General features: G+C 39.8%; 5 protein-coding genes and 1 pseudogene across 6 annotated transcripts in view; 3 read left to right on the top strand and 3 right to left on the bottom strand.

Moving 5' to 3' along the window:
- Window positions 1–3,763: 3,763 nt before the first annotated feature.
- LOC137261709 (ETS-related transcription factor Elf-3-like) lies at window positions 3,764–13,397 on the bottom strand. Its single transcript, XM_067799490.1, has 7 exons — window positions 13,371–13,397; window positions 11,105–11,348; window positions 10,095–10,163; window positions 9,387–9,503; window positions 8,603–8,974; window positions 6,173–6,365; window positions 3,764–4,204 (listed from the first exon to the last, which is right to left on the bottom strand). The coding sequence occupies exons 2-7, from the start codon at window positions 11,304–11,306 to the stop codon at window positions 4,030–4,032; spliced, it is 1,128 nt and encodes a 375-aa protein (XP_067655591.1). The 5' UTR covers window positions 11,307–11,348; window positions 13,371–13,397; the 3' UTR covers window positions 3,764–4,029.
- Window positions 13,398–28,888: 15,491 nt separating this feature from the next.
- Window positions 28,889–57,012, top strand: LOC137261707 (A disintegrin and metalloproteinase with thrombospondin motifs 19-like). Its single transcript, XM_067799488.1, has 17 exons — window positions 28,889–29,272; window positions 39,278–39,501; window positions 43,953–44,033; window positions 44,976–45,096; window positions 45,409–45,505; window positions 45,988–46,072; window positions 46,878–46,949; window positions 48,091–48,233; window positions 49,075–49,124; window positions 49,832–49,940; window positions 50,871–51,041; window positions 51,707–51,839; window positions 52,584–52,712; window positions 52,907–52,958; window positions 53,284–53,433; window positions 54,222–54,470; window positions 55,138–57,012. Exons 1-17 carry the CDS (start codon window positions 29,194–29,196, stop codon window positions 55,323–55,325), a joined length of 2,133 nt encoding a protein of 710 aa, XP_067655589.1. The 5' UTR covers window positions 28,889–29,193; the 3' UTR covers window positions 55,326–57,012.
- A 1,499-nt stretch (window positions 57,013–58,511) lies between these two features.
- LOC137261706 (uncharacterized) lies at window positions 58,512–83,006 on the bottom strand. 2 transcript variants are annotated; one of them, XM_067799486.1, is made up of 20 exons: window positions 82,634–83,006; window positions 74,858–75,063; window positions 73,824–73,910; window positions 73,372–73,525; window positions 72,273–72,468; window positions 71,034–71,127; window positions 70,535–70,612; window positions 70,186–70,334; window positions 69,923–69,978; window positions 69,285–69,396; window positions 68,524–68,694; window positions 68,246–68,381; window positions 67,896–68,015; window positions 67,034–67,085; window positions 66,668–66,820; window positions 66,267–66,506; window positions 65,788–65,943; window positions 63,044–63,460; window positions 61,064–61,522; window positions 58,512–60,569 (listed from the first exon to the last, which is right to left on the bottom strand). In XM_067799486.1, exons 1-20 carry the CDS (start codon window positions 82,695–82,697, stop codon window positions 60,370–60,372), a joined length of 3,300 nt encoding a protein of 1,099 aa, XP_067655587.1. In that variant the 5' UTR covers window positions 82,698–83,006; the 3' UTR covers window positions 58,512–60,369. The 2 variants fall into 2 exon arrangements, with proteins under 2 accessions (XP_067655587.1, XP_067655588.1); XM_067799487.1 differs by lacking the exon at window positions 58,512–60,569 and adding an exon at window positions 62,430–62,581 and having other exon boundaries at window positions 61,451–61,522.
- A 16,117-nt stretch (window positions 83,007–99,123) lies between these two features.
- Window positions 99,124–118,436, top strand: LOC137261708 (glucoside xylosyltransferase 1-like). Its single transcript, XM_067799489.1, has 8 exons — window positions 99,124–99,265; window positions 101,958–102,410; window positions 103,708–103,873; window positions 106,207–106,341; window positions 108,831–109,023; window positions 112,966–113,115; window positions 114,425–114,597; window positions 115,528–118,436. Exons 2-8 carry the CDS (start codon window positions 102,004–102,006, stop codon window positions 115,726–115,728), a joined length of 1,425 nt encoding a protein of 474 aa, XP_067655590.1. The 5' UTR covers window positions 99,124–99,265; window positions 101,958–102,003; the 3' UTR covers window positions 115,729–118,436.
- Window positions 118,437–118,972: 536 nt separating this feature from the next.
- LOC137262072 (uncharacterized) lies at window positions 118,973–119,915 on the bottom strand (annotated as a pseudogene).
- Window positions 119,916–139,288: 19,373 nt separating this feature from the next.
- LOC137262071 (uncharacterized) overlaps window positions 139,289–144,179 on the top strand; it is a 9,123-nt gene continuing 4,232 nt past the window's right edge. The window contains exons 1-4 of the mRNA XM_067799856.1: window positions 139,289–139,630; window positions 141,727–141,817; window positions 143,024–143,188; window positions 144,039–144,179. The exon at window positions 144,039–144,179 is cut by the window's right edge and continues 113 nt beyond it. Coding sequence (XP_067655957.1) covers window positions 139,289–139,630; window positions 141,727–141,817; window positions 143,024–143,188; window positions 144,039–144,179 — 739 coding nt within the window. The remainder of the gene's footprint in view (window positions 139,631–141,726; window positions 141,818–143,023; window positions 143,189–144,038) is intronic.

Genomic DNA, 144,179 nt, shown 5'->3' with positions numbered 1-144,179 from the left:
TCACTTTCCTCTCGACACGAATATTCCGACGACGCAATACAAATAAGCTACAGCATATATTTACAACATGGTCTTCTTCTGGAAATGGGAATATTTTTCGTACGCAGTTGCTACAATGTTGAATGAAGTGATGCACATGGCAAGAATGTGGGAGTCCACGGGTTTTCTTGCTCACAGATGACGTTGTTGATGTGATCCCGTGCTTCAAGCGTCCGCTCCTCACGTCATGGCTCGGGTTCTACTCCAGCAAGGACGAAGCCTTCAAAGTCCATTATGATGTAATAATAATGCTTACGTAGGAACTCATTCAGTAATGTCCGGATGTATTGTGTTTTTTTTTTCATACGTGCATGCAGACTCCATTCCAATTGATCGTTAAGCAATAAATGTACTGATGCATAATAAAATCTCTCAAGCTGTTCCATCCCCGCCGATGGGAACGTCAACTTCCTCATTCAATCTCTATAATATCAGCCAAACTGATTTCAAACATAGCAGCTGGAAAAGCACTGAGTGAAGTATTACTGTGAAATGTCAGTAATTCTGATTCATCAGGAAAAGCCTCAGTCGAGGTTTACAAATAGATATTAACATGTTTTCAAGTACCTACCAGCCGACGTGAACAAATAATATGGATCATATTTATGTGCACGTTTTGACCGGCCTCTGATTAGTTACCATTATATCATTAATCACGAAATTGTCCAAGGGGCATACTGGGGTGTAACAGGGATGCTATCTATTCCCCTTCTTTTCATTTCTTCACGAAAGTACATAATCATTCGCGGTTCGTTAGGTTTGTTCTGATTATTGTGGTGATGACCACTTTGGAATATGTATAACCTAAACTACTAGTGTATAACTAAAACAGCAGCATTCATAAATGAGGACGCGAAAGAATCCAAACAAATTCACAACATTTATTCAGAATAAATAATCAGTCAATATAATCAAAGTATTAGTCATAATATAACATCACTCCATGTCAGTATTCTGATTATCAAAGATCAACTAATAATAATGCACCAGGTCACTAGATCGGTCAGTAATGTACATCAGTACTGGACCATATCAATGAACATACATGCAGACTCATAGTGGAATATTCAACAAAACGAAAAACACAACAGTAACAGAAATAAACGTATTATTTACAAATAATGCAGCTCAAAACAGTCATACTTTCAATAACATCTACACAATCGAAGGTTTGCGAATCATGAGTGATTGCCTGCCGACAGTGGAAGTAGCCAGGGGGCAATACTCACTCCCTGCTTGTCCCACTATGACGTGAAGGTGATCATAAGTCTCGCCTTTGCTATGTAGGTAATGAATTGTTAATGTATATATTCAATCATATTTGACAGCTGGGGCGTAAAGAGGCAGTTTGTAAGGATCACGGGTCTCTTTTGTGACGGTTATTGCTCTTATGAACTCTTTGATCTCTGAAAGTGACTGGACACTGGTCATCATAATCAAGGCTTTACACCGCCAACTTGACCGATCCATGATTGAAAAATGTGATCAGTGACGCATCATTCGTTTATTTGACTCATCTAAATCTCGATGCGCCTTGTTATAAACTGTATCGTTTTACATATCGTTTTGTTATTATAAAATCGCTTTGAACACCACGATCACCTTGCTGTATTTCCATTACAAACTGACCATTTTAATCAAATTGTGATAAGAATATTGATCGATTTCATTATATTTACACTGATGAATTATTCACAACTGACTAACCGCAACATGCGTAAGGAATGTTAAAATGTACGACTTGGGAGTATGATTCCTTCAGAACAGTATATAAGTATATAACATGCTTTCATGAAACGATTCACAAGATCTCATTATTCACAATGATGTAGATGTACATTATTAATGAGATATGAATGATGAAGATAGAGGAATATTCTGCTCTCTCACCTACCGCTTACATACAAACCAATCTGACGTCACATCCTTAAATGTATTCGACATATCTTGTCCTTCACGTAAAATAATGAACATGTTCCATAAGAAACAATATTTATCCAGAATTCGTTTCGTCTGAATCTCCGTTAGCAGAACGAATTAATGTAGACAGATACACATGTACCAATGATTCGATAATGTGGAGATACGTTATTACGATTTCAAGGTGTTTAGTTATCTCCGTACACTCTCTGAATTGGCTATCTTTCATGGAACGTGCACATACAGTTTGCGCATGAAATTATGTTGATGAAATTCCTCATAGAGGGTACGTGAACAATCTCACTGATTAGTTCTGTGGCAGCAAGCAGACTTAGTACAAATAAATATATCACCACAGATATAATATCCCCCAACAGGCCTGTTTTGGTCTGAAACTCCGCTAGTACCACGAATCAAGGGGAAAACATATGGACCAATTATTCAATAATGCGACATTTGGCACTCTGTACAATATGTGGACCAATGCATGACGCAAACCCTTACATGACTAAAGTCTAATTCCAGCACATCAAGGAGGCAAAGTACACTTTTCGATTAATCATCATACAAAGAAATTATAACACATTCTGTAATCACTCAAGACAAAAACTTGAAATAATTTATACAAGCTTAACATAGATACGCAAAATATTTTACAGCAAGTGAATAAAGCGTTTATGCATTTGCTCGCGCAGACCACAACAAAAATGACCTTATACTTCATAATTATCAACATGGGAAAGCTAGTAGTTATAATTATAAATTACAATTTGGAAAAGTAAAGTTTATTGACCATGGTGGCACTATGAATTTCTCTTGTGCTTAGCTGATGTCAACAGCTATATTAAGAAAAGAGACTTACGTCATAGCAGATAGAGTGACGTGTCCTTGATTTGAAAGAATTCATGTGAAGAATGATCTTAGATAAAAATAAAACCTTGATTTTAATCGTAATGTATTTGTTATGGCCGCCGAGCGTTGTCTTAATGGGCACTATGAAACATTTACCAAAGAACCAAACATTCTCAAATTAATATGGTGACTGTAGTTTAAAAACCATGAACAGATTTTCTGAAGAAGCTGAATTCATTAGAAATATGACTGTTCCTTCAGCGATATCATATGACACAAAACAGCAGTACTGCATATTAGTGGAGAGAAATTTTGATATCATTTCAAAACGTTATTTAGACATAATGGGACAGTCATGATAATATACCTAATTGCCTCAAGTCGTTTTAACTTACAGTTGTATTTCATAATAGTTTAACGTCAGCCTGACTTGAACTTCTTTTACAGGAAGCTATCGAACGATAATCAAAGACTGGTAGACCTGCGGTAACGCATGAACTGGCTACTTCACAATGGAATGACGTCACTTAGTAGCAGGATAAGTTTTGTTTCTTTAGGGGGTAAGTAGCGTTTTGAATGTTTCTTTCCGTAACTACTTTAAGGCACATGTATTACGTTATCACCGTACACTGTCAACATTGGTTTTGTTTCATAGAACCCAGTCGACACATGAAATTATGTCCGTGTTATTAAGTCCTCACAGAGGATACGTGAAAAAACCTGACTGATTAGTTCTGTTGTAGCAAGCAGACCGAGTAAATATACCTTCTTTACAGATATAATATACTTCGGTCCGTTGCTACCCGTGTAAAACCGTATCTCAGGACGAGTATCCACTTTACCGCGGAGATACTATGTCCCTGAACCGGTTCACACCAGCATGGCGTAACTGTACTTCCATGAATACTGGCACTTTTTCTGAATGCCTAGGGACATCCAAATAGCACCGGCATGGCGTAACTGTACTTCCATGAATATTGGCACTTTTTCTGAATGCCTCGGGACATTATAAATAGAACCCCAAAACATACAGAAAAAAGCAGTACCCGTAACAATGATGCCTGTATCAAACATGCATCAGGGATGTGCAAAGTCTAGAAGACTGAGCAAGAGATCTATAAGCAGCCGTACCATGGTGCATACAGAATGTATGTTTGCACTGAATTTTGACTAGATGACTTTCGAGTAAAAGTATCGGTCATACATAAATGACGTCATCTAATATGACGTGTGGGGAGGGTAATGGGACTGTGACGTCGCCGTGCTGGATACTGTTCTTTGGGGCGTGGTTATCGATGTCTGGGAGAGGTATTGCCACACCTGTGCCCCCTGGGCAAACTTATAAACCAGCTTCCCTGGAACGTGCTCCATGACGTTGTGTGTATAGTAGTACCTGCAACATACCAGAACAATATGACACATGTGAGACGTGCATGACACGACGAGCTTCTGGAATATTACAGACAAAGGGAGCATGTGAAATATTGGAGACACGAGAATCATGTGAGATACTGGAGACATGAGATATCAGAGACATAGGTATAATGTAAGATATTAGAGACATGGGAAGTAAGCAAGATATTACAGATATTAGAGACATACGAAGCAAGTGAGATATTAGAGACATAGGAAGCATGTGAGATATTAGAGACATAGGAAGCATGTAAGATATTAGAGACATAGGAAGCAAATGAGATATTGGAGACATGGGAAGCATGTGAGATATTAGAGACATAGGAAGCATGTGAGATATTAGAGACATACGAAGCATGTGAGATATTAGAGACATAGGAAGCATGTGAGATATTAGAGACATAGGAAGCATGTGAGATATTAGAGATATTAGAGACATGGGAAGCATGTAAGATATTAGAGACATACGAAGCATGTGAGATATCAGAGACATACGAAGCATGTAAGATATTAGAGACATGGGAAGCATGTGAGATATTAGAGACATAGGAAGCATGTGAGATATTAGAGATATTAGAGACATAGGAAGCATGTGAGATATTAGAGACATACGAAGCATGTGAAATATTAGAGACATAGGAAGCATGTAAGATATTGGAGACATAGGAAGCATGTGAGATATTAGAGACATGGGAAGCAAATGAGATAAATTAGAGACATAGGAAGCATGTAAGATATTAGAGACATAGGAAGCAAATGAGATATTAGAGACATAGGAAGCATGTAAGTTATTAGAGACATAGGAAGCAAATGAGATATTTGAGACATGGGACGCATGTGAGATAAATTAGAGACATAGGAAGCATATGGTGCGTGAAAGATATCACATGGCGTGGCTCAAGGAATAAAAGACAATGGAAACGTGTGTTGTGAAATGAATGATAGAAGACATGACACAGTGAGATAGGAAGTATTTAGACGCAAGAGAAATGCCATCTGAGAACTAAGGTAATAGTAATGGTGTGTGAACAGCACCTTGTGTCATCACCTCTTTTTCTGATCTAGTCATAAGAATACCAAATTATGCTTCAGTCCCTTCTAAGCCAAATGATAATCGGTGTTGTCAGACACTCTATGGTGTAGTTCACACTTCATTTCTTGATGAATCGAGGTATCCACAATGACTTGCAACCATCCATATCATTGATGCTACATAGAAGCTCAATATTTGAGAAATTGGCTGACCCGGACTTCAACCTTTGTTTAAGTGTTCTTATTAGAAAGGGGGAAACACCGCACATAGAAGTAAGTGGGCAGTTATAAATTGTGAGACCTTTATCGGGAATCACAATATCTGTTGTGAATGTCTTTTCACCGTCTATATTTTCTTGTTATTTTTCGTGCAATCGTTATATTTTCTTGTTAGTTAAAAGGTATGCGATCTGATATTCCCCTCAGTAATTTAAAACTTTGTCTCTCTTGATCTGTTTATAGGGGAATTTGAAAAGTGATAATGTACATATACTTGATTCATGATATTTGCACACCTGACAAGAATTGCCAGTTAGATTAAACTGAATTATGACATGTGTCACGTAGGCAATGCATATTTAATCGTGTATTAAACCCGTACAATGGATGTTTTCTACGTGGTGGCAATGCCGCAAATAATCAGCATAAAACAAATATTTAGAGATAGCTCGGTTGTCGTGATTTACACACACTACTCAGACATTGATCCGTGGGTAGACGTCTCGGGCGTTAGTTGCACAGTAACGTGCTTTATGGAACTGTGGCGTGTTTAGTGCATGTAACGTAGTCAAATGTAAGGGTCACGTTTCTTCAGATATTCTTGGAAATGTAGTGGCATTAATATTCATGTCGCTCCCTGCTCAGGTGTACGGCAAAGGTCGTATCAATTTGGAAAAAAGTGAATACTGGTACTCACCTCAACCCTCTGCTGAGCTTCTCGTAGTTCATGCTCTTGTTCCCCTTAACGTGGCCCCAGAGCTCCGCTAGTCTTGCAGGGTCTATGAGCCGAAAGATGCCTTCCTGGCGGTTGACCCACACGATATGGGAGGGGTTGTACCTAGGGTCTTCCAAAAGGTCTAGGATGAACTTCCACAGCCGGGGCTGACCTTCTGAAATAGACACATAGTCTGGTAAAGCGGAGATAAACTATAAGTCAGCAACCACATTCTGGTAAAGCAGAGATGAAAAGAAAAGTCAGTAGACAGAGTTTGGTAAAGGGGAGATAAACGGAAGAGTCAGAAAACAGAGTCTGGTAAAGCGGAGATGAACGAAAAGTCAGTAAACACATAGTCTCATAAAGCGAAAAGTCAGTAAATGGCATCTACACTAGCGTAGAAAATGAAAGACAGTAGTGTTTATATTCGCAGTTAGTGTTGTTTTGATTGGTTTTGTTTGCGTTTTAGTTTCGTAAGCATGTCAATACAACGAAATGTGTCAACAATTGAGTCATGGCCCCGAAACACAATCAGTATCCAGCGACATAAATCTCGATGACATCGAATCAACCAAAACTGACCATATCGCGATTCGTTTTGTGCTCCTAACAAACATAGGCTAATGGTGACCTAACGTTGCCACCGGGATTCACAGCTTAAGACTTTTAAACTGAACAAGATAACTTGTGTAATCACTCGGTCATTTAATCGGTCTTGCTACATCCAGCCCTGTGTGTAACTAGATCTTCACATTTAAAAAATATATGTACACAAAACATGTACCTGTGTATTTATCCCACTACTGTTGAAAACTATGGATTGGGGGGGGGGGGGGGGTCATAACACACAATTCTCCACTACTGCTGAGAAGAATGTAAGTCGTTCCGCTCCATACATAGCGGCCCAGTTCACTAACTGTGGACACCCTAGATGGTTTCGTAGCTAATCACCGTTGTGCAAACGAAAGGAGCATGTTGATTGGCCCATTTTGCGAGTAGGGGATCTCCCGTCACTTTTGTCTGTGTTATTTCATTGTTAGTTGGAAAACTCAGGTTTATTTATAGAATCTGTATTTAGGCCACCGGAGTCACGATTCCGAGTTGAAATGTAAACAAATGTGCGGCTTGGCCACGTGAGCAGAAGGTCACGTGACATGTATCACAGGTAAAGTATCACGTAGCCAGCAGAGCAAGATTTTTGTTTCAATTACAGTTCCTGATCATTAGCCAATTTATTCTGCCCAAATGTACACGTTCCTGGTACGTAGTGGTCTTTATAAATGAGTTAAAATGTATTTTAAACACTTAATGTAAACACCGACAATCTAATACCTCTGAATGGTCCGGTCGTGGCCAATGAAGACGAGGCATATGCACTTATTGAAATAGATCGTTGGCTCCATTGTTTATGTCTGGCCCCTGTGACTTTGGACGCATGCATGCACGCACACACACCCTCGAAGACATAGTATTGCATATATTAGTCATCCCTTTCAAGTTTATCATTGCATAATGTAACCCACTGACCCACATTTAGGTCAACTGCGTCGCACGTTGGATTGTTTTATGTTCTAACAACAGCACGAACACATTAATCAATCGATAGCGGTTTTGAAAAGTAATACAAGTTTAAATGGTATTGTCTTAATCACGCACTCTTCAGAACGTAATACGTACTGTACATTCGGACAAACGCGGACGAACTTGGCTAAACAGGTTCAACTGTTCTACATGGAGATTGTACGTAAGCTTCACGTAATATACATCTGCGGGAGGGGTATGGGTCTGCACGAGTTACATCCCTTTTTGAATTCGTCCTGTTGCTACTGCTTGCAGTTGTATATCATTCCTTGTTTTTACCTTGTAACTTCCTCATCGATTGTAAAGATGTATTTAAACGCGTACGTTATAAACTGTCATCCTATCTCGAAGGATATATACCATGTCCAGGTGCTTTTGAAATTAGAGCTGGGAAGCTCTCAAATAGCGTGCATCACACCATATAAGCTCTGAATTATCGGTGGACAACGTATGTATCTTACTCTGCCAATAACCTTCCACTGACTGGTGATCGAACTGACAGCCGATTATTGAATCGAAACAAATTACTTTTCCTTACACCCTGCATTCGGATAAACCATCTCTTCGTTTTGGACCTTTCCAAAAATTATATGTAAGATAAGTAAGACATCTAAGAGGAGTTCCGATTGATTTGGTACTATCTGAAATATTTAATTGCCAATCTGTGGGTTTCAAGGAAAATATTGCATACCTGATACGGGTCACATGAGCCTGCATTCTCATTGGCGGATTTAGTACGCGGGTCAGGGGTTTAAACAACCACAGGGGAAGCAAAAATACTAATGACTGCGCCCTGAAAGGATTTTTTCCGAAAACAGTAAAATTAATCACCTTGAGACGTTGCACCAGGATCCTGCACGTAATATTGGCCTTGACCTTGTTGATATCCCATATCCATAGCAGGGTGCATCGGAGGAGGGGAGATGTGATCTGGATTCTCCATAATGGGGTAGTACTCCATCGCTGATTGTGACCCATGGCCAGAGAAAGGCGGAGTTTGAGCTCCGTATGGCGATATTTGACCTTCAAATTGTGGACTTTGACTTCCAGGGGGATGACCTTGACCTATCTCAAAACATGGCTGCCTTGTCTGCATGAAGTCATGACCTTGGCGCCGAGAAGGTGAGTGGGGAGTAAGAGTTTGGGGACTGCGCAGAAGGTCTTGGACAAATCTTGCTGCCATCTCCGCGTCACTGGTGCTAGCTTTGAAAATAGAGATGGGCTCGTGGATGCAAACGAATAATGGAAATCTCTGCATTCAGCAACTTGTATTAAATGCCAACATGTATTCTGTTCACTGAAACATGATTGATGCTCACATTTGCCTTACAATAGCCAGTCTCAACCCCATCAGTTAAAAAAAATAATAGTTGTCATATTGTTTGTTTCTTTTTGCTTTTCTTTACGTTCTTGTTTTGTTTGGGCTGTTAATCATAGTGTCACGAGATGTGTGTTAAAAAAAGGAACAAATCGACATAAAATCTAAAGAATCGTGTATCATCTAGTGCAAAGCTTGTCGAGGATGCACCGGTGCATCGGTTAATCGTGAAATTCCTAGTTTTTAAAAGTGTCGTTTTTATTTTGCCATACCCATGATTAAATGATTGACACTTACCAGTAAACGCTGCAGTTGTCTCCCCTGCTCCAGTGTTTAACCTCTGTGGGTTGTCACACCTTAATGCTGTATCTGAGTTGTCGATCAATTCATCAAATAAAGGAATATTTCCAGCTGCTGAAAAAAAATCAGATTGAAATAAATATAGGCTGTTATATTATGCATTTAAGTGCCAACCAAAGTACAAAATTCAGCGTTTTTCGGTTGATATGATGAAAACCGATGCGCATACGTGTCACGCGCTGTCCCGTTAGCGGAGATGGCACAGACCCAGTTTAATGAGCCTACCCTCGAGACAAGAGAGACATGGCTTTTCACTGACAGTATTTGTGATTACATTCAAGGCTTTTTTGCCTGTTAATAATCATGCATATATTGATGCTGTTAAGAATATTTTGTGTCATTTCAGAGACAGAAGTTAGAGTTCGCAACACCGAAACATCTGGGTACATATTTAGCATTTACCCCAAGCGAATAACACATGTCACCAAAACATACGTTTACGTAAATAGGATAATTAAATGTGAAAAAAAATTAAAACATTTGAACACATAAAGAATGCAATGATAAATCTTACAACAACCTTAAGTATGTTATATAAACTACATTGTATTTCGTGTTACCATCGAATTGACATTTCCCAAATGATTATTAATTTATAGACTTATTTTAACATATATATGATATGATATGATCTATATTACATACTTTCTATATGTTCTGTACCATATCCGATTGGTAAACAGGCGATTTGGGTTAAACAGGACACCAAGACATCTGCAAGCACACAGTAAGGGGAGATAATCAGGTCAAGCGCATACGTAAAGACGAAAGCGTTTGGCGTCGCACTATGTCATGTGAAACACTGTGTGTCTGTTGTAAGGTAAAACCCGGAGGTATGGTGGTCAGAGATGTAGACTGGTACTTTGGGATGATTCAGACGTTCAGGATATAATTCCTAAAATGGCATTTTACTTTTAGTCTTTTCTTTCGAATATGTGTTATTAGACAAAACATAAGCCAAGCAAATTGCATTTAATTGAATTTAAGACCCAGACCTCAGAGACAAAGCGTCGTATGAAGGAGACATACAAAGAAAACAACAAACATTACATCGTGAGCCGGTCATTACCGGTCATTACTGAGCAACGGAACTGGCTTTAAGAGACGTTTAACTTTTGAAACGTTTTACTCTGTCCTGATACTTATTAGATCAGACATATCAGCGCAAACAAAAGAAAAGACGGCAAGAGGAAGGTCTGGGACCGTTCATAATTTTGGGCTGGGTGACTTAGGGTGATGATGAATTTTGAGGGGTGGTCAACTATATTGCTGTAGGAGGTTGAGAGGAGGGTCATCAATTTTGTACCCATGTGCTCGGGGGTAGGTCATCGATTTTGTACATGAGGGTGTCACGTACTTTGTATATAACTTTGAGGAGGTGTGTGTGTGTGTGTGTGTGTGTGTGTGTGTGTGTGTGTGTGTGTGTGTGTGTGTGTGTGTGTGTGTGTGTGTTGGGGGATGGGGGGTTTGATATACTTTTCCATGACAATCCTCATCGTCGCAGCCCCACCCATCCCATCCCCTGCCCCTACGTCCCACTCCAACTCCCATCCTCACCCCCACCCTAGCTTTGAATTATGATCGGCCCCTAGGATGGTAGCAGGTAGGAGAACCAGAAAAAACAGAACATTTGAAAACTTTTGAACAAACATTACCTAGGTCCCCTTGGGACAGAGTCACTGACGGCGCAGGTGGTTGTGGAAGGTGTGACGTCACTGGTATCAGCTGCGTAACATGGGGCACTGTAGGCAGCATGTGGAACTGGGGGTTGTTCATCTGTGTGACTTCCATTCTTGCTGGTGGGGAATATGTACCGAAGTTCGAGATCGATTCTGTTTTCACTGGGTTGATATCCATGTAAGTGACGCGTGACTCACTATTGACGATCTGACCGTCAACCTGTAAAACAGTACATTGTCAGACAACGTTGTAAACAGGGCTGTATGGAGTCTCCCCGTCGGCAAGTTGGGGTGGCCTTGTGGTTGAAACGTTCGCTCGTGGGGCTGAAGACCCGGTTTCGATTCCACGGATGAGTATAATGTGAGAAGCCCATTTGTTTCTAAAAACGGCATAAAACTAAACACACTCGGTCACTTCATGGTGGTCTGGAACCAATTAACAGGTGAGCATATCCTGAACCGGTCATCAACAAGTGAATAAGCCAGTTCACTGAATACACAAGGCGCAGTCAAAGTCTGGGAATTGCATAAGACATATTCTTTGTAACTAACACGTCAGATTTGTAAATGTCCACATGTTTACTCCGAAACCTTTTAAACGTTTCTATGGCTTGTTCAAAACGCGTTTGAGCAACCACAGAATAAGCACGCTGGATTGTACCGCAAATACGAAACGTTGATACCATCGATTTCGCTGCAATATTGCCGATGTGACGTTAAATATTAATTCACTCACTCTGACTGCAGCAAAGCAAAGTCGTTTGAAATTTCACACCGGAATCCCCATGAATCTTGATAACTCACGCCCCAGCTACTCACTCTATTTCAACTTCCTCGTCTAGACCTTAACATAACAAGTCACAACAGGATTGCTGTAAAAAACACGAAAACACAGCCCGCATTCTAATCCTATAAATGTAGGTGGTGTTACTCCTAGAGCTAATGATAATCCTTAAAGATATAACTTACAAGATATCAAACAAAGATCATATGTCAACAATTACAATCAGTTGGAAAATAAGAACAGTTACCTTTGGTAGCCCCAACTAACCCTTCAACCTCCTATATCTCGACTGATGAAAAGTGTTCTTGTACAATGCTGATGTATGACTGACATCCAGAACAATTGAAGTATTAATTGCCAATGTGTGTCCCCTTTCCACAGGGAAATATATCAAACTGGTAATCCCAGATAAATAGATAATGGTACCATCTCAGTTGATTATGTGTTATAAATTTCGCAGAAACTCTGTGATATATTTCCTCATGTATTGCGAGAAACAGAGCATCCTCAGAAATACGACTGACAATATTGGTGATCATTTCCGACATGTCATGTCGGCGCTCAAGCAGGATCTAGGTCAGAGGTGCACTACTGCAGGGCCGTTGAAGAGTGGCTGTTGACATCAAGGATATAGCTGTCAACATTTCAGCCATGATGGTTTCCTGAAGGATGGGCACACACAGCTGAGTATGACTTACTCTGTTCGGTGAGCAGGGGGATTCACACAAAATAACATCCGAAGCACAGGAGAATGAATATATCCACATATGAATCAATGAAGAGAGGCCGAGAGAGCAGTTGAAATGTCACCAAAAACTTGCGAGTGACGTTTTGTTTTATCAGCGAAACAGTTCATGAGAACATGGAAGGATTAACTGAAAGAAAACCAAGTTCTATGGATATTCAGCTTCTTTATTGCCACGAGTTGTCAAGTACCTACGCCGAAACGCCCCACTCATAGCAATAAAGAAGTTGACGATAATTAGAACTTGGTTTTCGTTCCTCTTTACAACTTCTAAAATGCCTTTGAAGGAACAAAACCATGATTAATTGTTATTCATATCGCTCGTTTCTAGACTTTACAAAGTTCTTAGTTCGTTTATGTCAGTGGGGCCTAAAAGACAAACCTTCTGTCATATTTAAAAGCAATCTCGACTGAAAACATTCGTACAAATCCGACTGACATAAGTATGAATTACTATGAAATAAAGATAACAGCATGTGTTCGACAAAAAGTGAGCGGATCCTGCATCATCAACCACCCGCAACCATTGTAAAGCAATGGGAAAATATTACACAAGTATGACTACAGCAAGCATTTACAACATTATCATCAGTTTAAGACACACAGTGGCGGTACGAAACAACAACGATAAATTTAGCTATACACACATCTCATAGGCCTGCGACAATGTTTAAACATTTGGCCTAAGTTTTTACACATAATAGTAACATTACCTTGTCTGCATGTACGGCGAACGTCTGTTCGATGTCGCCCCTGTATCATAAATAAGGAATATTATACTAAGCAGTACTTAACGTAAGGCCATACGGGAAAACACCGCATAGCTATTTTTAGAAAGAAGGAAGTCATGTGCGCTAAAGTGGAAATCCAGCCAGTCGTTTTGCTCCACGTCACAGATAGTTGGGAGCTCTCTGAGCCAGTGAGACGCCTGGCTGGGTTTTTATCCCCACGTATTAATCGCGTCGAGACACACTAGTTTCTACATATATTTCAATGTTGTTTACATAACAGAGATCTGTTTTAAAATAATAATAACAACTAAAGCGACGTATAACATTGTACTGTCTACATACCGGTATATTTACCCTGTTATAATGACATATACACAAGGCGCAGGCAAAAAAAACATAAACATATACACAAACAAAGTGTGATCCGAAGTTATACATGTTTCGACTCTGTTGTTGTGTTCATATATTTCTGGAATGAGGTATTTCCACAACATAATCAATGAAGCAGAAAAAGTTTATTTTTAAAGTTATTTACAAGTTGTGGCGTAATGCCATACATATATATAGGGACGCAGTTTGAAGTGGGCGTAGGGACGATATTTCTTACTCGTAGCGCATGTTTTCGAAGTGGTCGAAAATGTGAAACTGTTAGTCTTGTTAGTAACTGTTTCCAAAAGCTAAGCAGTGTTATTGTGCAACTTGTTCAAACCTATTTAGGGGTATTCTTACGGGAATTTTCCTAATAATGTTTCTCCATGAAGTTAAAAAATGAAAACAGACACCTCTGTTTCGAAATATTTTTTTTCTTTTGAAATTCGTGATTATGGATCGTAATCAAGACGAAAAATGAATAATTAAATTAAATGTGTATGGAAGGTAAAACGAATGCATAGTCTTAAACGTCTTCGGAAATGTGCCGTTTGATACAAAGGGAAATATAGATGTAAAACTATAAACAGTATAACACAACACTGGACATCAGAGAGAGAGAGAGAGAGAGAAAGAGAGAGAGAGAGAGAGAGAGATTTTATTATTGTGCCATGCATATCTTTACATTGGATATGAAACCTGTATCACCTAGACGAAATATCTGCCAGACCTTTATAGGCCAACGAGACACACACAACTCATAAGACAATGCATACATAAAATAAATCTCTATACACACATAGTTTAACATTTAAAAAGTGGTTGGTGTGACGTCATATTTAAAAAGTGGTTGGTGTGACGTCATACATTATAATAGGTTTCTTCATTTAAACATAAGTAACACTGGGGCAGCTAAGGGATATTTATACTTTGTAACATTACACAATAAAATAGTCTGGTCGACAGGAGTCATCAAGCTAAACAGAGTGTTAAGAGAGCGTACCTTTTACAATAATACTGACCATATGTCGGAACAGATGTTACATCATATATAGAAGTGTAGTTTTACGCCGCTTTTTGCAATATCCCAGCATTACCACAGCAGGAAATACCCGTGTAAGGAATTGAACGCGGGTCATCGGTGTGATGAACCCCCGCTTTAACCACTAGGCTACCGTACAGTCCCTGTTTGTATGTGCATGTATATAGCCTTCCATAGATTCTTGATTGTCAGGATGTGACAAGGAAAACGTTCTGCACGTGCAACTCAATTTCCCTACCATCTGAATCTTGAAAATCAAGTTTCACATGCTTGGTTTCACCGGTCTGTTGAGAGATTCTCCTTTCACTTTAGAGTTAGAAAATCAGTCATGGTGAGGAGAAAGTAAACTACCGCTGAGAGATGGCAGGTGATGGCCATGAAAAATACTGGCGTGACATGCAGGGCCATTACAAGGCACACGGGTCGTCATCACCCGTTTAGTATCCAAAGTAGCAGATCACAAAAATAGTGGGCGCTTAACTTTTGTGCCTGTGTATATTTAATTTCGTTTGGTGTACAAAACAAAATTTCAGCACACACACACACACATGCGTGTACACACAGCGCACACATACGTGAAGGGGTGGGGTGTGTGGTTGGGTAGTGCATGTTTAATGGCTTTAAGACAGAACATCGATATTAATGTGTTTTATTCAGCGTTCAGTTACCAGTTGCCTCATTATGTACAGGCCTCTGTCTTGTAGCTGGGTTTTTGCAATTAAGCCGCTGTCACAAGTCACAGGAATTTATTTAACTTCATGGTAGCACACTTTTCCTGGTAAATTAGTCATTTTTGGGTAGTTTTGGTAAACAATGGTGAGAAGCGAACAGGTCTAGTAAGTTACACAAAAGCTATTTTTACCAACTGGTGCAGAGAACAGAATGGATATGTTGTGTACAGGAAGCAAAAAGAGATTAGGGATGTTATTTCAAACCAAAGATTGAAAAGATGAACTCGCATGATGTCGCATGAATATGAAATGATGACGTGTGGAGATGTGTGGAGGAACGGTATCGAATTCGACATAGAATATCGGGTGATATGACAAAACACCGACGAAGCCGTTTCTATCACCGCCAGGAATATTGGCTATAATCCAGGTTCATTCAGGAGATAAATATCATGTGGTGGCCAATTTCCGGCTGTTTTTGAGAATTTGAATTCATCTGGAACCGCTGATACATGATGTGTATCGAGATGGCAAGCACAAAAGTAAACACAACGGCCCACATGGATTTTACTACCTGCAGACATCGACGCCGAGACACAGGTACAGCAGGGAAGTGTCATCATTTCAGCTGGTTCTCATGGTAGCATTCGGAACTATTCATTTGTGACGTCATTCCGACCTTACGTCACAACATGATCTGAATGATGTCACCACAACTGACGACGCAACAATAGAAACTGTGTGCGATATTTGTACGTATCAGTACCATAGGCGGATTTGGAAAAGAAATACCATTCCTTCATTTTTTTAACCAGTCAGATTAAAGCACACAGTGACTTTTTATTTACAATGTGCGATATCGACAGTGTCGTAAACCTGGTATGCCACATGTCACTATCAAATGCTAATGATACCAGTTTTTCGCACTAATAACCACATGCAAAGACACATAAAGTCTTCAACGAATTGTTGTGCTAATTTGTCTTTATAGTAGAATCTGTTGAATGTGGAAAACTGAACATAGTAATAATGAATCGTAATTATGTCGACGAACATATTATGCCTTAGTCATCATTCTAGCAAAGTTCTAAATATATCGGTTTCGAAGCCGTCACGATTTCCTGTTGTCGGCAGTGTGTTTGTGAGCTGGGGGTAAACCATGCAGTTATTGCCGGGACACAACGTACAATCACACACCACGCATCCGGCCATTCTCAGAAACTAAGCATGACGAGGATTCATTGTGAAACTGAGAATTGAGCTCTCATTAGCGAGCGATTGAGTTTAGTTTTACGCCGCATTCAGCAATATTCCAGCCATATGGCGGCGGTCTGTAAAACATCGAGTCTGGACCAGGCAATCCAGTGATCAACAGCATGAGGACAATGTGGGAACCGATGACATGTGTCAACCAAGTCAGCGAGCCTGACCACTCGATCCCATTAGTCGCCTTTTACGACAAACATAGTCGCCTTTTATGGCAAGCATGTGTTGCCGAAGGCCTAATCTACCCCGGACCTTCACGGGTCTAGGTCTTATTAAAATCAGACATATACACAAAGAACTCAGTTGGACACCCCTGTATTTCTCCTGCTTTTTATCATATATGTACTATTTCTCTGACCCGTATGAAAATATGAGTCACAAAAAACGACAAAATGGCTGGAATCTATGTTGGTTTTATGATGATAATTGCTTATTTAAGAAGAAAAAGGAAAACAAACCTGAATTTCATACAAAACTGTCTACAGAATTATAACTCTGGAAAGTTGAATGTTGAATTTATTGGTGAATGTGAACTGTCATTTTGCGTGTCTTACACGATTCAAGGTCAACACTGAGTGTGAGCGCCATGTGACTGTATGACAGCCAGGTCTCTCCTCCTCTTAACCCAAACAAGTCCCTTGGCTCTCTGAAGGGGCAGTGTACGCCATTCCTCGCATGAATCATCGTCCAGTTGGGTTCACGGGTCACTAACTATTACAATACGTTGTGACCACTCTGATGTTTTATGATTGGCGTGGTAGGGCGTGTAGAGTATTGTACAATTGTATTTCGTTGTAATTAACGAGTAACATATCTACGTGTACTGTTTAAGTATTTTGAAAGTTGATTCTGCTGTGAACATGCTACAATGCATAATAATTGTAACGCAAAATATTATTGACTGATTTTTATGTAAATCAACCTGTGATTACTGTAATAAACTCCTCGGTTATTTACTTAGGTCTTGTGTGTTATTTGTGGGTTGGCATTGTCAACCTCATGCCAAGAGAGCCAAGTCCCCAAGGCTCGTGTTTTAGTAGGTGTAATCAAATGCCAAATCTTTGTTCAAAATAATAATTGTTTGGAACGTCTAAACGGCCTTTTGTTTATTCGGCATTTGCTGTCGTAATTGTTAATTGTTGTCGTTTTTATTTTTCTTGGGGGTTGTCGGGTGGTGGATTGTGGAATATGGAATATTGTATGTCTTTTGTGATATTCTATGATACCTATCATATGATATGGTATGTTTTGTCTTCATAAGGTATTTCTCAAAGCAATTGATGCTGCTTACCAACTATTTAACTTTGCTAGTACATACACCATCATCACAAGTAGCTGTTATGCAAATTACAAGCCTCTCTCAAACAAGGAGTATTTAAGGACTGGCTACGGGTCAATTTTTGTTGTGCAGGTATTATAATGCTGGCTTTAGCTTGGGAGTTATTCAACACCACAGTCAGTATCCACCAAGTCCTTTGAAAAATCAAGTCTGTTTCAAATACCCAGTGTCGCTGATGTGCGTCAACACTTAAAATATCAAATTGAGCGGTTCGTCAAGGACGTACATAAGGCTTGTATTTACACAGAAACAATGACAGGACAAGGACAACCTCAGTACTAGGAGGAAGTATTGCATTTATCCTCATAAATGCACAGTTATGTCAATGTTATCACGCAGGGCATAGCAGGATAACAAGTGATGGTATATGGGAATATCAACACACATCTGTGTCCACTGACATCAGGGGTATTGTGTTTAGTCACCGTGGTTTATAAATGTTTACTTTAAATGTTTATTTTGCAACAGACACAGCTCGTCTGATTAAATTGGACACTGGAGGTTTCCATGCTCCAGTACTGAGGAAACAGTTGGTTAAACAGACGACTGATAGCGATTTTCCTAGCGAAGAGCTGTTGCGAAGACACTTCCTGTTCGAGCCAATCAACAACAATTTTAATCACTTTCGAGAAACATGTTACAGTTAAGAATTTACCGAGACAAACAATTTAAGAAATACTCCGTGAACCAGCAAAACAGAACAAAGACAAGTTTAAAATATTCAGATATTATTATTGTTTAGCAACGAGAGCAAGGTATACAAAGTCACAGTGCAATAGTCACAACATCGATTTCAAATGCAATACAAATGCGGCAAAATCTAAGGCAATGGGTCACGAAATATATAGTATAGCAAACTCACCAAAGTCTTAGTGTGAGAGAGAAAAAGTCGTGCAGAATGAACACAGTGAGCAGTCTGACGGCAGTAGATCAGACGTTGACGAATTTGTTAGCGATGTAAACTCCAGAGAATAAATGTGATTGTGTGTCACCCACAACACGGCAACTAGCTTTTATTTATACTTTCAGTCGTTTCCCCAAAGTACGAGCACTTACTGCCATCGCTACACTGTAGAATGCCCTCGAAACAATGTCTCCCGGAAGTAAACAAACAGGAAGTCAAGGGCAGATAATTCCCGGAAAACCTGAATCCTAAAAACGCGAATCACCTATAATACGAAATGTGACCCATTATAAATATTATTCAAAACACTAAACACTGTAACCCAATAATTATTATTACTGAATTAAGAACAAAATATACAGAAAATACACGCTCGTAACAAACAACATTGATAATTTGTTTGGACAAAACTGAAACCAAACGAAACTATTTTCAGCTGAACCTGTTGAGTGATAAAAGAGTATTGTGCTCCGTACAGGCATATCTTCTTAACTGGTAAAGTCTGCCTGATTTAGTAACCCGTTAAACATCAACCATTCTTACAGAGTTACTTCCCAGGGGGATTCCAGGGTGGTTTCGAATCACAGATTCTCTCTAATGAGCATCTGTCCATGAATCTCAGGCTTATAGGTTTCTCCAAAGTAGTAAACTTGTAAGTCTTGCGCCACATCAAATTTGCCTTTTCCCTTTGTTTTTGCGCCACTTTAGGGGGAGCGGGGATGAAATGGGCTCCTCTCTGTTTTAGTGAAGGCGTATAGCTGTCAAAACTTATGCCGCATTAATAGTTTGGTCCAGTGAAACAACATTCCGCAGTTTATCATAGGTACCACCAATCAGACTCTGTATATCGGGCAACAAAAAGTACCATCTTTCAAAATATCGTTTGCACATATTCTCACTCTTGGGCAATACCAACATGATTGTTGGCAATATATGTACCTCGCAACGAGCATAGGTAAATATTCAATTGATATAAAGGATTTTGATCTTTGACGTAATGAAAATTTTGTCTTGTCTTGTTATGTGATGGCTTGACATGATAATGACAGGTTGGTTTCAGGATTATTAGACTATTAACTCACAACAAGACAAGCTTCACCACACCCCAATTTCCTCTTACCACTCATAGACTGTCACGTACGGAAACCAGAATGATAATACAAGCATCATTGCATCAAGGCGTTTAAATCCGTCTCATACTGCGTCATGGGCGTCCACACATATTACCGTTCTTGGAAATAGTCGCCCAGTCGATCCATTGTCATGCGTAGACCCAGGATGGGATGTGGGTGACTACACTTTACGGGTCCCCGGAAGTGTACGTGACAGGCATGCGCAGAAGCCATATTTACATCAAAGCGAGCACTCACCCTGACGCCATTTTTTGTTTACTCCGGCGAATAACTACCGTTTTATGGCCTTGCTGGACCTATTAAATTACACCTGGATTACAATCGAGAATCACCTCAAGACCCTTATTCCGCAACATTATTTTAGTGTCAGTATTATGTTATGGTATTGTCAAGTGCAGTGTTTATACCTTTTTTTAGATCACGATATACAATTTCCCAGTGCTAACCGAATGTATTATTTTTTAAAGCATGTTTTTTATCTCATATTTCAACAGAATGGGGGGTTTTAGAGGGGCAGGTGCCCCCCTACATTATTTTTACATATTACTTATCATTTCTTTTATATTCCTAATAAACAAAAAGAGGTTAGTTTATCAGATTTCTAATATCAAAACGTTTCACTTACATTACAAGAACAAATCTCCGCTTGCATTAAATTCATCCGAATCCTGAACACCATTTTCTTTATTTTCAATTTCAATCATTTTAAAGTATGCGTGAGTTTTTTGGGGTCAAGCGCACGGCTGATAAACGTAAGAAATGTAACAAAAGGATCATCAGAACAACGTAAATATTTTTACCCCACGATGAACTCCACAAAATAACTATTATACAAAAAATGAATCCTTTCGCTGTTCCATATCTGGACAGGGACGCTTTCGCCGCTCTCCACGTACTCTCAATTTTATTAGTACACGCACTATTCTCTGCATTCACAAATTCCTTACTATGATTTACTGTCATATGCTCGTATCCCATCTCATTCAAGCTGTGGCATTCCTAGTAACCCACTACCTTATTTGGAACATTCGACACGTGCGTCCACATTTGACCAATCAGAGAAAACGTCATAAGGATTTCCCTTTGATTACTAACGATTGGGTTAATGTTTTAGAGCATTACTAAAATTCGTGTTTAAAACTCTCGTCTTTGAGACGAAGTTTTAATTAAAACTTTTGCCAGTAAACACGAAAGTAGTATAACCAACCAGTTCGTGGATTAAACTGCACATACGAGTCGCATAACTTACTTACACTACGACAATGAAGAAAGAAGACCCCGTGAAGGTGAAAAATAGCAATAAAAGTTAATATTAACACGTACTCATTTTTGTCACAATGCTTGCGCGGGTGTTAAATGAACCGTAGTTTCTATATTAAACACATGATGACAATATGTCTCGCAAGGTGTTCTCTGAATTTCTTTGCTTTGACTTAAAGTAGAATCTAAGTACAGGAGTTTCGTCCTCATCATATTACAAGAGTATATAATGTTGTGTGTCCTTCTTGTTATTCAGCGACAGTGTGGGATTTAGTTTCTGCTATGTTTCGTGTTTTGCATGGTGGCACACCAGAGGTAATACGGCACAGACATGTAGTCACGTGCCACACCTATCGCCCGTGCACAGTTATCACGTGCGTCAGTCGACCACGTTGGCATATTCATCAGATGGCGACGATGTTGTCGCTTCTACCGACTGTGAAGATGACAATATGATTATGAAGACTGCATTCAAGCCCGAAAGATGTCCAGGTAAATAATATATGTGAAATATGTTAATATGAATGGACAACAATTATCCGAAACATTTCCCCGTACTACAATAGGGACCGTTCATACATTTATGGCTAGTGGGGTGGTGGTGGGTTTTATACAGAAGCATGTACATTGTGTAAGCGACCATCCTGCAGGATATGTTCAAAAGCGATGGCACCACCACTATATTAGCGGAAGTCTTTAATCTTTAATATTTTCATGAACAAATTTGCTGAGCCCCTAGCAACCACCACCATCACCACAGTAATCCCGTTATTTTAAGCGTAGCGAAAACTTCGTCCTAGTATTTTCAACAATATTTATTGGATTTGTAACGAAAAGATACAAAATAAAGTTGAAATTAATTCTTTCAATATTTCTGCTAATATGTAGTTGATAACGTACATTTTCTAACTGTATTTTCTTTCTTCTCTAGACAACGGGGTGGATGCGCAGTTGATCGCACAAACCACTGGGCACAGTTCTGAGCAATGCCATCGGGGAGTATGAAAGTGTTGACGAGCAACAGGATGGTATGGTGAGCAACGTTCTGAGCAATGCATATGGAAGTAAACGGTCATCAAGGCTCTGCGAGGGCGACGTCCACGACGATCACGTTTGACGCTGAGTCTTTGGAATTTACGGTCAATGTCAAGGTTGCATAATTGTAATTTCAGAAATAAAGGTTAATTTGAACTTTTGCATGTCCGTGTCTCTTTAAGAAGACGAAGAGAAGAAAGTAGTCCCCGTTGTATAACCAATATTTTGGTTGGTTATACTATACCCGAGAACAAAGCAGTCGTAGTGTAAGTGGTGTTGCTGTGATAACATGCCGCAGGTATACGAATTTATAGATCTCTCACGACCAACCGATCTTTGTTTTATCGCCTTCATGTTTTGCATCAGGCATAGTAACAAGTGCACTCAAGGACTGCAACCATTCATTATACCATGTGCTCGGTCAAATCCGACATCATACTGACGCGCCATAGAATACTGATAGACGTTTTCTGTGATAAAACCAACAAGCCTTGTGAGATTGAGGTATTCGACCCCGTTTTAACACCATTTCAGCAACATCGCGGTGGAGGACACCAGAAATGACGTCACATATTTTGCTCAAGTGGGAATCGAACCCTGGTCATCGGCACGAAGAGCAACCACTAGGGTACCCCACCGCCCTTGACCGAAAAGAGAATGGATTATCTGTTCGACGAAAAGGTGAATCATATGCAAAATATTTGCTACATAATCAGAATTAAAAGTTTGCTTAATCCAACTTGTGGTTAATCCAACACTAATGTTGGGAAATCAATCACCGGACAACAAGACCCGTCTCGGTAATGCGTTTGCACTAAATGACACATGACGCTGCATATCCTGCTTCGAGTCTTACATCTGACATTAGTCTGCATAAATGTTATCAGAAATACAAAACCTCGTGTCAGCTTGACCCATTCATTGTGCAAAACTCTATTTACCCACACAAAAGAGATAGCTATAGCGACCGGTATATTCAAAATGTTAGACTAGATATTCTATACTGAAAAGAGTGTACAGAAAGAGATTTCATCATGCGAACCATGAACATGTGCAGTTATCGTGTAGGTAATCAACAGACGTCCCTGCACAGACCATAGTGGCATAAGGGAACACTTTAGCAATGCGTTTCAATTCACATACATGCCGAAAAACGTCAAGGAGTGTCGAGAATGTATATGATACATGTAATGGCTAGAATTTCGAAATAAAAGCAAAATTTGTTTCATCAACTGCAACTATTGCCCAGAGTTTGACAAGATACATTCACATAATCAATAACCGTTTCACGGCCAAATGTTCCACAATCCGTACAAGCATAATAGTACAATCCTATGCTTTTGCACGCATTTACATCATATCTCACGCTTTGTTATATCATGGTATAAATATTTCCATATAAATAATCTATAAGCGATCATTATTTGACAGATTACAGTGTACTCACAGGAGCTGATTTGTATATTTTCGCGTCAAGGACAGATAACTCTAGTCTGCTGAAACAATGACATACAGTCACCATCGGTTTAAGCTGTCACTGCCTGAAAATACTTATGATAGAAAACCGACCACCAGCAAATGGTCAATTTCAGGATCACCTCCTATTAATCATTTGAAAAAAACAATCTCTTTTCGGCACATTTTGAACACTTATAAACCTGCCAGCGAAACCTTCAATTAAAATTCACCCGCCAAATGTGTTTGGACACAATTTGGCAAACCGACTTGCATTTCATTTAATTTGTATTCGTCTGTTCCCAGGGGATATATATGAAATGTGATGAAGCAATTTCACATCTCTGACGGAAACAAATCTCACGAGTGCTTGCTCAAAAGACACGTGCACGTGGTCGGACCATCCCTAGATGATGCTCAGAGGGGCCAGCTTTGCATCCTGTCTCACCAGCCACGTGACGTCAACATCGACCCGGGTTCGTTTTGCCACCAAGGTCAATACAGTGATCTGTCGTGCTTATTATAAATTATCATTCTAACGAATCGCCAGAACTTTTGACGAGCCACTGAGACATGTGTTCACGAGTATTCAGTGCTGTAGTATTTCAATAACTTGCCTGCAAAATTGTATATGTTCTTGTGCTCTCAAGGTCATTGGAATCTTTGAGAATACCTCGTGTTAACAGAATAAGCGCTTTGGAACTGAGTGTTTTAACCGTAAACATCAAGGTAAAGGAAACGAAATCAGGTTTGGATTTTGGCAGAGAGAACAATAACACATTGAAAAACATAAACAAAATACGGACACAGTGACATAAGCATTATCTGGACAGCACCCTCCCTCAAAGAGTCAAAGGTTTCTGGGTGAAGAAGGTCATTGGCAGGAGGAGGCAACTCGAAGTCACATTCAGCATCTGCACTCAGTGACACAAATCACGTGTGCTCAACAAATCACTATAAATGAACGTGCATGACTATGAAATGCACTGGAACATAGCCATGGCCGAACATGACTAGAGTTGACGTATTTCCTTAAAAGAGTCATTCAGCTGTCCCACGTCTGTGTCATATTATTATGGAGCGATGGTGAGCCATACCCTTCACTTCGGTGTCGCAGAAAACCAACATCATCCCAGGGGGAGTGGACACAGCGTCTGCCCTTGGAGGGAGGGGTCGGTGGTTCGATCCCCTGTCTCTTCATACCAATGTCTCGAAACCTCCTACTTTGTGACCCTTCCTAAACCGTTCTCTCATCACACCGGGTTCGATTCCCCGCCCCCTGGGCGCATGGTGTGAAGGCAATTTCCGGTGTCCCATGTCGTGATGTTGCTGGAATATTACTGAAAACAAAAAGAAACGGCGTAAAACTAAACTCACTCACTCTGATCTGTGACGTCATATTCGGTATCTACAGCTGAATTGTGGACATGGCATGCTCTGGACGGCCAGATCTCGGATACCCTGTTGCTGTGCATGTCTAGTTTGAATTACGATTTTCATTCTTTAACCCTTGGCCATACATCCTGGGTTTTATATACGTTGGGGACAGGACAATTTGGATTTTGAACTGATTATGCATTACATCTCCAGTCTTGTTTTCTGAGCTGTCGTCGTTTCTCTGAAAGGTTCACTGGGTGACTTTTATAACACAGAAACATTCTGTAACGTAGCGTTATACTGGGCAAACGAGTTTATATTCTTCATACACCTCACAATCCACCATGAGAAGAGGAGCTTCCTGTTTACCATTTCCAACCACACTTAGTGATAAAAGATATGATCTTGTAGATCACACAATTTGAACAAATAGACTCGAGATTCTTAACACTGAAACAATCATAAAGGAATAACCTTGTTAATTAGACGGCCATGAGAAAATAGAAAGGTTTCTATATTTTATAAACTACTAAATTTCTGACCAGTTTCGACTGAAACAATAGCTCTGCAAGGTATTACCGGTATAGCGGTACATCGCAATATGCTTTTTAAAAGATACGTATTGAAATATTTGTTTTCTGAGAACCAGTATATTGGGCATAGAATATATGTTTTTGACACATACTTACATTTACCACAAATCAATAACTTCGTTATTCAATGACAAAACTGTCTACGGTAATACCATAAATTGTATGCAGGGGAAAACAGAATCGATGACTTTGCAACCTAATTTTGAGATCGTTGTTATCAGAACTATAACATATATGTATAGGAACTATAACGTAGAAAATAGGATTGACTACACAATTAGTGTCACTCACTTTAGGATTGACTACACAATTAGTGTCACTCACTTTCCAATATGTCACAGTACGGATATCTGAATCGCAAAATATTGCAATACAATTGGAGTACACAGCCCTACTAAACACCAAAGCTGTAATGTTGAATCTTCTCGATTCATCATTCAGCGAGTGATTATGATGACTACAGTAGGTATAGGTGTGTATGTAAGGTAGTGTGAGACTGACCAGGGATCAGTTGTTTTGGGTTTTCGTTATGGTAAACTGTTAGCAAAGTATCAAAGTGGCGATTTATTAAAGTGATCGGATGTTGCCTTTCGGCTATATTTCATTGCCCCATGTAATCCTGACAATCACCGATTGTTTTTTGTGAACGGTCAGCCCACCCAAGCAATCAATACAACATATTTGTCTTATGTGAAACACAAGTGTAAATCACACATTCTAAAATATACATGCTCTCAGTGTGCGAAATAATTTTCAAATGTTGTTATCCAGTCGGGCTGGCTATGCCCGAAAGTTACTAGTCCACAAGATGATTCACTAGCCCGAATATGAATGTAGAAATCAAATGATGAGAATGAGATATTGTCGGCATAACACCGATTTCATCACAAGTAGCTCATATGATGAGCATTTTTATCAGGCCATAATCTCGCGTGACTTAAATATGAATGTGACTGTGCAGATTTACTAACCGTACCGGATTTTTACTAGCCACGGGGAAGCGCGCAAGTGGCTATATCGCACACTTCATGTACCATTTCGTAAATGCTGGACACTACAGGTAGTCTTCGGGACAATTCATGCTTTAATTGCGATATGTCTGGAAAATCATACTTTCATCGTGACAGTTTCTTCCATGCGTGATATGATTTTCGGATGTTTATTTTTTTCAAAACGACTTAGTTAAGGCTTACAGCATTTTGACTTTTCGGCCCACACTGATGATAAGGATATCATTCTTTTCGAACTGTTAAGTTTCATCTGAAGTAGCCACTTAAGGTGGAAGTCAAGTCGGAGCATGTTCATGGTTCCGCCTTGTACTTGCGCTCATCACAAGCAAACTTTGACTGTAGTATGAGGATATGATAAAGCTATACTTTGTCTAGGAGTATTCGTCATTTGATGAATTTCCTCTCTTGACGTAGTTGGAAAAAGCCTATGACTTTGACTGATATAATGTTTAGAAAGAGGTATGGTTTTGCTTACATAGATTTGCGAAAACTGTCAGTTAAAAACCATTTGAAGTTGAAACATCACGAAAGAGACATATCTTGTTGAATATGATTCGAGTTTCTTTTCTAACGTATTTTTGGTTTCTGTATATTATACAAATGACCGCAAAATAAGCTACTCATATTAACTGATATCCTTGTCGGCAGCTGTGTATACTAGTATTTGATCACAGTTTCACATCACGCGAGTTGCATCGGTAGTTTTGAACAGGATCCCAACAAAAAATCTTGAGAGTTTTCTGGTATACATAAATTATCATAAATGCAGTTCCATGTTTTGACTTGTGTCTGGCACTACCCGATGACAACCGCCAATTTTCATTCAGAGACCATTTTATAAAATTATAAACAATAACATCCTATTTGCATTTAATAAAATCATGCCTTTCCACACGAACCGAGAATATTATTTTGGAGTGACCCGTGAAGGTCCCGGGGTAGAATAGGCCTGCAGCAACCCTTGCCATAAAGACAGCTATGCTTGTCGTAAGAGGCGACTAATGGGATCGGGTGGTCAGGCTCGCTGATTTGATCGACACAATCATGTCATCGATTCCCAGTTGCGCAATCCGATGCTCATGATGTTGACCACTGGATTGTCTGGTCCAGACCCGATTACTAGTACTTACAGGCCACCCCCATATAGCTGAAATATTGCTGAGTGCGGCGTAAAACTAAACTCACTCACTCACTATGCACAGGAGGTTATGTTGTTAATAATTCATTCAAATAATTATGAATCATTAGACACTAGTGAAAGGAATTATATTTATTTCTTTTAGACATTTTGACCATATTTAACTTACAGTTACGTCTTCAACGATTATCGATAACCAATCGATATTTAGTGTCCAATTATCTGTCTGTATGGGCTATATCTATTGTCAGACTTGGTTTAAAAAGGAATTCAGATCAGTATTAGAGTCGTATTTCCCAGACCGATTGTTTCAAATATTAAATCAAGACTACAAATGTTTTTGTGGGACTCGAATCATACTAATTGCGATTGCATTTTATGCCTAATTTACAGTCCTGATGGACAGCAGCACGAAACAGCAGCACGTCCACTCACGTGCAATCACTCACGTGCAATCCATGCTTACAACGTGTAGAAACGTGCTTATACTAAATGATTTTAAATTGTGATTTACATGCTGACACCAAACAAGCTGACGATTGCCACTGTTATGTCGATAAAAAGTTTAGCTCGAACACTCATGAATATTCATGCCAACGCCTGTTGTGACACTGCCCCTAACAGTTGAAAAGATCAGATTATAAATAAATATATAAAGTTGCCTCTGTCCCTTTTCTCTGCGTTATTTTCAGTGATCTTTCATAGTGCTACAGGATCTCTCTGCGAAGCTTTCAATATTGTCGTACGAATTGGGCCTTATTGCTTTTGTAAACATAGTCAGCACGATTTGATCTTTCAACAGGAACTCTAATGTCTATTTCTGTAAAAGACTCATTCAGATATCGACCCCGTAGACGGGCTTATCCTGATCACGACTTGCGAACGCCCTGCATATATGCACTACCCTTATTGACGACGCGGGTTGTCTCCCCTGCTAGGTAAACATACGTCACCTGTCTTGTGAAATGCCGCGTCATTCAGGTTAGAGGAATACCTGTATAAGATTTACAAAATACCTGGAGATGAAGCAATGAAGGGGACTGAGTGTCGGCCCCGGGGACAACTTGTTTTCTGCTGTTACGCTTCGGTGCTCGAGGGCGGTTGTGTTGCTTGTTATCTTTACCCACTGTCATCACATAGAGCACGGCGGACGGCTCGCGACCGACTCCCGCCAGAGCAAACACTTATCAGGAAGTGAACCGGACCGGACGCGATGAAAGAACTGACCACTCTACCTGTACTCATATGTTTGTTTACATCACCTGCGTTACCTGCTGAATCACAACAGCCAGGTAAGGATGTACACCTGTTGTCCTAATTATTTCAAACATACACGTTTCATTGATGGACGTTTAACACAGAGTATGACTTGCAAGTGTTTGTTGTTGATCAAAATAAACATAGGTTTGGGTTTTCTAAGGGTTCGACCTCTGACCTTGATTTGAATATCTGACATCACACGACAGTTAAGCTTAAAGTTCAGTTCTGTTGCAACGTGTTTTTTTCACAATTCCCCATTGGCATGATAGGGAACACTTTATCACAACTTAGATCTAGCAGTATATACACTTCTGTAAGTTCACAACGGATGAACACAATAGAAGACGATCTGGTTTGGGAATAGGTCACTCCAACTTATTTCATTATCCCTGCCTGTTGGTACACTCTCAACAATATTTTACACTAGCTAGAGCTACATAATCAACAAACATATATTTCAAAATAAACTAAACATGTGTTAGTCAATGGAAACACAACGAAGGTATCAATTATTATTGTGATATGAGTTTTCATATGACTTGTCAAATCTAATCATCAAACTTTCCTTCAAATAAATCGATACGTGGTGAACTTTCACTATGACTGTGTTACCTGTCTATACTTATATTCCTTAGGTTGTATGTGAAACACTGTTTCAATCTATAACATAATTTGGAGTAAGTCATATACAATCGTTTAGGTTCACTGACTGTGGTGTATGAGAACGTGGTACGAGTACTACTGTTCTCATCAGATGGATGATTATAATTACATGTATTATTAATATAATCCATACAATCGCTACTGTGTCGTCTAATAATACAGCTAAGGGGATGATATCAAAGACTGATTCTTCATTATAGGGTGCAACAGCCTGTCTACTGTTTAATGCATAATCGAGGCATCTCGCTCAGGGAGAAACACACATGCTCTCTTACTCACGTATTTACAATTGCATTATAAACACAAATATTTTATATTTCTTGGACAGTTGAAATGTAGAATCCTGCATACCAATTCTTGGTCTATGTACGCAAAATTGAATTTTGTTCATAATGAAAACAACAGGAACAGACAGCTACAAATAACTCTGTGCGCCTAGAGGCATCAAGAGTTGTATACTCCTCAGGGAGTTGAGACTGGAGGTATGATAGGCCGTTGATACAGACATACAATAATCCAGGAAAATATATGTCAGCGCTTTGAGCAAGCACTATAGCTAGTTGCCTGGATATGTGCGCTATATAAATATCCTATAATATTAAAAATAATAATAATAATAATAAAACTAATTTTGCAGCTACGTGAACGTAAATAACTACTTTAAGCAACAGACTTATATCACATTACATAATGACGTCGTATTCATAGTCATCGCTGCGGACGTGGTGGATCATCAACATAGAATACAGACACACGTGACAATGATGTCCCGCAGCTATCGCTACTTGTGTTTTCACCGTCTGATCAATCACACCCATGGTGACTCACGGGTTAATATTGTCTCGGAGTAAATGAGTAAATATCCTTATCAGAAACAAACAGAACACAAGTGGCAGGGGAGACCAATGGTTCCGTGGTTTGGTCTATGACTTTGATTGCAGAATCCATGCATTCGTATCTGGGATGTGCAGTTGACAAGTACTCAATGAGTTTCTTCACCATTACCAATATGAAAGGCGCGAAGAGGTATCCCATTATTAATTTTAAGGCGCTTGCTCGTCACGAGAATGCCTGGGTACCAATGCCCACAAGGTATTATGTTTGAAGCCCATCTTTTGTCCTTTTCTTGCTGGAATAATTCTAAAACTGCTGTAAAACCATACTTACTACAGGTGATAGGTAACTGGTAACAGATTGTAAATTAGGGTATCATAAATAAACATTGATGAATGATGTCGCATGGATATCACATCTATCCATTTCGTAGTTCTTGGACCCCATTCGTAGTCCAGTTTAGTTCTCACATGGATAGCACTTCTGTCCATTTCGTAGTTCTGGGACCCCATTCGTAGCTTCGTTGAGCTCTGACATGGACAGCGTTAATCCACCGCGACTTCCACTGAGCGGGCTAGGCGGCTGACTTTGTGTGCTGGCGATTAGGTGCCTGACTTTGAGGGTGCGGGTTCGAATCCCGGATGGGACTCAACCAAACAAGTACTAGAATTTGTACTTTACTACGAAAATGAAATCCCAAATATGACATATGTTGCATTTGACCACTTTCTAAATGACATCGTGTAATCATAACTATTTCGTAGTTCTTGCATCCCATTCAAAGCCCTGTTTAGCTTTCACATGGATAGCATTCCATTTCTTAGCTGTAGCATCTCATTCGTAGCTCCGTTTAGATTTCGCATCGAGTATTCCTATCCATTTCTTTGATTTAGCGATCAATTCCTTTCCATGTCTAGCTCTCGCATCGAGAGTATTCCTATCCATTTCTTTGATTTAGCGATCAGTTCCTTTCCATGTCTAGCTCTCGCATCGAGAGTATTCCTATCCATTTCTTTGATTCAGCGATCAATTCCTTTCCATGTCTAGCTCTCGCATCGAGAGTATTCCTATCCATTTCTTTGATTCAGCGATCAATTCCTTTCCATGTCTAGCTCTCGCATCGAGAGTATTCCTATCCATTTCTTTGATTCAGCGATCAATTCCTTTCCATGTCTAGCTCTCGCATCGAGAGTATTCCTATCCATTTCTTTGATTCAGCGATCAATTCCTTTCCATGTCTAGCTCTCGCATCGAGAGTATTCCTATCCATTTCTTTGATTCAGCGATCAATTCCTTTCCATGTCTAGCTCTCGCATCGAGAGTATTCCTATCCATTTCTTTGATTCAGCGATCAATTCCTTTCCATGTCTAGCTCTCGCATCGAGAGTATTCCTATCCATTTCTTTGATTCAGCGATCAATTCCTTTCCATGTCTAGCTCTCGCATCGAGAGTATTCCTATCCATTTCTTTGATTCAGCGATCAATTCCTTTCCATGTCTAGCTCTCGCATCGAGAGTATTCCTATCCACTCGGAACCCGTTTTAGTCACGTTTTAACTCTATCATGCCATTTACTAGTTAGTCAACATCTCAGCATCCCCCTTTAAGACCCTAATATAAATTTCCAATCCCTTTTCGAGTTACAACTTTCATCTCACAGTTCTAGTTTCTCATTCATGCATCGAGGTGGTGGGGAAACTGAGTAGCTGAAGCGTTCGCTTGTCACGCCGCAGACCCGGGTTCAGTTCCCACTTGGGTACAATGTGTGAAGTCCATTTCTTGTGTCAGCTGCTGTGATATTACAAGAATATTGCTAAAGGCTGGATAAAACAGACTCACTCATTCTGTATCGCGTCCTATTCGATATCCTATTCTCGTATCCCTTCCTGGGTCTCTGCATTCCCATTGATATTCTCTTCTCAAACGTGGAATTAATATACCCTTGGGCCATTTTATAAAATCGTTTTACGAGGGTTTCTTAAATATGTCAACATCATGCCGGAGACATGGGTAAGTCTAGCGCAGTTACTGGGGACAGAAGACGTCGTGGTCTAACATGCGTGGTGATTAAACCACGGTGTTCAAAAAAGATCTACAGTTACAGTATTAACAGAGAGAGAGTGCGAGTAAACAAGCACCTACCTGTTATAATCATGTCTTTGTGGACCAGTATAGGATTAAATAGACGCTACGATTTATCACATTCACGATTTGGTTTAGGTAAATATTGCAGAATCTATAGCAAACCCTCCCCCGTGTAATACATTGTGCTTCTTGTTTACGCACGTCTTACTTGATCCAGACGGACTGCTATTTCGGCAAAATATATCATCGTCCATGAGCACGGTAAATCTTTATAACCACCAGATGTCGAGATCTTTCAGATTCAACTTCCCAAGATCTAACTTGAACAAACAAATAGGTACGGTAAAATGGGGTTTAACATCGCGCTTAAGAATATTTCGCTCATCTGACGAGGTGCATGCGTGTGTATGTGTATCTGCTTGTACTAGCCAACACATATGCTCGTTATTGTGCTAGCTAGCTCCCAGAGATACTAAGCCGCAGTTAAACATGAATACCTCACCCTGACTTACTGACTTCGAGTCGACTTGTCCTTGCTGTGGCCATTGATGCCGATCGCCAGACAGGGACCTAGAAATACCATAATTTAACAACGTTTGGTATGAAACGTTTGGGATCGAACTGGCAACCTTCCCATTTCTAACGAATACACCATAGACGCGGGCCACAAAAAATGTTTAGGGACCAGAGAAATAAGAATGTGTGATTCCAAATGGAACAGGTGTTTAAAATGTGAGGGGTCGTTTTGGGGCTTTTTTCATGGATATGTTTCACCAAATTGTGTTCAGTGTTCATTAATTAAGAAACATACAACCCCCTCTCCGAAATAGTCCTACTAGGTTAGCGTTCTTGTTTAGTTCATTCAGCAGATTACGAGACCCGTGAAGGTCCCGGGGTAGAATAGGCCTTCAGCAACCCAGGCGTGCCATAAAAGGTTAATGTGCTTGTCGTAAGAGACGACTAAGGGGATCGGGTGGTCAGGCTCGCTGACTTGGTTGACACATGTCATCGGTTCCCAATTGCGCAGATCGATGCTCATGTTGTTGATCACTGGATTGTCTGGTCCAGACTCGATTATTTACAGACCACCGCCATTCAGCTGGAATATTGCTGAGTGCGGCGTAAAACTAAACCCACTCACTCACTCACACAGCAGATTACGATTACGCTAATAAGGAAATATTCTCTGTAAAGTACAAAGTCGGATACCATATTTGTTTGGTTTCTAGTTAAAGGTGTACTTTGTTGAAATTATATAATTTTACGTTTGTCAATTACTCTCACAGAAAAACGGGGTTACATGTGTTTTAAATAAATAGTGACAACGCCTGTAGATATGACTGCGTGGTACGTCATGATTTCAGTGCACGTGCATGAAATTTCGCCAACACATCTCTTAGTGAATTGTTATATATTTATTCATATATTCTGAGGAATTTTATATGCATGGAGATGCCCGATCCCATGGATGTTCGATTAACAATACCGATTATCGGTTTCGGACATTGATGTTCCATTATGCACGATCCATTACGAATCCGGGTGATTTATTGTATTTGTAACTTTAACTAATAATTTGCTCTATTGGCAACGTGATAAAGAATAGTAGAAGTAATAGCGGAACCTCCTGATTCGGACCCATTGATTGAAATCAACCAGAATAAAATGTGCGTGTATTTATACAACAAAGTGAATATACCGCATATGAAACAGTTTGTTAAACCTATAAAGGCTAATTTGTACAACTGGGACAATATTGACTTGACCTCGTTTTGTTTTGTTTTGTACCAACAGAGTGAGTGAGTTGGTTGGTTCAGACGTCACGATGGACAGTTGTTAAGCAATATTACTTCGTGTCAGCGTCATTTGCCTGGAAAGTGAGAAAGGATGCAGGTCTTATAGATATATCGCTTGGGTGAAACATAAGTGGTCTCAGCATCACCTCCATTGAAGATCACATATACTCTAGAGGGGTAAAATACATAAATCATTTCTCGTCTTCATTATAAATGAAACCCCGTCATTAAAACTACTCATTTCGACATTTGATTACCTTAAACCGACCTTTTTGAAAACAGTGCACAGTTCTTTCCCGCGAACGAAATTTCACCAAAAAACTAACGGGATTGTCTAGCTGGCTGACTTGGCTGATGCACGTCCTCAAATCCTAATTGTGTAGACCGATGCTTATTACGTCACTCGATTGTCTGGTCGAGACGCCATTATTTTCTTACGGCCGCAATGGGGCTGTCAACGAAAATAATAGCCAGCCGTGGCGAAAGTGATAAACCCGGTATGGTGCAGACACTGTTTGAAACATTATGAGGTCAAATATACTATTCGAATCCACCATCAGTGGTTTTTGACACGCCTAAGCGGCGCGGCTGTTCAAACCGATTTAGAGCACCTGAGACGACTAGGTGTCCCTGGCAATACTTAGAGCATGGAACCAGATAAGACGATTATTCTTTCCACGTTCACGTCGAAGAGCTGATCAATCAAAGCCGATCAATACAATAATGTCCATCTTACCAGGACCAGCCTATTTATTTACGATCAGACCATTGTCAGTGGTTTCATAGTAAATTGAAAATGGTTGTTTATATCTTTCCTAAACAGCCAAAGAAACACAACTCTTTTTGTCATTTTTTTAAAGAAGACATAACCAGCTTCCTTTTATGAAATTTCATTTTTTCGAAACTTGCGTTTGTTTTCTTGTTTAGTATATTTCTGTTAACTGTTAACACACATCTGTAATTTGTACAGGATTCTAGATTTATTATGAAGGTATTTTTATGGGACAGCTTAGTTTGTATGGGCAAGAATCACTTCATATTGCCCTTCCATTGTGGTTTATTTATACGACTTCTTGGAACGAATATTAATGACAACCACGTGTATATCCTGTTTGACGGTGAATTGTGAAATGTAACATATCCGTGTGACGTAGTGACTAAACTTTGTAGAATTCAAGATCCTGGTTGAAGTGAACGACTAGGTCTACACGCAGGACGTTCGTCGTTGGTGGACACATGGTCATCAACTGTTGGATGAAACTATGATTCAGTTTCACAGCTATTTTTACCTTTGCACCAAACGGAATTTGTTTCGTAGTATTCTTATGCAAAGGCGTACTATATGTATGCAACATTTTCGAACATGCCAGGGTGTAATATGTTTGTCCGCCCACCCAACCCCAATCCTCAGTGGCAAGGGATCAATATCAATACAGACCACATGAAGTCATGAAGTTGACAAGTTCAAGTCGTATGATACATACTGCAGGAAAAATCTCCCTTTTTGGACAGCTGCGGCATCAATATTTAATTTGATGATATATCAGCACAAAAATGTACTTATTATTATGTAGGTCATGTTATCTTCAAAGACGAGTTTCTTTATTATATGCTCACTTGAACACACACACATACACACATACACACACACATACACACACACACACATACACACACACACACACATATCACTTTAACCAACGAAATCTCATGACAGTGTCATTAATGCGCATATGTTGAATCGTAGTTTTTGTTTAAATATTGTTATACATATTCAAAGTTCAATGCAAAATTATGATAATTATTAAAGTTTTAAACTTTCAGTCTTTGGATGAGGCAACCTTCATGTTATGCCAAAATATTCAAATATTGTTTTTTGTGACGCAAGTCATTGGCATGATTTACTTAGAAGTAGTTTTTACGAATTACATGGAAATCCAGTTCAAATCCAGTTCATAGTATCCAATAATCCCGAGCCTCACTCTGCGTGACGCAAATACTACGGTCAGTGAGGATGTTTATTAAGTATTCGCTACGCATTTAAATAATTGTTATCATTGGGGTGCGAGAACGAATACGGATTTAGACTGCAAGTGGATATTGTCTTCTTATCAGCGGGATGAGAGGGTCAATACAAACTGCGAACAGGTTCATTTGCCACATGCATCATTGTACTTCCTGATACTTGATGCTGCATATGATGTTGTTTAACGAGCACCTCTTGGGTGACACAAAGTGACTGAGACTGTGAGCCATGTCCTGAAGGAGCATCGCGGCCTGCAATCAACCAGGTCACAGTGACACAGATTCAGTTTGTATCGAAGTTAATAAGATCGTTATCGATCCGAGATTATCAATATTGACAGCTAGATAACAATACTGATCTTGTCCTTGTCATATGCGCAGGAAATGTCAACATTTGGATCGCGTCGTCAAGAGAGTACTGAGTTCGAGAATGATTATAGGTGCGCTGACCGTGGTTCCTTACATCCTGGTTTATCTATGTTCATACCGCTGCATGTTCATCGGTACCACATGTATGTGTGACCGTGCTGCATGTAATATCGGTACCTGATACCTATTTAATGTCACTGAATGTAATATCGGTACCTGATACCTATGTAATGTCACAAAATGTAATATCGGTATCTGATACCTATGTAATGTCACTGAATGTAATATCGGTACCTGATACCTATGTAATGTCACTAAATGTAATACCGTTACCTGATACCTATGTAATGTCACTGAATGTGATATCGATACCTGATACCTATGTAATGTCACTGAATGTGATATCGATACCCGATAACTATGTAATGACACTGAATGTAATACCGTTGCCTGATACCTATGTAATGTCACTGAATGTGATATCGATACCTGATACCTATGTAATGTCACTGAATGTAATACCGTTACCTGATACCTATGTAATGTCACTGAATGTAATATCGGTACCTGATACCTATGTAATGTCACTGAATGTAATATCGGTACCTGATGCCTATGTAATGTCACTGAATGTAATACCGTCACCCAATACCAATGGAATGTCACTGAATTTAATATCGACACCTAATATGTATGTAACAACGGTGCATGTGGTATTGATACCTGATACCAACGATACTGCTTATAATATCGTTACCTGATAAATATGCAATGTCGATGCATGTAAAATCAAAAATACCTAACCCCTATATGTAATATACACGCATGTAATATCTTTAGATCCCATTGGTAAGTACATCACGATGTAATATTACAATTTCTTGTTTATTTAGTCTTTAAGCTCAAACAAGGGCGTATACATTCATTTGCCCGACAGTTTATATTCCAAGTCAGGATGTTTAAATAAGTAGCTCCTGACGCGCACATCACGCAACTGTTTACTGAGTCATTGGTCGTAGTTTTCTATCGCGGAGTGACTGAGTATTGTCTAACGTGTCAGACTTGTACACCATTGCATGACAGGGCGTTAAACATTTCGTTTTAATAAAGAGGTTGCAAGATGAATGTGTGTGTTATGAGTTCATGGGCATACGTTTGCTGTGGATATTACTGAGAGCTTTGACAAAAAAAATGAAAAAGAATCCTTGTAAAAATGGTGTTTGGAAATACATAATGTTGTCATCCAAGTATGCAGGCCTGAAAGAGTACACGGTTCCGCATCACTAATACTCCTACGGTCTCCATGAAAAGGATTGATTTCGAATGAAGTGGTGACATCCGAGCGAGGCATATTTAAATTTAAAGCAAGTTCAATCAGTTTGTGGGTTACCGAGAATCAGATGTAGCTTAGGGTCTAGACAATACTTAATAAGATACATAGGTGATGAGAAAATCATTGTTCGGCTGTTGCTGTATTAGGTCTACCAGCCTAGAAGCCCGAGACCTCTTTCGTATACGCTCTATTTATTATTCCCGATTCTTTGTAATTCCGCCAGGTTTGTACCTGGGATACTCAAAACACCTGTTATCTGAAGGTAGCTACAAATGTACGAGAAACCACAAGAATGAGACAGAAGGAGCGCGAAACATCTCAATTATTCGGACACATGAAGTTAGGGCAGATAATTCAAAATTCATTCACGTAAGGTGTCCTTTTACCAGTACATATCTCAGAAACCACGGCTAACTGGATCGGGTGGTCAGGCTTGCTGAATTGGTTGACACATGTCATCGGTTCCCAACCTGCACAGATCGATGCTCATGCGGTTGATCACTGGATTGTATGGTCCGGACTCGATTATATACAGACCACCGCCATATAGCTGGAATATTGCTGAGTGCGGTGTAAACCTAAACTCACTTACACAGAAACTAGTATTGTGACGGGTTCATTACGTACTGTCTACCGTATGGCACATTGTAATGTACTGAGTGGTGGTAGGGTAGCTTCATGGTTAAAGCAGTAGCCTGTCACGTAGAAGACGCGGTTCGATGCCCCATGGCCACATAGGAACAATATGTTTATCCCATTTCTGGTTTTGCCGTGATATTACTGAAATGTTGCTAAAAACGTCGTAAACTTAACCCCACTCACTCATAAAGTACTGATCAGTTTCGACTTGCCGCACCAAAGATATTTTGTAGGAATCATTTTTCCGGTGATTTTTTTGTGTGAAAGGTTGTATATGTGTATATATTTCACAGTCAGAGCCGTCCGCATATCCGTCCAATCTACACAGAAGGAGGTACAACGTTCCTGTCACCTTGCAGACGACCTTCATCTTCAAATTCAAGGTCGCAACATATCGGTAACTCTGCATCTACGGCATGTGCCACATCAAGACACCATTGTCCCAATGCCTCTGCTGGAGAGCAAAGCAAATGGACAACTCGTCTCCACGTTTTGGCAACAGATAACAGCAAAGTGGGTGAGTCTATAAATGTGTCTTAATAAAATTAATGCCAGAAAACTTGAAATGGTTCATTTCTGTTTGCAATCATCATGTAATCTTTCACTGAAAACATGGATACACATTTACATGCTTACATTCATGTGCAACGATGCTCGTAACTTTCTTCTTAGATGACCCGTGAAGGTTCTGGGGTAGAATAGGCCTTCAGCAACCCATGCTTGCCGTAAAAGGCGACTCAGCTTGTCGTAAGAGGCGACTAACGGGATCGGGTGGTCAGGCTCGCTGAATTGGTTGACACATGTCATCTGTTCCCAATTGCGCAGATCGATGCTCATGTTGTTGACCACTGGATTGTCTGGTCCATATGGCTGGAATATTGCTGAGTGCGGCGTAAAGCTAAGCTCACTCACTCTTTCTTAGATCACCTGAGGACCGGTATTGCATCATACAGAGTTGCTCACCTTTGTCGTTCTAGGCTGTGTTGTGTACAGAGTAAGCGTCGGCATAAACACATAAATTTAAATACCCCAGAAGCTTAGTCGAGAAAGTAATAGCAAAAGGCCGCATATATGCCGCTCATACCCAGGCGCATTGCCTGTTCCCGGTCATAGACACTCTCGTACTTTCCCCTGCGATCATACAGACATGCTGCCTGTTCACGGCGCTGCGTACATTGCTGTTCCCGGTCATAGACACTCTCGTACTTTCCCCTGCGATCATACAGACATGCTGCCTGTTCACGGCGCTGCGTACATTGCTGTTCCCGGTCATAGACACTCTCGTACTTTCCCCTGCGATCATACAGACATGCTGCCTGTTCACGGCGCTGCGTACATTGCTGTTCCCGGTCATAGACACTCTCGTACTTTCCCCTGCGATCATACAGACATGCTGCCTGTTCACGGCGCTGCGTACATTGCTGTTCCCGGTCATAGACACTCTCGTACTTTCCCCTGCGACCATACAGACATGCTGCCTGTTCACGGCGCTGCGTACATTGCTGTTCCCGGTCATAGACACTCTCGTACTTTCCCCTGCGATCATACAGACATGCTGCCTGTTCACGGCGCTGCGTACATTGCTGTTCCCGGTCATAGACACTCTCATACTTTCCCCTGCGATCATACAGACATGCTGCCTGTTCACGGCGCTGCGTACATTGCTGTTCCCGGTCATAGACACTCTCGTACTTTCCCCTGCGATCATACAGACATGCTGCCTGTTCACGGCGCTGCGTACATTGCTGTTCCCGGTCATAGACACTCTCGTACTTTCCCCTGCGATCATACAGACATGCTGCCTGTTCACGGCGCTGCGTACATTGCTGTTCCCGGTCATAGACACTCTCATACTTTCCCCTGCGATCATACAGACATGCTGCCTGTTCACGGCGCTGCGTACATTGCTGTTCCCGGTCATAGACACTCTCGTACTTTCCCCTGCGATCATACAGACATGCTGCCTGTTCACGGCGCTGCGTACATTGCTGTTCCCGGTCATAGACACTCTCGTACTTTCCCCTGCGATCATACACACATGCTGCCTGTTCGGCGTAATGAACAATCACTCACATTGCCAGCACATGCTCATGGGCACCCAGTATACAACTGGGTGAACGGGGACAATGATGATCTATGTATCTTGTCCAAGGATACTATGTAGATGTGCTCACCTCGAGACCCGAACGTAGGTGCTTCCATCGGGGGTCGAACCAGGAGCTTCAGTATGATAAGCAGACGCCTTACCACTGCACTATTACTCTCCTAAAAAAAACCCCAACTAAATGGCTGTTTGAGGGATCAGAACACAGCAGGAAGTAGTGTACGTCACTGATAATCAAAATCGATTAACTTCTATTATCAGATTACGACACACCCATCTAGACGAATTCGAAACCGCAACTGCAACACGCGACTGTCTCACAGGGATCTCACGGGGAATGTGAGCTTCCTTACCAGATAAACAAACCACAGAATGCCTCTATGACATTCTTCTGCATCATGTGCTTCCGGTGTATCGGGTTGCTAAATTAAAGTATCACACGGAAGGCCCTGATTTGAATTTTGGTGCAATGAGTATCCTCTATATCGCAATTTTCTTTAAGATATTGGTCTGTTATCATATTTACGAGAGGACTTCTGTTTTGAAATAGCGTACGCGTTAGTTCTAAACACGTAATGACACTGGAATAATCTTATTTACAACACAAGCTATTCACCAATACCTTGTCCCATTTTTCTATCTCTGTGTACGTGTATTGTGTAACAACGGAATACCCAAAACGCCGTGCTATCAACGTAATTTATTGAGTAAGGTTTAACGCCCCGTGTCGTGGTCACGCAGTAATCTCTCACGACTTACGGTACCCATCAAGCGGATTCAATTGATTTTCCTAATTACATATTGATATTTACTATGCACTGCTTTCTCTACGTTCTGGTGACTCTCCCACATTGTTCTTCAGAGATCACCAAAGTTTCGCTATTGGATCATACAGAGTTGCGTCCTAGGTTCCATAAATTTTAGATTCGAATCCCAAATTGGCACTTATGGCAATCCGTGTTTTTGGTAGAGTTTTACCAAAGCTTACCCATTGCCCCGCACGCTTGCACTCTTACACAACCACTCGAAATTACAAGAGCTCTCAAGCAGCATACGATTTGCTTGTCCGGTTTTGTGTGTGATAGGAAGGTTGGAGTACCAGTTGCATATTTAAAAAGTAAGAAACCCATGATCTGCTTGCAGAAATGCTTACGTTATATTATTGTATATTTGTGGATATGAAATACGTGTACATATACATTTGCTCTAAAACAACCTTTCCATCATCCATTCATTCAGACACTCTTATGTCACATGGTCCATCCATCCCCTCACTCACTCACTCAATCGCACATACAAAAAAGCTTGTTTCACTACTGACCACAATATATAGATATACTCACAAATACAATGCTGGTATTAGTTATCAGCGCTGATTAACCTAAAAGTACAGTTAACAGAAAATAGACATAGGGAATTTACGTGGACATTACATCATCCGTGCTGATCTAAATATAGCTCCTTCAGTCACCAGTCCACCCAGAAGGAAATATAAACTTGAACATTTCTCAAGCGCCATACAGACGTATTGTCTCGCCTGTTGACTGGCTTACGTTTAAATCGTCCAGTTTTTATAAACGTCAAATTATGAAAAACGATTTATAGAGTAATGTATTTCATATTTAAGAACTCACTATTAATCAGTATTATTTTTTGTGTTATAGACTAATGTCAGTGTATTTACAGACACATGCTCCGTATGTTTTCAAGACAAATTAATGTCCTTTGTGTTTTACTGAGTAATGCCATTTACAGGTTACTATCATGTGTATTGGTTTAACAAATGTCCTAATTTTTACACAGTAATGTTCGTTGAACCTACAACATAATACACATAGAATTAGCAGAGAAATGACCTATGTATTTACATCTTGCTCTTGGTGCTTGTGGATTATTGTCTTTTGTCTTTTAAATCTAATGGTCCCTTGTGGTTACAGACCGATGTCCTAGTTGTATTTCAACTTGTATGTCCCATGGACACATATACAGTGTGTACATGTGCATGTGCATTATTTGGTGTGTAAGAGCCACTGTACTTTTGGCATTTGGATGTAAGTTATTTTATTGCTTTTCTTTAAATGTTTAAGCAACACCAGAGATAAGACCGTTAATTCATGTGACAACAATTTATCAAAGATTTATAGGTGTCACACTCCTTTCTGGTACGGTTCACGTACATACTGTAGTACATCATATGGAATATATCTGAACAACCTGTCCCTGGCATGTTTTGTAAAGAGCAGTTGCCTCCAAGTCTAGTACAAGTAACTGTTGGCGAGGAAAATACTCTGACGTCCAATTATAACACAGTTTTTAAGACCCAACAATTCCCATTGCTATCAACACAAAAAATCTCGTATCTGATATCTAAATAAGATCCCATAATCAGATCAATTCACCGTCTCACGTGTTCACTCCTTGACCCGCATATAGCCGGATATCAAGTCATTTCCCGAAAGTATATATCAAGCATTTATATTCGCACGCCCACAGAGACTAACCACACACACACTCACTCACTCACTCACTCACTGACTCACAACACCAACATGACATCAGATCATATGTGGGCGTCGTTATAATTACATGCAACTGTTTTTCACGTGTGAAACAGGAATGAATTGTTAAAAAATGTTCCTTTTGCTTTCGATTTCTCTAAAAAGCCATTTTCTCATTACTCATGATTCCATTGTTCTGGGTGACTCGACTATACCGGCAGAATATCGGAAACAGACTCTGTAGGACGTGGCGCACAATGGACCACATGTTATTTGTCGAAACCGTTTTGGATTATCGCGTGTGTAATCGTATCATGGTTTTAAATAATCACATATATTCTTTTAGGTGTTTTTTTTTAATTTCAGAAATCTTACGAAGATGCCCATGAAAGCAGTTTCTTTGACGTCAGATGTTCCATGATTGGATCCAGACCTTCCTATCGAGTAGTACGTAATCAGCCTTAAAAGTGAGAAGGAAAGCGTTTTCTTTGCTGAAGAAAACTTTACGCGTAGCCCTCATAACCGTCAAGGTGCCATTTTGCATCTAAATGTAAATATGAAATATTCATCATGTACTGAATTTATTGAGTCTGACCAACACATTGTCTAAACAGCCACGGTAACATAGATAGTATAATTACTGTCATCGTCATCCTACTGGTTTCATACAGACGTCCCTCCGTGGCACGTCCTAGAGTATGAACACGGCGTCATGGAAAATAGGTCCACATGCAACAACAGCTAGTGCCACACAAAGAGACCACAAAGAGACCTGTAAGAATATATATTTATATATTCATACTGAGTAGCATTTTGTGTTATTTGTATTATCTGATGATTGAATTTCCGAGTTAGAGAGGAAATGTGAGTTGCCAGGAGTGCAGACCTTCTGACACTGAGTAAGGCAGAAGGGGGATCTTCTTAAAAGTTCTTGGTGGGTTCACCTGGGCAGCTTTCATAGAGACGCTTACTTATTGGGTTTTTGTATTGACTTGACCGCGTCCCGACCATCCATTTGTCCACGATAAGAATGAGAGACTGAAAGAACGAGTGTGACTGAATTTACAACTCATTAATATGTGCTACTCTTCTCAAACTGTATTTCTGAAAAACAAATAGAAATGTCTTCCTCCCTCGTCAATTCTGAAAAAGTATGTACCCGAGAAACATTTATTTTGTAATGCAGCCATATAGATCATGGTTTCACTTACGGGGTGATGGGGTAGCCAAGTAGTTAAAGCGTTCGCTCGTCACGCCGAAGACCCGCGTTCGAGTCCCCTGATGAAGTGTATGAAGGCCATTTCTGGTGTCCCTCGCCGTCATAGTGATGGAATATAGCAAAGTGCCGTAAAATCACACATTTCAGAGAGATATGTCTTCTTTTTTCAGTCAGGGTTTCTAATCGCAGGCGGCGATCTTTACATTCTGAAACCGGCGTCAAGTGGTGTATCTTACCGATACCACCATCAGCTTGTTCCATTATCTGGAAGCTCCAACACTGAAAAAATAGGTAGACTTGGTATACTGCCATTCCTGTCTTCTATAAGCATGTCTGCAAACACCGTAGGTTGTTTTGACCATTAATATTCTCTTAACCAAAGCCTTATTTGTCTGTACAATTTGATAAATCACTAATTAATTATTTTACTTTACACTAATTACTCCTTACACTAATTCTACAAAAGTGTATAACATAACAGTAATTGAATATTCATTATGCGTTTATGTACACAGACGAAGATATGAACGTGTTCAATTAGAAGACAATGCTTTCGCTGCCGATACAAACGTATCGTTACGTATTCGTGGATTTATATTTCAGAATACAGTCATAGCCGTTCAATACGACATAGGCGAGAAACACTTCCACAGTACAAGATTGACGTTTTGGTCATAGTAGATTATCAGCTCTTTCTCCAGTGAGTATACCTTTGACTGCCGTGAGCATATCCCTTTCCACTGACAATAATCTATTTTTCTGATAATGACTCGTATTTCGGGTCCAACGAATTCAAAGGCTTTATGAAATTCTTCGTTTCTGGTGAAGTTCGTATATACGTCGTTTACACATCGAAGAGTGAGTGAGTGAGTGAGTTTAGTTTTACGTTGCACTCAGCAATATTCCAGCTATATGGCGGCGGTCTGTAAATAATCGAGTCTGGACCAGACAATCCAGCGATCAACAACATGAGCATCGATCATAAATTGGGAACCGATGACATGTGCCAACCAAGTCAGCAAGGGTGACGACCCGATCCCGTTAGTCGCCTCTTACACACCGATGACGCGAGTTCGATGGATACAATGCGAGAAGGCCATTTCTCGTGTTGTATTGTTACATGCGGCGTAAAACCATACTCACCTTAGTTGAAAATTTAATTGGCTCTATTTCCATCGACAGTTGGCGCACGACTGTAAATCCAAATGCACCAATCGATCAGACGAAAGCAGATATAAAGACTTATATAGCGCTAGTTTTTAAAGGGGTAAGTTACTTTTTAATTCTTTCTTCGTAATCGGGTTTGAAACCAACTTGGTTTCGAATGCAGTAAATCGTCATGCCCAGTTGTGTTGTTTTATCGTTGAGGGATTTGTTTATCAACATCGAGTCGAGGATTGATATCATAAGGGGCATTCTTCCCCCATTAAGCCGATACTACATTATTTAGTTGCAATACTTGTTCAAATATACACCAAACCCACCTCACTCACTCACTCATTTATACACATTCTGGTGTATGTTTTACGCTAGTATCTTGATGCATAGCAGGCAGGTATTGATTCATACAATATTTAAAACGTTTGCTATAATTACTGAATTAAAACTATATAGTGTGTCTTTATTCCTTCAAACAGTTGCTTACAGCATGTCATATTGGGTCTGGCTGTTTTTAAAAAAAATATTTGGATTTTTGTTAGTTGTTCAGTTCGATTTATAAAAACAAAACCATAAATGTTTTTTTCTGACGACACAATGCACAGAAATGACATGCATTTGTATCGCGTTAACCATTGTGAACTTTCTGTCATATGTTAAACCTTATTTTGCATGTATTAGAGCGCTGTATGCCATGTCAGAGAGATTTTGGATGTGTCAGTTCATCATAAGCGACAAATGTCACCTACGGCCCCCATTCACAGTTGAAAGACAATTTCACGAACCCTATGTCTGTGCTTTCGAATCCTGATTCCTTCTGGTTATGTTTGATCGTTGTTTGTCTGCAGAAAAAGCATGACATGAATTGTCAAACCTCAGATGGGTGGTAATATCCTTTCGTTCGTTTCGTGCAGGTGAACGTCCGCTTTGCCACAGTCTCAGGCTACAAGATAGATGTCAGAATAGTAAATATAATCATTTCTGAGGTAAGACGATGATGTTTTGTTTGTTTGTTTGTTTAAAGCCCCAATACCCCAGGTTTATCAAAGTGGTACGTAGAATCATTGATTGAAGGTAAGACTTCTTAGTGATTGTTGTCTGAGTATTGCCCCTCGATATTAATGACACCCGAGTCGGACTCTAATTACTCAAGATACAGCCTTGATAGTATTCTACAGACCAATGATTTATTTTACTCAGGATTCATCAGGAGAATGGTAGAATGTTGATAAAAAAACGTATCATAATATAAATAGATTTTCATCTAATTAACAACTGGACGGTAACATACGTGTTTAGCGTCAACAAATTCAGTCGAGTCTGTGGTGTCACTGATTGTTTTTTATGGTCTCGACATCATTGTATTTTCTGGCACAGAATCATTGTCACTGGATTGTCTGATCTGGAGTGGCGGTGGGGTAGTCCAGTGGTTAAAGCGTGTTCTCGTCACGCCAAAGACCAAGGTTCAATACCCCACATGGCTGCAGTATGTGAAGCCCACTGTGATATCCCACGCGATGATTTTGCTAGAATATTTGGCTAAAACCCACGTAAAACTAAACTCACTCACTCTGATCTGGAATCTGATGCCCGTCTTATCTGGAAACTGTTGTGCAATGTACAGTTACATGTTGCAGAGAAAGTACATGATTTCTATTTTCTTAACTACCAGTGAATAACATTTTATTTAGTTCACGTTATCATAAAACCCAGGGTTATCGTTAATTAAAACCAAGGACAGATACGATCATGTCAGGGGTTAAACATTTTATTAAATTACCTGGAATAGCAATTTCCGAATTAAAGCCTTATGTGTCAGACTAATATCTTTCTTAATATCTGCCTAAACCGGATTCTGACTTTTCCAATTTTCTATCAGTAACAAAACAAATTGGTATTATTTAAAATAATCTCGTTCAATCTAATCCGAGTAAGAAAAAAACCTTATCCAAATCTCTGTCGGTCACTCTCGGACATTTCCTGAAATTTCCGCTCACAGGATTTTCGGTAATGACAAGTTCAATTCTGATGGTCAGGGGAGCGTTGAGTCCTGATAAACGATGTTTGAGTGAACAAGGCTTATCATATCATTTGTCCTAACTACGCCATCAGCTGTTTCTGTTGTAGACTCCATCATCACCCACAGCCAGACTCACAAGTCAGTTCGCAATGAGCAATAATGTCAATGCCAACAGTACACTGTACGCTTTGCGAAATTACGTGGCATCCAATCGACTTCCACAGAATGATCACGTGATGTTATTTACCGGGTAAGCATGTAAAACAAGTCTCACAAAGATATAGATACAACTTGGAGGCATGTGTTATCACGCTGACATTTAACGTACGTGAATTGCTGTTCCACAAACCAAAGCGCCAAGATCACTTATTGCTTCATAAGTATCAGATGAGCCTCGACCTGACAAATGACGCAATTTGCATATATGGGAACGCCCTCCAGAACATCGATTTGGAACCAGAGGGAACCAGGTTGTCGTCTAAATATTGAAAAGTTCAATTTCCTCGTGGAAATCGTGTCGAGACGGTGTCTTGCTGAACAACATCGCTCTACGAGACACGTGTTAAACAGTAATTGCATTGATTTCACGCCACGGTCAGTATGTATTGCACGTGCTTAAACTCCAATCTACCTGAAGAAACCAAGTGTATTCGTCCAGATTACTTGCCTGCCTGCTTGTCACAAATGCGTTCACTGCGCGCTGGCTTATCTAATACGTGTCAAGCAGTAAGACCATTATCAACACCATCCGTTGTCTGTCAGATGAATCCCGCTGTCACATAAAGACACAAGGGCCTAGATTTTCGAAGCTCTCTTAGCGCTAAGATAGTCGTAAGTTAATGTTGATGTATGGCACTTGAGGCAATCGTAACGCTAAGAGAGCTTCGAAAATTTAGGCCCAGGGTCCTTATTCTCGAAACACTCGTAGCCCTAAGAATTCTTAACTTTGATCGTAGCCTATGTGATATAAATGGCTTAAAGAAGGTCGTAGGGAGAATAGCTAGCCCGGGTTGTTGTGGGTTGTTTACCGAACAGATGCAAAACTCGTATGATGCTATCTTCATGCAATGAATTGAACTACTCTCTTCCAGGTATGATATTCTGGGATCCGACAATGGCGTCCTATTCAAATACACCAAAGGTATTTTAACATACTTATTATTGTAGAACTAGTAACAGTAGTAGATAGGAAGGTGTTCACGTATACGAGGAGATGTAAAAAAATAGTGAGCCTCACCAGGACAATGATATAAATGCAGTAGCGCAGTTTTTATGTACAATGCCCTTAAAGACAGGCCCCTGTGTAATTCTAAATCAAACCATCCAAACCTTTGGTTGTTGATTATGACGGGAATCCATTCAATACCATACCGAACATGTTTTATATGATATTATCTGAGGGCATACCGTTATCCAAGAGGTCCCAAATGACATGTTTTTATTTTCTGCAATTATTTTACAAATATTATACCTAAATGTGTCGTGGTGACTCATATCTCGTAAACCACATTACCCATTAATGTGGAACTTTGGACATGGCTTTGCTAATGATCCCATCACAGTAAAGTGGAAGCCTTATAAACATTGGACATCGAGAATATAGTCAGGTTCACTACTATTTGACACCCCCTCATACATCTGTCGCTGTATCCTTCTACTGGCTGTGTGATGTAGCCAGTTTTCTTAAATGGTGACCAACCATCACTTCTTTTCAAACCTACAGGTATCCGTAAAAATGTATGTCCTATATAGATCATAATTCGATTCATCCAATATTAGTTACTCGTCGTTATCGTCCGCTATTCTTTATAGTCTGTATTATAGAAGGGTGTGTGTGTTTTTTTTCAGGTCAGGCATTTGTTGGGACGTTGTGTGAGGGTGGTCGCAGCGTCTCCATCGTCGAGGACCATGCTGGATTCCAAAGTGTCCATTCGGCTACCCACGAGTTAGCACACAGGTGGGTGACCCCGCACACCCATCTAACGGTTGTCACCACCCGTTAAGCTTCAATCGCACAGCCATCAGGCGTCATCCAACCGTTATGTCAAATGTCAACGCCATGCAGCAGTAATTACCATTCCATAGAAACCTCATTCAAATCCCGCCCAAATATTTCAAACACATCCAACCAATCTTACGTGCATGTCCAACCAGCATCTCAACCCATCCTGCCGTGATCTAAACCCCATGCATGATAGCAAGATCTCTGTAATGAATCTAGTTCATCCTAATCGTGTGTCCACGTTTGTAACCCATGGGCATGGGTTTCATTTAAGATCCGTTTGGCTCAAAAGCGGACCGATAACTTGCTATGTAACGAATAAGCATAACATTCGCAATGAAACGCTGATCATAATCAAAACATCATACCAACTCTGAGGTTTATGCAGAATTTTTGTCCCAGTAATAAAAAGTTGTTTGATAAACTATCATTAAAATATTTGCACAGTTCACGGTTTATTACGAGGGAGGAGAAAGGCACAGCCAGGTGTTCCAACAGCATTGCACAAGTGCCGAGAAAGTTATCTTTTCATTAACCTGTGCTGTGCTGTGCTGTGCTGTGCTGTGCTGTCTCCATGCTTACTCGCACACCTGGCTGTCCCTTTCGGCGTTTCATTGAGTATGTTTTGTTTATTAGTTTTCGAGCTAGATTGCAATTCATTGGTCCGCTTTTGAGCCAGACGGACTATACAAGCTTCGACCTTTCCTCTCCCTTCAACCTAATGATTCCGGGTGCGAACCAGATTCGAACTGCCAATGATTCGTAATTGCTGGTAAATGTACGAGATCTACATGACATCAGCGTTAATCAGATATATTTTAATGCGTCAAGCTAAACAGATCACAACCTCAAAATATTTGTAACGCCACAAGTCTTTCTTTCCAGCATGAACGCCACCCATGACGGGGATGACGACCGACGCTGTAATTCCCGTGACCGCTACCTGATGGCCGGTCAACCAGTTGAGCCCACAGAACTGACCAAAGCTAACCCATGGCGCTTCTCGAGCTGTTCCATGGAACAAATGGCAAACTTCTTTGAAAACAAATTGAAACAGTAAGTAAGACCATCCTGACCAGTGATTATGCCGAGTTGTGTCCCTTTTGACAGGTTCCTGTGGCATGGGATTCCTATGCCAGATTAACACAGAGTATTGTCTTTGGTTTCCAGATAGGTAGATCCATGCTTGTGATCTGGTCAAAGAACCGAATACCAACATCACCTCCGGCTTTTCTGTCACATTAGGCTCTGATGAAGCTAAGCTGTAGAACATGTTCATGATGCTGATCACTGGGTTCTCTGGTTCAGACTCAGTTGTGTACACACCGCCACCTTAAAGCTGGAATATTACAAGTGCGGAATAAAACTAAACTCAGCAACTGATAAGGTAGCCTCACTCACCGATACTCTATCACGAAGAAGAAAGAAAAGAAAGCGAAAAGGCGAAAAGGCATTTCGACTGACACTTGCGGCCATGTCTTCGACGCCTCAATTCACTGTGCAGAGTAGTGTCCCTTGGGCTCACCAGGAGGTTATAATCAAGGCATAGAATGCAGTTTAGCCAGGAAAATATTGAATTTTACAGTTTCTCACTTACTCCAGTGCTTAATAATGGTTATGAATTGATCTGAATCACTTTCGGCTTTCTTCCCGACATGTTATGTGAAGTACTGTTCCATGAGGGCAACAGACCATATGACTCACTGACCTTTTTCTTTCAGAGGCAGGCGGTCGTGCGTGTTGAATCATACCCTAACAAGCGTCCCGACTGTCAACAGTCCGGCTCCAGGTCAGCTGTTCAGTCCAGATCAGCAGTGTAAACATATTGCTGGTCCACAGTCATACTACTGTAAGGTAAGGCCATTACAGCCTGGATACAGGGAACCCTTGTTTGTCCGGAACCTCTGCAGTCGGGCGATTACTATAAATAATTGTTATCGTTTGTCCAGATGCTTTCTTTATCCCCGTGGTGGTGATAGCGTTTGGACTAACGGAGCTTCACTGGGTACATCAAACCTGTGTTTAGCAAGCGTGTCGTTAATAAAAGTTAAATTATTTGGCAAAAATGTATACTGTTCAGTACACTAACACAAAAATCGTTCTTGTTAATCTGAAGAGAGAGTGCAGTACTGAGCACCTGCGAAAGATTTACGAAAAGGGAATGGGTGAGTTTAGTTTAACACCGCCTTTAGCAATAGTCCAGCAGGAGACACCAGGAATGGGCTTCGCACATTGTACGCAGTTGCGTCTCTTAGCCATACCAGGATCCTGTGATTCTGAGTAAGACTTCCGTTCACTTGTTCAAGCAGTAATGTTCTGACATAAGACGCTTGGGATTTCCTCTCAGGATCACCGTCCCTGACACATCTCTCCCATCGTTCAAAGAGTTCCATGACGCGGGGTGGTATGGTAGGCAAGTGGTTAAAGCGTCCACTCGGCCCGCTGAAGACCAGGCTTCGATTCCACACATGCGTACAACATGTGGAGCCCATTTCTGGTGTCCCCTGTCCTGATATTGCTGGATTATATCTAAAAGCGGCGTTAAGCTTAAGTCACCCATACACTCCGTGACCCAACATATACACTTCATATTCACAGGGAACGCCATTCAGCAACGTGAGCGACATCTGTACCTCCATGTTCTGCTACCTGAACACTGTAGATGGGAACCAGATACGATGTAATGAACACCATGGTGCTGACGGAACCTCCTGCGGCAACAAAAAGGTGATATTCCAGGCTGAGCAAATAGACCATACTGTAATTTATCACTGATGTGAGATACTCAGTCACACGCACCATTGATTGATGACGCGTGTTATTAGATATGCCTGATGTTTTATCGTTCAATTTTACACTCGCATTTGTCCTTAACTTCCAGAGAGACATTTACAGTCATGCTGGTTATTATGTTATTCCAGTGGTGCGAACAAGGGCGATGTGTTCAATCTGAAGATGCTCCAGTTAAAGTTGGTACGTCACCTCTGTCGTCGTCATCGTCATCGTCATCATTATCATCATCATCGACATATTGTCTTTGTCCTACCTTATCCAGTTATCTTTCTAGGCATAAGAACCCTATAATCTCAGATTGTTAGACCTTTCCTGGCTTTCATGAAAGGGTGGACATTAAAGAACAGCATTACTTTGGGTTTCCCTTCCTTTCAGGTTCACATACCGCGCTATAACTGAACAAGGCGACTCTACTCGCACTTCACTCACCCCCAGTAATTTTACGCTCATTCGAACGTTTTAGTGTTAATCAACGACATGAGATTTCTTGCATTCATCCTTGCAGATGACTGTGTCTTTGGTGATGAAACCGGCGTCACTGTGAACGGCAAACCGTGCAGAGAGGCGGTAATGGAAACACCTTATGCCTGCTATAGAAGTGACATTCAGCAGCGTTGTTGTGGATCGTGTGGGGCAATCCTAACAAGTTCACCAGGTAAAACACCATCGGTGTTAAAGTAACTCAAAACGCGCATAGTATAAACTTTTTAAAATGCTAGATTAAGCTGAATGAAAAGGCAAGTGACTGGGTTAATGGTACCCGTTAGGAACATGTTTTTGCTCAAAGCCAGCAGAGAACATACACGAACACTGGCCTGGTGTTAGAATAATATGGACAGTCGTCCACAAGTCCTGCGCTATTTCAGTAGATTTAGTAGAGTATAATGCAGCGAGTATCTGCATTGTGCCGTCGACAAGCACGCCCTAGTGTTCTTTTAATGTAGGTGTAGCCACGGTCCGGCCAGAATTCTGATATTCTAATTTACATCTCAGATACCTCTTGTTTGCCCCTCATGTGAATTATTCATTGCTATTATGTTCTTTCATGTGCGATACTTACATTCGGGGCGATGTGGTAGCCTAGTGGTAAAAGTGCTTGCTGCACCCCGGGTTCGATTCCCACATGGGTAAAATATGAGAAGCCAGTTTCTATTGTCCCCGGCCGTGATATTGCTGAAATACTGCGTAAAGCTGCGTGATATGTACTGAGGCATGTGTGATGCCTACATTAATAAAGACATGCTAAGTAAAGTGAGTGAGTAAGTTGCGTGTACACCTGCAGGTGAAAATAAGGCACTAGGTAGATTAAACATGCGGAATGTTGTTGTGCGTTACGGTTTCTCATGACTATTTGTACCCGAATAACATATAAAATGTCGTGCATTAATATGCATCTTACATGGAGGTCCGAATTCAATTAACATTACATTATTTTCAATTAAGGTTGCAAGTACGGAGACAAACTGCCTGGCTGCGTCACCCGAGACTGTAACTCCATCATCCCCAACGGTAACATCTATGACAACGACTGCTGTGGAACGTGCAACTTCAGCGTCAGTACGTGGCAATGTAGAGACGTCTCCACTGGCAGTCTCGACTGCTCCAGTATACCACCATACGACTGCTACAGACCCAACATTGCATTCTCCTGCTGTTCAACGTGTGCACGCCATCGGAATGTTGACAAAACTGGTAATTCTAAAAAGGCTTCATTTGGTCCACTTCTTCATTGTGGAATGTTGTTGGAGGATGGTGCTTTTTTCTGTTGGTGATTGTTTGCATGGTTTCTTTCGAGTGTTTTAATTTAGGTTGATGTGAGACTGACTGTCTCTTGCTGTGAGCGTGGTTTGCTGTTATGGGAGGCATGGGTGTACAATGTAAGGGAGGTAACTCAAGTTGTCGAATGGAAACGCTTTCACTGCATTGGTGAATTCTCGATGAGAATGTTTAGCTCGGGTACCTGGGTAGGTTCCGAGGAAATAAAAGAAATTTTAGACTTGGAAATAATATTTTTTCACCTCGAGTGGATAGGTCGTCCTGAAAATACGTCTTTCAGGCAAGTCCCGATGAAACCGCGTCAGTTTGAAAATACACGAGTTGCCCACTCAGTGGAGATGTTGGGTGTTCTGGAAGGTGTCTGCATGTGCCTCTCTCTCTCTCTCTCTCTCTCTCTCTCTCTCCCTGTCTCTCTCTCTCTGTCTCTGTCTCTGTGTGTGTGTTTGTGTGCGTGCGTGTGTTTGTTTTAAGGCTGACTTTGCAATATTCATGCCTCGGTGTAAAACGTCTGGGCCAGACAAAACAGCGTTTGATATAATTATGAGCAGTGTGACACATCTTAATTTGTTTCTTTATTTTGTAGGTTGCGAATACGGTGACAAGCAAGGAAGATGCGACATTTTAAGTAACAACGGTAAGGAATGCAGCACCGACAGACAAGTACGAGAAAACTGTTGCCAAACGTGTTCACCGGATGTCAATTCTGCGCATGTCATGACGTCATCGTTTGCGGCCATAATTTTACTTCTTATAACAAGTTTGGTTCATTAGATGCTTGTAAGATTAACAGATGTGGTCGACTGATTTCAACAGTCACACCCCACTCTCACACCTGGACCTAATCCTTCTCAGCGTTAAACTATTCGTAACATCCATACATGATTGTATGAGTTCTGTGTTGGACATGTGGATCATAGTTCAGTCCACACGTAATTACAAAAAGGTCTGGTTAAGATCATGACGTCTTTATTATCTGATCAATGAATCAGAGAAATGTGCCAAATATACTAGTATACTAGTATAATGTATCATCTGACAAGCAGCATGGATGAACAACTTCTTCACTCAGATGATGAATAGATAAGTTGTTCATCTATAAAGCTTTTCCATATATTACTGAACTTCTAAATAGTGCCAGAAGTAGTATACTGTACCTACAATTTAAAAATCAAACCTCATGTTTGTTTGTTATGTCCTTGTCTAACACTATACTACAGCTATGCCCCATCTCAATATGATGGTCTGTAAATATTCGAATCCAGACCAGACAATCAGGGATTAACAATATAGGTAATCATCTAATCCGCTGCCATGCAGTCAACCATTCAACCAGTCTGATATTTCGGACCCGGCATAAGTAGCTGAAGATCTATGTTTTGCCAAATATGTCTTCAAACATGATGTATTAAGATGAGAGAGGGGGATACTAAAGCACATATGCTAATGCGAGATATTGATATAATCCAACATTCATCAGGATAATTTCTTGACCAGTATTCAGTTTCAATTTGATTGAGGTAGTGAGTTTAGTCTTACGTCGCTAGTAGCAATGTGGCAGCAATATCACGGCGGGGGACACCATAAATGGTCTTCACACATGACGAGTGAACGCCTTCACCACAAAGCTACCGCACTACCCCTTGACTGCCAGTGAGGATGTCTCGTTTATTAAGACAGTTTCTTGTATTGGAATGTAGGCTGTGCGTGAGTGTCGAGGATGCTGTGAAAAGCGTGATGTAGAAATTCAGAGGATCAGGATGATTGTCACACGTCTACTAAATATTCGTAGATGTTGGTATCAGTCAGCTGTCAGAATATACAAATTCATAACTGAGGTTCGTGGTTCTATTCAAAGATTAGCTATAAACACCTGTAGACATGTTAGCACCATTACTATGGTCAACGCTTATGCACAGTGCTGTTGATTCCCTTGATACTGACACGGTCCTGCTTAGTCGTCTTAGGCACAGCAATGAGTTGCCTCCCTTGGGCACTGCAGGCACCTATGATCACGTAATCGAATCCTGAGTTATTTAACCTTTTGAAGGCTTAACCAGAGTGCTGTTCATCTAACACATGGGCCAGTTAAGTTTTTCGCCTGATATACCTGCTTAAAACAGGAAAACTGTTTTAAACAGAACAATTGCTCAAGGTTCACTCACTGATTCTGATGACATCAGGCTATTTGAAATTCTACGGTTTTGATTGAGAGGATGATCTGAAGGCAAAATGGCATTAAACTGGAATTGTATGACTTCATATTATACATCCACAACATATCAAACAGATTGATTCTTGATGTTTTTGTATGTCATTTGAAGTATGTCTTGCAGAGATTCATTTGTACCAAGGCAATATGGCATTCAACGTCCAATTGTTTTTGATCAAATTTATATTGATCGAGTATATTCATATTCTTGTTGATATTTTATATGAAGAAAAGAATAAAAATGTAGAACTGCGCTTTCGTCTTTGTCCATGCATATTCTTATGAAAATCTCTATACCCTGAAGGCTCAGGTGGGACTCCCAATATTGTGCGGGAATGTGAGAAGCTTCCGTTACTCACCCACCTGGCTAATGCTGGAATGTTGAAGCCAGCGGCTTAGATCTCCACTCGCTCATTCTGTTATGGAGGATAAACAAGTGAAACTATTTCGTACTGTGGTGTCTTGAAGAGCAGATGAAATCCATATTGGATAGCGTCAACTACGTCGGTTTGGATTACACCCTACAGTACCATCTTGTAAAGACGCAGTAATATTTTTCACTGACGATTTCGATATTGATACCAGACTTGTGTACGCACTTGCGGTCAAAGGGAGACTACTCATAAAACCGCTAAACATTGAGTTAAAGGGACAGTATGTCCGGGTTTCGTTTACAATCATATGACATTGTGATGTCAGCTTGACATGGAAGGGGAGCCGGGGGAGATACAAGCATGGGTCTTGAACGATATGCCACGATGACGAATCACGGGTACAGACAAGCACAGGTACGATAAACACTAAGAACATTAATCGTAGAAACGTATACTGCACCATCAGCCTTGATGAACAGGCAGGTTTGACGCTTGTACTGAATTGTGGCGACTTGGGATTGCGGTGAAAAATCCGTACAAGTATAAATTACTCCTCGTGAAAACTCTTGGAATAGCTCTATACTCATGCAAGACTGCCCACATTATTCTCACTCCAGGCCAATGTTCATATGCATTCTCTGGTTCCTTACCGCCAAAAACTGTTGATCACGTTTCTACCGGGTACCCTTTTACACAGCCATGGGGCAGGTCGGAAGCTCCCAAAACTGTCGAATAATATCTAATTCAACCTGAATTGTATCTAACATTTCTCATGTTAAATATATCAACATGACACGCAATGCAGCGCACAGATCGACACAAGTAATTATGTGAATATAATACCGATGTTGGCGATAAGTACTGAATGGACGATATTGCTCTGCTCGATTCCTTTTGAGGAATTACTGGGATTTCATGAAGCTCTCATAAGCCTACGATGTCGTAGAAAAGTTACAAGATCTTAGACTAACGAGCATTTTGGACCCAGGCTTGGTGTAAGGTAGAAACGAGAATGTACAGCACACTGTATCGTAGCGGGGCAAAACTGTATGTATAAGGAAGAGACAGCAGGAAGATCTGCACTGCACCAATATGGGTCTAATGTTACCATTAACCATCTACGATAACCGTTTGGCATCTTGCCGTTACCTAGCCTTTGCATGTGTTTATGTCGGGAACCTCTGGTGAGGCTATACCGTTTTCGTGAATACCTTATATGATCACTACTTCATAGTGTAACATATTAAACGTATGTTCATGCTGTCGTATACATCGTTACACGACTGTTCTTGGAAGAGCTTTCTTGCCAACAGATGGTTCATGTGGCTTTCTTAAATGAAAATATCTCCTTCATTCAACAAAACATATAAAGTCATTTCAAAATAGTTTTATTTATATGTACAAAATATACATCACAATAATATAGAAAACATTATATACAGTTTAGAGACCAGCTCTAGTTATATATTAAAAAACATTTGTCAAAAATAAAATGAAATATTTTGACATTAGATTAATATGTTGACTAACGATTTAACAGGGTGGATCAAAAAGGACTGTGCGAAAGACACTGAAATAACTATTCCCTGATTTGTAAGAGGAATCAAGACTTTCAATAAGATGGACAGGGCAGCACTGAATCATATGCCGCGTTTAGCATGAATTGTTAATAATTTATACTGGCTATGTTATACTAAAGCACAGTTCACCCTGATTGCACTGACTTGTTGAGGTTATATTTCAATGGTCATACACGCATTAACAACATTTAGACTGCTTTCATTCGCTCTGTCCGGCAGAGCACGTGGTTGTCATAGCGATCACACAACTGATATCTTGAATTCACATACACGTTTCCTGTTGAAACTGATTTTCAGTTTTGATATAAATTCATCTTCAAAATGTATGGGAATAAAAGACTGAAATATTTATAGAAATATAAAAAACAAATCAAAATAAAGCAACGTCAATGTAACAAAAGCAAATTCAAAAATATCAAGTTGATACAAATATGTAGCTTAGGCATAAACTAAAAGTACCCAAACCGAAATCATGGAATGTACAAATTTCATCGGTTAATGTATATAAAAGCGTTGTTCCGTTCAGACATTACCCTCCTTCATTTGCCCTTCTGATAACATCCACAAACAAACTCAAATGTTCGCCAAAAACGTTTGTTCATGCATAAAAGATAATATCACAGAAATATTCACTGTTGGAAGCAGTATGCTAATAAAGGCAATGAAGGTTCTCTGAGACCAAAATCAATCAGACCAACATGTTTCATTTGGAACTGTTTCCTCCTCCATGAATACGATGTGAAAAGAAGTAACGTCTAATTGGTTTGATTGTATAGAAAGCGTGAACAATCATATTTCATACAAAAGATTGAGATATAAGCAAATTGCATACAATCATCAAGACATCAAAGATATCACCCAAAGGGTTCATATATCCGATCACAGAAAATGGCTTGGTTGAGTTCGTTGTTTGGGGAAAACAGCGTGTCTGTTAACGTGCATTGGTTAGTATTGAGAAACTACTTCTATCATTGGTCCTACAACCGACGACGACCTGATTGACCTGTATATATATATAGATATGTGTCATCGTCGCAACGACACACAGGTGGTTGCACAACATAACGTGCTTTATCACAAGCTCACAACTTGACAAGCACGCTGAGGATCATAAACGAATATTGCAGCATAGTTGAGCATTATCGATTAGATTGAGTCTGTGACACGAGCGCCTGCAGAAATACAAAGATTTAGCGACACCATCTTCATCATCGTTGTCGTCATCATCATCATCATCATTATCATCATCATCATCACCTATTATGCTGAGCATCATTGAGTAGATTCTCAAACATGAGACTACAGTCTAATCTGTGCCGATAACGGTGTTATTCAGTACACAGCTACAACGGTGAAATTGGAATCGCCTGACGATAACTGCACAGTTAACGATTGTAACGATTTTTACTCTCTGCAGGCAGACACCTTAACAAACTGTCTCACAATACTTTGCTTTTGCCCTGGAAGGAAGACTGATGATATGTGCGTCATTACAACACAATGTTGAAGTGTTTTAAAGCACTTGTTCATCCTCTCGGACGACTTCTCACAACCTCATTCTTCTTCAATTTCATGCTCTCCGAATTGTGTTTTGACCAGCAACTTTCTTGGTAAAGAGATTGTCCACAAATAGGTTGAACTAGCCAGTACTTTCACAAAAACAACGATATGAGCGCGACACCAAGTCCAGACAATATTGCGGACATTGCTGACCATCCCGTCCTGCGATCTGAACCTGATATAACAGATTTACAGGTGTTGCAACAGGTCTCTTCCAGTCCCTTGCAGGAAGTCTCCAAAGGTGCTGTCAGACCGCTGCAGATAGATGGGCTCTTGTCGCCATACCTGCATGCTGTAATATATAACGACATTTTATTAGAAACTAATTCTCACGACAATGCACATTCCTTCCATGAAACAAATACGCCCAAGAGAGGTGACGCAATGTATTTGCTCCTTTGTGTCATTTCTGTGTGATCATAACAATAATTTGGCTCATCACTTACTGTGCTCAGATGAACATGGGCCTTTTTACATTTATTGCGCATAATCTCATGAAAATCAAGGTGGTTCTTATCAGAAAACACATTTACGTCAGAAGTTTTGCCTCATTTCTGAAATGAGTAGTTCACTTCTCTGCACCTGCACATCGTGTATTCATACGTCTGACACGCCCTATGCACACGGTGCCCGTTAAGTGAACGATATCAATTTAAATACTGTGGAAATTAGACCAAAATACTTGATAAAATACCACGTGTGTGAAACAAGACTGCTTTCAAACATGCAACTGAAATCATCTTTGCCATAATGAACACTAACGAAATTCGTATGACAGACATATACCTTGATCCGTTTCAATTCGAACATTAACGCAAGAAAGACAGCATGAAACTTCAAAGTCTGGAATGTAACAAGTCGTTGGTCCTTCCGTTCTAAGAGTAAGTGAGCAGTTTGCGTTGGCGTCCACACAAGCTGGAGTAGTAGTTGGAGTAGTTGTCGGGGTTGTGGTAGGAGCTGAAGTTGTCTTGGTTGAGGTTGGTCGTCGACTTGTAGTAGAACCAGGAGTGACAATTGTCGTTGTAGTTGAAGAACGTTGGGTTGTTGTTCTCGTTGTTGTAGTTGGACGTGTCGTAGTTGTAGTAGATGTTGTTGTTGTTGTTTTTGTTGTCGGTGGAGCGAGTGTTGAAACAACTACGTTTGAACATGTGTCACAGCACCAGTATGTGTACGGCGTTCCGTCATCAAAAACGTGATCACAGAGCACAGCAAAACAGCTGTCATGACGGTTTCCATAGAGGCAATCTACAGTTGGAAACGGGGTTATGAATAACTGATGTTGTTTATACTGCTAACAATTGCACTACAAGTTTCTGGTATTTATCTTATCATGAAATGCAATATAAAAATGCTAAATTATCTTTATCACATTCGATTTAATAATGAAATTCATGAGATATCTACGTGTACAATTCATAAATCGTGAAAAGCGTGCATTAGTGTTGCGTTTGTGATAGAACTGCGTTAAAGAAAAAAAACGGATAGTGCAAATTAGCAAAAGCAAACTAAGTTTGGAAAGAAGCCTATGGACTGACGCCGAAAGTATGCAGATGTATACGGTTACAGACATTTATAGGTTACAAATGTAGCCTCATAGTTCAAATGGCAAACATGTGCTGATACTTTTGTAAAGAAATGTTATACAGCCAATACTCAAACTGTTTCATCCCCACGAGCCGTCTAGTAGCCAGTGTTTAACGTCTTAACGATTCCTCCTAAAATGGTTATCAAATCAGTGATAGTTAGCCTGTGAGATGGGATTCAAAGGCGTTATAAACAATATACCCGTTGGGGAACGTGCACAGACTTTTACCTCTTCAATACACCACATAGGTATAGTGCGGACAAATCTAGACGATGTGTAGAGGCAATGATAATGCACACCCACCAGCATAAATGTCTGAACTATCCAGTGGACAAAGTTTAAATGATACTTCTTCAAAGTGGCCAAGCCTTTCAAAGCTGGGTTGTAACCTGACATGCTTGAGACGTACGATTGCAGGTTCCAATAAACAGTTTCTGTGCATGTCACAAATGTATGTATTTGTCATCTCAGATTTGGCGGAATCATAAGAGTATGTTCACCGAATTATGTATCTGGTTCGTCTTTCCAAAAGTATCAGCCCAAATGTCATCAACATTATCATCTTGCCTGTTTGTCACTTTCCAATACGTTTCACGGTTATTTCATATCTTTCTATTGCAGAAAGCCTAAAGATGAGAGATAACTCATCCAAGATGATGGACGAAATGAAGGCCTACTACGTCCACTCAGTGGCCTTCGTCGGAAAAAGAAACCTCGTCCTGAAAAGTGGTGACCAGGTTCATTAGGGATTAGGTGGTATGCTGCAGTTTGTGATTGTTCTACCTTTATGTTAGATGTGCTTCAAAAGGTTAACTATAGTGCACTGCACGACAAAAGGATAGAGATGGTTTACTATATAACGTTTCTGTGAAATTAGCTACTAAGCTACAGAATTATCAGAAATGGGAAATCAACTTAAAAGACAGAACACTAGGATAGAGGATGAGATGGTTGAACACTTTTATGATGATAGTGGTGTGTTGTAACAGAGCGTTGAGGAATTAGAACAGCGGTGTTCAACGTGATCTTGATTGAGAGGGATTTTGATAATATAGCAGAGAAAAGCAAATTAAAACAGTGATTTGAGAGGGATTTTGATAATATAGCAGAACATAGCAAATTAAAAACGGTGATTGTTAGAGTGTAACTATGGCTAGTTAAGGAGTTGATTTTTGCTTTACCTGGTTTTGAGGGGTTGGAAACAGCGCCACATGAACTGCAGCAAGCTTTAGAGACGTCACTATTGTAGCAACGTCCCTTGCCGTACAAGCCGATATAAGCCTGACAGCTCACGCCATAGATTCTCTCTGAACACCTGTCTGGCACAGATGTTGTGGTGGTAGGGGTGGTGGTTGTCGTAGTCGATGTTGTAGAAGTGGTTGTTGTAGTAGTACTAGGAGTGGTTGTCGTTGTTGTAGTAGTTGTGGTAGTAGTACTTGTGGTAGTGGGGGTAGTTGTAGTTGTGGAGGTTGTAGTTGTTGTTGCTGGTCTGCCTCTGCAGGTGTCGCAGCAGTAAAGACTGTACGGGGTTCCGTCCGAGTAGACATAGTCACACGCTTCAGCTACACAGCCAGTGAACCAATCCCCATACATGCATCCTGGAGAAATATCGTCATATGGATGGGGTATACCTTACATGCAATGCCAGTATTCTTACTTCCTTTGTAATGTAATGTTATCAACGGATAACCAGATCAAACAGGTTTCATGGAAAGACAGATGCCCTAACCCAAGTCACTACTGCAACTCTACGAAAGGTTGAAGCATCGTAAAACCCATTCTGCGGTATTTCAGCAAAACTGTGACAGGCTAAACAAATAACCTGCTTCACGCACTCAGTTGCTCATGGGATAAGTGAATAAGTATGGGTTTAGCAATTTCATGACGGGAGACACCAGAAATGGGCTTCACACACTGTAACCATATGGCTTCACGCACTGTAACCATATGGCTTCACACACTGTAACCATATGGCTTCACACACTGTAACCATATGGAGATCGTACCCAAGTCCCATATGTGACGACCGTACGCCATAACCACTAGGCTACACCGACCCAATTACTGATGAACCTTCGGAGGCATCTTCAACATCGCAGCTTAATGCGGCTGTAATACCGAAGAGTGAGCCCCAACCTGAGAGTGGGTGAGTTTCTGAGCATGCTGTTTCAGTATCATCTTGGCGTGTACTCCTTATACGAGATGAAAAACCCGCATGTGTGCAGTTACTGGACATTTAAATTTTCACCCGATGGGGAATCGAACTCGGGCCTTCGGCGTGCCTACTAGGCTACCCAACCGCCCCATACAGGACTAACTACGCTAGTATATGACTATCAGTAGGAATCTTCAGTCCAGTGACTGCATGCTTGTACGTATATACGAATATACTCATACAGGAATTTCATAGAAGACGTACTGCCGTAAGCAAAATCGTGAATGGCTGTTCTTGGGGCGTGAAACTATGGTGAATCTAAAGTATGGTTACTGACACAGGCTATATTTAGTATTTAGTGACACAACAGTTAGGCGTTAAACTTGGACACTGACAGTATAAGTGGAGGCGTGAAAGGCAAAGAGAGACAAGCATGAGAAGGTTACTGAGAGAAGGTAAGAGGTGTCTCAGTTTCTCTTGATGGGTTCCTTGTTCGTACTTCTGGTAGAGATCACAGTATATTGCATCAACCGCTGCATTTGCGTCGTCGACAAAACAGTAGAATCTGGCCATTCCAACTGAGTATCTTGATAGCTTCTCTCAAAAGTTCTCTGTTTCATTCCCCTGTCTTCATTCAGTGGTATTTCAAGTACCATGGTCGATATCCTTCCACTAAGTTGATCTTATTTATTTGCAAGTCGGGCTGTTGAAGAGGGGAGGTAACTCCTGGATGTTAATCCTTCTGAGCGCCATGCTCACGATTAATTACAGAGTACAGAGTTCGAGTGAGGACGTATTTATTAAATGAGGCTTGTTAGAATAGCACTACACACAAATCACAGTGGTTGTCATGACGCACACAACATTGGAGTATATAAGGCACATTTTTTAAAACAGAAATGTTGCATGTAAATGAAAGCAGTCATGTTAACACGTCAAGGATTAAGAGTTAGGTGTCATACGCCCATATTTCCAAATACATGAGTTTCCGAGCCCAAATACCACGCACCGTACAAGTCAACTATATAATCATTATGTCCTCAAATAACATGACGTTGAGTTTTCGGTCCATCAGACCTTTGTCTCACAACTGAAAATATTCTTAGGAATAATTCGATTTTCAAGTTCAAAACGGGTAATACTGATCAGTAAAACTTTTGATACATGATCCCTTCGTGAGATCTTAATCTTTAGGTGATGTTGACTATTATTTGAGGAAAAATTACGTAAGTACCGTATTCTATTTTGTTTTTAATGAAACTCGGTAAGGAAATTGGGCAAACGAAGACGATCAAACAAAAAACAAAATTAGTAAAGAAAGTACATAACTCAAATAATATCGCATATGTGAAATTAGTAAAGAAAGTACATAATGCAAATTATTCCGCATTGGTAAAGTTGTTATAGAAAGTAGACAATTAAAGGTATTTATAATATAAAGGTAGTACAGAAAGTACACAATGCAAGGGGTGAATAGAAAGGATAGAAGTTAGTTGTCATTGTATTGTTGTTATAAGATACATATACACCCATGCAGTACTGGGAGTTAGCACAGAGTCCATAAACATGCAAACATTTCACCATACATTAAATCATTCGCCTACAAACTGCCCTTTATCATGTTTCCAGATTCCCACACCAGGATCAAAAAGTACTACCACCCGAACAGCCTTCAAAGATCTTGCGGCAAACATATCACTGTACCAGTAAACAAGATGGTTGACACATCCTCCAAAGGAAAGGTTAGCAAATGAGAGTAATCTCCCTTACCTTGTATGCCCGTTTCTTTCTGTCTACATGAGTAGCAGCAATAGTTTTTGGTTGTTTCGCTGTAACAGGTACCTGGATCTGAGTTGACGTAGTCCGCACAAGACATCCCGTTAAAGGTTACACCATTTCTATCACCAAGGTTACTGGTGCAGTCACCTTTGACAATAGAGAAAAAAACGTTTATAGCACATGTTAATATTACGGCAAGTTCAAAAGTTAGATTTTTATAAAGCAATCACTTGGCGCCCACGACAATGATAATCATTTAATTAAACATTCTGAAGATTTCGTTGCCTGCAGCTTTGATGTCTTTGATGCCATAACAAGATGGGAAGGGGGTGTCAATTATTTCGTACATGGATTTTTGGGGTGCGGTGAGTTATTCATGGAACATGGAACTGTATACAAATCATCATCAACTGTGCCAAAATATCCCTAATTTCTCCATTAACCACAATATCGCAATTCTTCTAACATACCTCCTTGTGTGTTTGGTGTCGTTGTTGGGACAGGTGCTCTTGTCGTTTTTGTTGTTGTTTTTGTTGTTGTTGTTGTCGTTGTCGTCGTCGTTACAGGTGCTCGCGTCGTTGTAGTGGTGGTGATGGGAACAACTTGTCCGCAAGTCTGGCAGCAGTTGTCCGAGTACCGTGTACCGTCATCGTATATGTAGTCGCAAAACCTGGCTTCGCAGCGGCGGACCTTGTTACCGTAGAGACAGCCTGTCGAGATGTTGATATATGAACTTGATTCCGTTAAAGACAAACGTTCCAAACTGAATCTTTAAATGAATGCATTTGTAATGGTCAAGATCGTTAGAATATCAATATCATCAATTTCAGGGATTACTTGTTCGATGTATACATTACTGTCATCAACTTACTTTGTACACCTGTGTAATATCTGTTGCAGGAACCACAACAGCGAAGTCTAACAACATCTTGGTAACAGTACGCAGAGTTATCTCCCCCTGTAAAGTCCTCGCAGGTCTGGCCTTCAAACGCCACCCCACCTTGGTCTCCAAATACACAATTTTCTGGAAAACACGAGTTTAGATATATTTTGGAACACTGAAAGACATCATACGCTATATTTTGGAACAATGAAAGACATCATACACTTGATAGTTAAAACAATGAAAAATAGTATGATACTCTTGAGAGTTGAAGAGAGAGAGAACTATATTTGTTATCCACAGAACATATATTTTAACATTAGAATGTAAAAGTTGTTGGACATTTCGACTTACCGTTCACGGAGGGAGCTTCAGGTGAGTATTGGCACATTCCGTCTATGCACCACTGTAAGAAACAGAAAGGTATATAAGTACTAATGTTAAATTCACTTTACAGATCTTTCACAATATCTCTTTTATAAGTGTCACATAAATTGTACAATACATTAAATTTGATAAATATATGACATCGCTGAGGCCAGCATAACTTTTGGACATAGGTATTTTTCGTTGTCAAATATAAATATATACTATTCACACTTTGCTAAGGATGAAATCATTGTTTCAACAGAAAAATATGATGTGGGGTCAAGTGTGGTTGAAATAAGCCTATTGCAAGCATGGATCCAGTGCATCTTGTGGATCCCATACCTGCTATTGACAGGTGTTGTGTACTTGTCAATGCCTCGCGCCATGATTTGCAAAATGGTTGGTTGGTGCCATGAAAACCATTTCCACGGTTACTCATATACCAAGTTCATACGGGAATCTTAAAGTGGCTGTTTTCCTATAGGTCTGTTATCATACAATTATTTGTTCAGTTTCAATTGAACAGTTTCAAAATATAAATCTATGTTTAAGTAAAGTTGCAATTTTGGGTGATCCTTAGCTAAGTGTGAGTAGTAAGAAAACGTGATTACTGACTTCCGTTTGTTCTAATGTTTGTATGTAACAATGATGTAACAATGATGTAACAATGATGTAACAATGATACCCTCAGCTCCTACACTAATAAGGACAAAACTGCTAATCGAAATATGTCATCAAACGTTTGACGATGTGAGTGTTCCTGCGTGTGTATTTGATGACCCACTTGATTGGCCGGTCCTTGCGTGAATGGTACAGTTAAGGGATTGATGTTAGACGTAGTTCTCACCTTCTTGTCGCCACAGGTAGTTCCCCGGGCAGCGTCGTGTAGGAAGCAGGTGCCCACAGTGCTCGGATCCAAACAGAACATATTGGAGCATAATCGGCTGTAATTGCCGAACTCGGGACCCTGAAAAGGACACTGGAGTTAATAACGGAAACTGTGGCAGAAATAGTTTTCGCGGGTGCTCTCAGCATCATAATGTCTTCTACATGATCATCATCACCACATGCACCACCACCACTGTCATCTTCATCAGTTGTGGGCTTCGCAGATTTAATGTATCGAAGTGTACCCCGGCGTTTTTGAATTATACCAGTATCATTTATTGTCAGTATCTTTGTTGTTATTATTATTACCAAGCACAATCTTGAACTGCCTCCATGGATCATCTGACATTGCTGATCAGGGTTGTACAGCTGCCCAGGAAGGACTGAGCTTGTATCCGGAACATTTGCTGCAGGTAGGGCACCTTGAACACACTGAATACCATCTCTGAAACAGTGACATGCTTGAAGGTAATTAAGCCCAGTGTAGCTTTCTAGAAGCCTGAATGAACATTTCGTCACGAGAATCATCTGTCTATCAACTTCTAATGATCCTAGAACAAAGCCTGTAATAAATGTGAGTCACTTACATTGTCCTTGAAAGAGATGCTAATAGATTCCGGAAGTAATCAACTGAGCATGACGAGAAGAACCACGGGTTCCGTTCATTTTGTTCGGTTGCCTTGTATGAGCCTCCTGACATAATAAACCGGTCTGTGGCCTTGCAGTTGTTTCCATCCCCATCGTGTTTAGCCCCAAGTCTGAAAATTGGACATGACACATTTACCATCGATAGTTTCATAATTAATTTGCCTTGATGAATGCACAGGAATTACCAGATCCATTCACTTTGCTATCAGCCAGTTATCTCTTAAACAAATATGGCTGCAAGGGCATCGTGATACTGGGAGTTTGACGTTGGAAATAACAAAAGGTTTATGAACCCCTTATATGATCAGGGTTTCTTGTCAGTTATTAAAAGACACTGCAACGTGTTTTTATTTCCCATAAACTATACGTTGAATTTTGGGAAATGACTTCGAATGAGACAATCCAGGAGAAAAACAACACGGTTGCAATAGTATTGCAACAGTTTGTCGCAACAGACTAGCGTATGTTGCAACAGACAGACGATGTTGTTGTTTCCCCGTCAGTAGTCGCCCCTAACAAATATCATACCTGATGTCGGAAATCCCTTTTTGTATGTTGTAAATATTGTTGTCATTGCTGACTTTGGGAAAACATATCTCACTATATCGTCTAGGAAACCGGAGAGGTTTCAAAACCTAACGATAAATTTATGACGTCAATACGACACCAGAACCACACTATACTGCTAGTACAGACTTACCCGTGTCCCAGTTCATGGGCAGCGGTATCAATACACTGAAACCCTCCGATATCTTCTACCAAAGAAATACTTCTCCCGTCGCTTCTGCACATGGTCGAGATGTAAGCGAGACCTGTAATACATTAAATAAAATAAAATAGAACAACAATAAATGTATCACTCGAACACAGGTGAAAGCGTATTAATATAAGCGTTCAATAGTGAAGGCGAAACATACCAATTTACATTTAAATTTTATATCTATAATTGAAATTATTGCGTCGGTTTGGTCAGATCCAGGTACTTTTCGGTATATGATCTCTTCACATCCAGCAGGACCCGTGAAGATCCGGAGTAGAATAGGTCTTCAGCAACCTATGCTTGCCATAAAAGGCGACTAACAGGATTGGGTTGTCAAGCTTGCTGACCTGGTTGACACCAATCATCAGTTCCCAGTCATGCGGTTGATCACTGGATTGTCTGGTCCAGACTCGATTATTTACAGGCCGCTGCCATATAGCTGGAAAATTGCTGAGTGCAGCGTAAAACTAAACTCACCCACTCATTCTTCACATCCAGCAACAAATTAAAGGGCAAATATCATGACGCCGTTAGACCGAGCAGTGAATAAATGGCACTCTAGATAGACAGTGGTTTACCTGAAGTGGCAGTGGATTTGGTGTTGGTGGCGGGATTGACAGAGTAGAGATCGTACCTGAAAGGACAGATATTGAAGACACTTGCAGAGGGGTGTCAGAACGTTTTTTTATACATGCATCATCCACCTCTGAGACTGTTGACAAAGATACCTTGTTAAGTCTGAAAGTTGCACCTTTGCATTCCTGTAGCAGGTTAAGGTTAAAAAAATTGAATTTAACGGATGGAAATGCTATCAGCTGTAAAATCAAAATCTAAATCTTACCCAGAGAACAACATTACGTGATCGTTTGCCGGAAGTGACGTCCTGGGGACCCAGTCACGGAGATATACAAGTACTTTGTCTGCATCAACTTCAAAGCCAGAGCTACCGGATATCCGGAATAATTCCGTAAATGGCGATGAAGCCTCGCTCTGAATAAAATCGATTTGATTGTATTACACTTAGCACTTATTGAATACCTGTGACATAGTGATAATATATTCAAATATAACGACGAATCCCTTTACTCTTCGAGCGAGATATTTTTACGATTCATGCATAGTGTGTTAACAGTGTTATGGGTACTAAAAGAATCTGGTCGTTAAAGGATAAAAATAGGTTTATTACATACCTCGGCCACATAGTAGCCCACAAGCCGCACATTAATCCGTGAGTTAAGGCTAGTTATTGACTTGAACCTCAGATTGACCTACAACAAACGAAAACAAGAAACTTTTCACCAATTTTCAAACAGTGAAACCAATGTAAAAATATAATTTACAAGTTCGAAATTCATTGAAATTACTATAGATCCACGAAAGGATACCAGTGTAAAGACATACTTTATTCTATTCTGCTGACAGCCTAGCTTACAGACATACTTTATCCTAGCTTATTGCAGACATACTTTATCCTAGCTTAACCCACATTGTTCGTTTTGCTTATTCAACGATTTTCTGAGTTAATGAGCAAACAGTTGATAGCTCATTAGTCAGAGGAGTGCTCAAGTGCATAATGTTTAGCCCTGCTTGAAAATCCCTACAGGCGAATAGTTTAGAAGCGTGGAAATGACGACACCCTGTCTGATTTTCTCGCCTCCAGGTTACTAACACCATGGACGTCGCCCTTACCCCGTTCATGACGTATGCATAGTAACGCCGTATGTTTTGCAACGTTTCAGTCTTCTTCTGAGCTGCAGTTGGCTGGGTGCTGACGTCATACCATCTGGGAAAAAACATGCAAACATTCTTTTTGTTTGTTTTCATAAAGTTCAGGTCCCTTATCCGGATGTACCTTGCAATGATTAGCAATAAATGTGACAACAGAATTTAAAACTTTCCTCAAATGAAGTATTTATTTACTGGATGGTGGTTGTGGCACATAAAATGTGTAGAATGATCTACTGTATTTTTCAGATAGCTTTGAAATACTACATGGTCCGTTTTTGTTTGATATCCAAAGGCTTATTGTCATACAAATTACAAAAACACTAAATTTTATAAAGTCCATAATGCTGGGCTAGCGATCAAAGCTCATTCTCCATGGCCAGACTTCAGTATGTTCGAAGACTTTAAAATTATATTTGCTTTCAGCGTGTTTCCATCCGTGATTCTAGAAATAGCGACAATGTCGGTTGTGGGATTGTTTGTAGCCAAGTGTGGAGTTTAAATACTAGGCTAATTGCCGCTCTGTGATGTGTTTGTTTGTGAGAGAACTTGACACATGTTCTGTTTACGTTAACGTAACTATTGACACGTTTCACGTTTGTCAATTAACCAACGTTTTTGTCAATGTGGTAACGATATTTCTCACGCAATAGAACCTATTGTTGAAAAAGACACACCCTAACAGAGGTTGCCTTTACTTTAACGTAGTTCCCATGTACAAAATGTTGTGTGATAATGCTATCTATACCAACAAACATAAATGAGTAAATATATGGCACATGTAACTAACTTAACTCTTAAATGCTAATGAGTAAGTGAGTCTTACGCCGCATGCAGAGACGGTCTCTAAGTAACTGAGGCTATTCCAGACAATCCTGTGACCAACAGCATGAGCATCGATCCAGGCGATTGGGGTACGATGACGTGTCAAGCAAGTCAGTCTGACCATCCCATCTTGTTTGTCGCCTCTTACGACAAATGGTTACTGAATATCAGTTCTTACTCGGATCGTCAAGGTTAAACACTGACATATAGTGATGATGTAATGGATTTATTAGCAAAATCACAACTACCAAAGATCAGTCACTTCAGACAGAAAGTCAACAAATTGACTCAGGTAAACCAACCTGGACTAGATCAGCAGGTGTTACCTACTACATACCCACCGGCGTTCCTTTATCCCTCTACGACTGCTACACCCACCTTTTATAAACGCCGAAGTCTACGACAGCAAGTACATCAATATAGTACTGTGAGACTTGACGTTTCTGCCTGTCGGGTTTGGCACCTTTCAGCGGCACATTTTGAGAAGAATGGCGTTTATGTCTTGTTAAGGTGGCATCCTTCAGCGGAAGCAGTTGATGACTTTCTTTGATGGTACGGGCTGGAACCTCGACCGCTGGAAATGTGAATAAAATTATCGTTAACTTGAAGTATGTGTCTCATAAACAAAGCATGTGATGTGTGTATGCACAACGGAATGTGGTAGGTATAGTGGCATCATGGTTTCTACTTATCGTGTAGTAAAGTTCACCTAGTTTGTTTGACATTGTCCATCACCAGATCCCGTTCCTTCGGACAAGTAGGACGGCCAGATATGTCCTCTGGACAATATAAGGGTCATATTGAATACAGATTTGCATATCTACACTATTAATACAGGTATTTATCCACATACGACAAACTTATGTTTGAGGACTGTGTTTCATACGTGTGCATAATAATGGGTCTATTATTGAATAGTATGTACGAGTACCAAATTGCCTCATAACAAGCCGCGATTCGTGTTTTAACACATATATTTATCCATCGATGGATGATTATGAAATCATGCATGAAGACATGTCTGTTCACAAGGTATATTAAGTTGTACATATTTTAAACGAGCAGCGAATGGAGGGTAAGGGGAGTCTAACCTGAGTGTCAAATATTCCCGTAACATGTGTGTGTTTTCAATACAAGGAGAAGCCATGTTCTCGAGAGTGTTTCCTTTAGCTACATTACGTAACAAGTGCTTGCGAAAGGTGACATTCCACGTTCTCGAAATCAACTTCCTATTTGTGGCTCCTGCGTTCCCGCAAGTCATACTTACACCCCAGAAGAAACTCATTAACTGCTACGTGAAATCCCCAGGGGCCATGTGATGGCCACGTAGGCTTAACGTTCTTTATTTTCCCACGTTATGTTTAGAAGCTGTTTTGAGACAGATTCATGCATAAAAAATTAACCATAACACAAAGATCTAAATCAACACCACAATGATAGTAATAACGACACTGTGTTAACAATACTGTGTTCATACCTGGGGGTGCCTCTCTGTAATCATTTGCTGTGACTGGCGCAACATCTTCAATTATTTCGTATTCTCCTGGATCATTCGTTGAATCTGTATCTCGGCGCTGACGATTTCGTCTCTCGATAGTATACTGTTTTCCGTTCAGTGTGATCATGCCACGCTGAAACAGCATAAATGATATTCACTGTGAATCATTTATATGGAAATACTTTGTCATCACTGTATCAAATGTAGTTACTGAACTGCGTATGTACCTCACATAACATGGAACATAGGAATGTTATGTTAGATCAAATGACCAATAAACAATACAAAGTCATTGCCTTTTTCTCTCTATAATTTCACTAAAGGTATCTAAATGAAAATATATATCCTCTGGCCAAGGTTTTCTTGCAAAATGTGAAAAGGAAATGATTTTGTTGAGTTTATGTTTGAGGGTGAATCTTGTCAGTACCTACCACTGATATTTGAACTCGTTTATCCAGCTTCTGACACTCAACCGTCATGGCGGAATATTGCGCCTCGTCTTGGTATTCTGCGCTATCCTGGAAAAGGAACGAATATAACTTTACAGCATTGAATGTAATAGGTATAAAATTGTGTATCGTTTTCAACAAGATTTAATTGTTCTGCCTTAGAACAAATGTTTTTCATGGAGAATGATAATTCAAACTGCTCATTTTGGAACACTGACGTAATTTCTAGACTAACTGTGTAAGTTCTATACACGTACAGGGAAATCAATGGCAATTTGGCCAGCACAGCAGTCATTAAAACTCGTACGGAAATGATATTTTGTTGTGCCGTATATATTATCTTGTTTTCTGGAGGTGTGTTTATATACTTTGTTGGATTAGGCAAATATAGGCTGAACACATTCCAGTTGGTACAGTCATCGTTTATATGATGTCAACATCTCAGCAGGTAACTGCATGTCAGCTCATATCTTGCTCACTCTTGTGTCTCATTAATCAATGCAGAAAATAGGACAATATCACTACCCTATACAGCACAATCATATATCGACTGTTTGATGTGACTGAGTGCATCTGAAAAACAGTCCTGATACTTGATGAATAAAGATAGCTATTGATCATCATCTGAATATTGATCATCACATTGTATACATTTAGACTGCTTGCAGTACTCTTATGTTTCGGTAACGTTCGCTGTGCAAAGGCATTATATATCACTTTCCAGGAGATATGTTCAAATTGCACACTGTTAGGTCTTGGTCACGGGAGCCGTGCCAATGTACGCTTGTCTGAGTGGTACTCTGCTTTGTAATCTAGATTACTTGTGGAAGTCACGGTGTCCGACTGGCTAGACCACAGACTTGGTGATTATGTGTGTTACTCTGGCAGGTAATCCATTTGCAAACAATACAATAGTCATTCATTCACGTGGCAAGAATGCGTTGACTACCCGAGGACCCATTCGTTCTGAAAACATGTTTTCAGTTGCTCTGGCAAGATCGCTATTTCCAACTCACCGAAATGTCGAAAAGGTTTTCCTTCTCCACCTCATTATCTCGAAAGAAACTGGATGTGTATATCGGTGCATTTACATCAACATCAATGTTCTTGGTTAGTGTCAGCGGTAAGGAGCGGCCATCAGCCTTTACTGTGATATGTAATGTTGTGGGTAGCTGGCACTCGCTGCTGTCGGTCAGGGTTGAATCTGTCAGCTGTACGTAGGCTGAAAGGTTGACATTAAAGATGTTTCAGGTATTTACAAGCGATGTATTGAAATGTCGCCCATATGTGTTTAAGTTGTGAGACAAGATCTACTGTCTGTTTTACTGTTTCCACTGTTGGTGTGTTATAGCAGTGGTGGTATGAAAATGGCATGCACTTACGAATCGATCAGGCTTAATATAAATTATTATATCGTTAAACAAATGACTTCCGTATCTAACGATAATCGATAATATATGTTATATCTCAGGGAGTGTAGACAAGACTGAATTTCACAGCCCCATCCAATTCCATCTTAAGCCATCAAACATTAACCTGAAAAACGTGAGCAAGTACAAGTGACACAGGCTGGGTTACACTTACGCGTACATAAACGTCTTATCAGAACGAGTTCGCGTCTGCGTATTATGAAGGTTCTGGATTAAGTCAACAACGACGCATACATGTAAAGTGAAATCGTGATGTGTACATATTTACTTTACTAAACACAACAATTATGCATAGGAAGCAAGGTCTGATATTATACGATGATAAGATGGTTGCTGAAAGCTGTTAGACATTTAAACACGCTCAAAGATTGTACCAAAACACATTTAAATCAAACAGACATTCCTGCTGTGTCATTCTGTTTGCTTTAGACGTTGAATAACCGACGCTCAGCGATTACAATATGAAGTGAAAGTCACAAAACTGTTGCTCGTCCGTTTATGATACATGTACCACCGTATATTAACGATATTTTAGCGCTGGATTACACTTGTTTAGGTGTTTCGGAGACGGGTTTCATAAAATGACATTCCCAATTCTCAGTACATCTAGGCTGCGCAGTGAAGATAGCTATTTTCACGTTATGAGGCTTTTATGCCATCATGTGGATATATGTAATCGACTACTAGACGCAAGGTTGACATAAACTGGTATTCAAAATATTTGTTGTAGAAGTGGGGGAATTTATTGTCAATAATTCCGTACATTTTGAGGTAGAAGAATGACTTTTCAATAAAAGGTGACAATGGTCTGTCTGAGGAGTCAGCGCTATTTTCACCTGCATGATTAATACAGGTAGCTCAGGTACAATTACCACATACAAGGCTGCGTTCAAACGTCAACACAAGAAGAATCCTAACTGTATTTCTTTGAATAATATGAGAGGAATCCCGTTATATGCAAAATGAAAGGAGCCTTGTTTCTATTCCTATTTATACTACCTTGAGGCAATACAAGATGAACAAAGGCATTGAAAAATATTCTTCCAAATATGACAACGGTAATAAAAGTAAAATATTTGATATCATTGTAAAATATTGATTTCTTTTAACAAGCTGAAGCTGAATTTCTTAATTTGGCAAGAAGTTATAAGCAAACGTTTTTCCCACATGTAAAATTAGCTGTAATAGTGAGTTTTATTACAGGTTCAAATGATGCATTATTCCGCAGCAAACATATTTGCAATAGACAAATTATCTTGATAGATATATAAAGTAGATCGTCACAGCTCGTAACGTTTCGTCAAAATCCAGTCTGTTTTGCTCATTATAACGTTAGAAAACACCCGCTTGTTAAGCTGGTCTCCAGCATCACTTGGATCAGTTTTAATTGTCCAATCCAACCTACAACTCCACCTATGGTAAATAAAACAACTCCATACCAGCCTCAGAGCAACCACGAGCCTAGACTGTACCTGCAAGATGTTGTTTGCACATTAAATCGCTTGGGTCGGTCGGTGAACAGTTAAAGGGGGCTATGTGTCCGACTGACCATCGCCTGACCGCGATCGTGTGTAACGTTTTCACACGTTCGTGCTTTTCCAGGTTGGTGGCAGAAATACTGCAGGGAACGTTTTGTGCACACAAGTAAAGTGAAACGGCTTACAGTTCGTTCAGGGTAAAGGTTATTCATTCAGAGATCCAGATGACTGTAATAGTTTGGATGTGTGATCTCCCCTGACAGTGGAGAAGAATCTTCTACCAGTACAAACTACTTAGAGTCTGTGAAGGGGCTTTGCTATGTTCAAGCCATCCTTAACATGTATACACCTACAGTATGTCAAGCATGATACCCCATCTCACTCTTTTCTCTAGTAACCGTCTCGGGATGGCTTTATCGAGACAGATCACTATCTGGAGTTAAAGAGTTCGATGTCATATTACCATTTGGAATTAGCAATATAATGTATGTCTATCAGGAGTCAAATGCCAAGATGTTTTAGATATTTGTATTGCAATATGAAGCAGTAGACAGGCGCACCTAACATGGTATTAAATCTTAGGAACATAAAAATGTGAATACAACGTTGTGACATAACTTCATCCCCTCGGTTAGGTTTACACGACGTATGACAGAGAGCAGGGCCTAGATTTTAGAAGCTCTCTTAGCGCTAAGACATTAGTAAGGTAATGTAAATGTATGGCACTTACGACTATCGTAACGATAAGAGAGCTTGAAGGTTTTCAGGAGCTGCTTCTTCAAAATAACACCTTCACAAATCGCACCTTACATCAGCAGCTCTTCGGGATAGGAGACAAACGCATTTTTCCAGTCGGAAATGTTTAAGGGCTTTAGTCATCTGATGATGATGACGGATGCTGATGTCTTCCAGCAACAAAACTGATTTATGGAACTATTAAACAGAGCGCCAGACACGTGTCCATCATCACAAACAAGACAATGTAATGTGCCATGTTCGCGCTGTTAAGGGCTGAAGGTGAGAGGGATCCAGCATATGTTTTATGATGGTTTTTATGTCCTCCACGTCCAGGGTAAGCAGGTGTATAACACATTACTTCACATGGGTGGCCTATACAAATGCATAATTGTAAATTTACATTTGGCTCACTTTCAGGAAAATCTCCAGCGGAATTACGAGCGGTAATGCATAGATGTTTCGCACATGTTGTCAAAGCAAACAAAGACTTTAATAATGTAATGTACTTCAAACGGGATAGAACATTTTAGACAAAAATGTCACGTCGTTCATGCGTGTAGGTGTACCATTCTATAAATGTTTGGCTATTGACACTGACGTCATTCCCCATCTACATCTACATGTACACCTACATCGACAACTACAAAAGTGCAAATGAGATTTCCCGTTTCTGTTTTGATACCGGGTCTTATTTCATAATTTGAATATTGAAATTTCAGGTTCAAAATGAAAAAAAAAGATAAAATGACTTAACGTCATGAGCAATAACAAAATTTGTGTTCATTTGCGAGTACATGCTGAAATACTGTGTTACAATAGTTCAAATTCACTTACAGCGTAACATCTAACTCAGATCAGTGGTTGTATTTCACTGAAATGATACAAACATATTTGATTGTTTTTCACATCGGAGCACTAACGTCTTAGTTCCTAACAGATGTTCTTGGATAACAGCCATCATGAAAACTATAATCGCTATTATTCAGTTGTTTTTGATACAATGAATGAAGCCCATTTTAGTTGTCCCGCGCTGTGAGTGTGCTGAAATATTGCTAAAACGGTGTAAAACTCAACTCACTCAGAGCTGTTTGAGTGTATGTTTCTTGTAAATCATCTCCCAGTGATTTTTAAACGATCAAACAAGCCAACTTGTTTGTGACTACACTGTCAGAGGCTAATATAAAGTACCACTCGGGTTGAATGAATCATGCACTGGTTGTCTGGTGAAGCATAACAGCGTGATTCCTTCACAATCATACCTTCTTTCGTTTCTATAATAAGCGAGCAGTGTGAAGCTGTATGTAGATCAGCATGAATGCCAGTGCAACACAGTATGACTAACAAACATTCAACCTTTCTACTGTTGTGGTCTACTCGGCCATGACGAATGAGGGACGATAATGTTTGTAATTAGTCTGCTGCCTACAACAAAGGATTGTTTACGTAGGTGTCGTTATTTCCTTATATGAACATTGATTTCAACTACGTGATATCTACTTGGTACTTTTTAAATGACGTAGTTCTACAGTCTGACGTCATACGATATATGATAAATGGTTCATTCACGGGGTGTTTATACTTATCATAAAGGTTTGTTAAGCGTTAGTACATGTTGCATTGGAGTTGGAGGATATAAAAAATCAGCCTCACGTGGACTATTCACTGCACCAACGTGTAAACAAGTACTGTAATGAACAAGGAATTGTTAGTCATGTGTATTACATAACATGCAAGAGACTTATTTATCGTACTCCCCTTTGACAACTCAATCCATGATAATATGGTATTCTTCCCAGCTGTATGATAGAGAATACACCTGTCTCTCTGTACGCATAATATACACAAAGTGAATTGGGTAGTAAAAAGAGAATGATAAAATGATATTTTTCCTTTTGACACCTGGTGCGCTGGCTACAACAAACTACAGCAATATCATTTTTGAACACCATCACAACAGGTTCTCAATAACACCTTGTAACACTGACGAAATTATATAATATTTTCTCTAGCTACATTACTTTCCGTTCCCCTAAGGTATAATCTTTATCTATTCACGCCTGCATGCGCTTCAGACTTACGACCGACGTGGGAGATACATAACAGGTGTGGCTAAACGTCCTTCATTTAGAAGTACATGTAATACTGGCCATGCCAAGTGTTAATAACGTTTTATATGAACATGTATGAGACACGTCTGTCTGCCTGCATTGTATGTTTATATGACTGTGAAGAAATCTTCATGTAAATGACAGACCTGTTTCCTTTTAAGCAGTTGATGATCATAAATTATGAATTTATTATGTCTTTAATGAACAATCACATGTCACACGTCCTAATGTTGTTTAAGATACATTTCATTGTAGAATTTTTTATTAAAACGTTTGGCACTTTAACTACACCTCGTAATTTAAAGTATCACTTGTGGAGCCTTTCCTATTCATATACATTGTCAACATCGTTCGGGTCCAAAGAATGTTCAAAAATCACCTCAATGTAAAATCAGCAGATACAAGGCATGTATTTTACACTGGTGATGTGAATTCCGGTTAAAGTTTTTTTTAAAACATGTACAACAATGCCGCGGTGCTTATCATATTAATTCCTTCCTAATTTGCAATACATATTACAAGGTTGTCCTGACACATCAGTCTGTCCGTTGCCGCATCCTTACAAGTACATTGTGATTCAACATATGTCATATTTGGGATTTCACTTTCTTAGTAAAGTACAAATTCTAGTACTTTTTTCGGTTGAGTCCCATCCGGGATTCGAACCCGCACCCTCAGAGTCAGGCACCTAATCGCCAGCACACAAAGTCAACCGCCTAGCCCGCTCAGCCACCGCGACTTCCACCACTAAGTGAGTGAAAAGAAAGTGAAATCCCAAATATGACATATGTTGCATTTGACCACTTTCTAAATGGCATCGTGTAATCATACATTGTGATTATGATACATATTGACACGTCGTATTTTGCCTTCTAGGTATAATTGATTTTGTGGACACGGCGTTTCCTGGTTAGGTTTACAAGTAAGTATGCTCTGAACTCAGATGAAAGGTGGCCAGTCACAAAAACATGAGGACTAGAGGTCAAGGGTCCTGGCAGTTTACTTCCTCGTCAAGCGAAAGACGAGTTCACATTTTGATCTGTTCACGTTTCAAATTCTGACCCATGTCTTTCGCCATTCATGTTCCTGTAAATACGCATTCAATTCTGAATATATTGTTACATACGACGTCGAGCAAAATATCATACATATTGGTTGTTTCTAATGAGGGGTGGTGTGGTAGTCTGGTGGTTAAAGCGTTCGCTCGGTACGGCGAAGACACTGTGTTTTATTTTCCACATGGACACATTTAGGATGTAATAAAATTCCCGTCCACACCGTTCACAGTTAATTAAGACTGATATGGCTGCCTTCGATATACCCCACACTGTTCCAAAACACTGTTATATGTGTTATGTTAAACACTCATTGCCTATAATATAACACTTCCGTGGTATATATAAATTCAGTATGGTGATATAAATGTCATACATTCAGCAAAATCAAGACGAATACAAAATCAATAATGAGCATTTTCGTGATGGTCATTTTAACCTAAATGTGCGCCCAAGGCTGTCCACTTGAACTGCTTCAATACAGGCTTGACCTCGTTCCCGGTTACCTACAGGCATAAGGTACATACACCTGCCCTCGGTTACCGCTCCAGGAGAAACGTCAATGACAAGTGTTCGTACAAATAATCAAGTGTTACGAAAATGGGACAGACCATTCCGGTGCCATTACCCTGATTTCGCTTCGATAATACATTGAAAATGGTTAGGATTAGTAAATGCGATTGTTGCGAATCGTGATGTAACGAACAGCGTTTAACACGAATACATGTTTAAGCCTGAGTTGCAGGCCAGTCAGAACATTGTGGTAATGAGTTTACTTCAGCACGGTGGGTGCTAATGTTAGCTTATCGGGACTTTGTGATATTATCTTTTTTCCTGCTCTCACTATTTCATGATATGGGGATGGGTGCTAATGTCAACTGATCGGGAGTTCCTGATATTATCTTTTTTCCTGCTCTCACAATTTCATAATGTGGTATCTCTTGTCATGATCATCATAACATGTGTTAACCACAACAAGTTCATTTCAACAAGGCTTATTGTGATGTAAACTGTCCCTGTAATCGATCGAGATAATATGTAACTGGTGGTGGGGGTTATTCTGCAGTGTTTATAATGGTTTATACGTGACTAGAAACACTGTAGCTTGCCTTAAACGTATGACACATGAATGTACACATGCGTAATTACAGAGACTAGAACTTAACGACACGAAACTGCTTCAAGTGAAGCATGTTATAACGAACCGCATTATTGACGCGTTGCGGTTACGTGTTCGTGGCTGTTGATAACAGTAGTACTTGGCAAGAACAAAACACGAGCCGCTATAAGAGACTGTGTGAAACTGCAGTGGGCGAATCTTTGAGGCCGGCGTTACGTAACGTGTTGAAGACAAAGGTACTACAACCCATGTCGCGTTGTAACAAATTCTTTCCATGGAATTATACAGCAACTGGCATTCGTTTGTTGTTATGGTCGCTACGATACTGCGTCTCATGTCTTATTGATCACTTAGAGTGTTTACGAAACTATGGAGAATACGGTACCAGGTGTTTAGTGCCATGTGAATGTCATAGCTCACGTTATATTGATGAAATGGGATGGGCTGTATATAAAAAATATCAAATATATTGGAAATATATATTTCATGGTGTTTGATCTCATTCTGATTCAGACTATGTATGACATAGCAATGACATAATAGCAGATGGGTTGGGTTATGAAGCACTGACTGGCATTGTACCAGATCATGTTCAACATTCTGTTCAAACACAAACACCTTAACGGATAACGATACAACACAACTTAAAACAGTCATAAAATGGAATGAAAAATATCCTTAATACCTTATATATAATGCAGAAATTATGTTTTTAATTTATCATTTATACATTAATATCATATACACACCATATACATAAATATCGTTCATATATAACATATACATAATATAATTTATATATAATATAAACATAAATATCATTCATACATGACAAGAATTATGAAAGTACATAAAATTCTTACCTTTCTTGCCGGACACTAAGTGGAGACAAACTGACAGGACAATGTAACACACGAAAGTCCGCATGGTCAAAGTCTTTGTTAACGTTTCTTAAATAGTGTATTTCCCTCTAATTCCGAGTTTGATCTGCCTGTGGTCCTCCTCAGCTTAATTTATATACGCTCAGCTTACATCCCAAACTAGCTCGTGATACCGGCCATGTATTATTAGTCGAACACGTCATACCGACAGCTTCATACGGAGATTGTTTGTGATTGGGGGATATGATATCAGTCATGCCCGAGTGCTCTACCCGCTTCACATACCCCGTCCTGTTTCCCTCCGCTCGCTAAGCTCTTGACTGAAGGGCCCAGTCACACTCACACGTCCGCTGTGACTGAGCGCTCCCGTGATGACGCAGCGAATCACCTGGCGGACTCAACTGCTATCAGCGGTCACAACACGGCGTGGCTTTCCAGCGCAGCGTTTGTTAGTTTTGAAACTCGACGCTGTTCTAAACGCCACACTCACTAGTTTGTTGTGTCCCAATCAAATTCATATAATAAGCATGAAGTATGTTTTATGTACTGTTTGTTTCTATTTTCCGATCACATTTGAGCACAAAGAGCTCCTACGGCTTGTTGATTTTGATCGGTGGATCGACATTCGCAGCACTGGTCTATTTGAAGGGTGAATCTGTATGTATATACTTCTATTGATCTTCGTTAATAATCAAGTATTGTTGAACAAACAGAGACTGACGTCACCTAGGACGTTATTGATCGATTAACAGATACAAGCGGGAACAGGTGAGGACCTTTGTGTACCTTTGGGTAGATCGATTTCCTTGGGAATAAGTAATATGATTAATTAAATTAAATATTTAACGAGGATTTTATCACCGTTACAGACAGTTTCGTGAAATAAGTAGCAAGTGAAGTCCGGTTGAGTATCGATTATTTAAGGATCACTGGAAGACAGCTTGAATATGGCTTATTTTTGCCATGGAACACTGAAACGGTCAAGGGCTCATGAGCAGTCTTTTCCTGGGAGTGACTTGTGGCAAACCTAAACATTGTTTATACGTTTTGGGCATTCGTTAAGCGCAAAGTTGAGACAAATATGATACAATTTGAAGAAGGAAAGAAGGTATTTTCTTACTTCGAGCGGATCCCGATCACAGGCGACAACCGAATGCTAATGTTAGGAATCATCTTATAACCATGTAGAATTGTCCTGATGATCAAATACGCTGAAAATTAACAATGACTTTCTATAACAGCACGCTAGCTATTCTCGAAACATCCGTAGCCCTACGAACTTCTTAAGCCCAGTCTTAACACATTAGATACGATCAAAATTAAGAATTCTTAGGGCTACGAACGTTTCGAGAATAAGGGCCCACGTTTCTGTAACTTGCTCTGTGTTGATGGTGTTGATATGAACATGTTCAAGTTTATTTATTGTAAAAGGAAAACGTAAATCTTACATGCTTATGTAATGAATTTACGACATTTAGAGAGCTAGTGCAAAATGTGGGTACACGCAGATTTATTCATTTAACCATATCTTATGCGAAGAAGCATGGAGTAAACACAAGTGACATGAACACGAGGCTTTCTCGAATATAAATTTCATTCAACTCTTATGTATGAATAATGAGAGTATCTGTGTTAATAAAACTGAATGCATGATCAATAGTTAAAAATGTTATCAGTGATGGATATTTGGAATTAAGCTTAAAGTATACGAATTATAGAACGTTGTATGTTGTTCTATTTTCACAGTATATGCCAAATTTGCATCAAGACCTTTGTCATAGCTAATGCCAAATTTCAACGGGTGCTCACAAGGTTAACCATTTCGACCCCTATCGGCAACTCCTACACACGGTTGCTTAACGTCTGGTTTTGTTCCTTACACACCACAGAACTGTGTGACCACACTGTCAGAGGCTAATGTAAAGTACTACTCAGGCTGAAGAATCATGTACTGGTTGTCCGGTGAAATATAACAGCATGATTCCGTTTCGATGCTAGATGTAGGCGCCCTGTAACCAATCACGTCAATCACAATCAAGTTACCGACCAGACAATCCAGTGAGAATCATATGGGCGGATTGATGAAATAACTTCTGACTATGTCAATAGAATCGGAGCAGGAAATAGTGTTTTCCGTAACTTCGTTAGGAAAACATTAGCATGAGAACGTTTCATATATCTCTCCATTTGCTTCTACTATTAACCATTAGTTTTTCTAAGGCGAGACCGGTTAACTGAACACACTGCTGTTATGAAAGTAGTGAAATGCAAACACAGCATTACAACCAGAACACTACGTCATCCGACAATGAACTGACCTTTTAGAATAAATAGATTCACCGCCAATAGAAACGCGAATAGAGCGAAATTATGATATTGACAATGAGTGAAAACATGACAAATTCTACTAACTGTACTTTCACAACAATAACTTTAAAGTAAGCACTTGGTATGTTTATTTTGCACATGACATGGAAATCCAGTCAATCAGTATGGAAATCACATAACGCATGCATTAATGTGTTCTCCTTAAAGGGGAAACAAACGTTAACGTCAGTAACGACAGTGGCCTAACTTTGGCATTTGCAACAGCTGCACATCTCCTCCCCATGCTGTTGAAGAGACCCCATGCTGTTGTAAGCGTCAACACTCCGTTGCAGTTGTTACAAGTTAACTGGCCGTACTCGCTGTTGGTGAATTTTTCGTTCCACTTCACGCCGGACGTGTTCGGTGGGATTCACATCTGGGCCTAAAACTGGTCAATTCATGGTCTGCCGTGATCTGAATGTTATTGCTGTGGAGGAATGTCTGTGTCTGTCTTGCTGTGTGAGCTCTCGCGTTATCTCGCTGTAAAACAAGATGACATCTTTGACCTTGGTCAACATTACAGGTTGAATACAGTGTCCCCAGCTTATGGTATCCCAAAATATGAGGAGAAACCCTCCCCAACGATCTCTGTCCAAAACATGGGATACTGAGAATCTTTCACCTTGACGGTCAATATTCTCACCCCGCCGTCTGCCGTCAAAAGGGACTTGCATCTGAGAAGACTATGTTCTTCCACTGTCCATTGCACCAGTTGCGACGGACTGGCCCACAGTTTAGTCGAGCACGTCTGTGTCATGGCGTTAAACGTGAACCAACGTATGGCCGACGGCAACGTAAAGCAGCCGGAGTGAGACGGCGACGTACATTATTGTCGCTGATGGATCTGTTGGGCCTTCCTATGGTGTTATGGTAGCTGGTGTGAAGCGATTTCGCAAATGAAAGGTCACAATGTAGCGGTCTTGCCGGTAAACGTGGACGTCAACTACGAGCGTGATCTGCGACAGCATTTGTCTGCTGACAGCAGTCAAAGCAGTCTGTAGATTGTGGAGTCATGTGTCCCATAATGCCCGGCGACGCGTTGGATGCTCCAAACTGCCTCAACATTCCCTATTGCTCTCTGGCGTTAATAAGAGCAAAAGCATCATGCTAAAAATGCTGTTGTAAATTCACGACCTGTGGAAATCAGTGAGTTCACATTTTAATGGTATGTAACGTCATGTGTTCTGCGTTTGTGGTAAACATTTTAAAAATTTCTTTTGCCGTGAAAAGCAGTATTCACATAATCAATTGCATATCTGAAACCTATTCAACACTGATTTACGTCACACTAGAAATTGATGAATTTCGCCGTTGTGGATGGAGTATGCTGAAGTGCATATTGCCTCGACTTGAAATAGAGAAGTGTACGATCAATCACATGTCATATTTTATAGCCTTTCATATATTTATTTTAAAACATGTGATAGTGTGACAGATTGCTGTAATGATCTTTGTACCAAGCAACGCGACAACTCTAGTTTTCAGAACTGCCGAGGCCTGTTTGTAATAAAGACCAGTTTCGTGTGTGACTCAACCCCCTTGATTCAAATATAGTGGCAGTAAGTAGGTAAGTAAACATATGCAAACGGGTTCAGTCTATTACAGGTCTGTAAGCGATGTGCTTGCTATTTAACAAACCGTTGAAATTTCTGTTTGAGTTATTTATATTGTATATGGCACTTGGCTGTAAACACGTAAAGACATAAAACTGTTATATCATTTGTAGGTGCAAATTTTCCAACTTTCACCAAACGGCTCATTATTATTTCATGTCTTTTAGTTATATTATAACCGTACATTGGTTTTTCCCTATACCCACGAGTTGTACTTCGTCTCTGAAATTCCCATATCACATAATATCCACACACACTCGTACAAACAAGCAGGCACCGAACAGAAGATTTCTACTAGTAGTCATATACGACAGTATTTAAATCCTTGAACAACATTTGGAAGTGGAAAGCATACCAAAAGCCAGATTTATGGATATCCATGTACAACACCCCACACCCCACACCCCACACCCCACACACCCCACGTTCAACGTTTGAAACCCATTTCTGCAGCTTATTGGTCATATTGCGGAACTAATGCCAACCGTGACGTAAAACAAAACACACTCGCTAAATTAAAAACTACTTTGTTCTGATAGAAACATTTCAAATATATTACTCTTATCGATTAGACAGTGTAACCGATAGCCCTTACAGGCTGTTGTTATGTTTAGTGGTGCTTTGTTACATACATTGACAATATCTTTGTTATGCTGAGTAGGCCATCGGGGTTTACAGTTGCGTACTTAGGGGTTTCCTAACTATGACGTAACTCACATCCTATCCGGTTGTAACGACGCCACATTAACACAAGACGCGCAATGACTGTTCCACTGAAACCCGAGTCTTCTGAGACAGAGTGCTTTGAGAATCATACTTCGAATCTGAATAATATATATTTCAAGCAGCATATGTTATCGTCCTAACCTAACCCCGTCTGGACGAAATAGGTGTAAGACAAGGTTGTTTTCTTGGTGGTGTATTCATGTTGTTTTCTGAGCAGACTGAAACTTTAATTAAACATTTTAAGAAATGACACAGTGTTTACTTTCCGTGTTTTTCAAAAGGATGTTGTTCCCTATTATTCGGAACAGGATCACACTCACATTCCAACCACACCTTGATGCATATAGCCATACAGAAACCCGTGTGCACTATGCCACAGCCCCTATGCACGCGATACGTCATCTCATCACTGATATCATGAGTTAGTGCGTATTTCCATAGAAACCTGTCATGGATAATATCTGGGTCAACCGCACATATACATGCATCTACTTGTCCATTTCCTGAATGATGAAGTCAAGTGACCTAGTTACGAATTCCAGTGACGATCCCAGCTAGGTCAAAGTTACACAACTACGTTTGTGTTTGTGCGTAATTTGGATGACTTATGATGACGCACCAGCCATTGACGTTCTGTTACAATTGCTGAATGTGTCAAAAAGGAGCAACAGCCCTTCATTGAAGTGTATCAGTTATGTGCGATTTTGAGAAACCGACACGGCATATTTATCTAACTATACATGTTCAGCCGTTTCTGCATTGTGTCTGAAATATTGAATGGACGAGTGAGTATTAGTGCCACTGTGAATCGTAATATAAGATGTGTAATAAGCAGGTATAAGACGTTTCCACCTTGGTTGAATGGTGAATTGACAGAGTATGAGGGTTAACTGCTTTTATTAATATTCTTGAAATATTTCGACCGTGTGCAGCATCAGTGGGCATTGTATGTATATGGAAAATTCGAACCCGAATTTTCGGCGTGAGGAACGAACGATTAAACCAGTCAGCTAACCACTGGCCTGCTGGTGTGGACGTAATACATTATCTTGTGAGATAACAGTTTCGGACCCATTCTCTTTGTAATCTGACACGTAATGTCAGTAACTATCCGACAACAAGGGAAAACAAATATCAGAGGACGGAAGTTTGGTTCAGATGAAAATACGAATATTTCAAAATTTAACTATACGATAAAACAATACCATTGTGTCAATGAATATACAGAACAGCTAAGGTATGTAATTCACACATCAATATAATAGTGATTATCTAAGGTGTTAATAACATTAGTGAGGTTTGCGGTTGAAACATAATGATCAAGGCAAAAACTTCTGTGGTGCTAAATAATTGTATGAAGAATACATTCTCTTATAGCTGAATCTCTTAATATAGGGACTTTCCATATTTCAAGAAGTGTCTAATTTGACCTTAATGGCGATACGTCATTTATCGTTGAAAGATGTGTGAAGAGTACATGTGCACTGTATAAAAAGAATATTTAATTTTGTGCCGTGGCACATGTATTTACATGTGCAGAAAGAAAAGAAAAACAGTTCATGAAGTCGATGTTTTCCGGAGTCAAACCAAGTGTCATTTATTTTGTTTATGACATACATTTTTTGTTATTTTTATTTATTTATTTTGCGTGGTACACATACATGAAACGGTTACAGGGAAATGCTCCCCGGGGAATGTTTAATAGGTGAGAACATATGCTTTCACACAGGTCTCGCAGTCATTTACTTCAACGTGATCAACAATGGTAAGTGTAGCATTACTGAATATCTACATTAGTCTTTTTTCTCGGAATAATTGAAACCAACCCAAATCCAGTGTATTCACTAAGAATACAGCCTCTTTGACCAAACCCAACAGCAAAGGTAGATCTATAACGTTAAGGTAGAATTGGCTTGTTTTTTCCCTACTGTGCTCAGTTCTTATAATCACAATCTGTCTTTATCTGTCAGTCAGTAAGAATTTCAACCGACAAACCAAACGAAGCTATTGTTCCTGTTTGTTCTGGGTTTTTGTTTATGTGAATAACATACATGTTCAACAATATTTGGTACATGTTCTGCTCAGGTCCATATGTACAATTTTAGACATTTTTCAATTTTATTTCAATGCTATGGTTTCAAATATGTTTGCATAAATCAAGTTTATATAAGCTGTGAGGTTGTTATACAAGGGTCTAGGACAAAGTTAACACTTTAGGCATTTACGAATCATTAAGGTATTATCCAGCATCTTCCATATTTGGGCCCGAACTCCCCTTGTAGTTGCGTCTTGCAATTTGATACGGTTCACGGCCGCACAACAAAACAGACCCAGTTTCATAAGCGCAGTTATTGTTCATGTCTCCACAGGAGACGGACATGGCGGGATTTGCCATGCGGGTAGCATTGTTCGCTTTCTCACGTACAGTGAGTCAATGAAGATATTTTTAGACGTTTACTCATTTGTGACCTCGTAGTGACCGATTTACAGTTTCAAAACACCGGAAAGTATATGAACTGTGTAGTTAAAAACGCATGCGTGAATATTCACGATCGCATTTAAATTTCTGCGTTGCACGATCCAAAGGCTGAACCAGGATATGTTTTTGTTAAAAGAATCTTGGGTGCCGGTTCAGGAGGGGCAGAATATAACCATACAGTCACGAAGTCAACAAGTCCATGTACACGTATTCAAAGAATATCACTTGAAACGTACATACGTTACATAGGGTTTCAGGCACACATATGTTTTTGAAAATGAAAACTCACGCTTTCTGGAACTTGTAGTGTTGAAACTATCCCAGCAAGATCATGGGTAGGGGACCACCAGAAAAAAGTCTTCACACATCGTACTCATGTGGAGTATCGAAACTGGGTTTTCGTCGTAACGAGCAAATGCTGTAACCACTAGGGTAACATTAGACTAGGTTACTGGACAACAGTAATTATGTAATGAAGTAACTGCAATATGTGTCTCAGACAAAGGCATTGCTAGTGGTATCTTGGGCTTACGAGGCACTATGAGCAGTGTTTCTGCTGCGAACACTAGGCGGTTCTTGGGATATAAGAACGTTTACCACTTTGGTATTCCCTTTGACAACGAGGAGACTCATAAACTACGAACCATAACACGTCAAATATTGGATTTGAACCCATAATTTGTGTAGGCTGGCGTAGTTTGACAACAAAAGTAGTGTTTGGTTCTCCATTTTACCAAGTTAATACAGACTCTGTAGATTTCCTTTTTTGCCCAAATAAAAACATAGTTTTCAAGGACACATAGAGTCGTTTTTCGGATGTTGGGTGTCATCAGCCTAATAAATATAGACATTGTTTGTAGTCAGTAGAATGATTTATGTTTGCACTTGTATTTGTAAATGTGACACCGTAATGACTTAATAGATACTCTGTGAAAAGACCAAGGGAAAAGTCAACTCACATTTGACACTGGTGGAAAAGTAGGAGTGGAACCATGACCAGAATGTCTCTGTACATGTTTATTCCTGACATACAGCATATCGTAACAACACAACATGCAAGTGCATGGACGTTTTAGTGAGTATAAGAGGCATCGGGACTGTACCTGTCGCATGCCCATGTGTTTACAAACAGAAATGTGTCTCGTTAGTTCCGATCTGAAAATCAACGATGGCAAGCGATTCGTGATTAATAAAGAGGAAGTCATCTTCATCGAGAAGAAACGTTGCCAATCAGTGTGATTTCAGATCTGATCTCCACGTTCCAGAGTGTCAAAGTGAGCAGGGGGCGTGGCCGAAAGCGAAAATCTACTTTTGTTAAACGCAGAAAACTACGGCTGGCATGTTGCGGGATTGCTTCAAAACATCTGTTCAGTTAAGCACTGAATTCCGAAGAGCAACTGGTGCAGAAGTCTACCCTAAATTTACCTTAATCCACTGAAAGAAGTCGACGTGGATTGAAAAGAATTCGCTTTTCGTGAAATCATCAGCAAGCCCCGGAGATGCCAGGCTGTTAGTCATAATCATGGAGGACATGCCCGTTACTAAACGATCAGTGAAATCATCATCAAAACCACTTATATTAACTTTGCAAACATGCAACAGTAAAACGAATTTTCACTAAAGGTCTGGTGTTCCGTTAATTTTTTGACTCAAGTGAATGCCTAAGCTATGTAAACCTCACACATTCAAGTAAACAACTACTATTAATAATTTTTCATCCGATGACACAAAACGATTAAGGCATCAGTAATCATGTACTTGCAATAACTTTCACGAGTACATGGCTGTAAACCTGAATCCCTGAAAGCAGGTCTCGTTCATGTTCAACGAAGCGAATTGACCTTCTTGTCGATGATTCATCTGTGGATTATTGATGAATGACGAGTATATGTTTTCTACATGTACATCTGAACACTGAGAATGATTTTTATTGCCCACGATCAAACAAACCTGGGTGAGAAAGGTTTGTGTACAACCTCAAAGTTATACATTATATAGTCTTTAATGTTTATGAGTACAGCTTCGAATGAAAACCAAGGGTTATAGTCAGGCCTCTTCTGGGATTTTGACCTTGTTAAGGAAGGCAGCTCCGGCACCCTTGAGTTTTTAGTTACCAAAATAATATTGTATGTAAATGTTACTTATTTCTACGGTAAGTACGTAAACATGATATGGAACATTAAAACACTGTCAAAACACTCATGATTGATGATCGTCTCATCATCTGGAAATATTCTTTAAAACATAACACTGTACTTCGGAAGGTGACATTGAAAATTGATAATGGCGGTCAGAGTGACCGTTTGGAGGAGTAAGGTGATAGCAATGTTTAAACAGATACTCTCAGAATCAGGTTTTCTCTTGCGTTGTGTGTTACCTTGGTTATATCGACTTGTAACTGGGGACTTCGCAATTATAGGCTTGCTAGTCACAATGAACATCCGGCGTCCATTCCTCATTACGTGCTTCATGTATTAGTATCCTTCATGTTGTTTCTCAACAATATTCAGCTACAGTATTGGCGTTTACAGCTATCCAATATACCACCCATGCATTGCTGTGGTGACTTGGTGATTATGTGTTGAAGGGGTACGTAAACTGATAATCCAGTGTTAAAAGTGGTTCAGTACATAGTCGCTTTAATCGAAGCACGTGTTCTGGACAACGTTTTAAAAACGTTACTGTTTATATCTCTAAGATATACTTTTAATACAGTAGGTCATCGGTCAATTTTGCGCTTAGTCAGATCTACCAATGTCATCTAAATGCTTCTAACATTCAAAACACAGAATATATATATCTGGAATATAATTAAATGCTTTCGTAACATAACTGGGTATACAACTGCTTCTGATTAGCAGAACATGTTATTCATCTTTCATTACATTCAATTTGCAGTATTTGAACACAGTAGATTTCTCATGAAATTTTCCCTTATAACAAACTTACATCATAAGAAAGGAACGAAACTGTGATTTATGTATGTAGCACCCAAACTTTATCCTGAGATATACGTTAGAATCAATTTTTCAGATTTAGTCGAAAGCGTGTCGTTTTATAACATCACTATTATTTATCATGGCAGAAAGTGGGTGTCAGTGGCGTAAGTCGCCAGTAGGCCTTGTCAACAGCAACTTGTAGATACCTCAGTCACTATAAAGCTTTCTTTGTGCATTTAGCAGTGAGTCATTTCTCGAGTTGTCCTCTTTCAGAGTGTGTCACGAAATTTTACTAACATATGAACAGCTTCAAATATTCATTTAGAAAATGAGTGAGTAGTCGAGTAGTAGAGTGTGAGTGAGACAGTAGTCCATTTGGTGTAAAGGGCCACAGATGTTGCAGTCATATGAGTGAGTGAGTGAGTGAGAAATCCAATTGGTGTAATGGACCAGTGACGTTACAATCATACGAATGGGACGCGGAAAATCTGTTGTGACACTAGAGACATAGCAAAGGGCATTGCATGCTCTTCCCTACCGTAGCGCCCGCAGTTCAAATAATTTGCCTAAAAAGTATCATTTCGTTCCATTTTCGTCCACAAACGTGAGTTTGAGTTAGAGAACCCGGGGCTAATCATACACATATGTATACATGATTGTTTTATAACCCAGGTCGCTAAATGTAACGCCATGGATTCTAACCACTCCAGGAAACGCCATAACGTCAACTCTTAGAGGGTTACGGCGTGTAAATCTCTACATGAAATCTGCACAGACTAAAATCCTGATTTGACTCAAAAGTAAACGGGGCGGTAGGTTAGCTAAGTGGTTAAAGCGCCCGCTCCTCTCTCTGGCGGCCCGGGTTCGATTTCCCACATGGATCCAATATGTGAAGCCCATTCCTGGTGTCCCCCACCATGATATTGCCAGACTACTGCTTAAAGCGGCGTAAAACCATATTCACTCACTCACTCCAAATAGAACACACGGGCTCAAAATTGCTTGGCTCGGCAACTTTATCCATCTATCTCATACTAACATGACAACGAAAGTATTTCTCCAACAATAAGTTGCGTTCTCTTTTGTTTCTGAAGCTGCTCACCCATTATGATCATAATATATGTATGGCTTTGTCAACAGAATTGACCTTCTTTGGGGGCCATTTGAATATAACACTGTAATTTTAAACGTTAAAGCAAATATTGTATACATTACATAAATCTTCATTACATGTAATTTTTGTCAACAATATTTTGAAATTCCTTTGTCATGATTAATTTTTATATAAGCTGTGGAGCAGTTATACAAGTGTCTTGGACAAAGGTCATTTTCAGGGCAGTTCAGGCATGAAGGGCTGGCAGGTTGTTGTTTCGCATTGGCCCCTCTCGGTGTTCCTTTCATCCATGGACTTTGTCACGGGTCGCGGCTCTTCAACAAAACCGACCCAGTTACATAAATGCAGACCTATTGTTCAAACTTTCCTGACCACAGGGGATAGCACGCTTTGTAGCATTGTTCTTCACATCCATTGAGTTAGAGGAGGTATTTACTAGCCATCGATTTGTGGCCTTGGCCGGTGTTCGATGTCACACAGACGGCAGATCGGCAGATGGCTGACGCACACTTTATTCAATATGAAGTCGTAAATATAAAATATACATGATTATTCGACGGAACATGTGTCTGAGAACTGAACGGGAGGGTAGCTATGCAATCACGCATACAATCCGATTTATTCCATTAACTGGCTTTTCCAACGAACGGATAAACGTTTACCATTATCAACCAGAGGATTAGGTTTCATTTTATAACAGGTTATATCAGCAAGATTTATATAATTTCTTAAAAACGCGTTATTGTGGCTAAAATGTCGAAATAACTAATCCGATTTGAAGCTATACCCGCCATAGCAAAAACTTTCAAAAACTTTGTTTTCTCCGAAAGTTATCATGTTCGCCAGTACCTGTCAGTTTCAGTAGACATTTCATACAGAGGGTCGCTAAAATTCTTGGTCTATGTCCCTCTATCAGGAAAGTATGACAATGAGTCTCAACTATCACGTTCTAGCTACTGCTAATATTAATCACCTAATACTGTGATTTAAATTCTCTTAGCGCTATGATAGTCGTAAGTTAATGTTCATGCATGGCACTTCGGAATATCTTAGCACCAAGAGGGCTTCGAAAATCTAGGCCCAAGTTTCTTTGTAATTCAAAGCCATGCCGGGAACTGGACTGGAAGCCGTTGTAATCATGTGGTCGGTATCTCTTACTGACTACGTCAACAGTCTACGATATGAAATAACTGTGATTGTATTCAAAGAGTCGTCAAACCTAATTCACTGACTCTGTGCTAACCACATGTGGGCCCAGAGTAGCATGTCAGCAGCTCACTGTTAATTATTGTTAAAGGCGATAAATAAGTCAGACCAGAAAAAAATGGTCTCCTCGCCATTTCAGGTTCAGTAACGTTGCTGATGATGTAGGCATTTTTTCTCATAATACTGACCACTGGATTGTCTTGACAAGATCCGAGTATTTACAGGAAGCCGTCCTATTGCTGCAATAATATCAATGGTAAATCTGAACGATTCAAGTAACAAGATCTCTTCATGAATCTATGACAAATGCGATATCTTACTACAGTCATATTCGTATGCTTTGCAGATCCTTAAAGTCTTGAACCATACACGGAGGCCTCAAGACAGGTAGTTTGAAACTGATTTTCTGATCGTGTAGTCGGGTGATTTGCAAGTCACAAATGCATTGTCCACATGCACATACGCACGATCTGGACAGCTGAACACTCGTATCTAACAAATTCAGTCACATTAATAATACGTCCTCATTGAATTCCCCTGGTGTTAGTCAAACAGAAAATTTGGATGCTCGCCAGATAGTCTTTTTTCAGGTTTAACTCCGATAACAAAGCAATTATTAGTATCATTGTTAACGTTAATACAAATGTACGGGTGTAAACCACGTGTTTCGTGACTCCTACGACTTGGCATGGATATAAATATATATGTAAACGGCAAGTTTTTGCCAGTTAGCGAACGTCTTGTATTGACTGTCAGCGATTGCAAAATGGTTGATAAAGGCTGTAGCATTAGTTGATGAAATGCAATAATCAATAAAGCTGGCAATAAAACTCTAGTGACTGATTGATGCAGCGATTCAGGATGTCAAATATCTTGGATTTTCAACTCAGTTTCTTGAAATTTGAAAATTTCGATCATAATATTTCAAGTGACAACTTCAAGTTCAAGAAAACAAGCAAAAATTTAAAAAAATCAGATGGACCTATTATGACACCGTATACGTGTTTGATATCAGGAATACTGACAACTGACGAGGGAATATGCACGGATATGGTCAATTTCAAGCTTTCATTTCAGTATGGAAGGCATGTGATGGCCACAGAAACAACGTCCCACCAGCAATGACACCTCTAGATCTCGAATTGGTGGGGGTGGGGGGATACCCCGCTTGATACTGATGGGCTAATGCTAAATCGGTTTAAAACTGAACTCACTCACTAGAAAATAAACTTTCTACATTCCAGAAAACATAATTAGATTTTATGTCTCTTCGCTGAGGCTGTGACGGTTCCCTACAACCGAACTAAGACTGTTCCTAGACTGTCAAGAAGGTCGCGAACATTGTGTGTTCGAGTCAATACACACATTTGTTGCGTAAATTAAGCAGCTACGTGCGGCAGGGTTGTCTCCCTTTGAGCACTGGACTGATCTCTCAACCCTAACACTAACAACTAGCTCTTGAAAAACTTATTGTCTTATTGTGAAAAACTCTTGTCGCATATCGCAATCTGACGCATAGTGTGGTTGGAAGTTTCTTTTGAAGCTCTGAGCTCTCTTGGTTTATCAAATGTCAGGTAACTGATCCCACACGTAGTGTTACCGACAGAGAGCGCATGGCTGTCGGGTTTGTTGGGAATATACCATGTTGTATTTGACACAACTTGACAAACGTCTGAAAATTTTAGTTTAATGTTCGTCATACTTAATCCTGCATGACACTTTCATCAAAACAATTCCCTTGTTTCTTAATGTACACTTATTGTACACACAATCTACATCTGCTTTGCTGAACCTGCAAAGTGGTGCAGTTATTTTGTTTGTACCTTTCGGGTGATTATGCAAGCATTACGGTGACAACAGCAGCAGCATTACAATCATTTTGGTTTTGAGAAAACAAATGACTTGTTTATAACGAGGGGTTACTGTTATTATTGGAATGCGACTGTGCCCCCCTTTGTGACTTGAACTGTCTGCAGATATCTATATATCTCTATCTCTCTCTATCTCTCTATCTCTCTCTCTCTCCATACATACATACATACATACATACATACATACATACATACATACATACATACATACATACATACATACATACATACATACATACATACATACATACATACATACACCGAAGTGATCTATTTGGATTTCGTTTCTTAGTCAGCTATGCAGTTTTAGGTCTCCACTGTAAACGAAATCGTGGAAACTGGCGTGGTACTGTCAAACGGTGGACAAACAAATGTAGGAAATGCCACTTTGTTTTGTTGTTGTTGTTGCTTTTGTGTGTGTGTGTGTGTGTGTGTGTGTGTGTGTGTGTGTGTGCGTGCGTTCGTTCTCACTGGATACAATCCCGTCGATATAAATTTATATGCATGTAAAGCGTTGAAGGGGATTCGTAATGGCGTTAGACTGATGTGAAAGGGACACAATAGGAGGAACATGGAGTGAGTGAGTGAGTTTAGTTTTACGCCGCACTCAGCAATATTCCAGCTATATGGCGGTGGTCTATAAATAATAGAGTCTGGACTAGACAATCCAGTGATCAACAACATGATCATCGATCTGCGCAATTGGGAACCGATGACATGTGTCAACCAAGTCGCCTCTTACGACAAGCATAGTCGCCTTTTGTGGCAAGCGTGGGTTGCTGAAGGACTATTCTACCCCGGGACCTTCACGGGTTGAGGAACATGGAGAAATAGTGAAGTGAGATAAGGGAATGGGTAACAGGGTAAGAGTTTTCAGACATGGAGAAAAACATACAACTTCAGATACATCTCAATGCAATAAATAGTATACGTGGCCTTGAATCAGGGGCTGGGAGGTAAGGGATCTGGGGCTTCTGGTGGATGTCGTTACAGACCTGCGCATATCCCACCCATAACCTATTATCCTGAAAGTTTATTTATTGTCCATAGAAGTTTTAGTGATTGAGTTTAGTTTTACGCCGCATTCAGCAGTAAAATGATCACTGACACCTTCGTGAAAAATGAGCACCCCTACAAAAGAAACAGTGTCCGAGCCTGATTATGTCCTCTAGATCAAACCATTAGTTTTGACAGGTGGAACTATTGTAAATGAATGACGTTTCGTGGAGTTGTTATGGATAAAGGGAACACAGGACAGTGTCCCGCTCGTATAACGTTCTAAAACATGGGAGGGCGGTGTGGTACGTTTGAAGACTACCACTGACAGACGGAGGGGGAAGTGAGCTTTTACCTATATGCCAGCAATATTACTGTGGGTGACACCAAAAATTAGCGTAGCACATTGTGAGGACTTAAACCCGGATCTTCGGCGTGAGAAGCAGACGCTTTAACCACTAGGCTACCCAACCGAAGTGAAGACAGACAGGGGAACAGTCTGAGACGGAGAGGTAAGGGGTGGGAGCTGACCCAGCGATACAGTGAGATGGAAAATGGATAGATCGCAACTATGAAATTCCTTTTGAGAGTTAATTATTCCACTCAAGCTAAAAACTCAAGATTCCTCTATATATCTCATCACAAAGTGACTAGGTTATGTTCTGTTTTTCCTTACCCATATTAAATTGACCGACTTTTTGTTCATTAACAAAGTGAAACATAGATTCTATATCTATATTCGTAATGTATGAAAGAGCACAAAGAAAGATGGGACGTTAATTGGTCGAATGGTACCACCACAGTAATCATATTTTATTTAAGTCGAATACGGTCAGAAGTTTCACTCTTGTTCCAGAACGGTATTCCCCAGCTGGGAATTCTTGTAAACTTGTAGCAGACGACATCCCACATTGAAAGGGACGTAACTGTCATTCATATCAGCATTTATTTAATAACACAAATTGTTCTTAATAAAGCGTTTTGCGGTTTGTACTTACAAAAGTAACTAGTCATAGACAGCTATCATTACCAATGTAATTTTACCTTTTGTTCTCATTATACGTGTCAGCATTCTTGACCCGAAAACTAAGAGACGCGTGCATAAAATGACCATAAAACAGGTGCGCGTCGGATCAAGGGGCATAACTCTTCTTCTGCACGTACAACAAAAGTAAACTTCCTGTGTCAATCCGCGAATCTTGGGTGTCATCTGTGAAAACACATCTGTCTCCGTCCCGGAGCTGGTCACAGGCAGACGACATCTTTGGTATTCGTACAATGGAGATGGAAAATCGACATGGCGGTATGTTGATTTTTTCTGTATTTCTTTAAGTATGATTACAAGCACGATACTTTGCTTGACTATCCATGACAGTAATGTCAGTACCAGCGAAATAGGGGCACATCCATCAATGAAAAACTAAGTGTATTATTGAATTGGTTTGTGTGGTTTTTGTTAGATTATCTGGCTGAAGACTGACGTGTTTCCAAGGGAAAATGTTCGCTTCACATACATGCATTGGATATTCATGTATCTATGTACTTCATGCATACCATACCCTGGGTATACATTCAGTAAACTGAAACAGGTATAAAACAATAAAATCAACAATAAATGAACTTATGTAAGTGTTGGGGTATTACACTAGGGAAGGAGCACATTTACTATGTAAAAAGAGGGGGGTACGGTGGAACTTTTTCCATTTTAAACGAGTTTTGAAACTATGTGTAATCGTACAAATGCATCAGTGCGTGATAATACTGATTGTCCTGGGCACTGATAAAGATCAGTTATCATAGATATTAATTTTTGTTTATAATAACCATTAGTTTTAGTTTGTTAATCCTCAGTTAGAATACCTGTTATAAACCGTATGTGTAATATCAAGATTATGTTAACATTCCTATTGATGCTGAACAGAGGTAATGAGTGGCAAAATACACATCATCAAGCAAGGATACAGTCTTGTAGTGGCACACAGTTGTATGTATTTTAACACTGTTGCTGATTGAAATTTAGTGTCCAGAAAAGCAAATTCACAGATAACGGAAGCATTTAATGAAGTACTAGCATGTGGTTTGTTTTCTGTTAATATCATCTGGTATATCAGGGGTCTTGAGAAGCATGACTCCACTGTATCCCAGGTGAACACAGTTTGACTGATATGGCACAGACGGTGTTCAAAATTCATACCTTGGGCATTCCAGGCACCTGTGATTGTGGATTTTAAAGCTTATTACCTCTAGATTACATATTTGGGATGTTCTGCATGATACCCATGCTCAAGGTATTACAACCATCACTTCAGGTTTCCCCCCCCCCCACATTAACAGAGTGAGTGAGTTTAGTTTTGTGCCACACTCAGCAGTGTTCCAGCTATATGGTGCCAGTCACTAAGTAATCAAGTCTGCACCAGACAATTCAGTGATCAACAGCACAAGCATTAATCTGTTCAGTTGGGAATGATGACATGTCAACTAAGTCGGCGATCCTGACCACCTATGACAAGCATAGACAAGCATGTGTTGCTGAAGCCCTATTCTATCCCGGATCTTCTCTGGTCTCAACATTAAGCTGACATGCTGTGATAAATAGAGATAACAAGATTCATGGGTATATTGCAGCACTTTTAAATGTTTTAATTTATTCATATTTTCAATCAGTAAAAAGATTTAAAACTATGCTTTGGAATATTTTCCATATTTACAACTCACAATGTATCATCCATTTATCGCAAATCAAGCAAAAGATTCAGGGTGTAAACAAAACGAAAGGAACAAAACTATGTCACGTTTACTTTACTGATGAAAATCAACACTAAAAAACACAGTCACCAAAATTGTCTTTTAATTATCCATAAACCTAATGTTTTGTTTTTTTATATTTTTGGTAAAAAACACCTTGAATGGAGTTATACACTAAAATATCAAGGTGGCAACAGAAAGTTCAGCTTTATGACGTCACTATTTTTGAATAACCTAATTTGGTAGCACAACACTCATTGGATAACTTTTAACTGGTTACACAACACCTGTTCCAAATATCCAAAATTATTTCATGTAGATATTCATGAAGAATGTGTGAAATAAGCTACAATACCATTAACAGGCACTCTTCAGTTCACTCACCTACACATTTACTTACTGTGTAGTTTGGAAGTGTCTCAATCAGCTTCTTGTTGTGGTCCAGAGTGACACCAATTGAGACTTCTGTGTACCTTCTACTTCTTTTGATACTGGGGCAGTGGGGTCTGCCAGTGGTTAAAAACATCTGCTCATTACCCCATAGATGTGAGTGCGATCTCCCACATGGGTACAGTATTGGAAGCCCATTTTTGGTGTCCTACTGGGATATTACTAAAAGAGGTGTAAAGCCATATCCACTTACTCTCTAACCAGTGTTCAAAATAATTGCCAGCCCGGAGGCCCAGTGCCTTTTGGTATTGTGTTGGGTCATATGTTTCAAATATTTACAGGTCCTTGTTGCCTTCAGTTAATTATCTTGTGTCTTTTTTCAACTTTTCCCATATATATTTTCATTTTTTAACGTTCAGGAATCATGCACAGTCTGTCAACTTTATAACAATGTACAGTTTCACTTCCTGCTATTTCAGTGGAATACAAGCACCAGTCTTCAAAAGTAAAAACATCTCTTTGCACTATAGGCTTTGCTTATTGATTTTGTAGAAACAGGGTGAAACCATGAACATTGTAGTCTATTTTGTTTTGACTTAACAAATTGGGCCTGCAGATTTGATTCAGGGCCTGCAGATTGATTCAGGGCCTGCAGATTGATTCAGGGCCTGTAGATTTTAAAGCCTGCAGGCACCATCAGGCCTTGATGGCCAACTGGCAAATTTTGGTGATGCAAATACTGTATCTAACTAGCTACAGATTCCAATCCCAAACAAGATGCAGTCTTTATCTGTTATTAATATAAACAATAAACATCCTCATGATAGAATTTGGACTGTGAAACATTTCTTTTATTTCAGGTAAATCCCAGGCATTTATAAAGATAATCTCTACAGGCTATTTTAGATGAGATACTACAGTGTGCTGCCAGTCATACCATGCTTGATGCGTCGAAAAATGATTTTCAAGTTGGGAGTAACGGTTGTGATAGCTGTAGCTGTCATCATTGTGTACGTACAGCACACCGACCCTGACCTTCAAATTCAAGGTCAAGGTGAGGTCAAAGACAGCCTTGTAGAGGAAATGAAACAAGATGACGCTAGGATAAAGAAAGAGACTGTAGAGAAAGTGGATGAGAAACAGGCAACATCAAATAAAGGGTCTAAATCTTTGAAAGAGCCAGAAAACATTCCAAAGTCGGATACACATCATCATTCTGAGAAATCCATTGGAGACCAGAGCCATTCCAAGGACAATGTTGTGAATGAAAAAAAAAGTGGCAATACCAAAGGTTTAAAGCCAGTTTATTCAAGGTAAGTGTTACATGTTGATTTGGTATTTCACCCGTGATTTACGTACCATGAATTACATTTGGATCCAAGCAAAAACACCCTAGCAGGACATATAGGAAAAAATACTACCAGTATTTTTTTTCATTTCAATTTGGATTGTCTGGCAGGTATTATTGGCTTCATTCACATTCAGATGCAGTTTCATTATGCATTTTAGATACTATTTTTCTTTTGAGTTCATGAAGTATTAACTGCCTTTATCAAAATCCTAACATTCCTGGGTAAGTAGAATAAGGAAATTCATAGTTCTAATCCCACTTACATTTGCTCAGGGAACTGAATGCCAGTGCTTATCAGGCCTTTATAAATCCTGATATCATCTATATCTTAAGTTGACCCAATGGGTCTTCAGACAGCCAGATGTCACCTTTCTTAGATGACATGGCTGAGAAACGTAACATCTAGTCAGTGGTACAACGATTCATCAAAACACATTAATGCATCGATCCATGGGCCAGCAATGCAGTGAATCAATACACATCAATGCATCGATCCATGGGCCAGCAATGCAGTGAATCAATACACATCAATGCATCGATCCATGGGCCGGCAATGCAGTGAATCAATACACATCAATGCATCGATCCATGGGCCGGCAATGCAGTGAATCAATACACATCAATGCATCGATCCATGGGCTGGCAATGCAGTGAATCAATACACATCAATGCATCGATCCATTACATTACATACGATCCTGGAAATGGGCCACTATACATTGTTATCAAACTCTGAATATTGCTGAATCGCGCTATCTGTCAGGAGAAAAGACTTAAAGCTGTTTCACGATTCTAAAAAATGTTCTTACCTATTTTTCCCTTATAAGTAAATGTTTTACGGAAATTCAGAAACAGCCTCAGATATAGTTTTTACATGTTATTAACATTCACAAAGTCTGTGTGTAAACTTAATTATCTCGTTTCCTAATGAACAGTAAATAACATTGGCGGAATTTGACAAAGTACTTTAAATTGTATATATTTTGATCTTTAAGTACCTTATGTCAGGATTCTTATCATTTCAGCTTCAGAGCACAATACTTTGGCAATATAATAGTCGTTTCAAAAATTTTAGTATCTTGATTTATTGTAACATGTTGTATGCCAAAAGCAGCACTAATAACTTCTGATTTAGAGAAATACATTTTAATGAAAGAAATTCAGAACAAGACAGTTTCAGTTGTGCTTTTGGCTTAGCTGTTTGAATCCATCCTTTATGAGAATAAAGACAGTAATCATCATTAACATTGTTATTTCAGCATCCAGGCTCCCCCAAAGGATTCAATCCACCTGTCCATTGTGGCCTGTGGTGATCGGACACCTGAATCTCTCATCCTCTTCAAATCAGCTGTGTTATTCACAAACAAGCACCTGGTGTTCCACATATTTGCTGAAACAGAACTTCAGAAAGGCTTTAGAGATCAGGTATGTTACAAGTGTGTGAAATAGTTTCCAAATTTGGAACCCAATCTGGTTTGCTAGGCCTCAGAGTCACAAGCCCCTAATATGTTTCACTATCCTGAAATTTGAATCTAGAAACAAAGCAATTGATTACAAGGAAACAAAATACCATTAGAAAGTGAGTGAGTGAGTTCAATTTTACGCCACACTCAGCAGTATTTGAGCTACTCGGTGGCAATCTGTGGATAACTGAGTCAACAGCATGAGCATTGATCATTGCATATTGGAACTGGTGACATGTGTCAACCAAGTTAGTGAGCCTGACCACTTGATCCCGTTAGTTGCCTCTTACAACAAGCATAGTCGCCTTTTATGGCAAGCATGGGCTGCTGAAGGCCTACTCTACCACGGGATCTTCACGGGTCAGGATGGTGAAGGACGTGGCAAGCATGGGTTGATGGAGACCTATTGGTTAGAAAAGGTCCATGGCGGCATATGCTGTTTATAATAGATGACAGAATGGATTGGATAGTGTCACAATGTAACCCAACAGCAGGGAAAGTAGCTCATGATATCAATCACTGGACTTGGTTATTTAATAGCTGCTTTCATTATGCCGTCATATCGCTCGAGAGACACACTCTAACATTGAGCCTACAGTTGAGTCTAAAGTATGCTACTTATTATATTAATGATGATTGCCTACACACATTATGGACGATGTGGTAGCTTGGTATCCAGGTGAGAACATGACTAACAGAAAATATGTCAGTGAACAATAGGTGAATAATCAACCCACTGTCCTGTAGCCGTGGCTTGAAGACAAGCATTCAAACATCTGCTATCAACCTAAGTAAGCATGATCACAAATGAAGCATCCATAAAATACCATGATTTTTACCATAGTTAAAGTGGGTAGCATAGTGGTTAAAGTGTTTGCTTGTTATACCAAACACTCGCATTCAATTCTATACAAGGGCACAATATGAAGCAGATTTCTGGTGTCACGACTGTGATATTGTTAAAGCTTTGTAACATGGAAGTCACTCACTCACAGTACACATCATGCTCTATTGGGAAGATGTACTGGTACAACCCCTCCAGTATCTGTTCTTGTTTGCTTCCTGAAAGAAGTCGAACATCTATAAATCGAACTCAAAATGTAAGCATGACTGATACTGGCAATGAATCAGATCTAGACTGCAGCAGAGTAATGTCTGTAAGAAACTGGTCATTGGTTGAATCTTATATAGTACTGAATTTCAGGGTCTGTCAGCATCTTGGTTTCTAATGTTGGTTTCAAACTATAATTATAATTACAATGTGTGCATTTATATTTCACCATGCTCCACTCAAGAGGTGAATGTTCATAGCACTAACAGTCAAAGCGGCATATTATTAACCCAAGCTGCTTGTTAGGTGCTAGAAGGTTATAGTCACATGACTTATCCCACTGGGTACCCATTTTCTGCTGTCTAAACAGAGGCAATTTTGAACAAACTCAATTGCCTAAGGTGAGACCACATGTGTCATGTACTTCGTTGTGGGCAGGGCTGTAGTCCTAAATACTCTCAGGAGTCACGCTGCCGGTTACCTGAGCACTGTTCATGCCCATCGTTGCTTAACTTCACCTGACTGTGACCTGAGGTATATGCACAGGACCACACGCCACCAAACTATGGCGCATTCAGAATCATTATGCCTTCAGAAACCCCCGATGCCATGGAAATTGGTGCTGGGTATCACTCATAGTATGTCCCCTGTTTAATTATGTACAACTGTTTGAAATCATCCACCGTCTCTTCAGTGCCTTAAACTAAAAATAATTCAGCAGACTGAAGATACTATGAACAAGACGATCGAGAGAGGGACCCAATTATGTTCATTTTTTGTTATTGCAGTTTCTCAAGCCACAGTTTCACAACTGCATCAGTTGTTTGCTGTCTAGATATAACAAACATGTCAATAAGATTCAAGAAATATTTTTTCTAAAATTTAAGTTAACATTTCATTTATTATGGATATTGATTTGTCTCTATCAATTACCTCTGATGCAAGTGAGGTCAATCAGCTTTTTTTGATTGATCACTTCAGCACTAATAGAGACTGTGCAGGATCACTGATAATTTTAGTCATTACAAAGATGCTTATCACTTAAAAACTCATGAATGAACATAAACAACAGTGAATCTGTGTGACGAACTTGTCATGTAAATTTCTGGCATGCCTTGGGGATGCATAACTATTTGAGATGCCTTAAATAAGTGTACCACCCTTGATGTCATTTAGGAAACCATGCTGAATTTAGAATCAGTGTTTCTTCCATAGATTTTGTAATACTTGTTTGTTTTGTACAGCTGGACTTTTGGCCGGCTGAATTCCTGACCAAGGTAGACTATTTCATCTATGACATCAGTTTCCCTTCTGGAGGCAAGTCTGATGACTGGAAGCAGCTCTTCAAGCCCTGTGCCTCGCAGAGACTCTTTCTACCAGTAAGTTGTTCATGCTTATTTGTATTCATCAGGGATTAAAAAATCTCATCGACCGACGCACAGAGCAAGTCAGTTTTCATTTCAGATGATCATATAATAGTATTTTACTTGTCCATTGGATTTTAGATAATTTCCCTGTGCAATTTCAAACCACAACTAAACTCTTTCATAATGTCATCATTATGTCATTAAAATCTGGACAAATGGAAAATTAGTCAGGACAAGTTAAATTCTTAAGTGACTGGTCCTGTTGCAAGTGGCCGTTTAGAAAATCTTTGAACCCTTGGTTCTCAATAACCATTCAGTATCTTTCATCAACACTTGACAGATATACCGAACAGCTCCTGAAGTGGTGCCTTTTGCTATTTGCAATTTTTGTCATGTACACTTTATTATTTCTTTTCCCTGGAAATGATTTCGACTCAGTCTCTAAAAAAGGAATTGGCTTCATTTCCAAAACTTGGCAGATACATCAAACAGATATATCATATCAAACAGATCTTGAAGTGGTGCTTTTTGCTATTTTGCTATTTTTGGCATTTATATTTTGGAAGATTTTTGGACATAGTCTATTATCTTATCAAGTAGGATTTAAAGTAACCATCAGATGATTTGTTCGTTCAAATTTGTTGTGACAGGTGGGGTTTGGCATCTCAGAAAGATGCATATGTTTCATTTGGAAGCTTTTTGTCGACATGGTAATATAGTTTCTTTTTGTCAAGTATAACTGTCTCTCTTAGTCCAGCTAGCATCAGCACAAAATATTTATTGTCAATATTCAGATGATATCACAAAAGAGCATATGTGTAACTTGATTACACTCAACAATTGTGAACAATACTTTTGCATTTGGACACATCAATACTTTCTTGTCATACAAAATCTTGCAACAGCACACAGTGTGGTTCTTTTAGAGGTGCTTCAGTTAATACAAGTATTTACAGGAGGCCATTATACGTTTTGAAGAAATGCGTCCTACAGACTAGTTTCAATCTGTCATTGTGAAAGAATCAATACATTCACCGAAATATTTCATTGAAAACAGCAAGATCTGAAGTCAACTCGTAATAAATCACAGTGGTTTTTATAAACTTTTCACTTCTCCCTTTCTGGCACACTTACACAGTAAGTTTCACTCAAGAACTACACAAGGTTCTTCTTAAATCCCTGAGAGGGTATAGTCTAGCAGAAAATATTTCAGGACAGTGTTTGGTAACTTTACTTTAAACCTATAAGTGCTGTCCATTTCCAATTTGGTATGAAACTTTATAATTCTTCTACCATTGAGGAATTTTATTGTCATAATAATATTATAATAATAATATTGTCATGTGACCTGCCTATTTGCATGACCGGGTTGCTGTTCCGGTAATTAGCTCAACACCCTTGACATGTGAGGTGTTGTTGTGACTTGCTACAGACAGCTTTCTTATTATCGAGTTATAAATGATGACAATTAAAATCCTCAATGGTGGAAGAATTATAAAGCCTCATACCAAATTGGAAACGGATAGCACTTTTAGCTGTTTTGTAGGCCTTTAATTGGCAGATTTTATACTCTCATATTCACTATTGTTAAGATACTGCCTGTCTTAGTCACAGTATGGCTGGAATATTGCCAATGTGCCTATAAATTTTAATTCACTCAACGCTCTTTTCTTGAAGCACTCCTCACCCTGAGGAGTATACAAAACACAGTTGATTTATATGTGCCGATCAGTGGTTTTGCGTAGTGGCTAAAGCATACTCTTGTCATGCTGATGACCCTGCTTCAATTCTCCACATGGGTACAATGTGTTAAGCCCATATCTGGTCTCCCCCCCACCTTGATATTACTGGAATGTTTCTAAAAGCAGTGTAAAACCACACTCCCTCACTCACTCACTCACTCACTATAAGTGGCCATGCTCTCTCTCCAGAGCATGCTTTTCAGTTACCCAACAAGTACTCAGGATGCACTCCGTGGTTCTTGCAATCATAAATTGGTTGCTTTGCATGTACAATAACATTTATCGAATATGTCAAACATTTGGGGAAGGGAGGTAGCTCATAATACATATAAACCTAAGCCTTCATCAGTTTTAATGGAATCAAAATGATGGTTTCCATCAAAATGACTCTTTAGGGCTTAGTTTGGTGTGCCAGTTGTACAAAATTGGATTTCTTGCAAACTCCATCATAACAAAAGAGACATGTTGATGTTTACAACCAAACAAAGTTGCTTGTTTGTAACTTCTACTCCTGTCACTACATTAGACCATGAAAGCAACCCATTAAAACTGGCAAGGGCAGGTACTCTGAGATTTCGAAAACCATGGCAGTTGCTCCACAAATGGATTATGTGAAGATTTAACATGTTTGGCGATAGAAGGTTGAATAAGTTGGAGAGATATTTAGCCTGCACATTAACATTTCATCCTAAGGCCACAGCAGCGTAATAGTGACAGCTGGATGAACTGTATTTGACCTTGTAAGATGTTGTGTTTCAGACGCTGCTGACCAATGTAGATGCCTTGATCTATGTAGACACAGACATCTTGTTTCTCAGCCCACTGGAGGGTATCTGGAGCTTCTTTCAGCTCTTCAACTCCACTCAGCTGGTTGGCCTGGCACCTGAACATGAGGATGCGGCCGCAGGGTGGTACAACCGTTTTGCCAGACACCCTTTCTACGGGAAACTAGGTACATGCTTCACTCACTTATTATGTTCGTTCTTTTCTAGTAACAGTTGTTGCCCAGTATTGTGTTGCACGTACATCAGACAACACAGAAACAGCTTTGTATTAGTGAGTGAGTTTAGTTTACGCCACATTCAGCAATAATCCAGCTACATGGTGGCGGTCTGTAAAGAACTGAGACTCTTTAACAGGCAGTCCAACATGAGAATCGATCTACACAATTGTGAACATGACCACCAAATTCTTTTACAAGTACAGCTTACTGAAGATCAGTTCTAATTCGGATCTTCATGGGTTTAGCAGAGATGCCAACCTCTATGATTTCATTGTTGTTGCTACAAATTTTAATTTCAAACTACGCCAATACAATAGAAATCCTACGAAATCTGAAGAAAATTCATTAAAATTCGGATATATAAACAAAAACATATATTTTTGACAATGAAAGACATTTTTGGATGTCATGTCCCTTCCATTCATCAATTTTAATGACATATTTGGACTGGATTTCACGTCCCTTCCATTCATCAATTTTAATGACATATTTAGACTGGAATGATTGCAAGTAGCATACATAATTTTAAGCTGATTTCAATACCTGTGCGATTTGACACATTTAGTTCCAGCAGAAATGATTTAACCATGTGACCGTTTCATCCGTTGGTTTATATGGACCGGTTTTAATGTTTCATTGGCTTTTATGGCTTGCTGATTTAACTGGATTCAGTTTCATCATTCCTTCTGTTTCATTATATGAAACTGGTGTAGGTGTTTCACTGGCTTTACAACTTGTAGAAATAAACTGGATGCAGACAATACAGTACTACGAAACTGTCAAAACGCATGACCTGCACTGCAGCTTGAACATTTCAAGTAAATTTCAATCATGAGTGGACCAAGCGCACCCAGAAGAGTGAGATTAAATACACAAATGTTTTTGAGAGTTATTCTGAAACATTCAGCAGTTCACAAAAGTCTTGAAGTGACGATTTCCATCCATTTCTTTGCAATGTGGATTTTTCAGTCGCTCATGGGGGAATGGACGACTGCAGAAAGCATATGTCTGAGAAGAACAAGACTTACGCAAAACTGCAATCTAAGATGTATGAATTCATATTTTGTGAGCAAGAAAGAGGAAATGCATCAGGATGATGTAACAAATGCAGAGATTTTGTTTACCAATTTTCTTGTGGACAACAATCTTCCCATATCAACAACAAATAAAATTGGGCCATTGATGAGAAATATGTTTCCTGATTCAAAAGTTGTGAAAGAATATTCCTGAGGCTGAACAGAGACCACAGAGATTGTTAAAACTTTGGCAAATGATTCATCTGATACTGTTTCTCCTCACTTGAGATCAAGACCTTGTTCCTTGACGGTAGTAACGACAAGAGGAGAAATCAGTATTAGATCCAGTTCTTGTGAGATATTTTAACGGCCCAAGTTGTCAGGGTGACTGTACAGGTGAGAATATCTACAATACCATGGACCATGAATTTGAAAGAAGCAGTAACTTGAATAACTCCTTTGATAACACATCAGTGATGACAGGCATACACGGAGGTGTTGCAGCTTTTGTGAAGGGTAAACACAGTAATATTTTCATTCAGGGATGCTCATGTCACCTGATTAATTTAACGGCAAAAGCAGCTGGAAAAAAGCTTTCATTTTCTGTGGATGATTTTCTCATTGACATACACTTTTATCTTGACAAGAGCTGCACTATGTGCAGTGTGTGTTTGGCACTAAACCACATAAAAGCTTAAAGCACGTCAGTACTGATGGCTCTCACTTGGTCAGTGTATCCAGAGACTTCTTGATCAGTGGAAGCCAGTTCATAAGTTTTTTCATCAACAAATCCCAAAGGCAAAGAAAGTGAAGACCACATACCAGACATCACAGGAACATGTTGGCACAGTTGACAAAGTTACAGAATCTGCAGAAACAGGCACCAACCATGAGCAGGAGACATCAAAGTCTACAACAGGGAACAAAGATAAACAGTAGACATTCAAGTCATCTTCACATAAATATGTAACAGAAAGCAATATCCAAGAGAGTGCACCAACCAGACTTGAAAGGATTGTTGTAGGGTTTGAAAGCCCATAAACAAAGTTGTACTGTTTCTTTTTGAAAAGTGCAGTGCTTGTGTTTGACAGTATGAACAAATTCCTGAAAAGATTTGCTCATTGTATTCATATTTTGAGAAGGAACTTGATTGGATTGCTTAGTGAATTATGCGTCAGGTTTTTGAAACCAAATATGATTAATCATTTCCAAAGCGTTTAACTGACATGGATTTTTCTGAAAGAAAGAATCAGAAGAAAAGAGAGAAAGTTGTTATAGGCTCGGAGGCCAGGCAGTATCTTCAAGAACAGACGAGGTCTCACAAGATGAAACAGCATGAACAAGATGCCTTTTTCAGGAGTGTAAGGGGATTTTACAGCTCTGCCTGCCGGTACATGAAGAAATTCCCATTGTCTTATGACATGCTTCTTCATGCTCAAGTTGCAAACATCACATTGAGAAAAACTGCATCTTTTGATTCACTGATGTATTTTGCTAGCAGGTTTTCACATCTGTGTCTTGCTCAGATATCCTGGAATTAGAATTCAGAAGATTTCAAGTTTGGTGATGAAATTACCACTGCTGACAGAATTGATGTTCAGATAGAACAGACACAAAATGAGGAGGGCAAACCTAAGTACAAGAATCTTAGTGCAGTCATGAAATGTATACTGACAACACCACATTGAAACAGTGAGAGTGAAAGAGTCTTCAGTGTAGTCAGAAAGAATCGCACTGAATTCAGGCCAAATTTTAGTGTTGAGGTCCTTTCCCATCTAATGATACCAAAATGTGAAGCCATAGCTTAAGGTGCACGTGACAAAAAGTAAAGAGTTTTATGGATGAAGTCAAAAAGAGACGACAAGAAGAAATGTGAATTAAATCTGATAATTGGAAATTCTGCTGTAGGACATATGTGAAATAAAATCTTCACTCTTGATTAATTTTTCTCAGAATTCATCATGATTTTGATTATTTAGTTAACAACTAATTTTGAACGTTGAAACTAGTATTTGCAAAACTTTGAAGTTGGCATCTCTGGTTTAGAATAAGTCATTTTAAACCTGTGTTGGTGATTCCGCCCAGAAGGCCTAGACTTTGACCAAAACGATGGTCAACACTAAGCCATTGATTTTGGGTTGTGCATTAATTTTGATCACTGTCTAACATTTAGCCAAAATGTTAAAATAAAGCATGTGAAATACAGTAAAGTGTTGAACCAACACACACTTAGGTTTTTACATATCATAGGTATTCTGGAGGACACATAAACCTAAAGTGTGCTTCTCACTACATCTAGGTCATGTCTTGTTTTCCCAGAATAACCGCATTTGAGGTTTTTGTTTTGGAGGGACAGGTTTTACATTTCGTTAGTAAGACCACTTCCCAGGGTTTACTTTTCCTAACTCTTTATGATGTTCAAATGATACATGAGTGTTTGAAATCAATTGAAAAATATCGAAACGATTAAACTCTCAATACAAAGGTTTTCCAAAGTGGGATTGGAACCACAATTCTCTCATCTGTAGGCAGACGCTCTACTGCACGGCCACCGGACCAACGAAGGTGGAGGGGTTAAATTATCTACTTATAGTTACTGTCATTAAATTGTTTTTACGCACGCTTCAGTTATTGTTATGTAGCCTCATTAAATGATCATCTACATTGTAATTACCCATCATCCACCCCAGGTGATTACTCCTCCCTCCGGTTTTACATTGTCTACCGAAACCTGAGAGGTGTGTTTTCTCCTATACATCTCACGCTGCGGTAAGAAGATTAACTGTTGTTATGATGATTGATCAGAACTGAAACAGCTGTGGAATCTGAACATCACAGATATATTAGTTTATTCATTGACATCTTCATATTTCAGGAGTTAACTCTGGTGTGATGTTGATGAACCTGACCCGGCTGCGAGAGTCTGTGTGGCTGCCGTCCATGATAGAGTATTACAAAGAATATAAACTCAAAATAACTTTTGGTGATCAAGACCTCATCAACATCTACTTTCATGACTTTCCCGGTATGTATTTAGTATCACAGTCAGATATATACAAGCAGAAAAAAGTAACTGCGCAAACCTCAAAATACTTCTGGTAAAACTTAAAACATAAACCTGTATGTCACGTATTGCACGTGGCATGTACTCTTTCTGCACATTGTTTTTGCTCCCCTTCTGCATGCATTTTTACGCCTGAAGACTAAAGTTTGCACACTTGATCTTGAAATTTGAAGAATGGTTGATGTATTTCCTAGCCTCTGAATGCTGTGGAAAACATGTTCATTTCAACCTAAGCTGCATGTACGTTATGCCACAGCAGACAATCAGTGGCTCCGTGCTGTGACTGTGCTGCTGACTGGAGTGGCACAAAATGAAGTGGCCAGACATTATGGTATCCACAGAAACATGATCTCCTCTCTGTGGAGACATTTTCAACATTATGGGAACATGAGAGATTTGTCACAGACCAGCCATCCACATGTGACATCACGTCTGCAAGAAACCACATTCAGCTGACCCATGTAAGGAACTGATTCCAAACTCTCAGTGTGACTGCTCTCACCATACATGGCTTACATGCAATCAGTTCTTGGACTATACGAAACCGACTGCTTGAGTACAAAATCTGGCCCAACATCCTATAATACATCCACTTTTGCTCCCAAGTGACTGACAGGCATAGCTTGCCTAGTTACAAACATCTGTGCATCTGTGGTACATGAGACAATATTGGGATGGTGTTTTGTTCACTGACAAATCAAGATTTACATGTCCAATGTCGAAATCATATTGGTATGGAGAGACATCACGTCACATAATCGGACACAACTTGTTACTGTCAGTGGCAATCTCACTGGTTTACAGTGAAGGAATGATATCATTGGATCTCATGTGCAGCTGTTCATGCAAGGACTTATATTTGAGATTACGCTATAATTGGTAAAGTGCAAATTCTAGTACTTTTTTGAGTTGAGTCCCACCTGGGATTTGAACCCCCACCCTCGATTCAGCCACCCAATTGCCAGTACAAAAAGTTGCTGAGCAGGTTTGGCAGGTGACTTTGTTTGCTGGCTATTACATGCTCAACTCAAAAAAGTACAAGAATTTTTACTTGACTAAGAAAGTGTAATGCCAAATTACGCTTTCTTAGTAAAGTAAAAATTCAAGTATTACACTATGTATTGTTTGAAAGCATATCGTGATATACTGGTAAGACTATGCTGCCCCGTCGATTACTATGTTCATTTCAAACTTGTTCAGCTCTTCTATAAACTATGAGATATGAAAGTGTCGTAATGTCTCAATTGACATGTAATGTATTTGTTTCCAGAGCAGCTGTATGTGTTTGGATGTGACTGGAACTACCGGCCAGACCACTGCATGTATATGAGTGTGTGTCGACCCGCTGAAACCAATGGTGCCTACATCTTGCATGGCAACCGGAGAGCTTTCATGAATGAGAAACAGCCAGCGTTCAAAGCAACATATGATGCCTTTAAAGAGGTAGGTGTTTAGATCACTAATTTCTCTGTATTAGGTTTTAAGTTATGACAAATTTCAGAAATAACTTTTAGCTTCCATGGATCCAGTTTTGGTTTCTTTCTCCTGCATTACTCCTTAATGCATATATTGCTTCCTCTTGACAAGATGTAGTTGTGTGATGAAAACATCGGAGAGAAGTTGTTTCAACTAAGCAAGCTGCCATATTGCCATCGCACTGTGCCCGTGTGACCTGAAAAGTGCTGATGTCACATATCCTCACATTACTGCTTGTCACCATCCTGACACGCCATGCAATCTCTGTTGGAATTAAATTTGTGATGTAATGTGTCTGTTGTGTTTCTTTGTTGTTGTTTTTTCTTTTTGATAGTTTCTTCAGAAACAGTTTGCATTTTTCTCATCTTACCTTTTATTTGAAGAGAAGTGTTTTGTGTATTTGCATGGCCTGGCAGGTTAATTATCTGTTTCTTGTTAATCTCATGTGGCTACTCACGGCTTTAAGCCATGCTGTATTCTGTATGCATCCTCGTGTATAATACTGTATTGATTTATTGGTAATAGCTATTATAAGTATATTATTATATTATAGTAAATAAGTACTTGGATATATATATTTTATATTATTGCAAGCAAGTTTTTTTTTCCCATGTGGTTGGCATAAAGTCATGTTTATCTCTGGTTAAGTGTGGGTGTATTTTTTTGTTACACACTTTGTTATTGTGGGCTTCTGCTTAAGTTTCTCTAAACTACGAGACATCCAAGACATCAAGACTCACTCACTCACTCACTCACTCACTCACATCACTGTGTGTGTGCACAGGGATTATTTACTGCACGGGAGCAGTACTGACATCACCATAAACATCTTTGTCCACAGGCAGACTAACAACCTTGATGCTAGCTGTAAACTCACTCACTTACTCCTTGTTGCAGCATCGTCTTGGAGACGACATCCAGTACAAGTTGCTGGTGCAGGTTGAGAGGAACCTGGAGGCTGCTGCAAAGAGCAACTGTGGCCAACTTAGACAGATCTTCACTAAACAGATTCAGATTTATAGTAGTAACATGAGAGAAGCAGAAAAAAAGGCAAGAGAAAAAATGAAAGATATCAAGCCACCTCATCCTCCAAGATAACAGAAAATATTCATAATGTATTTATTTTCATATGCAGATATCCTTGCTACTTATTGTGTAATCACTACTTAATTTCAAACATGAAATTCATAAATATGATATTTTGGGGAGGATACGATAGTAACTTGAAAACAACAAAATGCAATATTGTGTTGGACTGGGAATATTGGTTTTCCTGCTCTGACATTTTGGATAGACCAACGTTTATTTTGTTGCCTTTATGCTACATGAAAAGATAATTATGAAATGTATTTTTTCTTCATGCTTCGTTGTTTAAAGGTAACCCTGCTTATTGCATGAGCTATTTTTGCAGATTTTGGGGGATTTATTGTTCCTGTCTCATTCCGGAGCAGAACTTAACGGTTCACTATTTCTTCACCAGACTTGGCCCAGAGATAGGTCTGTTGGTGTATTGATGCCTTTTGGTAGTTTGGGAACACTGAATAATTTTTTTTGCTGAAATTGGTGGTAGTGCTCTTTTCTAGAAGAGAACTTTATAACTCTGTAATATTTCTTGAAAACTGGGTCATAGATAGGTCTGGTAGTGAACTGGTGTCTTTTGGTAGTTTTTGATTTCTGAATAAAATATTTTTGTGTTTCCTTGGGGAAGAAGTTGGGCTTCAAATTAATATGGTGGTATTGCTTTTTTTTGGAGCAGAACTTTAAAACCTTTCAATACTCTCCTTGCACTTTGCTATACACATACCAAAACATTTGGCATAGTCATAACTAGTAGACATATTTCATGAAGAGTATTTTGACATTGCCAGGCATATTGATGTCTTTGTGTTCTTTTTGTTAAGGTCCTAAATGCATTGTTGGCCTGAGATTCACTGGTAATTGTTTCAGTGCATTGTACAGACCCTCTTTCAGGTCCAAGATTATATTTCTTCGGGAGAGCAGATCCTGTTTCATGTCCATGTTTATAGATATTTTGATGAATAACTTTGTTGGCTGGTCTGAATCATATATCAAATGCTATGTGTCTGATTAAATGTCTGCTCAGTCCAATGTATTGATGTGCTGGCATGCGTCAAACCAGTTGTGCTTGTCTTTAATTATGAGAGGTTTTATGTGTAGTTATATTTTGGGTCCTGTAAAAATAAATTTGTTTTCAGATATTGTACCCACACATTCCAATATTATAGGGTTTGCTGATTTTGTGTCATAAGTGTTGATAAGAATGTGTGATACCAGCCTCTGAAAGTATCATAGTCTCAGCATGGTTGTGGCACTGGTCGATCCAGAGATAAGTGGAGAAGGTGCACTCGCCTCTCCCAACACCTAGCACCACAGGTACCTCATCAAAAGTGCTTACATGTATGTGCCAAAGAATGTGTGTCCATCTGTAACATGTTCGTTCACTTTGTCAGGTTTTTAGATCATTCTCCCTGTGTTACATCATTCTTAAAATAACCAACTCTGACATGTATATTGAACAGCAAAAGAAAGGCAAATTTCGAAATATGAAATCTCATGAAAGTAAGCGTTTATGTTTATGTCTTCTATTTAAAAGCTTTACAAAAGGCAGGTTCACTTACTTTGCTGTTCAGTATATATTGGTAACTCACGTCAATGATCCATACAAAGAAAACTGTTTTCAGTAAACTGTTATGCAGCATTCCTCAATATAACTCCATCAATGGCATCGCTCATTTGACATGTCATCTCACTGACTGTATATGGCATCATTCATATGAATATATGGCATCTTAAACTTCAACATATGGCATCTTATACATCAGTATATGGCTTCCCTCATTTTGAAAAATACTTTGGGAAAAAAAGGATCACATACAAGGACAGGCTTCTGAAGAAACCTGGAAAAAATAAGGGAACACTTGTGCTTTCATGTGATCCGTTATATTTTTCTGTCGGTATATATGGAACCATTTTCTGTTGGAATGAGCTAGTAAATGTTGTTGGATGCAACGTTCCAGTTATATCACTCAACCTGTATATAATGTCTTCCAGTTAATGATCTTTGCTTCATGAACGTTGTGCCATACATTCACCCAGGACAAACATCATAAGTACAAACTTACATTCAGTAAACTAACTAAATATGCTTTATGGTTCAACTTCTTTATTATACAAGGTCACAACGTTTCGAAAGAGTTCCTAGTCTCTTCTTCAGGTGAAGTGATGACCTGAAGAAGAGACTCACACTGTCAGTGAAACAAGTTTTATAAGAGTCATGATTATTTGTCTTGTGTATCATATGTATTCGAGCATAGTGGTGTAACCCCTATAGCTTCTGTTATCAGTCAATTCATGCTCGACATGCTTCTGTTCTCAAATGTGCCATATCGTCCTCTCTGAAATTCAAGCGTGCCATTGAGAATACTTTGCCTTGCTTTTCAGGTGAGTCTTATTTCACCAACAGACAGAAAATGACTTCTTTGTATTTGAAAGTTTTATCCCAGTCTCTTCAGAGAGATGAAGTATATTCTTTTCCATATCATGATCTGCAGGTAAATATTGTGCATTAAGTTTGTTCTGTTCTCCTTTTTGCTAATAGGTTTTGGAAAAAAATCAGTTTTCACATTCAGTGATAGACAGAAGTTATTTGCAGGCAACATTTCTGTAAGGAAAGGAAATGCAAACCGAGGTCATGTGTGTACATTCGTCAATAAATGTGTTGCATGAATATGATGAATATGTTTCATGATTATATGGAGATTCATTTTCAGAAATAAACCATTCATTACTGCATTCGTTTTTTTGTCAACTCCATTTTTTTATTGACCAGGACCTAGATTTTTTGCCTAGAATGCAGTTTACCGGGCGCAGCACGCTAGCTAATTGGATTTTCTCGCGCATCGCGTTGTAACGCGATGCGCCGGGAACTCTACATTAGCGCCCTGCTATAGCGCACCCCTCCTCGATCTTAGGGTTAGGGAACCCCCCCCCCTCCTCGAACTTAGGGTTAGGGACACACACACACACCCTCCTCGATCTTAGGGTTAGGGTTTTTAGGGTTATTGTTAGGGACCCTTAGCTTCGACTCTTACCTTTTTCAGAGTAAATCCAAAAAAATCCGAACACGTTTCGTCCCACCAGGACTCATCAGTGCAGCTTGGCTTTCCCTTAGGGAAAACTGCAGACGTGTTTTGGGTGCTGACTTTCTGGGGCCAAAACACGCCCGGCCGGAGTTGGGAGTTGGAATTTAAAGTGCCTCTCGGATAGACATCTCTTCCGCATTCATACAGTTCTGGATTTCAACAAGCAACGCTGGTTTTTCCTACTCGTTCGGTTTCTGGACTTTCTCCTTAACTCGATCAAGGTTGGGAGCATATACACGCTTCATAGCCTCCAAAAATGCCAGGTACTTGTCTGCTGCGCCCGAAAGGTTCTTCTTGCGGAAGATGTACTCAACAAAATATGAATCATAGAGCGACTTCTGAGTTCCCGAAGTGGGCAAACCACGATTCTTCACGGCCCTCCATGTCGATTCAATTGTGTTCGTGTGGGCCCCTGTTTCCGGATCTTTAAAGTTCTCACTGTGATTGACAGTCAAGTGGACATAGCCAATCTTCGAGAGTTTGCTGTACCCTTTCCAGCAATCTGTGATGATAGTGGTCCCCTTTTCGACATGCTTCTCAATGGCTGGTAAGAGCGTGTCGGCACTCTGGTCCGTGAGCGTTGTGAGGAACACATGTCTACTTTCGCGTTCTATCCCTCCAAGCACCCAGACGCCTTCCACCCTCTTCCCACGATTGTATTTCCCGTATTTTCTTTTGCCAAACTTGGATTCGTCGATCTCAACGGTGGTGCCGGGTCCGCCGATCTTCTCGCTGTCAGTCTCGATAACTGTCATGCATACCTCACGGTATGTTCCAGTCGACTAGAGAATGACAGGATCCGATCTTCAACTCCCTCTGAATCACGTTCGATGGAGTCTTGTATACCCAGTAATATAGGTGTTTCATCAGCTGGGGTAGCGTCAAGTGAGATCCAGCAAACCAGCTGCCCTCACGGATGGACACCTTCTGTCCGCATGTTTTCACCCGACGCCGCCATACCAAGCCATCTCTTCCATAACTTGAGTCTTTTTTCTTCGTCAGCTGACCGCTGCCACAACGGGGACAGGCTCCCGCAAAGTCACCAATAAACCCGCGGGCAGTCAGCCAGTCGATAAGCACCGACGGATCAAAGGTCAGACGATAAACGTCGTCATATACCATAGCTTCATTGCATTGGACATCAATTCTGATTGACAATAGCGAGGAGTGGCTTCTCAAGATTGATGAATGGGGAGGTGGAGCCTAGCTCCGCGCATGCGCAGTAAATCAAAACACTGCATGCGCGGAGCTAGGCTGCTCATGATCCGTGAAACGAGTCTTTGATGCCCCCGTGGTCCAGAGGTACCGTGTCCGCTAATTAGACTAATTAGCCCTCAACAGGATTCTCGCAAGGCTGGCTGTAGGCGTTCGATCCCCTGCAGCGCGGAAAAAAATCTGAAAAAGTGCGCCCGGTAAAGTGCAGTCGTCCCGATTTTTTAAGCTCTCTTAGCGCTAAGATTGTCGTTAGTGTCATACATTAAGATCAACTTATCTTAGCGCTAAGAGAGCTTCGAAAATCTAGGCCCTGGACTGTTCACCCAAACAGGAGCCCTGAGTCTGAGAATGGGAATCAGCAGTTTAGTGCAGACATTACTCATGTCAGGATATGATGATCTAAGAGTTGGATATGGTATTCTTTTTGAACTGGTTGTTTTAGGTTAGCCAATACCAACTGGATAAAAGGAAACGAAAGATACTGGCTGGCGAGTCGCGACCACCCTGATCACATGATGTCATCGGTCCGTCAGTGGCTACAGTCAGCAAGCCGACAGTGCCGGCCCGCCAGCATGTATGCTGTAACAATGTTCATAGAGTTACCCAACGTTGTTACATATATTTTCGTAAAACACATGTTGTTTTCGGTAAAACCCAGTCGTCGATATGTGAGAATATAATTAGCGATCCAGATACATTTACACAAAAGATATAAACAATTCGATTGTCGAAACAAAGGTGAATCGTTCTGCCTCATGACTGCTATTTCAAAAGGCCTAGAGCGACCGATCCGTGCCAGTTATATTCGTATACTTGTAATTTTTTAAAAACTTACGTGTTAATTTAGTTTAGCATAAATAATTGTTTTTATTAATTTTATTAATAATTTCCAAGATCCAAGTCAAATTTTGCACATTTGTGAGGAATCATCTTCTCTTCAATCACAAAATTTCTATTTCATTTCCCGTTGTTTATTCATCGAAAAGCAACAATTTCACCAATATATGTACAGTACGGAACTCCAAAACAAGACTGCCTATGTGGTTGTGCTTTGTGGAACAATATATAAGTTGATAAATGTGATAGTTAAAATAAATAGTGGTCGGAAGATTTAACTGAAGTTGTGTGAGCAGAGCAGAGGGGACTTCAAAATTTCCTGTCAATTTTTTCAAAGATCGATCCTAAACTCAATTCATGATAACTATGTACACCGAGATAACATGTAAGTCAACGGGCATGACGTCAAGTGTCCGAATATAACTGGCACGGCTCTGTCTCATTCATTGTCCCAACGTTGGAATGTTATTGGCAATGTCGTCGTTGTCGTCGTCTGAATTCTGGCCCATCATTTAGTTAAAATAGAGTTGTTGTTCATGTTCTTCTTCTGTGATGTTTTCCTCCCGAATATGGTAAGTGTTCTAGTAGTGTTTTCAATTCGTTGAACTCATTTCTAAAATATCACCCAGGCAAAAGACCCATTGTTCAATGTAATTAAGTGATAACACCTTTGTTTTAGCTGTTAATAAAAGATGACATAAACCTTCGGACTCTCGCACTGTGTATGCCTCATGAACATAATATGTAATGTAAATATGATTTCCTATTGTTTCAGGTGCAGTACACGTACTTTAAAATACTGATTTGCGTTTTAATTGGACAGACGAGGTGGTCGCAATGGACACAATATTGGAACCCACACAATATTGGAAATTGATCTCTATGATGTTTCTATATAAATCAATAAATCAGAATATAATTCAGTGTTCATACATTATTTCCGTTTTCGTTCTTTAGTTAACGAATGAGTTGGGTTTTACGCCGCATCAAGCAACTTTGAGAACACGGATGAAACATGGGAACAAACAAGAGTCTAAAGTGAGATCATTCTGTAAAGATAAAGAAATTATTGAAGATATTGACACAGTTCCATAGACTGAATACTAAAGGAAACAATAGGCCTATTATTGTTAACTGTGCAAATTATAAAGACAAACAAAGAGTCGTAAAATCTTCCAGAGAAATTCTCAAAGATGACGAGCAATATCGTGTGTCCGAAGATCTCACTGAGAGGGTACGGTGGTAGAGGTAGGCCAGAAGTGAAGGAAAGTTTTCATTTCTTAGTTATGACAAACCTATCACTGAAGGGACAGTATATGCCTAGGATGAGTCCAGCGGGGAAATCAATCAAATTGGCCAGTAAAAGCATTGGGAGAGACGAAGTCCCCCTGCAGCCAAGTCCTCGACACACCAAGACAGCCGGTCTATATCAACTTACTAGGAGTTTGGCCGTGGCCTCTGACTACCAGCTTCCAGACAAGGCACAGATATTACACAGAATGACCGATTAAGCTGAATAACCCAGCCTTTATTAATTCTAGTAACTGAGCAAATGCTAAATGATAAAACTTATAGGCAGTCACATGATACGGACAACACACAAACTAGTGAGAGTGACTGTTTTATTATCTTTTCTCTCATGGAATATTCATGGCCTACAATTAAAGATAGAAAACTATGACATCTGCAAATTTTGTGAAACATTTGATATATTTTGCTTTAACATATGTATTCCAGCATTATGAATGTTTTATTTCACACGCTAGCCGTGTAGGTGATCGTGGCAGATTCTCAGGAGGGATCAGTCTAAGTGTTAAACAAAATAAACTCAACAAAAAAAAAAAAAATAACACTCGTTTCAAAGTCAATAATTTAAAGATTTTGGAAAATGGGTTTAAAATAACGATTGTATTCAATTCTCTTGTCATTACAGATGCTATAGCATACAGATCATGTTTGTCATTGAATCGGTTCCACCGGAAATGCCACTACAATGTCCATGATCAAAAACTGTAAGTCACAACTTAATGAAATCATGTCAATATCGGGTGTGTCCTCCATGGGCGTTCACAACTGCGACACGTCTCCTCATGGATTGGACGTCTGGAAAGTCAGACCTGAGCCATGAGCTGCCATGAATGGCAAAAGCTCTGTATCGAGCACTTGATCCCTGTATGCTGCCGCATTAAGGTTTCCCTGGATTACAATGAGTCGGGATCGAGCATGACCGTTGATAGCACCCCTAACCACAGCGCTACCGCCCCCATATCGGTCCACTTCCTGTACGCGACAATGGGCATTGCGTTCTCTTCGTCGTCTCCAAACTCTAACCCTTCCATCAGCAAATTTTAACGTGAACCTTGATTCATCACTATACACAACCCTATTTCAATCTCGCTGGGTCCATCTCAGGTGCCGCCGTGGAGACGTTGGCGTCGATGGAAACGGGTTAGAATTGGTCCACGATATGGTCGCTGTGCATGAAGACGAGCAGAGCGCAGGCGATTTAAATGGTTTGGGCAGTCACTCAACCTCCAAACAATACATTTCCAGTGGATGTGACAGTCACAAACCGATTACGCAAATGACGTAAGGCAATCTGTCGGTCTTCTACGTGTGACGTCACACAAGGTTCACCAGGACGGGGGCGGTCAACTGTGGTGCCAGTTTGATGGACACGTGTCTGGGGATTATGGATGGTCTGTCGACTGCATCCCATAACCCTCGCAACATCAGTGACGGACGTTCCCGTATTCAGCATGCCAGTGTCACGTTCACGCTGATTGTTTGACAGTCGTGGCATTGCAGTTTAGCGAATAATTAAACATAAAACCGCGTTTGCTGAGATGACACTCTACTCTGCTACCGTGAGATCAACTGCACATGTATCAATAGGTCGCGTGACTTGTGGCACGTGGGAACGTGATTTTAGCATGCAGTGCTCTCCCCCTTCCTACGTAGGCCCGACCAGTAGAATGAATGTGTGACGTAATGCCCTTGACATTGCATTTAACCATAATCACAACAAGAACTCTTTCAAGAAAAGTTTCAAAACACTATTTGAAAAATAATAAGTGTCAAGTTTTTATTTTTGCTGAGTTATTTCATTTTACTTCCAGAGAATCTGTGATCAACGGTCTAACATAATTGTTCTAAAAATACGTGCATTTTCTGAAATACATTTGTTTTGTTTTTGTATATACACCCAGAATATGCAAATGAATACGCAGACTCAAATGATGATGGTATTTCGTCTCTTGAGAAAAAGATACTACACATTATGTCAGACTTCGGAGATGATGTAGGTATATAAGTATTGGTGATTTTAATGCACGGACTGCTGTTTATTTAAAACAATGATACTCAACATTTGCCGCTCCAGGAGACTATAGAGAAGACAGTTTTGACATGAAATGAGTATCATGTGATAAACAAACAAATAATTTTGGTAGAAGCCTACTCAATTTGTGCAAAGTTCTCAGCCTTCATATTACCAATGGAAGGAAACCAGGTGATAAACCTGGTAAGTTTACATGCATCACCCATTCTGGGGCCAGCGTCGTTGACTATGTACTGGTATCGAGTGAATTTTCTACTAGAATTTATGATATCAGTGTAATACCGAGATCAGAGTTTGATCATCTCCTTTTATCATGTCATCTTAGTGACGGGATCGAGCTTGTAACAAGCCAAGCTGTGCCTAGTATTCCCTTCTTGAAAGTGCCAAAATATATACACCTGGAAATTAATCAAGCAACACCCCAATTTTTTCTATTGGAGCAACTTTGAAGTGTTCTGACAATCAAAATATGCCGGGTTGATATAGTTTGACACTTTTTTATTCAACAGACGATCTCTGACAAACAACTTAAAGGGAAAAAGTATCAAGACTTTGCTTTATTGCAACGAAATCCAAATTCTTAAAACTGTCTTAAATTCATGAAAAAATGGACACAATTTACTATTCATCCACAGACGTTGTTGTCAGGTGTATTAACACAAATGTCACATGGAAAGAAAGAACAGTCATCTGAGAGTCTGCACACCGACTTTCATCAATATCTAGTGTGTCCTCCCTGCGCACGCACCACCGATTCCAGACGCCTCCTCATTCCTTGGATGAGTCTCCGGATCTGATTCTGGGGGATCCTGTTCCACTCCTCATGCAGGGCAGCCGTGAATTCGTTGAGATTATGGACTGGTGGGTCTCTCTGCCTCACACGACGGCCAATAAAGTCCCACAAATGTTCAATGGGGTTGAGGTCAGGGCTCATGGCAGGCCATGGAATTCTGTCAATTGCATTTTGCCGCAAAAAATCATTTACAGCATGCGCCCTGTGAGGTCTAGCATTGTCGTCCATAAATATGGGTCTCGTTGCCAGATGATGGTTCTCAAAATGAGGTACCACAGCCCTGTCAAGAACCTCCTGTTGGTAACGAACACCGTTAAGGTTGCCACGGATGGTAATGATATCCAACTTGCAGTTCATGGAAATGCACCCCCATACCATAACGGAACCTCCCCCAAAGGCCACAGTCTCCTGGATGTTCCGTGGAGCCATTGCTGTGTTCCTCTGCCTCCAGACCCGAGTACGACCGTCCACCATGTGCAGCAAGAACCGGCTCTCATCTGAGAAATGGACCTTCCTCCAAGAGGCAATGTTCCAGTGCAAACGGTCATTACACCAGGCCAGTCGGGCTGCCTTATGGGCTGGAGACAGTCTGGGTCGCTTGATTGGCCTTCTTGCCCGGTATCCTGCAGCTTTCAGACGATTCCGAACAGTCCTGTTCGAGATGGGTCTCCCTGGAAGCCACTCCTGTCTCAACCGAGAGCTCGAGTCGAAGGACCTGCGCCGTACAAGTCTCAGTAAAGCTCTGTCCTCCCGGACTGTGGTCTTCCTGGGTCTTCCTGGTCTAGGCAGGTCTTTAACTTCATTAGTGGCCCGGTATTTTTTCAAAAGTTTTGAAATTATGGAATGATGTCGTCCGATTTGAGTCCCGATTTGTCTTAGAGACATACCAGCATTCCTCATGCCGATTATTTGCCAACGAGTGGCCTCTGATAATTTCCTACGTGCCATGACATTGAAATGAATGAAAAACCGAATGCAATCGACAACCTGCGCTTGTAAACACCCCAGGGAAAAAGTGCATTTTTCGAAAGTTGAGGTTAAAGCAATGCACGTGCGCTGTGCAAGCTTCACGCGCGTCATATCAACCCATGAAAAGCTCATGCTGTATGTCAATACATCAAAATTGAATAATCAATCATCAAAATTACTTCGTTAAACTTTGTTAAGTTTTTATGTGTCTTTGAATTTGGTGTTGCTTAATTAATTTCCATATGTATATTTATGGCAATAGTAATGGATAACATTTCACTGATGTGTATACTTCTGACAAAGTGATGGGGATGATCTCGGAAATCCTGGAGTATTTAGATGGTGATATCAACCGTGCAGTCACCAAACTGTCTAATATTGTTGCTGCTACAGGGAGACCGAGCGTCTTTAATGTTCAAGCGACTCTCAAACAACCATTCTGGTTTGATAACGATTGCCAACAACTAAAAACCATTAAATATAGATGCCTTCACAGATTGTTCTCTCTCAAGAAAATAGAATTTGATAAGAAAGAAGCAGAAAAGTTCGCCTATGCAGCAAAACATGGAAATTGCAAAGAATTTTGGAAAAGGATAAAACAAGCATTTCGCACAAGTAATGACTCATGGATCCAAGCCCAGGACTGGCACTGTTACTTTAAGACGTTATTGACTCCTACATTATCCGAAACGACCTCTGTCTTTGATGAACATGTTAAATACTTTCTTGAACACCACTCGTGCCATGGCTGTGATGGGTTAGCTAACCAGGACATCTATCTCGATGAGGAAATTTCTGAAGCAGAAATCAAAAATGCAATTTCTTACCTGAAAAATGGGAAAGCACCTGGTACAGATGGGGTACCTCCGGAATTTTACAAACTATCATCGGACTTATAATCCCATATCTGAAGCTGTTATCTATTATCTGTTATTTAATAAGATCCTAGATGAGGGTATATTCACATCACACTGGAATATTGAAATGATCTTGCCTGCATTTAAGTCCTGAGATATGTCCAAGCCATCAAATTACAGAGGAATTTCCTACTATATATCACGGGAAAGGTCTTTACAATAATAATCGAGTCCCGACTTAGAAAATGGATTGAGGTTAACGAATTATTATCTGAATGCCAAGCCGGTTTCCATCCACAATATTCTACTACAGTTCATTTATTTACACTACAGGCATTGTGTTCCAAATATTTGGGTAAAACAAAAGGTCGTTTCTACTGTGGATTCATTGACTTTAAAAAGCATTTAACTTTGTAGAGAGAGATAAATTATTGTGTATCCTCGTGCAACGTGGATGCCATTGAAAGTTATTTATCTTTCTCAAATATTATGTACGCATCAGTGGAGGCCTGTGTTAAAGTTGGTAATTCAAGAAGGGTAGCTTTTGATACCTTCCGTGGAGTAAGACAAGGATCTATCTTAAGTCTCTACTCTTTAATCTGTTTATTAATGAATTTGCCACCGAACCGTATATGTCTTGTAACAGTGGAGTGTTCGTTACTCAGGATATACGAGATCTACTGCTACTGATCTTTGCCGACGACATCGTTCTTTTTGCCATAAGTGTTACAGGTCTGCAACGACAACTAAGGATGGGGACTGGAGCTGAACTTTAAAAAGTCAAATATCATCTGTCAAAATCGGTGAGATGGTTCTTCGGGAATCAGCCTGTGGAGGTTGTTACTTACTATAAATATCTTGGAATTCTGTTTTCATCAAGATTAATATGGACAAAAGCGTGTGAAACCCTTGCACAAGGAAACAAAGCCTGTCTTTCATTGTTTAGAATCTTTTATAACAAACAGGAAATAACATACTCTACGGCACGTATGGTATTTGACACTGAGATGGCAATAATACTTCTCTATTGAGCTGAAATTTTGGGACACAAGTATTCAGATTCAACTGAAAGAATTCAGATTATGTATTTTAAAAGATTTCTCAAAATTGGAAAATTTGCCTCCAACAAGGCCATCCTCGGTGAACTTGGACGTTATCCAATATATGTCTTCGGCCAGATCAAAGTAATTAAGTTTTGGTTCAAACTGTTATACATGAATCCACAGCGATATCACATACAGTGATAGAAGATGATGAAAATGTTTGACGGTTTGGGCAAAACTGATTGGGTGTCAAGTGTGAGATCTATTTTATTCAGAAACGGGTTTTCACATGCATGGCTAAACCAAGGCGTTGGCGATGTGCAGTTATTCAACCTAACCTTTGAACAACGCATCAAAGATATAGCCTACCAGACTTGGCATAATGATGTTTGCAGCTACCATTTCTGAAACACTGTTCACAATTCAAATATGACCTTCATTTGGAACCGTATATCACTGAAATAAAAAACAAATACGTAATACGTGCATACTGCAAATTCCCAATTTCTCACAACAATCTGTAAATAAACAAATTTAGATTTAAGAAAGATGTCCTCATAACAGACTATTTGTGTACAGTACGAGGGGGGATGTCAATACGTTTTGAGCCTTGCATGGAAAAACACAAAATATTGGTATGAACCATAATATTCCCCATTCATTGTTCTTCCTTTTGGTAAGTAATCTATGTGGATGACGCCTTTGCTATCCCAGAAGACTGTCGCCATTACCTTCTGCACTGATCTGGAGGCTTTGAACTTTTTGGGCCTGGGAGAAGTGACATGTTTCCATTCCATGGATTCTTGTTTGCTCTCAGGACCATAGTGGTGGATCCAGGTTTCATCACAGGTTACTAGCCTAAAGTGAAAATCTTCTGGATTCTTGTTGTATCTGGTTAGCATGGAGTTGCTTATGGTGACCCTTGTTTGCTTCATTTCATCTGTAAGCATTCTTGGCACCCATCGTGCGCACACCTTAGACATGACGAGATGTTCATGAAGAATTGTCTCGATGGATCCGTGTGAAATACCTGTGGTCTCCTCTAACTCGTTGAGTGTGATTGGACGATTTTTCCAGCACAAGTCTATGTACTCTGTCAATGTTTTCCTGACTAGTGCTTGTTGTTGGGCGACCTAGACGGGGGTCATCTTCAAGACTCTCTCTACCATGCTTAAATTCATTGACCCATCGTTTGATGGTAGCAGATGAAGGGGAAGACTTCCCATAAACTGCTGAAAGCCTTTCTTCAATGTTCTTCGCCGAGTTTCCTTCAAGAACTAAAAACGTAATTACTGCTCTATACTCAATTTTATTCATTTTCACTGCCGTGAGGGGGGGGGGGGGGGGGGTCTCTTTCTGTCAATGTGAGCTGTTCAGTAACATCAGCTACACCCCAAGGTTCAATGTCGTACCATAGGCTGTGACACCTGGGTATGAAAAATGCTCAAGGCTCAGAACTTATTGACATCCCCTCGTATGTATTGCCTTGGAAGTTGAAGAAGTTCAAACGTAAATGTTGGCGTGAAAAGTATTTCCTAAAACTTCGAAAGGTGTATAGATGTCCATTAGCCCTAGAATCAATCCTCAAATCAAGAAACAGTCAGGTAATATGTTTTACTGCCTTATTTTTGCATAATATATTCCAAACAAGATCTGCATCCAGTTGACTAGCTGTGTACCTGTATTATTTGCCACAAGGCCGATATTACTCAAATAAACTGTCTGGCTGTCTGGCTGTCAAAATTATCTCCGTTAGCTTGCCACCAGAGGGCCACTGGTTTGCCGACGGGGCCAACGGTGGGCCATCGAAGATTAGCTGGACACGCAATAAGCAGCCACCGGTGGGCCACCAATACAGTATACGTGCTATCTGGGTTGGGACTAATACATGTATTGTAATTTCCTGTGAACAAGTTAATAAACAGCGATTTAATTCAACCTTCTAAGTAAACCTGATAATATTAACGAAAATGATTATACGTTTTATGAAATGCATGGGCACACATATTTGAGGAATAGTCTTGTTCTCGTTTTTATAGACAAAATAATTATGAAAACTGATTGACCAGGTGCAAGTGTCAAAAACATTTTACGATTCATTATCATTGTTTTCGATAATACAGTCAATTCAAATTCGATGAAAACATATTGATATGGCATAATATCTAACTCAAACAATATTTATAAGAAAAGTGTTTAAAGTTATAAAAACCAGGTCATGTCCTAATTTGGACAAACCTTACTTCCATATTCTAATAATTCCATATTAAAAAGCTCTTCGTATCTTTCATTGTATATTTATGAAGAGAAATAATTACATAATCATAAGAAGAAACGTTTATATGCTAAATGAATATTCAGTGAATATACAGGTGTTGTGAAATATATTTTTTTCATTTACGCTAAATTGGTGCCAGACAGGTGCGCGTGTTGCTCACAATAAGATACACAGTAAAACCTTCTAATTGTTGGTATATTCAGGACACTATTTCAGTGCTAAAACCATTCCAGTTACATTTTTTTCTAACGAGTGTTCAATTCTGACATTGAGACGAGACCATTTACACACTTTTTCCATTTCAGAGGAAATTAGGTGAGATATTATACTAATTAGCAAACCAGTGTCGTCTTTTTCCGACGTCACAAAATGCATAAAACATGCCGTGATGTCACCTAAAATGTTGCACTATTTTTGGTAATTTGAAGATATGGCTAGTATCACTCCGTTAAAATGAAGCGAAATTCGTCAAAACACATCTACACAAACAGGAGAACATGAGAATCGAAGAGCAAACATATGTATCGGATAGGGCCATCCAAATCGGTACTACCTGCTTTCCCATGTAGTACATTGGCATTTTTTTCTTATACATTGTGAAACTACCAAAACGTATCCGCTCACATTGGGGAACTTTGTACTGGAATAGTTTGGTTCACTGTGAACAAAACATAACGAAAATATACTGTCCGTATCCACAGCGAAGTCTCTCCATACATGTGACCTGAGAATATTGACCTAATGTAAAGCATAGCGGAGTTATGCCCCCTAATCTTTACACGTGCACGACCTCTCTGTCAACGTTTGACGTCATAGAAGAAAGTCCATGGGACACTTTTAAAGTTGAGTGTATAACGTTATGCATTAGCACGTAAATCCATTTCATATACACTAATATCATTCTGACACCCGGCTGTATTTTTTTTCGCTCACACTTTTCGTAAAGATGATAAATTAAAAACAATCGTAGCAGAGTGCTTTTATTGACCAGTGAAGTTTTGGACAAGATTTAGCAGTGTCTGTTTCCCAAACCCCTCAGGTGGTCGCGGGCATGTTTATACCAACAGATAGGAAATTAAATATTCTACATTTCTGTGTAATTTTGTAGTCGTACGCAGATCCAGGATCACGCGAGCAAAATTCTCGCAAAACATTTACTTTTCAAACCTTACGAAAATGTGCGGCATCCAGGCCCGGGATCATGATTAGATCGTTCTAAACTTGCAATGGCAACTGTCTTAGTGTCAGCTAAGACACTTTTTAGTGTTGTCTAAAATCTTAGCTGAGTAAATGTTTTTAGATTTAAGATTTTTTTGAGCTAAGCAAATTTTAGACTAAGACTTTCTCATGACCTCGAGTTAAACCTTTATCCCCCGTCACGCGTTAAGCGCGAAGCGGGGGATATAGTAGTAAGTTCCAACCGTACATACGTACGAATTAGAATATCTTAAGTTTCGTTGACTAGACTCTTTCATATTTGCTACCTAGGTACATCCCAGTAAAAGAAAGGTCACAGGCAGTGTTAGTGACCTTGACCTTCATTTCAAGGTCACAAGAGGACTGTAACGTTTTACCCTTGTCAGCAAGATATCTCAAGAACCGTTCGCTGGATTTTCTTCAAGTTCAATACTAAGCTTTATCTAGATAAGGCACGGGGCCCAGTTGATTTTGGTGACCTTCCCGATGACACTTTGAAGATTTCAGCATAATAAACCGCATGTTAAGATTGTTGGCAAGATATCTCAAGAATGCTTCACGGGATTTTCTTCAAGACTGGACTTTCAAGACTTCCACTGAAAGTTTTTCAATAAGTAATTTGTTTATTACTACTTTCGCATATGCCATACACTACGACATCCATGTCAAGGTTTCCGTTGAAAACATGGGTGTGTTTGAAAAACTGCAGAGCAAGATTTCAAGAGAGCTTGACTGATCATGTTTTTGTTGGCATTTAACTCCATCTTAAATTAGGACTTTGACCTTCATTGCTTTGATAATCTGGGGTGGGGGATTAATTCACGTTAGTGACAATGCTGTGGGTTGGGACTGTCGGTAATAATATTTGCACAGAATCGCATAACCTCTGTCCTAGCAAGCAAATATATGTCTGCGCACTGCGAATAATTCTGTTATGCTGACTGTTTGTTGCAAATAATGAATTCCAGCAGATCTAAGCACACGTGTGGTTAAGCTGTTGCCTCCTTCACCAGCCTGTGGCAATTAGAATTGCTGTTCAGTAACTCATGGTTGTCATCAGAAACGACTACTGGGGTCGTGTTGTCATTCTCGCTGAGTTGGTTGACATGTCAACATACCCCAAATGGGTATTTCGATTTCATCATGTTGATCACTGGGTTGTCTGGTCCAGACTCGATTATTTACAGACCTCCACCATATAGCTGGAATATTGCTGAGTGCGGCGTAAAACTGAACTCACTCTTCCTAGAGTGGGAAGACTGGCACGTGTTGGAATTTAGCCATATTCCAGGAGTTATGCATAACATTTTCAAGTTGAACACTTGTCTCGGTGGGCTGGAGCTGTAAACCCGAACTCACACAAGAAACCAAACGTGCGTCTTTCTATTGATGAAACCCTACTGAAGCTACTCTTATTTATGGCCTTGTGAAACGCAAAGTGAAAAGCCCAGTTCTCTGTTACTTAGTACACAGTAAGATATGATTATTACGAACTAAAAGGCAATTTCATACACGTTCCCACAGTCCTTTGTCGAGGTAAGTGAAAGTTTAATTCACGAAGTTTTTGCAACTCCATGTTTATCTGTGAGAAATTAATGGTGAATGTGTACATATTCCTGTGTCCTGAGTCCTACAACTCATATGGAAAAGGAAGTCGAAATTCTTTTTCTTTTTTTTCTTTTTCTTTTCTTTTGTGCAGGTGCAGTTTTGAGTTTTCAAAATTAAGTAAAATTAATCTGGCTGTGTGTATTCTGCGGTCCTGTGGTGCTGGTACTTTTCAAAGCATTAATTATGCCGTGTGTGAAATACACATATACTGCAATTCACACTTAAGCACATAAGTAGTCGTCTTGACTATTGTGCATTTGGGAACATAGTTGTAAAAGAATGCTTCGATCACTTCAGTCATCCCTATTTCAAATCACTATCCTGCCTAAATGCTTCACTTCAGTCATCCCTATTTCAAATCACTGTCCTGCCTAAATGCTTCACTTCAGTAATCCCTATTTCAAATCATTATCCTGCCTAAATGCTTCACTTCAGTCATCCCTATTTCAAATCACTATCCTGCCTAAATGCTTCACTTCAGTCATCCCTATTTCAAATCACTATCCTGCCTAAATGCTTCACTTCAGTCATCCCTATTTCAAATCATTATCCTGCCTAAATGCTTCACTTCAGCCCTCCTGATTCCCCATGAACATACTGACTCACTGCTTTCCCAGTCAACATACAGCCTTAATTCTTCTGGTACTTGTTCCTATAAACCTCTATTGTGCGTGTGTTCCCAAGGGGTTTCATGCCATGCATGGAAGGCCATATGGGCTATTAAGAAACTATCCACTATGATAACTAATTTATACTCGTCGATTTAGGACACAAGGCCGAACCCGCGTTAGAATTGTTAAAGATAAAACACATTTGTCGTAATAGGTGAGCTTGGGGATGGAACGATCGAGATGTCTTACTGATCAAACTGAATGTCTGATCCAAACGCGATTGTTAACACGCTGTCGTATATTGATGAAAGCAGTTTTGCAGGCAATCTCTGGTTAAGGTCTCAGAGGATCACTCACATACATTAGCCACAAAGACTGCATTGAGCTGATATTCAGTTGCTTTCTTTGCTTTCTTTACCATTTGTACTAATTAACGTGTACCTCGTCATGCTCCAACACACGCCGTGACTTGGCTTGTTCACAGCGCAACTTCAGCTGTGTTTAACAGTACTGCAGCCTGCTTATTGTATCAGTCGGAATTTTTGTCATATTTTCCCTCTCACACCTCAAATGCACCGTAACTACTTTTTAAGTTATAAAAATATTACTTGCAAATACCTTTCAACTAAAGGTATGTTTCCCTCCTAAAAAATAAACGAATGTGTGAAATAAGATTTTATCGACTTAATTTAGTCTATCTTCGAGGTGAATCGAGAATAGTAGCCAGTGAGCTATAACATACCGACTTGGAACTTAACTACAAATCTACTGTCCCAATACTGACACTAATACCAATTATTTGACTTAAACTGAAGTGACAAAATAGTTAACCTATCTTCTACATGTAGGATTTCAGTTATCACAAGACTCAGCGAATGTAATCAGCTGTTGAAAAGAAACCGGGCTCAATCTTAAATACTAAGCTGCCGCCATATTGTCTACACTGATCACGTGACGAGACTAGACATACGTTTAGCGGCTTTTCGATGAGTTTTTCTCCCTCTGTATATATGCTCCCTGGGAAAGGAAGAGGATAGCCTAGGTGCACGCCATGTAAGTGTAAAGTCACTGCCTGGCTTGACAGTGCTTTCACTTGCTTTCATGTGCCAGAAATGTTTTTAGTGGTACTAAAACAACAACAAAAGTACTAGAGTCGGTACGTGACTGAGTGTAATCCCAAGTCTAACATTCGTCCATTTTCTAATTGGCAGTGTGTATTCAAGAACATATTCCGCACCACGCACTGCATGATGGCCGTAAGTGACGCGTAAATGGGTCGGGTGGTCAGGCTCGATTGTTATGCTAATTGCATGTCATAGTATTCCAGGACGTGATTCAATGTTTGGGCCTACCTTTAGTATACAGCACCATAAACTTTAAAAACACGTCACAATGCCCTTTTACGTAATTGTAGGTGATTTGGGTTTGGGTAAGGTTAGGATTAGGGTGGGTTAGAGTTAGGGTTAAGGTTAGGTTAGGTTAGGTCAATCTAACCCTAACGTCCACAAGAGTAGTTGTGTTGCTGTATTCTAAAGGTGTTCCGATGTTCATGATGTAAATCACAGGATTGTCTGGTCAGGTTCGGTTATCTTCTCCCATAGCTGTATCGCTGCTGACTGATTAAACACTGAACACTGGTCAACTATTAATGATTGTCTTCACCTTCGCGTGTAATACGGCTGTGTTGTTTCCTGATACATACTGTTTTTGTCGCACATTTTTCTCCAATAACTCCACTCTTCATTAACTCGCCATCGAAGCTTCCCTCTGGTCCAAGCGATGCGTTTCTTAACATTCACTTCTCTAACCCTGATGTTCTTTCTGTGATAATCGTATTCGAATAATTTCTTTTGAATTGTACGCTTTGAGACAGTTCTGATCCTATTCTGGTTAAATGCTGAGGTAATTTCTGATAATGGAGAAATGCGCCTGTTTTTCACTAATTTAAAAAGTTTCTCGTTCAGTCAGCGATCCCGATCGACGCCCATTTCTTGGTCGATTTTCTGTGGTTCCGCGTTCTCGAAATCGTTTTATAGCATTGTAAACTGTAGACTGGGTAGACCAAGATCACTGGGTATTCTCTGTGCTGTTGGAACTTCGCTACGATTAAATCTCTGACGAACTGTGACAATTCACTATTCTTCCCCATGCCACCGGAAATCGTGGGTGTAAACAAGCAGACGACAGAATACGTCACGTGACTGTCACCAGCTGAAAGAGAAGGTTTTAGTTTAGCGCCAGGTTAAATTTCATGACTGTACGTTACCTGTGACTTACAGAATCTGGGTTTCAAATGAATACTAAAATTTTCAGATTGTCACTATTGGGGATTTGTTCATAAATATATGGCACGCCGCTGTAGCTTCCCAGTGTCAGCAAAGATAGAGGCCACAGCTGCGAAGGTTTGCTGATAGTGCGACTCAGATTTTTGGGAAATCGTACAGACAAACTGACAGACCCGAAACTTCGAAACAACATTCACGAACTCTTTCTGCCTCTTTCAGAAAACGTCTGCGTGAGTTGCCAGGTTAAATCGTTTAAAATATTAAAAGCGACAGGAGTTCTGATTGGTTCGCGCAGCATCCCAGCGTAGACACTTGATTTGATAAAAGCCAGCAAAGGAAAGTAATGCATTTATCGGGCTGAGCCCAGATGCATCCAGAGTATAACGAAGATTTATAGAAACCTAGTCGTAAGCGTGCAATGGACTCTTCGTCAGAAATCATGCGAAGACTGTTGTTGATTTTATCTAAGTATCTTTAGAAAAGCTTTTTGAAGTTGAACATGAATACGTATGTAACTTCTTTATATTCTTTACATGAATTTTCAAAGCTAATTCACGTGATGAAAGAGCCAGACTTAGCTCTGAAACGTCCTTTGGGCGTTATGTCAAACGGATATCCTGCCGATCAATCTGTTTTTAAGTCGCTCAACGGAAACGGTGTGTGTATTTTCGACACCATCCCCAGGCAGTGAGATGAAGAGCGGATGTGTGGTGATTACACTGGAAATGTATTCTGTTACTATGAACTTCAAATACAAACATATTGACTGTTACACGAAATGGTAAACTGAGAGAGTAAAATGACAAATTGTTTTGATGAGACGTTTGGGACTAAAACATCGATTTTTTCGTTCTCCCTTCCGACTACCTGAAGATATATCTATGGTGTCAGGTACAAAGCAAGACGTGCAGAGCATTCAATAAAAATGGATGGACCTTTGATGGCAGTGTGTTGTTGTCTTGTCACTCGCCTTGAGAATGTCAACCCGCTGTATGTCTGAGTGCGCGAGTTAAAAGTTGACGTCGCATAAGCAATAGTTCAACCATACAGCGAGGACACTATATTGACACTATACTGACACTATACTGACACTATATTGACACTATATGCAAGTCCATCATGAGTGAGTTTAGTTTTACGCCAGTGAAACTGCAATAAAATCATTCAACAATATTGCAGCTACATGGCGGCGGTCTGTAAACAATCGAGTCTGGACCAGACAATCCAATTATCACCAGCATGATCACCGATCTGCACAACCGATGGCATGTGTCAACCAAGTCAGCAGGTCTGACCACCCGATCCCTTTAGTAACCTTTTCCGACAAGCATGGGTTACTGAAGGCCAAATTTCTAACAGGTGAAGTCCTTTTTTGATATAATCTTGCATATATGATTACATTTCAACGTGAGAGCAGCAAAACCAAGCTACTAATTTATGACACAATCCATTCGCTTTCAGGTAATTAAAAATAAGATCCACGCCCACACGGGTTGATAACTTTTTTCGATTAGATTTACCAGTTGATAATAGGAATCATTCACAGTGGAAAGGTGCACACATCCAAAATGTCTTTGATGGTGAGCCTTTCAACACAAGGGATACACTTACGTAGTAGCTTTAGAAGTAGTGAGTGAATTTAGTTTGAGTAATATTCCAGCAATTGCATGGCGGGGGACACCAGTAATGGGTTTCATACATCCATTTGTAATCATGTGTTGAATTGAACCCTGGTCTTCGGCGTGACGAGCAAACGTTTTAACCAGATGGCACCACCCACCGTTCCGTCACCCAATTATATCGTGACTGTAAGTCAAGTCAGCATGACCGATTATTGGTAACACTGTAAATTAGAAAATAAAACAAACAAAAACCTTCAAGAGTCTGCTAAAACAGAGTCGATGTATAGCTTCCTACATGAGTGACCCAGCCTTTTGCAATAGCATAACATTTGATAGTTTGAAATCACAACACGGGAAAGGTAGTAGAAATTTGCCATCAGCTGATTGAGCAGCAGCGTCCGCTGTTGTGTTCTCTGTTATGCACACATGATTTGCTAACACAATTGAGAAAATGTTGTAATGTTGTTAACAGTATCTGCCTGTCGTCCAATTCTTAATGCCCATCCTCTTGAGGTAGGCACTCAACTAATAAAGATAGGTGATAATCAGAAAATTTAAACTCAATCAAATACCTGTCATTCACAGATAGTACACTTATACAATACTTGTGCAAAGTCCTCTTGATCAAACACTCCCAAATTGGACACTTACACAATATGGTGACAAACTGCTTTTGAGAGCAATACTCCAAGATATCTCTTATGAATATATAACTATGGAAGGATGACACTATATGGATACTTCTTTATTGCTACGAGAGTGACGGTTCGGTGTAGGTTCTAACGCCTCTCAAAGAAGATGTGAGAATGTTTAATGGATCGGGTGGTCAAGCTGTATGACTATTACGTCAGGGAGAGGATTTAATTATGCCAATATTAACTGATTTGGCTTGTCTAGACTCGACTACATATAGTTTCAATTGTAATCATAAATATATTGAGACAGTATGAAAATGTGATGGTAACATCTGTCATCCTGATCAAGATAATGGACAAATATATGTACTTCACTTTCTTCAATCTTGTGCCAGTTGATCCAAAACATGAGTAACCCGAAGTATGGAGAAGACTGAGGTGAACACTGTTGTCCTGTTTTACTGCTGTAATGGTTCACGAGGAGATGAAGTCTGTTTAAGATGAAGATAGCCCATCTATGATACCGATAAAGGAAATTTCAAATTGGATATATATCCCTCACAGCTGAAACTAGTTGAGGCCGTTTTGGCGATACCAATGAGGTCATGCAAGAGGTGTAGGTTAGTTTTCTATGAAATCAGGCATTTGCCAATACCAATGCGGTCATCCAAGAGTGGGGGGTTGGTTTTCTATGAAATCAGGCATTTGGTGCTACCATTGACGTCATTCAAGAGGTGGAGGTTGGTTTTCTATGAAATCAGACATTTGTTTAGGCCGTCTGCGCCAGGTCAGGAAATGTTTGGAGAAATATGTAATTCTGGATGGTGGCTATGTAGAGAAGTCTTAAGGACAAGAAATGAATAGATATGCCTTGGGGATAATTAGAGTTTTTTCATCTGGGACTTAATTCAATTCACTCAGTCATGTGTAAATGTTTATGTTGGATATTTATCTCATTGATTGTGACTTCTTTGTCTGAATCATTGGCTAGATAAACACTGAATTAGCATGTTGATCCTGTGATCTGTCTATCACAGCTGCAGCTGTTAGAAATGAGTATTATATGTAGTTTAAGGATGCCGTTGCTTGGCTACGGGGAGCAGAAGTGAATACCTATTGATACCTTGTTGTCAGGGTTACAGACAAATATCAGACATAATCCCATTCAGGAGTTAAATATTCTGAGTCTTTTCTGTCTGTAAATCATGTCTGGTCATACCAAATATTCCATCTTGAGATTATTATTACTTCTATTTAATGGTGCTATTGTTTGTGGCGCCGTGGGGAAGACATGCTCCTCAGTAAATCAGCTACCAGTCGTTGAACGTTCAAGATTGAGAGGAGCTATATTTGACACGTTCTTTTGTTCAGGGCTTGTAATCTGTGCCAAGGAATGTCTGTCAAGACATGCATGTCGGTCCCATAACTTTAATCTTGATGATGGCACATGCGAGCTGTGTAAAGAGGCTGGGCCGGGAGCCAATGGATCAGCGTTTATGACGAGAGACGATACCTTCGCTTTTTCCGAATCACACAATTGGCCACAGGTGAGCTCATTATATAATATTGGCAACGATTGGGGTACTCGAAAGTGGCTCAAAAATTCAAGATTGTGAGGGCAACATTTTATCATAATACGGAACGGACGAACACATTATCACCAGCTACATGTATCGTGAAGAATGATCTGGGTTAGCTGGCGAACTTTGCAGTTGATGATTATGAATCAGTAGTACCTAAAACCGGCATGATTAGTTGAACCCAGAATCAGTCGTAGAGGCAGACCGAGTGCGAGTCTCCGTGTGACGCTTCTTGGAAATTTGTCGCACTCCTCTTGCAGCTCCTTGCCTAGTTTGGCCAATATGATCGGTGGACTATTACGTTGACGCATACGTCTCCTTATGTCCCGTCATCAATGGCTGGCTCCTTAATGGCCATTAAAAGCACAAACACTGAAACTGTAGTTGAAAACTAACACAAATATACATGCAATACATCCAGCCGTAATTCTTGCCACAAATCAACACACAGTTGATCGTCATTTCAACTTGTGTAGCCATAAACATTATCTTATATGACCCTTAACTGGCAGAAGTAACAGACGAGGCAGGAGTAATTATTTTAGTTTCGTATTTTTAGTTTCGCATCCCTGGGTAGCTTATAACTATTGAGGTTGTGCTTAAGGTGAGCGTTGACGATTCTGGGACGATGGACGCTCTGATTGTAGTCATGATAGGCACAACGGCGTCCCACATCCCATGGAAACAGAACATAAAATGTCCAGTATATTGCCCCTATTGTCCCACCCAATGACCCTTTCTTGCATATTATAGAGTATCTATCACACTGATGCCAATCTCATCGTCGCGCAAATACATCTGGCCTGAAATCTCTGGGTGGCATTGTACTGATCTTCTCATCGACAACACCAAACACGGAAACGCTTATGAAATGCTGTGTACACCATAATGTTGGTCAAAATTAAGGGTCGGTATAACACCTGGGAGTCGAGAATCGAGCTCAGTATAGATTTCTAATCGACTACGCCATGACTACAAACGTAGTCAACGTTTTTGGTCAATCGTAAACATTTTGGAGTGTATGGTACCTATATAATAGTCACGAATTACAGAAACGTTGGACTTAGTAGCCCCTTCCTAGCATCTTAGTGGTCCCTCGTGTGCCAAGTCTTTAAAGCGTTCACTCGTCACGCCGAAGACCCGAGTTTGATTCCCCACATGGGTACAACGTGTGAAACCCATTAATGATGTCCCCTGCCGTTGATATTGCTGGAATATTGCTAAAAGCTGCGTGAACCCATAATTAGTCACTCACTCACTCACTCACTGCAGACCCTGCATCACTTCCCCGTACACAAACAATTTCTGGCATCAGGCAACTCACATATATAACAAGCACATTAAATGACATTGATAGAAATATTTGTCCAGTTATACTATGTTTCACAGACATATACAATGCGCATTTCTCTTGAACATTTATCTTTGTTCTTATATATATTAATTTATGAACTACCTTGTTAGTTAGTACGTTGTGAGTGAGTGAGTGAGTGCGTTCATATGTGTCGTCACATCGGCAATATTTCAGTCATACCGTGACGAGAACAATCAACGGTTCGATTACCCATATGGATATTATGAAGCCCATGCAGGATTCCTCCGCCGTGATATTACTGGAATATTGTTAAAAGCGGCGTAAAACTTTACTCACTTTCTCACTTAACAAGGACATTCCTTCATTACAGTAACTGGCGAAGAACGTTCATCTGGCATGGAAACACTGTACTAATCATCAGTTGACAGTGTTAGACCATCCTTGTACATCTTATCTACAGTGCAGTATTAGAAAAGTCATTATATCTGTTAATGTTTTCCTGCGTCATAGGCTGTTTAGGAAGGCAAACAAAACATTTCATTTGTAATCCGAAATTCGTGCTAATATTGACTAGCTGTTGAGATTTACCCGTAAATGTTCCCTAATTAGTTAGAACTTTTTCAAGCATTTTGATGTGTCAATATTGATAGTTAAAATCGTGACTGTTTTAAATCTGATGTCCACACAATAGTTACGTATTCTGGTTCCCATTAATGATGTATACTGTATACACATGTTGTCCCTCCAGCATATACTGAGTGTTTGTCGAGGCCACAACTGCCCTAACAACACGAGGTGTGTGGAAACATCCGACAATTCCAGGGAATGCGTCATTGCATGTATGTAGTTACTATTTATCGATTTTATTATTTTGTATTTAAATGTCGTAATTACGGAGCAAATTATTGTTTAATGAGATTCGATCTGCATCTGCACTGATAATCAGATTCTGGGTATAATTAATAGTTTGAAATGGGAAATCTCCAGGTGAAGATGGTATATCCACAGAAGTATTCAACAACGTTAGGACGTTATTTTTTTTCCACATAGAAGTTATAGTTTAACCGCGTCTTAGAGACCTGTCTGGTCCCCGATTCTTGGCATACTGGTATAATTATACCATTACACAGATCAGGTGATAATAAATATCTCGTTAACTACAGGGGTGTAATGCTAGTCGATACGACAAGACGTATTCTGGTTTTAGACAAGGTTGCGTTTTGTCACCTATACTGTTGTGGCTACATGTGAGAGAATTTGTGAAACAGATAATAGCTCATGACTCAAGAAGCATATTCATTAATGAAACTATCCCCGATATAACAATATCATTATCAGCTTTGTGTACGGAGTTGGTTCTTAACTTACAGCGAAAGATTGATGTTTTAAAGGAATACTGTTTGAAGTGGGGTCTCACTATATACATTAACAAAAAGAAAACATAAGCATAAAAAATGGAGGCAACGGTGGCTAACTGTGAAAAATAGTATATCGACGATAGTCAAATAGAGATTGTTCCATATTATAAGTGTTTAGGAATTGTATTCTCTAGCAGAAATATTTTCACAAAAGCTCAAGAGTTCAATATGTCCATATTTGATCAGAAGATATTCTCACCCTTCCACACCCATAAATAACAAGACTTGATTCTTCATCGCCTACATCTATCAATAACAATTGCATTTTTTTCCGACGCAAAGAGATTCGGTCTACATCAGAAAGTTATTTTAAGCCTACCACCTAGCGATCTCAGTTTTACAATGTCAAACACAATTTGTGAAAAATTTATTCTCAAAATTCTGCCGCTACCTTCCTGGGTGAGGCAAAGAATAAGAAACAGTTAACAAATACAGACTGCATTAGGACTGCCGTTGTCGGACAAAACCAGAAACCTTACTCAGGCAAGCAGACTTCATGTGCATTTCTAACATTGAGCCAATAATCATATCTAAATGGTCACCGTTTCTAAATCTATGAAGTCAGGGGATTTATATGGAAAACTGCTGACGCGTCGTAAAACAACAGTCACTGTCTGTCCGTTGTAGACTGCACCGCTCCACCAACAGTTGAGAACTCCATTGCTTCTTCACCAATCGGCTACTTCACCCCTGTAAACCAGTCCTTGCCACTGAAGTGCATTGTGGGGTATGTGGCGTGCGGAAATGTTACATGTAACCCGGATGGTTCATGGACCAAGATGACTTGCATGCGTGAGTTGATACAGCTATATTTAATATGTCCTTATAATCGTCTTTTAAAATCATTTCAAACAGTGTGTCCTACATAAATCATTGACTCTAGTTTTACAATATATCTGAATTTGAAATCTGATTTAGCATCAGTATGCCCAATTGCAGAGGTGGGCTACCATTGCGGACTTATAGAGTAAGTGATCTGGGGTAAAAGCTGCCTTGACGCGTGAATACTGTAAAATAGAGACCATAGACAGGGCATTCAGAAACAATAACATTATCCCATGATCCTGTCAAGGGAAGGGGAGGTAATGAAATATCAACACAATCGTCCACATACTCGTGCACAAGATGTGCTGATTCACCCTTGTTATTGGGTCCTTGTGTTACAACTGACACCATGTTTGTGATGTGTACCGTGGAAGTAATGTGAAATCTGCTCCACATCCAGCTCTGACCCCAACATTGTCGGTTGTTGTTTAACGCCGCACTCAGCAATATTCCAGTGATGTGACTGTCGTCTGTAAAGAATCAAGTCTGGACCCAAATACCCAGTGATCAACAGCATAAGCATCGACCTACGTTGATTGAATATGATGACATGTGTGAATCAAGTCAGCAAACCTAACCCTGTTATTCGTTTCTCATGACGAGTATGGGTTTCTAAAGACCAATTTATTGATTTGCCTCCTACATTGAAATAATGAAGCAGGCGGTGATGAAGCCACAAAGCATTCAAAAACAGCGTTAAATACGAATGAGGCATGGGCAAACGAGTGCAGGTATCCATGACAACATAAGAATTTGACATATCAAAACAATATCCCCATTGACTCGGCTATAGTGTAAAGACATTTTCTCGTTCCAGCTGTGTCCAACTGTCCCGAGGTTCGGAAACTCAGTTCCACGTACACTGACGGAGAGTATTGGCTGTATCCACGACTACTGAATGGTTCCCGAGTAAAGGTGTACTGTCATGCAATGAACAGTACACCCTCAGAGTACATCT

Source organism: Haliotis asinina, chromosome 14, assembly GCF_037392515.1.
Source record: "Haliotis asinina isolate JCU_RB_2024 chromosome 14, JCU_Hal_asi_v2, whole genome shotgun sequence".
NCBI classification, from domain to species: Eukaryota; Metazoa; Mollusca; class Gastropoda; order Lepetellida; family Haliotidae; genus Haliotis; species Haliotis asinina.
This window is presented reverse-complemented; position numbering and strand designations above follow the sequence as displayed.

What these genes read in the sequence shown, in the direction of transcription:
- LOC137261709 (XM_067799490.1), bottom strand. Translation starts at nt 11,306, where the DNA reads ATGGATATCAACCCAGTGAAAACAGAATCGATCTCGAACTTCGGTACA. An exon ending in GACAACTGCAGCGTTTACTG is followed by an intron (nt 8,975 to 9,386) that starts GTAAGTGTCAAT and finishes CTATTTTCAAAG; the next exon opens with CTAGCACCAGTGACGCGGAG. An exon ending in TCCTGGTGCAACGTCTCAAG is followed by an intron (nt 6,366 to 8,602) that starts GTGATTAATTTT and finishes TGTCTATTTCAG; the next exon opens with AAGGTCAGCCCCGGCTGTGG.
- LOC137261707 (XM_067799488.1), top strand. Translation starts at nt 29,194, where the DNA reads ATGAAAGAACTGACCACTCTACCTGTACTCATATGTTTGTTTACATCA. An exon ending in AACAGATAACAGCAAAGTGG is followed by an intron (nt 39,502 to 43,952) that starts GTGAGTCTATAA and finishes TTTTAATTTCAG; the next exon opens with AAATCTTACGAAGATGCCCA. An exon ending in AGATGCTCCAGTTAAAGTTG is followed by an intron (nt 52,959 to 53,283) that starts GTACGTCACCTC and finishes TCATCCTTGCAG; the next exon opens with ATGACTGTGTCTTTGGTGAT.
- LOC137261706 (XM_067799486.1), bottom strand. Translation starts at nt 82,697, where the DNA reads ATGCGGACTTTCGTGTGTTACATTGTCCTGTCAGTTTGTCTCCACTTA. An exon ending in ATGCATACGTCATGAACGGG is followed by an intron (nt 70,613 to 71,033) that starts GTAAGGGCGACG and finishes CGTTTGTTGTAG; the next exon opens with GTCAATCTGAGGTTCAAGTC. An exon ending in TGGGCTACTATGTGGCCGAG is followed by an intron (nt 70,335 to 70,534) that starts GTATGTAATAAA and finishes GATTTTATTCAG; the next exon opens with AGCGAGGCTTCATCGCCATT.
- LOC137261708 (XM_067799489.1), top strand. Translation starts at nt 102,004, where the DNA reads ATGAGATACTACAGTGTGCTGCCAGTCATACCATGCTTGATGCGTCGA. An exon ending in CGCAGAGACTCTTTCTACCA is followed by an intron (nt 106,342 to 108,830) that starts GTAAGTTGTTCA and finishes GTTGTGTTTCAG; the next exon opens with ACGCTGCTGACCAATGTAGA. An exon ending in CCCTTTCTACGGGAAACTAG is followed by an intron (nt 109,024 to 112,965) that starts GTACATGCTTCA and finishes TTCATATTTCAG; the next exon opens with GAGTTAACTCTGGTGTGATG.